Source organism: Buteo buteo, chromosome 1 (genome assembly GCF_964188355.1).
Source record: "Buteo buteo chromosome 1, bButBut1.hap1.1, whole genome shotgun sequence".
NCBI lineage: Eukaryota > Metazoa > Chordata > Aves > Accipitriformes > Accipitridae > Buteo > Buteo buteo.
In genome coordinates, this window is record NC_134171.1 from 83328627 (window position 1) to 83470488 (window position 141862).

At 44.9% G+C, this 141862-nt stretch overlaps 6 protein-coding genes and 1 long non-coding RNA gene across 14 annotated transcripts in view; 1 reads left to right on the top strand and 6 right to left on the bottom strand.

The window, feature by feature from the left end:
• Positions 1–13339, bottom strand: part of FRAS1 (Fraser extracellular matrix complex subunit 1) — a 151997-nt gene extending 138658 nt beyond the window's left edge. The window contains exons 1-2 of the mRNA XM_075038663.1: positions 13292–13339; positions 12884–13010 (exon numbers count right to left, since the gene is read on the bottom strand). Coding sequence (XP_074894764.1) covers positions 12884–12886 — 3 coding nt within the window. The 5' untranslated portion in view covers positions 12887–13010; positions 13292–13339. The remainder of the gene's footprint in view (positions 1–12883; positions 13011–13291) is intronic.
• A 35947-nt stretch (positions 13340–49286) lies between these two features.
• Positions 49287–68175, bottom strand: MRPL1 (mitochondrial ribosomal protein L1). Of its 3 annotated transcripts, XM_075038744.1 has the most exons (11): positions 68034–68175; positions 67565–67673; positions 66924–67064; positions 65281–65408; positions 63909–64152; positions 62718–62801; positions 61064–61135; positions 60721–60832; positions 59172–59272; positions 51658–51739; positions 49287–49714 (listed from the first exon to the last, which is right to left on the bottom strand). In XM_075038744.1, the coding sequence occupies exons 4-11, from the start codon at positions 65298–65300 to the stop codon at positions 49563–49565; spliced, it is 867 nt and encodes a 288-aa protein (XP_074894845.1). In that variant the 5' UTR covers positions 65301–65408; positions 66924–67064; positions 67565–67673; positions 68034–68175; the 3' UTR covers positions 49287–49562. The 3 variants fall into 3 exon arrangements, with proteins under 3 accessions (XP_074894845.1, XP_074894855.1, XP_074894834.1); XM_075038754.1 differs by lacking the exons at positions 66924–67064; positions 67565–67673; positions 68034–68175 and adding an exon at positions 65623–65717; XM_075038733.1 differs by lacking the exons at positions 66924–67064; positions 67565–67673; positions 68034–68175 and adding an exon at positions 65623–65711 and having other exon boundaries at positions 65285–65408.
• Positions 68152–105441, top strand: CNOT6L (CCR4-NOT transcription complex subunit 6 like). 6 transcript variants are annotated; one of them, XM_075038703.1, is made up of 14 exons: positions 70728–71327; positions 73152–73588; positions 80935–81151; positions 89015–89136; positions 89606–89792; positions 90268–90353; positions 90809–90898; positions 91723–91791; positions 93793–93950; positions 94991–95145; positions 96570–96721; positions 97888–98112; positions 98802–99004; positions 99375–105441. In XM_075038703.1, the coding sequence occupies exons 4-14, from the start codon at positions 89025–89027 to the stop codon at positions 99585–99587; spliced, it is 1650 nt and encodes a 549-aa protein (XP_074894804.1). In that variant the 5' UTR covers positions 70728–71327; positions 73152–73588; positions 80935–81151; positions 89015–89024; the 3' UTR covers positions 99588–105441. The 6 variants fall into 6 exon arrangements, with proteins under 6 accessions (XP_074894777.1, XP_074894819.1, XP_074894804.1 ...); XM_075038676.1 differs by lacking the exons at positions 70728–71327; positions 73152–73588; positions 80935–81151 and adding exons at positions 68152–68449; positions 88925–88940; XM_075038713.1 differs by lacking the exon at positions 73152–73588.
• Positions 71458–72580, bottom strand: LOC142035967 (uncharacterized). The gene is made up of 3 exons (XR_012652016.1): positions 72420–72580; positions 71684–71846; positions 71458–71577 (listed from the first exon to the last, which is right to left on the bottom strand). It is a non-coding gene; the product is annotated as an uncharacterized LOC142035967 (long non-coding RNA).
• Positions 105442–107432: 1991 nt separating the features above from the next.
• Positions 107433–108902, bottom strand: LOC142030314 (C-X-C motif chemokine 2-like). Its single transcript, XM_075026322.1, has 4 exons — positions 108839–108902; positions 108137–108272; positions 107693–107776; positions 107433–107571 (listed from the first exon to the last, which is right to left on the bottom strand). The coding sequence occupies exons 1-4, from the start codon at positions 108900–108902 to the stop codon at positions 107433–107435; spliced, it is 423 nt and encodes a 140-aa protein (XP_074882423.1).
• A 569-nt stretch (positions 108903–109471) lies between these two features.
• On the bottom strand, positions 109472–110313 carry LOC142030406 (alveolar macrophage chemotactic factor-like). Its single transcript, XM_075026588.1, has 4 exons — positions 110250–110313; positions 109890–110019; positions 109639–109722; positions 109472–109538 (listed from the first exon to the last, which is right to left on the bottom strand). The coding sequence occupies exons 1-4, from the start codon at positions 110311–110313 to the stop codon at positions 109472–109474; spliced, it is 345 nt and encodes a 114-aa protein (XP_074882689.1).
• A 1278-nt stretch (positions 110314–111591) lies between these two features.
• LOC142030359 (interleukin-8-like) lies at positions 111592–113786 on the bottom strand. The gene is made up of 4 exons (XM_075026464.1): positions 113681–113786; positions 113169–113298; positions 112344–112427; positions 111592–111816 (listed from the first exon to the last, which is right to left on the bottom strand). The coding sequence occupies exons 1-4, from the start codon at positions 113784–113786 to the stop codon at positions 111804–111806; spliced, it is 333 nt and encodes a 110-aa protein (XP_074882565.1). The 3' UTR covers positions 111592–111803.
• Between the last annotated feature and the right edge of the window lie 28076 nt (positions 113787–141862).

Genomic DNA, 141862 nt, shown 5'->3' on the forward strand with positions numbered 1-141862 from the left:
CCATGCTTTTAGCTAGGTTTTCTTTTAATGCTAACAGGGTTATCTTTTACAGGGAAATGCGCTAAGTCACGATTGAAAAACATAAGGCAAGCTATCCTTAGATGCCTCACTGAAATCAGCTATGCATGGCAGACTGCCCTTTTTGGTACATTTGCCTGGATGGGAGAGCTTTACCTCATTCCCATTCATGGCTCTTAATAAGAGCAGGCTGCAGTCCGACCCAGGTGGTGATTTATGTCTCAGCTTTCCACTGAAGAGATGCCAATATTTGTAAGCTGACCCTACACCCTTCATTTTATTCTGTCATCTGTTAATTGCGCTAGACATTTTACGCACAAAGTACCTTCACAAAGCGCAAGCAACAAGCAGAATTTATTAGACATGATGGCTCTGCACAAAGAGGAGTCTCCAAAAATAACTTAGTGCTGTACCTGTTTCCCACTCGGAGAATCAGTTGTCAACATACAACAAATGGTCCGCTTGTCTTTCACAAGACACAGCTATTTCCCACTTCAAGGAAAAAGACCATATTTAGCAACTGGCAAAAAACTAAGTGAGGTTTTCTATTACCATGAATACCCCTGAGACGAGACAGTTGATATGAGAACAAAAAGACAGAATAAGCTCTGCAATTCTTGTGAATAATTAACTTTGGTACAAGAAAATGCTCTTCTTGGAAAACACCTTTCCTAAGCAAGAACAATTCACTATGATACAGATAACTCCAAGTAAGAGGAAGGAAAAAGTGTCAAAGAGATGATCATAAACCTAAGATTTCTCAAGGATTGTTCCTTTCCAGGGCATCTGCAGAAAAGCATTTACTGGGCTTGACACAGACCTTACACGCAAAATAAATACTTTGGCAAGTGGGAATGCACCAGTGTTATGACATGATGCACTTAGTCCGAGATGGCTGGCCCTAAGCAAGATCAGCTCTGCTCAGAACAAGTCCTTGATGTCACAGACTTACACTTTCCTTACCTTAATGAATGAAGTGACATAAGATGAATAGGAATAATGATAGAAGTTAGATCTTTGCAGCATTTAGCACAAGCTAATGTAATTCTACACAATAATGCTGTAGGTACAATTATACCTTTGGATATCATTAAAAAGTCTGCACTATGCCCATTTATGCAAGTATAGTTACTGTAAAAATCTCCTCTTGGCCTATGTTCACAATTCCTAACAACGGGAAGTCTACAGACAGAAAAAAAGGCCAAATGCACAGCTAGTTGCTGGATCAGGTAGGAGACAAGGTGCTATGAAGTCCAGAATACCAAATAAGCCTGTTCCAGTTCATGCCTTTTGATTTCAGTTTGACAGATGTGAAACACTGTACTTTCTTTTGCCAATTGTTACAGCTACTAAATGCTCAAATGCTTTCAGCCACCAAGGTGAACGGTCTTTTTCTCCAGCAGCCACAGATAGAGAGAGAAATATCGCCAAGTCACAAAATAAATTATGTAACAGGGCTGAGATGCAAGCACGGTTTCAGAAAATGCATGCGGGATGCAAAATTCACTGAGCTGACACCAGACGGGAGGCAAACTGAACATTTCCAGGCTTGCTGAACATCATTTATCAGCTATACAACAATTATGAATAGGGCTAGTACTTTTAGTGATGGCGTTTAGCAAGCACGTCAGTCACAAAGCCTCACGAACCATGCATCAACACTTCCTGCAATCAAACAACTTCATCCACCTAGGGTTATCCAGCCATGCAACAGACCGAGTAAGAAGCAGGTTTTCAGTCCAGGTCCCCTGTGGCCTGGTCACTAACATTTGCCAAAAACATTCTGGTATTCGCCATCCACTCCCACCAGACTTCCTACCAGTGTCTAAAGTAGCTTTTAATTCCTATTTCCCCCTAATACTTACAGTCTTTTTCTTACTTTAGGTACAAAGCACACAAAAATGAAATGCAGGAGACTAAATATTTGTACATACTGATCTATCAGTCTTCCGTCTCTGTCCTTGTGGACTTCTGAACTGTCAGAACTGGATCCTTCCTTGCTGTTGTTTTATCCCTCCACCTTTCATCAGCTCAGTTTTTTACATCTCCATTTCCTAAAACTCCTAAAACAAAACTTAAAGCTACACATAATTCCATCAAGTCTGGACAGCAATTCCGTTGCCTGCATACATTAAAATGCTATAGTTTCTCCTCACAATGGCCTTAAATACGTTTTAATAGACTTCAGCTTTGCAATTACATCTCTGGTATCTGCCAGTATGCTCAAGGAAAAAGCAGCCAAGAACAGGGGCATTTTATAATCCCCAAATTTGTAAATAACATGTGGAAAGTCAGATTTCTTGTCTTTTTCCTATTGATTCACGTCCATAGTTTGTACAAGTAATTCTCCCTGTTTAAGAACCATTCTGAGTTTTACAGACCTACAGAGAGCGCCCACGTAGCACTTGTCCATCCCCTTGCACACTTCAGGTCAATGCAGACCTCACTCCAACAGTTTAGCTACACGTTGGACCCAGAGCAGAAGGCAGCAGCAACAACATGCAACGTGAACTGCAGACTGTAACAGAAAAGAATTAGCAAAGCCATTTTTAACATCCCCTGTGCTAACAGAGCCCTGCTTAGGGACCCATCTTTCTTGGGCAATCATGTTTCATGCTACTCCAATACAAAGGGTGATTTCTTTGCTGGAACTTCATCAAACAGTATACCGTCCCTGTAGTGAACAGAAAGCCGTATTTCTTTAAAAAAGAGATGGAATAAGGACCTTTCTATCATTATAGCCTCTGCAGAAACAGCTTAGAATTTGAAAGCACTGCTGTTGGTTAAACCACCCAACACTCAGACCATGCAGAAACGATAGCCACGGTTTAAAAAGTATTTACTGCAGCAGGAGTCTTGCTCTGAAAACTTGCAGTCTCCTGTAATTTGTGACTTTAGGACCATTTGAAATTAATTTTCTCACATAAAACAGCATCTGCCCTTGATGCTTATTGAAGTCAAGTACTAGCTAGTGGTTATAGGGAAGAGACAATAGTTCAAACCATTATTATCTCCTGCAATTGCAAACAAGGATTTTATTGTTTGTTAACCTCAGAAATGTATCATTTGATGTCAGCTTTAGAAGAAGTAATGATTATGAAGGGACAATCTCCATCACCCAAGAGCCTTGTTTAAGAGCAATCTGTCCTACAGTTGCACCTAGAGAGCACATGCTAATACTGCAGAACACCACAGTGCCATGCTCTATAAAAACAAATAGAAGGCTTTGTAAACCTACGAAATGGCAAGAGACCCAGGAGAAAGGTAAAATCCCCCATGTCTTTGGGAAAAGAACCACAAAACAGGTTATCATTTCATGCACGCATGCACAGAACTGACACAGCCATAAAAAGTCCGAGTGGAAAAGTTCAAGGAAACAGGCGTGAAGGCTGCAGAACAGACCAGCACTTAGAAGAGACAGGTTTTCAGCTCCGTCACAGACTGCAGACTGGCTTTGGGCAAATGGTTTAGCATCTCAGCACATCATCTGTAAAACGGGGTGAATGCCACCTTTCTACCATGATGGCAAACCGAATACAGACCACAGGGGTACGGGATTTTATAGGTAGGACAAACGTGCACTACCTTCCAATCTGCAAAAATGCATTACATGTCTGCCTGTCTAATTCGACAGAAAATTCTTCCTGTAAAGTTTGAATACACAAAACCTGTCTCAAAACAGGGCCTGCATACAATAATATGTGTCACAACAGCAGGCTATAGGGAAAAAAGTGATAAAAACCTGAAAAAAAAAAATTAAAAAATCCATCTTCACTTTGACTAAATCTCAGGACTATTCAAAGTAGTTTGCAATTTGGCTGGGTTTGGGATTGCATAATTTTATTATTTTTGGTACTCGAGTTGATTGGCTGCTTGCCTAACTCATGGTCTTAGGAAAGCCATGTCCCTCCCTGCTGAAAAACGAGCTAACAGAGATCCCATTGATACTTCACTCATCAGCTTTGTAAAACTACTCAAGTTTAATCATACACACAGGGCACAAAACACACACGGACTTCCTGGGCAGTACCCAAGGAGAAGAGAGCAAGGGAGGGAAGGGACAGGCAGTGTTTGGTTCTTGTGTTGTATTTCCTACTGAAAGAAGCAAGCATAACCAGCTACAAAGCATTTTTAGAGCAAGATTGAGGATCCCCTTTAGTGCAATAGCTTTGAGAGGAAAAGAAGGAATTTTGCAGCGTTTTATGACAAAATATAAAAATTCCAACACTACCCCTAAAAACATGTGTTTGACCCTCCAAACACAGCGACTGTGTCATGTTATCTAATGAGGCCCAAAGGCCAAAATATTGCTTCAGCTGCATCTCAACCATGGGGAACCAGAAGCAATTCCTACAAGCACTTACCTACAGGCTAGTGCAGGGTCAGCCTTCTAGTCCTGGGCTCTTTAAAGAGGACTTTAAAGACAAAAATGCATTTAAAAAGAAAAAACTGACTTAATGCCAATATGAAAGCTGAAATAATTCTGTTGCCCAAAATTTCCCTTTATTTAAATGGTACAACTTTTTTACTTGCTTCCTACATCAAAAAGAAGCACTAGGCAAGACTGGTTTCTCTTTCAAGCCCTCCCAAATTACAAGAGAAAGATTACATTTTTAAAAGTCAACATTTTCCAAAACAAGTGAGTAAAGTCGAGCTCCCAAGCCAAAATTTATACATCAAGATGTTCAGTGTTATTCTCAAAAAATACTGTATTCAGCTGACCCTTCACAAGTCAAGGGGAGCCACCATACAGCTAAAATATCAGAGAAAAGAAAACACGGTCGGAATCCTTAAATCCTGAGCCTAGCTTTAGCCTCCTGATCTTGAAAGAGCTACACAAGTCACCATTAAAGCAACTGTCCATAGACAAGGATTTGGGAGAGGATGGAGAGACGGTAGGGTTATTTTGAGGGAAAATAAAATACTCCCTTGGGTATTAGAGATACTATAGTTTCTTTAAGGACAAGCTAGTATCCGCTTTATTCTTCAACCAGGCAAAGTGACACAGCTGTGAGTGTATATAGTCAGAAATGTCTAATACAATGTCAACTTTTCAATTCCAAACAAACAACTGAATTAAACAAGCACACAGTCTTTTTGCACTGGACACCAAGACATGGCATATTAAAAGCAGATATGCTTCAGTGTAGAAGCTTGGCTTTTCCTCCTCGGTTACTTCTGTCTGGTAAGTAAAAGCTCAGTTAATTTAATTGGCCTTTCAGTTCGTCACTACTGCAATAACTGAGTTGCTAAGGGTGAAATTACGAGTTACAGATGAACTAATCCCACTGTGGCCTCTATCGTGAACTCTCTCCCCTGACCCGTCCTTCGTGCCCTGCTTCCCAGCACCAGCGCTGCCATTCATGGAACCCTCCACTGAGCAGATTCAACTTGCTAAATCAGCAGAGATTTACTTACTTTTCCCTGATTCGAGCTTCTGCCTCTGAGGGAGGCAGGGAAAAATGTGACCACCCCTTTCTGCAGGAGCACACGGTTACGTATGATTCAGTGCAATATTAAATGGCACCCTCACACCACCGGTGACAGCAGGCACGTGGCGAACTTGCATTTGTTGGACTTTTCTTTAAATTAGAAAATATCGCTTATGATATCAATATACAGAAATGCTTAAATTTTAGATTAAAACATGAACTTGCAGCCAAAGTTAGAATCAAAGCCTCCTATCAACCCTGTACCATAATCAACCATAGCAGCAACAATGAAGTTGGTCTTCTGTGCTTCTTCCTCTCACATTTCCCCAAGCAAGAAAGAATTGATCAAACACATGTGGTTGCAGAATATCAGGACAGATTTAGCATATCAGATAAAACAGGACTTGCTGACTAAGAGGAACTCAGCAGACATTAACAGAAAGTTGTTATTAATTCAGGCTACCAAGGCTTTACCAGATAAGAAGTTTAAAAGCTTGTGGTTTAAAATTCTACCGTTAAAGCACAAGAGGTAGAAGAAATTGCTTCTGCGGATTTAGACACTGAAGATTTTTTTAAACTTCCTACAGAGTATTTTCCTTTTCTACTCTCGTCATCCTACCCCATTTCTCATAGATTACAGCACTGCTACTGAGTTGGTTTAATGAAGTTTACATAACATTATAGGTACTTGATTTAACTGTCACAGCTACCATCTGTAATTAATCCTCCCAGGAGCTAGAATGCTGCACAGCTTGTTACTGCAAGCTGTGTTTCTAATGTGGTAGAAGCTTATAACCTCCATAATTCTGATCTTGCATCAGTTTTATGCCATCATAATTTCTCTGCATTCATTTGGCCAGTCACACCAGCCAGTGGAGAACATGACCCACAGGAGAAGGTTGTAAACGAGCTGGATGTTATCAGTAACGGCAGGCGGGAAGGAGTCCTTTTCCCTCTTTCCTTTCCTTTTTCTTTTCCTTTCCCCAGAGCAAAAAATAAAGCAGCACACAAATGACCATCCGTGTTTGCAGACCATTTCTGTGTATTTTGCACACAGCTTCTTCAGCAAGAGTTATGTGCAATTAAGACACAGCCGTTAATGCTGGAACAGGTGTGGTTTTTACCTTCTACTAACTTACGCACAGGAGTATTAGTGAACAGACAAAACTATGGCACTTCAGCCTCCCCTTCAGTGTGACATTAAAGAGGAGGTGAGATGAATACTACACCTTCATGACACTGTCTGTGTGCTACTGTACTTTCACAGATTTCATACCAAAATGGACCTTGCCTGTTTTTTAATGCAAGGAGGTCTGTGCTAGTTGAATAAATTAACTCCTGATTCTGGTCCAAAAGCTGCAATTTAAGCATAGCATAACTTTAAGGGAAAAAAGCCAACCATGATTTAAAGAATTCTAGTGATACAGAGTAATTCATAGGACACCTCAGGAAACTGTTTCAATGATTCCCTATCTTCACAGTAAAACCCCACCTAATTCCTAAGCTGAATTTATCTAGCTTTCATTTTCTGGCTACTCCATTTTCTTACGGGCAGAGGAGTTTTATTTACAAGAATTTCTGTTCCCTCTGTAGCCTTCTACAAATTACCCCTCAACCTGCCCTTTGAGAAATGATTCAGACTGAGCTCAAGCCTTTTGTTATGAGGAATCATGCCTCTCCTCCGGATCCCCTCCATCCTTGTGCATTCCCACCCCCCACCCTCAACCCAGTGTCATCAAACAGTGAAAAATCAGACTAGTATTCCTACAGCTGGCACAGCAATGCCAAATACCCTCTTAATATAACACCATTCCTCCTGAACTGTAAGCCCCTAATATTCACAGAGGAATTATATCACCCCTTACCACTCTGGTGTTAATGCATCAGGAGCGCTTGAACGTTTTTCAGAGGCATCAGCAGGGTCCCCGCTGGCTGTTCCCAAATCCATTACCTTGTCTGCGGCCATGCTGAAAGCGCACCTTTCCACCCAAGTGTAGCCATCCTGCTGTGCCTCCTAAAATACCTATCAGGCTGGCCTCTTCCAAGTTACCAACAAAGTGTTCGAAGCTCACGAGTTAAACCACTAAGTTCTGTGGGGCTTGCTAGGCAGATGAACTGAATGCTTCAGTCAAGGGAACAGTTCTTTTAGACCACCGCACAAGATTTTAATCCATCCATCAGACACCATGCTAATTTTATGTCAGCCTGGTTTCTTAAACAGGTCATCCAAAGACACCTTAAACAAGAAAGCACAAAAAAACTGGATTTCTCAAATCTGCCCTCTCCTATATCTTACAGCCAAATTTATCAAGGCCATGTTCATAGACACTTTTCTTTAGCAGCACACTTGAACTCCTTAAACAACAGAAGAAATGAAAATGAAAGTGTCCCTGAAGTGTGGTACCTTCTTTCACTGGGGAACAAATAAAGAAAAAAAGCTGGAGGGGTTTGTTCTTTGAGAGAAGGGAAGCGTGACCAGGTAGGAAACAAGTCAAATGCTGAATGCCTGAAGACCCTGAACATCTCTCTTCTAATTCAGCTCTGCCTGCAGCCAGTTCTTTGGCAACAGAAACAAAAATGTGCAACTGGCCCTGGCCTCTGGTGCAAGATAAGAAGAAATGAATGCTTTTGTGGTAGGTTCCCAAGATAAACTATTATGCATGCCCAAAGGAGTCATGTGCAAACGTGTTTATTGACTCCACACAATAAATCACTGCTTTCCAAAGCAAATCCAGCTTTGCATTTCTAGTTCACAAATTTGGTTGAGACAAACAATGAGGAGCAACCCCTAAGCTTTTGAACCTCTCCATAGTTTGTTCGCTTGAACAAATTAGATTTCCTCTCCTTGGGGCTGGCAAATGATCCCACGCTGGATAAATGCTTAATGCGAATGACACGTGAAGGCTGAGACAAGCTGCTTTCATTTACACAGTCATTTCTAAACAGAGGAGCAGGCCTCCCTCTACACCCCTTTGAAAGGGACAATTACTGCACTCTGAAACCACTGCAAGATGCTGAAACACTGACAAACGTCTGAGTAAGGGGCTTTGCCAGATCAGTACCTTGGTCTTTCCTGTCACAGAGGGACAGGAGCAAAAAAAAGACTGAAAGGGGGAAAAAAAACATGTTTTCCAGTCTAAAGAAACTAAGACAGAGGTAAAAAGAAATGTGCGAGAAGACCTCAGCTCTGATAAAACTTTCAAAGGGAGAATAACAAAATTAAGTATATCTGCTCACAACAATGCCCTCAGCAACTTTTTCTAGTAACTCTTATGTGTGTTACAGAGTTTGGGAGACCCAAACAGGCTCAGGGTCCCCTCAACCTAAGTGCTCTGCACAAATGGCAAGTGCCAGTTCACGTGATCGCCACAGAGATAACCTAAAGCTCAGAGAAGAAGGCCAGTTCAGCTGGGAGAGGAGCAGGGACTTTGCTCAACTACTGGCAGGGGGGCCGGTCAGTGACAGAGCCAAGGCGGCTGCAGAAGTGCTTGCTTCTCTCTGGAGTACCTTCATCTACAGCCCCAGCAAAGGTGACGTTTACCAGAGCTGGTCTAAATACTGAACCAAAAGCTTTCAAATAAAAAATATTTTGAAAACAAAACAAAAACCTCTATGCACAACCTCTTTTATTTGGACTGATAAATTCTGTAGGGTTTGCTTTGGGGTTTTTTTAATGTTATTCCCAGGAACTACCCAAAATACGGTGTTTACCAACAATCCCATTTGAGATTTTGTGCACACAAAATAAGCTCAGCAAAACATCTGGCAGAAAACAAATCTCCAGTAAACCTAAGGGCACAAAAATATAATCAACCACCTTTTTCATCAGCTTCCAAGTTGTTTTTTTAAAGGGTAGACGCACCTTTCTCAAAAACCTGGCATGTGATCCACATACCTGCTTTTAACTCTCCAAAGGTTCAGGGTATGTGCTTACTCCTATGCAAGTCAGCTATTGTGGATTTCCCTGAGCCCTGGCTTTTGCTCACAGCAGACCCACCCAGTTGGGAGCCACACCGGGAACCTGGAGGATGAGAAACCTTTCAGTCCCCTTCACATCTGCAGAATAGGGTTCAAGACCTAAGTGACACACAGGCCTCAGGTTCACCTTCTGCACAGAGGACAATTTCATCAATGAGGTGCTGCAGCACAGCTTTATGCAGTCAAAATACTCCCCAGGACCACCAAATAAAAGCTGGCTTAGATACAGCACCTACACATTTGGTCTTCAGGATGTGCGGGGTTCCCTGCTAACTGTTTGATGGATTCTGGACACGGCAGTAGTTTTTGCAAAGACATCCTGTCAAAAAGCTTACCTGAAGGGGAGTATCGTGTCTCCTTCCCTCTGACAGGGCTTATCTCAGAATTAATTCTGCACTCCAACGAAGGGCTCTGGGAATAAAAATCAGCTTTGGTGCTTTTGAATTCGTAGGTGCGCTAGCACCTTCCGACAACCACATTGCACAGTTTTGGTTGGCGGGCAATTCAGCTTAATGGTGGTTTTTTCAATCATGTAATGGATGTTTGAAAGACAACTGCAAATCAGCTCACTGAGCTGGCGTTGCAGCATCAATGCACAGAAAATACCTGTGACTCTGCAAATGAACTCATCCTAATACAGGTACCCTTCTTAGAGGAATTCAGAACAAGTACTACTACAATGCCCTTCTATAGGAGAAACTCTGGACTCCACTGAGCATGTAGAGTCCACAGGTAACAGTGGAGAGGCTCTTTGCTTCCCTAAGTCTATAACAAAACCTGATAAAATTGCAAACAGGCTCCCATAAGTGTAGCTCTTGAAAAGTACTGTGCAAAAGAAGTATGATGCCTGCAGGAACTTTTATTTATTCATATACATGCTCATATTAAAATGCCAGGGAAAACACTAGGAGAAAGAGAATGGGAAAGGGGAAAGACCCCAGGAACTTCCCCATAAAAAAAACCTTGTCACTGATAAATTTTTACTTTCTCTTCTGTGTTAACAATAGCAAAAGACTCCAGTACACCAGTTACACTGCACCGCTTTCATTTTAAGGTCACCGTATGGACACCGTAGCAATTGGAACACAAGGAGGCCAAAAGCCCATCCGAAAATCCTCTGGAAGTCTATATAAAATGATGATTAAGAGAAAGGGGAAATGAAGGAGAGGGGAGACAGAAATGCAGTTTTCTTTGGATTCCGGAAACACTGTCTTCCAATTCCTTCAGACACACGGGGATCATCACCTTCCTAGTGACCAAACTGGCTGTGCCAAGAAAAAAATAAATCACAGTAGAAGACCTCATTGACTTGCCAGCAGTCCCAGCAACTGCCTTGCCAGGAAACAGAGACACGAACACAAAGCAGAGCCAGGAGCTGTTCCCAGTGAATCCAGAGGCAAAGCACGGATGGATTTCCAACACTCGAAGTGCCTGGGAAGGCAAGGATAATCATGTTTGATTAGAGTAAGGATAACTCACTGAAACTACTGCAGAAACATGTGCAGAGCATAAAATACAGCCCATTCTGTCAAATTCAGACAGTCATAAGAACTCCAGCAGGACACAGACTGTACCTATGCTGAGGACACCAGAGTGGGTGAAGGGGGGGGCCTATCAAACCACCCAACACCTTTGCTTCAAGGGCTCCCCTACTCCAGCCTGGACTACAGCCTCTGGATGCCAGAGCACGCTGCCCAGCACACACCATCAGCTCCAGCGTTAATGCAGAATCTGGAGTAACTCAGATCTCAACACGCACCAGCAGCTCACAGATGATACTAAAAAAAGCAGAGGGGTAACACCAAAAGCATCTCTCGAGGGAGTCCAGCCCACAACTCTCCATCTACACGCTATCCCCAACACCCATAATCTAACACAAGTATTGATGTTGCTGCATCTGGCTTAACCTCAAGCTTTCAGACACCCTGAATACTGCGCAATGCCTACAAAAGCCCAGAGGATGTGAGCTTTATGCTTTGCTTATTAGTCTATTAAAACCCACATAACAATCGTTTTGTATTTGGAAGCTGGCACAACGAAACATTACCCCAACAGGACTTCTTCATGACACACAGAAGAAACACAGCACTGACTGGTTTAAGAAAACAACAAGTTGGTCCAAACCTACCAGTCAAGCTTTAGAGCTGGTACCTTCATATGCACAGGGACAGCAAACAGCACAGAGAGAGAAGGGACAAATTAATGAATAACTAACTTCTCTCATCCCTCCCACCAGCTACACACTGGGGCAGATCTCTGGACTGGTCAGTCTGGTAGCCTTCAGGTAAGATTTTATCCTTGCAAGCATACTTGTAATTGATTTGGGGAAAAACCCCATACAAAAACCCCAAGTATCCTAAACAATTATCACCATCCCTCACTTCAAACTGGCCCACAAAAATGGTTAATAAGCACGAGAGTAACACAGGGAACTGCCATTCCCAGCAGGGGTAGCAGAGGGTTAGGGTGTCTGAAGATGGACTAATGAAGGATATCTCAATTCCACCATCAGCACATCTGCTTTAACACATTCCCCAAAGCCAGCTTCCTCTACAACCATGTACTCATATCCAATGCTAAATCATTTCTTCATATGTGTACGTGTGAGTTTGACTCAAAGGACCCTAAACTTCACGTGTAGGGCCAAGATGAGGTAAGAACAAAAGACAGAGTAGCGGTTGGGCTTACTGTAAATCTCTTGCAAGTAAAGTTAAAAGGTAAACCCATGGTCTCTTTGGAAAACAGCAACTGGTAAACCAGTTGCCATTTTGCAGCCTTGCTTCATGTATTAAATAAGCTCAGTGACTTGAAGGCTGACTGCCAGTGTCAGGGTCAAATGCTCAGCTGGTAAAATGCCCAGCTCCACTGACATCAAAGCAGCTAAAGCCATTTACAGTAGCTGAGGACCCAGCCCTCTAAAGCTGAAGAGTAGGGGAATGTGGGCTCCCCAAATAGAAATATGCTGATCACATTTCCATAAGGGATTCTGGCCTCACCTACAGTTTCTCTGTAACACTGCAAACTGGCAAGTCTACAATCACCATCTAGATCACTCCGGCATCACTTTACAGAGACTGAAAGATTAAGAAACAGATCAACTCTCCATGCCAGCACAGGGCGGGTATTTGTCGTTTTTCTGACCTCCTCAACAGTCCTCACACAACCCCGCTCTGTCACTCCAGACAGATGCCACTGTCAACACTGTCTCAGGGTGGTTTCCAAATACAAATGTCAACAAATCATAGCTTTCTCGTTTCCACATCATCTTGCAGTCAAGGGTCAGGGCAAGCCTGTAACAAAAATAGTCCACTTCCATATGGCTGGGAGAGTGAATACCAGAAAGCATCCCCTGTACTCAACACTACAAAGTTGTTTGGCACACAAACCTGCACCAGGTGAGTTACATCCTTACAGGGATTACACAAATTACACCCTTACAAGGTAGCATTACTCACCATAGGCTTCTTGATGCAGGTGTAGCAACATTAGGAAAGGACTGTTCTCCCTCTGATGTCCTCCTGTCTCCGGTCCGTGATGCAGTCCCAGCATCGGTCACTCCAACGGCCATAAAAAACAGCTGACCTACAACATGAGTACTTCGGAATTCCTGATCAGGGATAACGGGAAAGGCCACATTCCTGATGAACCAGCCACCACTTAACTTGGGGATTTCCCTGGGAGGAAGCAAGTTCTGCAACGTGAAGCCAGCATCTGCATCAACCCGTTCTCAGCTGCAGCAGGAGAGGGAGGGGACATAACGTAGCCAGGAGGGAAGGAAATCCCTACCCAACTCTCAGCTTAGTACAGGGCCCTTAGATGACTTTAACCTAAACCCACCTAAGTGCCTGTCTTCCTATACAAACCTGGTATCCTTTCCTATAATCCTGTCACACGTTTGGACTGAGTCGCTGAATTCAGTCCACTTGTGGATTTGCTTGCACAGACTGGTTTGGAACGCCACAGAAACTAGACAACTCCAGAACAGAAAGAAAATTTTCTTTAGAAAAATTAAAGTTCCCAGATGCATTCTTTATTATGTTACAGTAAAGCAAGAGGTTATAAGCAGAGCTCCCTCGGACTAAGTGTAAGCTGAAACGTGTCTCTGTTTTTGCAGCTCTTGTGGCTAACTTATGCGGTTTCCATTGCAGAAAAGCACAGCGGTGACACTTATGGCACTCTAATTATATTAAATATCTAAAGCCTTTAAAATATTGGTATAACCATCTGAAGGGGGAAAGGCTCAATTACCAAGGTTATTTTTTCCTATTTCATCTAACTGAGAATAACCGTTAAGAGGTTGTTCTACAAGATGTGATGGATTTAACCAGATGCTCTCATCATTTCTACTGCAGTGCTTGAAAAAATAGCTTCTATAAATACACTAAAAAGCCAATGAATTACAGAGGCATGAAATGACTTCAGTAAGGTTAAAAACATGCTGGCATCATACAGAATGCACTGAAAATATTAAGTAGAGAGACCTCATTGCAGCTTTTACATAGATGGCACTACTGCTGATTTTTACAAGGACGTTACTTATTGAAGCTGCCATATGAGAAATTATCATCTTCTCAGTCTGAACATGTGGATTTATCAGTTATTTGTAGAGGCTAAAGAAGGCATCTGTGTAAACAGGATGCTGAGTAAAGATACGACCTTGAAGATCAGATCAGCCCCCTTGATGGTACTTGCAAAACAAAATACATATTCACATGCAAAACCAAAAGGATGGAAATGATCATATATGAACAAACTGCCGTGGTCCACTGTGCTAGACTTGAATATTAGAGAAGGGTCTATTAAACCACACTTCGTGTTTCAAAGAATTGTTAAGCTTCTAGATTGAAACAAGCCTAACAGGCCGAGTCCACTTTCTAAATCAGAGCTGCCTGAGTCTTGCATATTTTTAATAAAGCCACGCGCTCAAAAGCACCAAGCACTGCTTGCTGATACCTAGCTGATAAGCAGTGGAAGCCCAGCAAAAATATTCTGCTTAGAAAGCATTGCTCCCAATTTATTTTTGATACTAATACATCCTATTTTTATCAGGGAAATCAACATCACAGTAACAATAAAAAAATGCCGATGAGAGGGCTTCATATTACAAATCAATGCTTCTGACAGCCTGGACAGGTACATACAGCATTACACACCAGGTACCCACATCCAACTATTACTAGACAGAAATGTCATGCCAAGTAGATAACTGGACAACACATAGGATGCTAATCATAGCAGGAAAAGCAGTTTAACTGCACAGCCTGCTCCTGGATGCAAAATACCATGGATGACGCCTCTTCCTAGGGATTTCAAGAGGCTTGCCTCTGATCTCACAGACATTTCTCTGCCTGAAGCAAGAATGAGAACTGACACTCTTATATCTTGTGAGCTTAGATCTTCCCCCACAAAAAGATATTTATGCATTGCAGTAAGGGCTGGTCAGAGGAGATGGAAGTATCTGTAGTAACTCCAGCACACTCCTCTCCAAAGCGTGAGGAGATCCAAAGGTCTCACCACTCTTCTACAGCCAGCAAATCCTTCTGAAACTCACCGGAAAGGATCCCATGACCTTACGGGGCCAGGCTGTTGCTAAAATGACTAAGAGAAACTCTACGTTGCACAATACCAAAGCAGGACAGACCCAGGGTTTTTAAGCCGTATCATCTTCCAAAAGAAACAGTAGGATCAGGGTTGTCTTAATTAAGCCTGCATGGAAGAATCAAAGTATTAATGGACCAGACAGAAAAAAAAAACCCCAACATTACAGAGGTAAACTCAGTTCTACTTTTTACCACGTCAGTGGGTCTCAGCTATCCTGTGTCATCACAGATATGCCCTCATTTTACCTTGTCAGTCACACATCACATACATAGGATCACCCACTGAGTTACACTCGAGCAGCCAAAAACCTCATAGGAACTAAAATTACAGCATTTTACAAAGCAGGTGTACACCATTTTTCTGCACTGCAGTCATGCCCAGACTTCTGCAGTTGCCACATGTACTACTGTTAGACAACAGGACTTACAGCCACGTTCATGTATGGCTACGAACATAGGATCTTGACAGAAAAACTCCACATTATGTTACATACCACAGCGTTACCTTCAGCTTGCCCAATACGAACAGGACTACGATGATAGCAGTCTGCTTAAACCAGGAAAGGTACAGACCTGTGCCAGGACATGACTTTCAAGCATGGAACATGCTGTTGATGAAACCTGGTATAAACATAGAAGAGACAAAGGTCTGCAGCTCTCCAGCTTACTGCACTTGCATTTTCCCTCTTACAGGAAGTGGGGTTGCCTTCCCATTTAAAAAGTTGTCAAGGCAAAACACAGCTCCTTGTGCTACAGCATGATTTAACCGTGCTTTCAGCACAATGCCTTACTATTCCTTTCGGTGCTTTCCCTTTAATTTCTAGCAGAAAAGCCAAGATGTTCCTGATAATGTTTACATTCTCAAAAGAAAGTCTGTAATGTAAGATTCCTCACTAAATCAGTCTGACAGCACCGAGTTTCCCTAATGCAAACATAGTCCATTTGTGACGACAGACGAGTCACACGCGCTGAACACACATTCAAAGTGCTCATGGGCAGAGGGAGCACATTATGGACTATTTAAGTCTCTCTTGCCCCGCATCTTAGTTTTTCTCTGGTCTGTTACCAAGCTTTGTCTATAATAAGCACATAAAGAGATTTCACTTTATTTGCCAAGATAATGCAAAGTTAAATTCTGTGACAAATTCTGCTCAATTTATATTTGACTGTACCTCAATTAGTTCCATTTTATCTAATATGAAGTCTCCAGATGCCTTTGAAAATAACATATTAGCCTTTGTTTTGTCCTAAGGATTTCATTAAATTATAAACAGATTTTCATTAAGTTTATTGTTTCATTCCAGGAATCTTTGTTTTAAATAAAACATGGAAGAGAGACTTAAGAATTACTCCTTAGGTCACTCAATGGAAGCACATAATTCACTTTTGTTTTGGAAGGTTTCCCTACAACAGTAGATTGAGGCACTTTTATGTTCCCTTTCCATAAGCATGATGATCCCACAATTTCACTGAGAAACTGAGATAGAAAGGAGTAAATTCAATTTTTAAGTGCCTCCAATTTAAAATCAAACCTAGGTTTTAAAAATCGAACACTTCTAAAATTCTGATTCTTTAAAACAACAAAAAATCCACTGGAATAAAAATGCAGCAAGTAACCTTTACACTGTACTATTGAGAATTTAACTGTAAATAACTCCTTAAATATTGAAGAAAATCAGGCTTTTTACATACATAGAAGAATCTATAAAACTGCAAAAAAATGTGGGAAAGAAATTGCTAACAAGTTTGCTCATGTTTTCACCCGAAACCACTCTACCAGGCTCAATGCATAAAAGGATTTACTGCATCCACTAACTCAGAACCGGCTATTAGTGTGTCAGTAATGACAACTCTGTCTAAATCAGCGTATGTTTTCAAGTTCATAACTAAACAACTAACCCTGTATTACCTCTGAAAATATGAATATCCATGAACCACAAAAGAACACTTGACTTTCAGCTTATCGGTCTCATGCTGGCTAAGCACCCAAAAGTAATTATTCCCACATGATTATGACCAAATCCATCAATGCAGGACAATAGATGAATTCCGAAGAAATGAAAAGGTTAAAACTCTCAGGGAGAGTACATTCCCATTAGAAATAAGATTTCTAGTTTGATAACTGAGATAAACAAAAGGGTATGTATATAGCTGCAAGGTCCAAAATTTCTCATTGTTGTCATCTCACTGCAAGACCCTAACTTTCAGCTCCCATTGATGTCACTGAAAATTTATGCTCAGTATCAAACTTAAATTAAAATTTCCCAATTTTGAGCCTGCCAAAATTTTAATTTGATCTCCATAAAACACACAGGAAGCCATTTATGAAACTTCTTAATTTTTTTGAGTAATGAAACATCTGGCTTAAAATTCTTCAAATTAATACGGGAAGAAATCATGTTCAGGATTTCTCATTTGAGGGAAGAGGGAGAACTTTTTTCTAGAAACACAGTTAAGGGTGTCTGAAAATGCCTAGGACTCTCCCTTAGCTGTAGTATTCCAGCTGGTAATATAAAGATACTTCTGATGCTGAGCTCACGGGGTTAGAGGATTCATTACTGAATGATTCTGAAGTAGCTATAATGATTACAAAATCAAGTAAGCACCGAGTATTTTATCCTAACGGGACTCCTTAATCTACGGCTCAACAATAAATTGCGGCACTAGGAAGATTACAGTGGTCTTCCAATGGAAGTCTGTTGTATGTATTCCCACTAGAAGCTATTTAATATGCATGGCAGAAATATAGACATCCTAGCATCTTAAACTTCAGAGCATCACAGCATCACATGGCTCTCTTTACAGCCGCTTTCAAGGCTGACAGATCTGAGCACTGATATAAAATCAATGCACTCATCTGGAAGAGCTTCATATTTGGGATTTTTTCCATCTATTATATGTCTTCCTGAAAGCACCAAGGAATATCTTAGGCTCCTTGTGAAATTCAGCAGTTACAATAGCAACAATTGGAGAGTTAATGTTTACTGAAAAGGCTCTGAGAATGATTTATCCTGGACAACTTTGACTCAATTGATTAAACAGGCCTGCGCAACAACTGTAACAGTGAGGGCGGTTCATACTGGCATTTCTGATAAGGACATGAGTCATTCAAGGGGAAAAAAAAGGGAAAAAGAAACACATGAAACCAACCTGGAAGATAAGAAATTCCACATGGAACCACTGTCCAGTCACAGTAGCCCAGTTTTGCCTAAGGTTTATTATCGATTTAAACACTAGCAATCTATTTCAAAAGACTAGGCAGATATTCACCAGTTCCTCGTAACTTCTTCGCCCAAGATGTTTTCAGGATGAAGAACAAGGTCTCGAACACATCCTGGTCTGGCAAATGCACAAGTATAGCCTGGTACTAGTATAAAGCAAAGCTGCATCTCCGGTGAGCTCTCTGGCACACAGGAGCAGACAGAACTCCCACAAATTCCCTTATCGGCCGCCTTTCTCCATAGCTTTTGCTGTTTCCAGCTGTCTCCCTGAAAGCATGCCTAAAGGAACAGGACATGGGAGAAACACATCTAGGCTTTTCCAGTGCAAGTAGTTCTGCTTTGACCCCTGAACCAGACAGCACCAAGTCCTGTTTTTCAATACTTAAAGACCCTTTTTTGCTGCCTAAATGACTATTCAGCTACCCAGACACAAAGCTCAACCTTAACAGACTTGTCCGGTATTTTGAGACTCAGTTGAAAAGATCACATCCAAACTATCTTTTATATATTCAGTGCCATTTTGTGTTATACAGATCTATCTAAACCAGGCTGTTTCATTTGTCCTGACTGATGTTTGTGTCAACTGATACCATACTGCAAGGAGACAGAAAGCTGTTTATATGGGAAGGACAGAAGAAATTCAATCTGTACTAACAAACTGTTTCTTTTCCATTTCTAAACAAAACCAGCTTGGTTTAGGTTTATTTTTCTCTATAGAGGGAGAAGGTTTCTTGCTGATACATAGTAGTAGCTTCAATGTTTCTATCTAACAATTAAGACTAGGATTTTCCTATAGTCTTACTAGAAGAAAGTGCCCAACTTCCAGCCAATGCCAGCAAGGGCTGGGGATCCACTTTCCTCAGTTACCTTACAAATTCAATCCAAAAGTTCTCTGGGGGTCATGAAAAATGTACAGCAAAGTTCTATTAATTCTTGGCAGTCATATGCAGGCCCAATTATTTTTCAAACTACCAAAAAAATCCTAGCACAAAATTCCTTGGTAAGATGCCCAGTATCATCCCAAAGGAAACTTTCACAGCTGTGATATAAACCTCTGATAACTACTATTACAACAGAAGTTGAAAGCACTGACAGAATCCAGAGCTGCCGGAAGAAGATGCACCTACGATGCAAAGAAATCCTATGCTTATCTTCTAAGGTGCCCTGCAGCAAGCAACGTTAGGGTGGAATTTCAATTGCCCACAGAAGTTAAGTAACACACTCGCTCAGCTCCACCAGGCACTTGGGTGACAGCAGAAGAAGGAGATGTGACACTACTGTCATCGCGTTAGAAGTCAGCCTTATCTCCCACAGAAAGGGTGCTAGGATTATTTTCCTCTTTGCATCATTTCTGGTTTTAGCTATCAGATCAAATGAAACAGTCAAAACCAAGTTTGCTTCTCCACTAGGAGATATCAGTTGGCAAAAAAACCCCAACCAAACCACATTGATGTTTACAGTATCTTTTTCAGATTCAGTATCTGGCAGCCCCCCTCCAGGAGAAAACCAACATTATAAGAAAACAGCCCGAGTTCCCAGATCACAATAGCCTTCAATGGGACTTGTCCACACCTGTACAGAGTGATACATAGAGAGAATCTGTGTGTATTTACGAAGTTGAAAGAACATCTCGGACACTCACATTAGGGCAATTGCTTGCTCCAGTGAGCCACAGCAAATAAAGAAAGCAAACATCTCAAGTTCTTTAGCAAAAGCAATCTGTTCTCAAAGCACAGAAACTGCCAGACAAAACTCCTTTCTCCCTTCAGGGAGCGGTAAACCTCTCCCTACCATCTGCAGGGTGCAGGATGTACCTAAGTGTCATTGCAGCGTATGCTGCAGTCACAGTAACGCAACAATCCTGTACCCCATATGCCAACGAGAAAGACATATGTAAAGAAACTGCTGCCCCACGGGGACTGACAAGTGTGCGTGCGTGGGTTGGAGGTAGCAGAAAAGCGAGACTGAAAACAGACTTGCTGTTACACCTCTAGCTGGAGGTTACATCCCTCTCCCTCTTTCAGCTACAAGTGAGCTTAAATCACCTTCAGTGAGCTCCTTTCATGACAGCGCACTGTCAACTTTCTCTCCAATACATGATCTTCTTGTTTCTTTTCTAACACAAAATAGAAACCACAAATTCTCCTGACTTTTTTGAGTAGCCCATAAAAACGGTAAGATGACCGTCTCCAGAACTGTGCCCCACGGCGTAATTTCTGCAGCTCTGAATTATTGTGCTGAAGAGAGGAAAATCAGTTTTCAAGTGAGCTGTCATTTACAACTCACGCAAGAAAGAAGAAAAGAAAAACAAGCCCTGATCGTTCAGAACTGATGTCACGTTTGACACAGAAAGATATAATGAAATCCCTTCTGGAAAAGCAAGCTATGACTTTCAACACAAACACCCTCTCGCCTGCCTGTTCTGCTTGTGGCACGCAAATCAGCTGCTGCCCAGCATAACTGAAAGCCCCTCAGAGATAAAAGGGCCAAGTCTCATACACATGTATGTGCACATAAACCTACCCCTACTAGCCCTGCTGCACAAACCTGCTTCTCAGCTAAACTGCAGACATACTTCACTGCTCCACAAAGAACAGTGTCGGCTTATGCTTTCATAAGCACCAGCAGAATACAGTAACTCTACAGATTTGGTAAGTACCGTTTTCCATTTCTGCTTTTATCATATAACCCACTACAGAGACAGCTATTTTATTTTCTCCCAACATCTTCATCAGCTGTGGGACACTGCTTCCAACTCCACAGCTGGCACTTGCACTCCCAAACCAAGAACAGGAAAGTTTTCAATGCGAGGCCCAGATTAGGCACACACACCAGTATAACAATGGTTTGTTGCCAATTTCGCCCCAGTGAGAAACTGCATTTGAGGCAGGTCTGCAGGTGATGTAAGCTGTCACCCTCCTATAGCTACATTAATTTGCACTCTCCACATGTCTTGACTTTAAATGCATTATAGCCTTTTTCCACTGGCAAAACCTATTTTCTATCATTTCTCTTCCCAATTAACTAAACATCGCAACCCCTACTCTAAAGATAAAATGCAAATCGGAAACCTGATCAAGGTTTTGATACAGTTGAGGAGAGAGAAGGAATGAGGAAGTGACCAAGCAAAGGAAAAAGGAATTTTTCATCCTGGGAATTTAAAAAGCAAAAGTAAAGGACAAGTTATGAGGCAGTATTTCCTAAACAAGGCTCTTCAAATGCATCTGGAAAGATGGAAGGGATAATGACTTGTGAAATTTATAAACGCTGGATAATTGTTAAACTGTTGTCCCGGTGAATGAATCCATGAGAAATCCAACATCTCCTGCCAATGATCTGGCATATAGCTCCTGTAACTGTGTTATTAAAAGTTAATCATCTACTTAAGTCAGCGTTCGTGGATGAACAGCTACCATCCAGGAAAATCACTGAAACGGAAAATGTGGAACAGGGCAGCTCTTGTAAAGACCCTGATCTCCAAATAAGACTGACGCCAGATCACCTCCCATGACACAGTGAAGATTAAAGTGTGAGGTTTTCACCAGCCAAGACAGAGGGTGGAGAGGAAAGACCCCTGAAGCAGAACACTACAGCCACCAGACACATCTTCAAGAAAAAAACCCCACAGGCTGCCCAAAGTCATTGCAGACAGCCCAGAGTCTCTGATTAAAGCTCAAAAGCCCCACAACCCATAGAATTGTCTCTTTCAGTTTGTTAATTTGTCCATGTTTCTTCTGTGCTATCTGAAGTAAAGATGAGTTGTTTCAAAAGCTCTTTTTGCCACAACCACCACCTGTGCCTGAATGTTTAAAAAAAGCACCCCACAGGTTCAAACCCAGGGCCAAAGGCGGTTCTTAAACATGCACAGATGACTGAGGACCATGGCTTCACTGCTGTGCCTGGGACTGCTAGAATATGAGAGCCCATTTACACAGAGGGGGAAAGAACAATTTCTGACCAGCAAGTGTACCATGAAAAAAGACAGACACGTACATACGCACAGAAGAGTTGAAGAAGAGGGAGCTGGATGATAAATTTAGTGTATGTGCAGCCCACTGCAGAGCAAGCTGTGAAATATGCGTCATAGGTAACTATGGCAGGTAAATCATCTCAAGGTAAGCAAAGACACCAGCTTCATGCTTCACCTGCATCAGGTTAAACGTGCTTGATGTAGAAAAGTCTGCCCCACCGCTGCTTCGCTATTTCATGAAAAGGGACATGGCTACTCTCAGAGAGCAGCACCTGGAGAAACCAACAGGATGCCCTGCAGCTGCAACTTGCTGCTGCCAGAAACAGGGGCTTGCAGGGACCTAAACTCCTGCACAGCTCCAAGCACAGGGGAATTGAAAGACACTGCTTCTGCGAGACCAACAACAGGTCCAAGCTGTGGGAGACACGCGCCTGGTCCCAGACCCAAGGCTAGCCCAGCCACCCTCCACCCCTTCCCCTGTCCCTATGTTTATCTCCTTCTGCATCCATTACAGGGCAATGTAGAGGCAGCTGTTGAACAAAAGTTATGTTGTATGAATGTCTTTCCTATTACGAACAGCCCTGCAGTTGCAACTTTTGCCAGTTGCTGCTTCCTTCAGTGAAACACAGATGTAGCAAAAAAGAAAAACAGCATTTACCCTGCCGTGGGCAAAGCCACGGTTCCATTTCCGATGGGTGAATACTCTCACAGCACTCCTGAAATGTGAAAACCCATGAAAGGCAACAGCTTACAGAGTTGTCAGATAGCTCTGGCTCAGAGCCATAGTTTTCCAACTAAAGTGTAATTCACCTCTGCTTACAGTAGGGTAGAGGTATAGTTTAAGCAGATTCTTCTGGGTTTTTAAGACATTTTGACACCCCAACTCTCAGCACTTTCTCATTACAGAAGTTTTTAATAGAGCTGATAGTTGTGTAACAGTGTTAGAGCTCCACAGGACTTCATTTCTGAGGTAAAAGTGAAAAAAGAACTAAAAAAAAGGCACTGATGCACAAACTGTACTGATTGTATGTACTATGTCAAACTGCTGATATTAAGAGACACAATATCAGGAGTAAGGGCTCACGTTTTCACTGTGTGTCATTTGGTATTCAGAACAAGTCTCAAGTTGCTACAAAACAAAATAAATGTGGTAATTCTAGAACATACTAGCTCTCAGCTCTGCGAACAGCATTGTGTTTCCTTAAAAAATGAGTTCATTTTCTCAGACCAAAAAACAACATTTAGCAGTCTTCTGTATGAGAACCACCAACGTAAGAGAAGAATTATTACATATTAAAATATGTGCCTCAGTCCACAAAAAAAACTTCTTTACTGATTAAGAGACAAGAATTCACTACACCCTTGGGAGAATAATGTTCATCTCACGTCTAAGCTTCTTTCACCTGGTGCCATGAAATAAAGATCCTACCCCCAATCCTCCATATTATAATGTTATTTTCAAGGAACACAAAGAAGGAACACACACGTAGCACATGCTTTATTCAAAAAACACTTTTGTCTTTATTTTTGATCTTCAGCTGATCTTAGCTTTCCAAAACTCACAAGCAGAAGGGATTTCCTACATAAAAAGCATCTATTATATTAATAAACCTTAACTGCATACCATTCATGTAAATTGAGAGGTCTACTTTCCATCACCTTCCACTTCCATTCATAGCCACACAAAGCAAGGATAAGGTGGAGATTAAGCCCTACACACCGCACAAAACAATTACTCGGTGTTATGCACTCGCTCTAAACAGGCTTAAAAAGCTGCTCAACAGCACTGCAGAATCAGGCCCCCGCTGCACCAAATGCCCCCAGTCTTTTCGTCACTACTCTTTGAAGTCCTGGGAGAGTCACGGCATCTAGTTATATCTGTTCAATAAATAAAAATCATCACATATAGGATATTAGTCAACTCATGTCTACAAGAATACATCCACCCTGCAACCGCAGGAAAAAGCAACCTCGATCTTGCAAGTCTCCAACACAAATAACTCATTACCTCCCTAGTACTCAGGTCAATGTGGGAGACCGCAGAAGAGCAAATCAAGAGTGCAGACTGCAGGCTGCTCAAAGAGGAACCCCCACAGCAAACTGGATAACATCATAGCATTCTGCAAAATGTTCATTTGAACGTTACACAGAAGGGAGATTCATGCTGCTGTAAAGTAGACTTTACAGCTACCAAGTGTTATATGCATGTTATAAACAGAAATTTATAGCTTTGTTGCCTGGTGGAACAGAGGATGTACCCCCAAGCTAAGTAGGAGCATTTATATGACAATTTAAAAAAAACAAAAACATTTTGACCATTGTAAAAGTTAGCAAGCAAAACCTTCAACTGAAAACTTAGATTCTGATCTCATATTTCAGTAGTAACTTGTTATCCTTCTAAAGAAATTAAAGTGAAGCTCATTTTCCATTGCTGATGTGAAACATTCCCTAACCAAAAGTGCTCTGCACCTGCTAACATTTATTTTAAATAGTCACTAAATTTATTCAGAATAGAAGCTATCTAGAGTGGGAGATGTAAAATTTTGGGAGAAAAAAAAAAGCATTTTCATTTATTATATTGCTCCCTTCATTTCTAACTCAGCACAAACTACAGATGAAAACAGAGATCTGATTTAAAAAGCATAAAATCAGGTTTTCTTTTAACTTCCGCCAACAAAATGTACACATGTAACAGCAAAATGTTATGAAGTTTATCAGAAGATTTAAAGGGATACTTTTTTATTGAACAAGAATGTGTTATATGCAGTCAGTCATGTCGGATACTTCAAATTGTTTTATTGTCACAAACTTTAAAATTTTAGTATCAACATTTTCATGCACTTTTTTCTTCAGACGCAGAACTTGAAACTGGCACTTTGTTTCTCCACTCTGATTACACTTGCCACTGAAATGAGCTAAATAAGCCAAAGGTAATTATGTAAAAAGCATCTCTGAAACTGAGCAAGCAGCTACCTCCAGCATAACAGAGCTCCGTGCCTCCACCATTTTACCTCCTTATCTTTTGCTGGTGTTCTCCCCTATCAGTCCAGCTCCTTGCAACCGTTTATAAAAAGTTACAATTAATGCATACATTAATTTGATGATCTGATTTATAATAGAGCTGATTGAAGTTGTATTTATACAATAGGTATCTGTCAACATATGATTATTTTTATTATTTTGTGACCTCTACCATGACTGATTGCAGACCAGAATTAAAAAGATGAAGAGCTGAACTATCTGAAGGGCTACAATAATTCTTTTTTTTTTTTCCTTTCCTGGAAAAGTCATATTGCTCTTTTGACTGACCACTAAACCCAAAGTCTCTTCTTTTAAGACGTGTAAGTCAACTAAGCATTTCAATTATCTTGAATTCTTTTTCAGACAGTTTCAAAAAGAAAAAGGGAAGCAGAATTTTTGGTAGAAGCGCAAGTACAGTACCATTTACTATGGATTAAGTTAGAGCTTTTTATTCTGTTCATAATTTTCATTCAAACTCTAAGATTAAAAACATATTTCTGTTCAAGAAAAGCTGCTTGGCTTGTCTGGTGCTTTATTGTGTTAGGAAAGCCCCATATGTGTCTCATGAAGGGCTTCACAAAGGAATCTGCCAGTCCAGAAATTCATCCTTATGTGCATTACCAGCAGCTGTTGCAACAGACAACATCCATGTTCTAACACAAAGTAAAAATTTACTTGAGATGGCTCAGCTGGACTTGTCCTTCCTTATTGCAGTGTCTACCAAACATGAAGGGTCATTTATCAAGTCACACTTGCCATTTAAACCAACTCCCACCTTAATTCACAGCCCCGTGCTTCCCCCTCTCCTCCTCCCAGGGCTGAAAACTCTTCTTGGCACAAGCCAGCTGGCAGAAGGATGCAGACATGGACTTGAACAATACCTCCCACACACATTTACTTTCATTGTGGCATGAACGTCTCTTCATCCCCACCTACACTACCCTCCAACTAAGAAAAAAAATAGTTACGTGTATTTTCTTCTTTGCTAAGTAAAGGAAGCAGCTGTGCTGGTGATGCGAATCTGAAAACTTCCTCAAAGGTTAAGACAGAGGGAGGAATACAAACCTCCTCAGCACAGTTGGAAATCACACACAGAGATGTGTTTTTTCCTCTGAGAAAACACATGAACGCAAGCTGACCCTCGATAGACAAGCAGCTAAGCCAGTCAAGCAAGATGCAGAACTTCAGCGGCGTTAACAATTCAAGCAATTCTGCAGTGCTTGCATTCACTACACTTAAATGTTCAATTTATGCACCAAGGATTTTTTAAGTGACTTCAGAATTTGGGTTTGCAGCAGAAGCGAGCAAGACAGCCAAATGCCATAAAGCAAGACTTGCAGCAAATAGCATTCCTACAATAACCCAGTAACAGCTCACCTGCAACTACTTGCACATGAAACATTGAGGAAAACGCTGTATAACACCACACACTGAAAGGAAACAGTGTTTCTAACCATAGTTTAAAACAGGAAAAAGTTTCTATAGATTTCTCTTGTCAACTGCTCTATTAGTGCCACAGGCATACTGTGATGCTGCTCCTCCAGGTGACAGCCATCAGGTGAGGTTGCAGCATTTGGCCCAATGCCTTCTTGTCATTCAGAAAAGCTTTCTTTTCAGTGAGTAAACGCTTTGTAAGCAAACACACCCAGAGGGCACAATTCTCTTCCTGAACAGATTCTATAGAGATGACATCCTTAGCTTGCACGTTGGTCCTGTCACTGGGATTTCTTCACTGAACACGTTATTTTACCTGCAACTTTCCAAAGTCATATAGAAATGCTAAAACCACAAAATTATCCATCCCCCCCCCCCCCCGTCTGCTTCTTTGCTCCCCTCTGGGCACATCACAGCACTACTAGTAAAGAATCCCACAGCCAAATTCTGTGTCACATCCATCCATGCTCTCTTACGTCAGGGCCCCGGACTTGTAAAACTCAGTTTAACCCATGATGCAGCCGACAGCAGAGAAGACCAGCAAGCGTTGCTCCAAGCCAGAGCTCCAACGCTGCTGCACACAGCAGTGCACTGCCCAGCTCAGCTTCCCTTCAGCTGTGCTGCGAAAGTTGTGAGCTGGTGCACACCCGGGCTGGGACATGGTCTCCCCTTACACGCTGGCTTTTCAGAGCACAGCCCAACTCCCAAGGCCAGCGTAGAGAGCACCTCCGGTATCGACAAAGTCACTCAGGTCTGCTCCCATCACCCACACCCAACTGAGCCACACAAGGCAAATCAATCACACACTGCTCTGGCACAATGCTAAGGGAAAGGCACCTAGAAAAATATCAAATGAAATCCCTTCCCCATGCCATCTCAATAGTCCAATTTTGTCAAGCCACAGCTTGAAGCAGCACTCACGCTCCCTTTTCATTTAGCTGATAACACTACTACTTATCACACTCGCTTACAAAACCTGGGGCAGTTCCATGTTACCACTGGCTTCCTCCTCTTGGTACTATAATCAATGTATTAAGGCTCCTTTTGCAGCTGCTGCATGCACAAGAGGCTTCACTATCTTCTGAAAAAATAATTGTCCATCTGTTCCTCTTTCTTTCCCCTGCCCAGCTTCTTACCTGTCTCCTTGTCTACAGACTTAAAAGGAACAAGTCAATAAAATAACAGCAACATGAAAAGCTGAAGACCAGCTACGGTTGGAGGCTGGGTAATGGTTTGGGGAACAAACAGACCAAAGCTGTTCTCCGCTCTAGTAAAAAAGGCTTCATTCATGCCACCAAACAGGTACACAAACCCAACTGAAAGGGACTGAACTTGTCACAGGAGTGCCATTTTTATCCCATTCCATAGATTATTCTGTCCATGTTAGCAAAAGCCTATCTGTTTCACAAAAAACAGACAGTGAGAGATACATGCAGCAGACTACACACCCACCAGCTCAAAACATACCCCTAAGACATTTCCACTAAATGACCCACATGGAGCTCCCAGCAAGGCCAGCTGCAAATGGCAGCAGAACTGCCTTGTACCACTATCATGAGCTTACCACTGACTCCACACAGTACTCACCAGCCCTGACAACAAGGCCAGTGAACACAGCTCCCACCAGTCTTACCAGAGAGATTAAACAGCAACACACAGACACAGATTACAGACAGAATAGGCTTTTACTTTTCTCGTGATCTGGGATAAAGTAGAAAAAAAAAAGTGTTCATTAAGACAATAGTATAACAGATATGACACTCCCAGCTTGCCCCTCCAGAATCCCAAACAGGGAATTCAGAAAGACCCTCCTCCTCAGCTCCAACAAACATAATTGTACCAGTAAAGCCATGAAGAAATAGCTCCCAATCGTCATTTGTCAGACAGCTGCATCAATGCTTTACGGGCACTAAGTTTAACAAACAGAGCAAGTGTCTCACATAGGGGTCTTCAGTTTTCATATTTTTTTAATACAATGTTCATCCTGAAGCCAGGGACAACGCAGGAACTGAAACAATGCCAGTGGCAGGATTGCTCTTCTTGTCACCTTCCATTTCAAAGCTGACCTTTCTGAGACAGCGGTCTTCTGCAAAGATAACACAAGCTCTGCAGCTCTATCACAGCTACGTGCCACCAACCCACAAGTACTAACTGCCTCAAAATCACTCATGCACTACCTCTAGTGTCTGATTTCTACCACGCTTAATCAAGCCAACTCCAATACTGCTGTCAGGAGTGGCACAAACCAGAGAGTGAAATGAGTCCTATTAAAGGTTCTTTTCCATCTGTAATTTCCACGGTTGTCTGTGCAGTTCCTGTTTTCTCAGGGAAAACAGTCACCTAAAGAAACCCGTGAAGCAGCATTACAGAGGAAGATGCACCTAGCCCACAGGTTTGGTGCACTGCATGTAATATTTTCCCCATCAGAGTCAGAAACCATGTGGATTTAGTACCTGTTCTGAGATTGCTAGCTGAAGCCAGAGTCTGTCCTTTGATCTACATTCAGTTCCAAAGAGTAACCAAAAGTCGTTACATTAGTGTATAGGAAATGGAAGAAATACCAAAATACTGGCAGAAAAGCAAGCAAAGGCCTCTTCCCACAGCAAACATCACTCAGATAGGAAAGCAGGCACATCTTCAGACATGACAACGAACAAGAGGCAGGATAGGTCCTTGTTCCAAGAACAACGAGCTTGAGTTGTTCAAGCTTTACTTGATTATAAATGCCAGCTGTATACCTGCACCAGTTTTGTGTCTGCTATGAGTTTTACTGCTGAACGATCCTCTTGTACAGCTAATAAAAACTACTACAGCTACAGAAACCATTTATTAATAAAACCAGAATAATCTTACTAAATACAGAGATAAAGACAAAATCAAGGATACTGGGAGCAAGTTCTTTAAACAGGAAGCATCTAACCTAGAATATCCCAAAGTCTTTATGTACAAATGTTACGGCAAGATATTATCGAGACCTGCACTAGCATTTCAAACACACAGCAGCAGTAAAAGAAAGAGCAGAGAGAAAAAAAATCAGAACACTAAGGATACACAAAAGGCAACAAAAAAAATAAATCTGACTGACCTGCCAATAGCAATCAGTGACAGATGAAACCCCTCACTTGCTAACCCTTCAGCTCTGATACTGCCCTTACTGAGCTGCAATCCTCAGCAGAAAGGGACCTGCCATACAGTTCACTGAAGTTGGAATCTAGACAAACTTTCCAACTGCTGTTAAGACACTGATGCTCACAGTGCATTATTAAGAGGAGCAAGCTCATTTAGCCTGCTTCAGCTTCCTCCCAAGCCACCCACTGTAAACATTCGCCTTCAGCAATTCCCCCTACATTCCCTTCTTGGAGCAGAAAAACTTCCGAGCCCCTGAGTCCATGTTGGAAGGCCAAAGGAACCACTGCTACCAGTTATTTCCAAGATAGCCAGTGGTCACGTGTCACACACGCAAAGAACATATCCACCTTTGCTGGAGAGCTCTATGGGAAATAAAAACCCCAGGCCTTCCCCAACAGCTGCTGCACACTACCTCCTAGCCTACGGTAACAAATCCCTGAGCAAGTCTGCTGTGGCATCGGAGGCAGGTACAGAAGCACTCCAGAAATGTAAAGTGGCTCAGCCATTTCCTTTTAGCCCAGAGTACTGAAACAACGCAGACATGGTTTACAGAGCAAAAGACTGTTTATGAATTGTTAAAAACTGTGATTCTTGTACAAAATTATCCATGGATTATGTACATGCAAAGAGGAAGACTATAAAATACTTGGGCTTTATAAAGAAAAGTCAGGGTACACAGTACTCACCATAATCAGCTGAGAGGAAAAGGTGTTAAATTGTTGTCATTAATACCTTATTAATTCAGGGGAAAAAACCCACAGAACATACCCTGGTATTACAGTGACATTTTACAAAATATAACCTCTACCCTGCCTAGGACTGCACATTTGTGATTCATACAGCTTCCAAGAACCTTGAAATCTTTCACATCTTTTCACACACTGGACAAAGGAGCCCCAGTTAGAAGCAGGCAGAGCTGTGCTGAGGAGAGCAGTTGGGTTCAAAGGCCCAGGGAGAATTTGTGACCTCTCCGAGGGCAATATTTATTTTGCTGCTGCTTTCCCGCAGGCTAAAGGCTCACAGCTCTGTGACCTGCTGCAAGATCAGCCATCCCCATTGCAGGGGTGACAAAAATCAGGAATTAGAGTCAAGTTCAACAGCACCTTCCCAAACATTTCCCCACCATAACGCATTGAAGCTTACCTACCTCAAACAACAAGCCTTGGTAGACACAGGCACCTGCGGAACAACAACAAAAATAAATAAATAAATAAAACAACCAGATTAGAAGGGAGTAACACCAGCATACTCTCCACTGAACCTGCTGCATAATAGCATTAGCAGCACTGAGCAGCCACCTCTGGCCATGCACTTGCCCAGAACAGAACAAATGCAACTTTGGTGCAGCAGGGTAACCTCTGGGTAAGCTTCAGACTGCCTTGTCAGGGACTCTGGCCAAGATGGACTCAAGAACTTGGAGAGTGGCATGCACAAGGCAGAAACGAAAGGGGAGACCTGCCAAAATAATGCCGCTGATCTTCAAAAAGGGGTCAGCACATGCCTCTGCAACACCTCACCAGACCACTAATGAAGCATCACAGCATTATAATTGCAAGAAGTTGCCCAATCTTCCTCAGACAGAAGTCAGGGACACACACAACGATCGAAGAAAGTAGGAGAATGCAAGGCAGTAAAACAGGGACGGACACTAACCTCACAAGGACCTGACTGCACCGTCGCCAACAATCACCCACTTCTGAACAGGGCTAGTATCGTCACCCATTCCCACAATCACTTCACACTCTCAGATGGGTGACAAATTCAGACATTTGGTGCCACATGTGCATATGTTCTCTCCCTCCACTGTCAGAAAAGCTGCCCCCGATAAGAGAGGAATTCTCACAATATACACATAAGGTGAAGCTCAGAGTTGTAACTTTGAGTAATTGCCCAAGCTCTCACTGAAATAAAGGGAAGCCACAGTTATTCGAGAGCAAAATACGGCCCTTAAAAATGCAAGGTTACACAGCATTTAAATTGCATGCTAAAGAGCAGTCTCTTCTCTCTGCTCCTATAAATCCTTTTACTATTTGCAGGAGAAACAAATAATCGCATGATTATACACATAAAAACACAATCACGGCAAGGAGAACCGGTGTGAATTCCCACTCCTAAATCACTCCTCCATGGGCAACGGGTCACATTTCACCTAATGACAGGCTCATGGGACTCCTCCTGCTTCAGTCTTGCTAGTCCTCGCCACTGACACTGCCAGCTGAGAGAAAGGTTCTCCAAGGAAGTGATAGAGACATATACACATTCAAACATACTTTATATATTCTACTTCAATAAATCAAGTAAGAGGTTAGAAAATAAAACCATGAATAAGTTGAATGACAGTTCTTTCATTGATTTTCTGGGAAACAGCCGTTCTTGAACAACTACACATATCTGTCTACTGAAAACGTGACAAGAATGCGAAATCAAAAGCAATCCAAGAAACTCAAAAGATGAAAAGAAAAGACAATGTGGGAAAAGCTGTCTCAAAGGACCACCCAAAGAACTAAGAATTTCCTCATCGTAGAGTGGTGTTTTCCATAAAACGCATATTAGACAAATTTGTACAGAAAACCTTGGAGTTACACTGCTTTGAATCAAAAGCTCCTCCTTCAAGCCGGTCTTCAGCTCAGCTACAAGAGGCTGCAGAGGCACCATCAAGAATTATTTTCCCTTGCCAAGTAGATGAGCCACAAGAGCCCAATCGTGTTTCTCTCAAATTTAGCAGATACCATTCTACTCATATTGACAGTAAACAAATTGAGCCCTACCCATCACATGCACAGACTCAGCACCAAAGAGGACTAACATGCTGAAACACAGGGTTTCACTCTCACATCTGGAGAGCCCCCACATGCCACCCCACAAACCGTGTGGTTAACCACTTTACATCTGACAAGCTCATGGTGGTGCCAAGTCACTTGAATGCAACTAAGACTCAGACTCTCGGCAATTACCTGTTCATTTATTTGCTTGACTTTCACAGCAATTTCTGTTTACGGAAAAACACCCAAACACTTGACCATACCTGGACTTCATGTTACTGCACTGATTTTCAAATACCAATTATCTTCCTGCCCCCCACATTTCTCTCCTCCACCATGCTCTTATTTTGGCAAGAGAGGATAATTGCAAGGTTCGTCATCCAGTTGCAACTCAAAACCCAGTGCAAAACACAAGGTCACATACTGTTGGAAAGCATGTGGAAAAAAAAGAAATACTTAATACCAGTTAGTTAAAACCAGCACAACTCGACTATTATACTCCTAAAAAAGCGCTAGCTACCCTTTCTTTATTGCTCACTGACAGCTATAGTTCCTTAAAAGTACCAATGTAACAAAGTAACTAACAATGGTTTGACACCCTAAAATGTGAAACATGGCATCAGAGCCCCCACTTACGATTTGAAAACCTTAAAGACACAGGGGAAAACTATCAACAACAACAAAATCAGCATTTCCTACTTTTTCTTCAAGAAGCTGTAATTACATCTAGGGTCCTTTGTGCCAGGCACTATAAACACATCGTGAAAGAGCAGTCATGTGCCAAAGAGCTCATCGCCTATGGGGCCAGAGCACAGAGTAAGGACCAATGCAGCAGGGTGAGAGCAGCTGCCTCAAATATCCCAGGCAGGCAACAGCAGGAATGAGACAGACCTTCAAAAATTTCTCTCCCAGCTCTACAGCCTACTCCCTCCAACGCACTCTGTAGAGACAGGCTCGCCCCGGCCCATGTGGGACTAAAAAGCAGACACAGAAAGTCTGATTCTTCCTCTCCATTAAAGCAAAGGTGTATTTCACTCCCTCACAAGTTACCATGGGGAATACCAAAATATAACCCATCTTTACAGAACTTGGAAAATCCTTAGTTAAAAAAACCTATTAGCTATTTTTTATTCACAGTTGAGAGCGAGCCCAAGACATCACACACGTTAAGCAACATCGCTCTTTGTTATAGTGCCCTGGCTTCTCATGCAACTCCAAGTCACCAGTGTTATTAACGACTGTTTGCAAAGCTCACCTGAAAGGGTTTCCTCAAACGACCACATTGCCTTTCACATACTGAAGAAGCTTTGGAAGAAATACCCCAACTTTTTGCTTTGGTATTTTTGTGTTGGGCATCTGATTTGGGGGCTTTCGGGTTTGGGGTTTTTTTCTTGGTGTGGTGGGGTTTTTTTGGTTTTTGTTTGTTTTTGTTTTTTTAAATAAAAGTTAAGTCTCAGAGTACTGCCCAACAAGTTAATCTCCCAAATTCCTACCTAACAGCTCCTCAGCTCACATGCACATAGCTATTTTTAACTACTGTTATTCACTAAGACAACTATATCAAATGGGAATCCCAGTGTTATGGTGGGAGCAGCACTTGGGGAGCCTGCCACTTTGGAAACCAACGACATACAGTCGCACTACCAAAGGAAAAGCTGGAAAACAGCCTAACGGGACAAACACAGCCACACTGCACTCCCAAATTTAAAACATCAGTGACTTTACTGCCTGACAGCATCGTAAGATCATAGCCTTGCACTTTTTACCAATCTGTCCAGAACACTTTTTGAAGGATAGAAGAAACCAACGCTTGACGCCTGCTCAGGCACTCATAGAGCAACATCCACACGCGCCACGTCGAGCTCAGCCCTCTTCTCCTAGGAGGAGGAAAGGTGGATGGACTCCTACCTACTCTCCACAGCTCCTGTCACGGCTGCCCAGGCTGCCTCGGCCGGCAGACCACAAGCCCACGCCACGGCGTTCCCGAGTCCCGTGGGCAGGCGGCTTAGCCCTCCGCGCCACCACGAACACCCGTGGGGAGCGTGTCCGGGACAGCTTGAGGGCTGGCTCTGCCCCGAGCCCTCTCGCTGACTGACCCAGCTCAGCCCACCTCACACACGGGCTCTGGGTGGTTTCTGTGGGTTTCGACAGTTAATACCCACCAAAAACAAAACAAAAAAAACCCAACACCTTTTCGGGCAACCCCACCCTCAGCTTGGCAGGGGGTTCACTGCTATCCTGGGCTGCCTCCTCGCCCTCCCGCCGTCAGGAAAAGCTGCCGAGGAGAAGGGGAAGCCCGGCAGCCCCGGGGCCACCCTCCCGCCTCTCATGCTCGAAGCGGGACACGCTCCCCCATCGCCGGCGCTTAACGCCCGCCAGCCCTCAGCCGCCTGTGGGCACTCCACCACCACCATCCCCGAGCGGGAAGAACCGGGGAAAAGGGGGGGGGGGACCCGGCATGGGCACGGCTTCACCCCGCTCCCCTTCGCCCCGCCTGTGGAGAGGCCGCCAAAATGGCGGGGGGCTGGAGGCGGACCCCCGCCCGGGCTAAGGGAGAAGAAGAAAGAAAAAAAAAAAAAGCCCCAACCACCACCACCAGCCCCCCGAAAGAGGGGGACTTCTCCTCAGCCGGAGAGCTCAGCTTCTCTCCTCAGGTCACCAACCCCCCCGCGGGACGGAGGGGGCCGGGGCTCGGCGCGACGACTCACCTGAGGAGGAGGCGGCGGCGGCGGCCAGCGCCGCGCTGAGGAGGCACAGCGTCGCCCAAGCGGCGGCCGGGTCGCCCATGGCCCCGCCGCCGGAGGCTGCAGGGCGGGGGGGAAAGAAGGAGAGACGCCGCGGCGGGGGAAGAACGAAGGGAGAGAAGAGAAGAAGGCGGGGAGCCGGGAGGGACCGTGACCCTCGGCAGGTGCCGGGGGCAGCGCCTCGACCCCCCCTTCGCCCCGCCGCCAAACTTTCCCCGCAGACAAAGCGGCAGCGGCCCCGCAAGAAATGCGCCGTAACCCGCCCGCCCTCCGCCCCGCCCCGGGCAGCGCTTTCCCCCTCCTCTCCCCCGGCACCTTTTCACGGGCGAGGCGGGGGGGGGGATCGAAGCCGAACGGCGGGGCCGGCGGCCACGGCCCTGCCCCTCGGGTGGGGGCGAGGGGAGCCCGGCTTCTCCCTCCTCCTCCTCCTCAAACCCCCCCCGGCTTGCTACCTGGTGAAGTAGCAGCCCACCGTAAACCCGCAACCTGTCCCGGTTGCGGCGGCGGTGGGTTTTTCTCCCGACGATCAGGCAAAGCGAACGTGGCGGGGGTGGGAAAGCGTGGCGGGGAATGGAGGAGAAAGAGCCTTTTGGACAGCGCGGGGAGCTGCCGGGGGGCTTTATCCTGGGCGCAAGGCGAGGGGCTGGGGCGGAGAAGTCGCCTTGCAGAGGGGTTTTGAAGCTTTTCATCGGTTGTTTATGTGTGGGTCTCAGTTTTGTTTGTAGGATTTAAAAAAAAAAAAATCAAAGGGGCACGATCTGTTTACTAAAAGAACTGTTTTCTTCTCACACAGGTCCACATTGAAACAATCTTTCAATTTCCTCCTTCAATTTCAAGTCCTTCGCTCTTCACCCATTACATAGACTTCCTCTGTAGAGCATGACTCAAACATTACCCATCAGAAATCAAGGACTCAAACCAAGAAAAACTACCAAAGCACTCCACAAACCCCAACTTCGACTCTTCCCACCGTAACATTTCCTTTCTTTAGGCACTTCCCCAGACACAGAGTACCCACGGCACTTCCCAGCTCCTGGCCGGTCATTAAAAATTTACTAATTCACACCTCCAGCACCGCACACTCGGCAGAAGGTATTGGAGCCAACTTTTCCACGTGCTTCTGCAACATGAAAGTTGGGTTCCTTTAAGTTTGGGGACAAGGAAATCCAGCCACAAGTTTTGAAGTCACAGCCATTAAATCGCTAGGTGCAAAAGCCTAAAACTGAAACGAACTAGAAAAGTGATCCTAGCATTGCCAGTCTATGAATGAAATCTTTTTTTCCCCTCAGGTAATTTCAATGTACCTGCTTCATAGCAGTACCCCAATTACCACGTAGCAGTCAGTCAGTCGTACAAGGATGGAATGCTGCAGCCGCCTTCTCCTGCTTGCTTTAAAGAAAGTTTGTCTGATTAAATGCAACTATGCCAGCTAAATTTAATAGTAATTCCTCATGGTAATTCTATCTGTTCAATTTTGATTCACTTTCTGATGAACACTACCATCGCGAACGCCAAGTTGAAGGTCAATTTTTTTCAGGATTGTATGCCATTAATTACTGTACCGTAATTCCAGCAACAAATGTGAGAAGTGAGATGTACAGCATGGCACTGATCCAAGATTCAAACAGCAATTTGCATGATGAGTTTCTCAGTGCTTTACCGAGTTAATACTCATTAGCTATGAGCAGGAGCTACTTTTTATAAAAATAAGAGCAGGGAGACATAGGAACCACCACTGCACACACAAACACCAACCAAATATTTCATGTTAATTTCAAATACAGTAGAAATGAGAAAAGAAATAAATACACAGGCCCTAATTCCCTTCTAATTACTCAAGTGAAATTCAGAACAACTCGACCAAACTCAAAAGGAGCACTAGCAAGGCAAAACAGGTGAAAACAGTAAGAAAAGCCAGGCACATACAGGCTTCATTAACTCAAGAGATGTGTAAAGTCCAAGAGATGCCTGCCATGTGGAGACACTCTTATACCAGGTGCGTATTCAACAAAGCAGCAGCTCAGTTTCTGGTTGCTCCCTGTCCGCACTTTCTGTTAACTACCGGTAAAACCAAGGCAACCGAAGACAACGCTGCCAATATTTTCTTGCTATATTACCACCTTGCCAAAATGCACAGCTCCTTTCAAATTACCACTGCAGAGCGGTCTGGCTCTTAGCTTTGGATCATCTGAAGATACGCAGAAACACAGCCTCTGACATCCGAGGGTTTCAGGCGGCGCAGGAGAAAAGCTCCAAGAGACAGCATAATTTAGTAAGATAAGGTATTTTTCATTGACACCACTCCACATAACAGCTGAAACAAGAAATTATCACCTGCTCATGCTCTCGGTGAGATTGTGATTCTCACCAACACTTTAACAGAAACAAGATAGGTCCTTCCCTACTACCTCAGATTGAACAAGACAGAAATAAGCAATTAGTAAGGAATGGCAACTGTACTTGGGAGGTCAGTTTCATCAGTCTTTCCCTTTCACATGTATTTTTCATTGCTGTGCTCAGCTGCATGCTAGTCTCTTTCCTTCTCCCTCCACCCTTTTCTTCAGGGGGAGGACGCACACACAGAAGGAAGCCACAAAGCAAACTGCTTACCTGCACATTTTTTGACTAATTTATGTTGCTGTCCATCTTTCTGCTACTATTCTCTGTGCTTTTACAATTTGTTTCCCTCGTTCAGATGCAGCTTCCCCCACCCTATTTCTCCTACCTTCCTTTCTGCGGTTCCAAGCTTGATTCTTCTTCCTTCTTCCTTTTCTGCCCACCTCCAGAGTACCGACCTGCTCATCATTCCCATGCCACCATCTTGCTTTTGTCATTTCTCCGGCTTTCTTCCAACAGGTCCTGCTGCACAGTTCACAATTCCTGACACCCTATGCAGCCATAAAGCAATAAGGTTTTGCTTTCTGGGAGTGGAGAGCAAAACATACTGCCAGGATCCAACTCCTCTGTTTTCCATGCTCAAACTGTCTTAACAACTGAAATGAGGTTTGAGAAAGTCAGACCTGCTATGCTTCCTCACACTCTGTGTGTTTTTTACTAGTCCTGTCTACATTCATACCCCTTCAGCAGGGTCTCTCTCTGCTACCAGAGTCACCCCCTCAGTAATACTCCGTATTCCAGCTCTCACCTATGCCCACCAGCTCCAACCCTCTCGCTGTGATGCATTTCCCTCCATGCCGTGTCCTGCTGAGCCCTACTACTACATACTAGTAGCCCTAAAGCCCTTTAAGAAATGAAGGGATTTAAGAAGGAAGTTCAGGAGACCTCAAAGTCAGGCAAGGCAGCTCCTTAAGGCATGTGTTAATAGCCAGCAGGCAAAAAAAGAAAGATCCAAGTTGAGCAACAGAAGATACGTGATCCCCGAGGGAATCCATTCCCACACAAAGACATTTTGGACCGTAACACAAGTCCTGGTGCAACACAGGAGAAGAGCAAAGGCTGAAGTCAATTCCTTCCCACCTCACCAAAGTACCCACACAGAGAGGCAAAACTCTTGTCAGAACTCACACCATTCTGATCTCACCAGACCTGAAAAAGTAGATTTGCTATCACATGGAGAGAACAGGTATTTTGCCACTATCTGTCAAAGGCAAAGAGTGTTACAGGTTTGAAATCACTTCAGATTACTGTAAAAGCAACTTACATTAATATTAACACTGTTCCAATCAAGCTGTTAAAGTCTGAAGAACTGGAGATCCATAATATACATAGTTTTAGAAATTTACCCATTCCATGGCGTGCATTAAGAGTATTTTCCCCTCTGGAGAAGAAAACATTTTTAAAGTTTTGCACCAAGGCCTCCCACACTGTTTCAGAAATTCAAAGTTTAGTAAAGTCTTGTCCTTCACTTTTTTTTTTAACTCCTAAATCAATACAAAAGCAGAAATTCTGTTTTGAGTTCTGTTTTTAACTTACAAGTTAACAGCAAATGAAGTTACAGAATAAGCTTCAGACTGTCTAGAGAAATGAGACTATTCCAAGACTGAAAGCTTGAAGGGTGCATTTTGCAAAGCAATGACCCAACTGTCAACTGCAGCCACATACCTTGGAACTAAGGGCACAAGTCACTGAGGTTGTATGAATAAACCATTTTTTAACCATCCTTTTATCAAATCTCTAGGCACAGCTCAATTTTCTGCACATTGGTGTTAAAGATCTGTTTCTTAGTTTGGCATGCAAATCACCGGTTTGAGCCATTCGGGCCAGGCATAACTTATGTTTATTGAAAGCTGGGCATGTGCTGGCACAGATTTACACAGAATAGCTGAAGAAACATGTTTCTGAAAAGGATCTGTCTCATTCTAGCTCTGCTGGCTGAGGTGTCTTCTCGGGATCTTTTGAATTTCTTGGAATTTAGCCCACGTGGTCCCTACTCGGAAAGCTGGCAGTTAAACCTTCCAAAGAAGATTGTGACCTTCATACAGGAACTTGTCAGACAGAAGTAGGCTCAGATGTACTCCTAGACTTGTTTCAAGACCACTGCTTTCTGGGACAATTTAAAAAAGCTGACAAGTAGACAATTATGAAATGGATTCTTCTGTGAATCCCCCACTTCCAGAACCCCTGGCACTTCAGTTCTTAAAGTTAGAAATTCTTCCAAATTTTACCCAATATAAATATGGACTCCTTTCTTTAAGGCTGCTAAATTACAGAAATGAGTCATGTAAATTATTTTTATATGTATTAATTTCATTTAATCACTTTCAACTTGTAGTTTCTGGTTAAGTTGGTCATTGCTCTTCTGTGGAAAAAAGTAAACAGGAGGCCAGAATTTACCCTCTGCACAGCTCTTCTTTCTTCTGCTGTTAACATTTCCAGCCTGTCCTGTGAGCAGAATTTTGCCATAGCTGATTTATTTTTTGGGGGGGCATGTGGGTCTATTTCTGTTCTGTCTTTTTTTGCTCTCTCTTTTTTTTAAGAATAAGCTGATCTGTTGAAGTCCAGAGAATGGTAGAACAAACTGACCTTCTTCAGTGAGTAACAGTACCAGTGCTGCGCTTGCATTGACCAGAGCTTTTCGCATCTCTGGGAGGAAAAAAAATGTAGATGGCTTTCTCCATAGAGAAAACTGAGGGTAACGAAGCAATAGCTACAGGTACAAACATTCCACGAACAACAGAATTACACTGTACCTTCTTCCCTTGCCTGGAGTTAAAAGTGCACGCCAGATGCAAGTCTCCTAATCAATATTAAATAGCAGAAACGACTCATGTCTGATAACAGTGCTTTGCTGAATTCCAAGCAGCAAACCCTGTCAAAGTTGAATGAAAATCTCTACTGGTAGATGTTTTGCTTGGCACAAAACAACAATGTGCCAGAGGCTGCAACTGTGCCATTAAGTAATTCACAGTTCTCATATGAAAAGTAAACAAATGCCGCATGAAATAGCCCAGGCTTTTTGGGAGAGGTCTTAATACTCATTCCCTAACGTGTCAAGACACTGTCACTGACTAGGAGCTTGGCTTGACTTTAATGTGTTCATGGTTGTTTACAGATGGTATTGTATCACCCGGAAGGATGAAGGATTTATTTGTTTAATTTAAAAAAGAAAGGATTTTTTCTAATCTAAGTGTGAGATCAAGCAGTGAATGGGTTTTATCTGGCCAAAGAGAAAACAACTTCCTTTCATAATATTCTGATGCTGTGATAAGGCTAGGAGATTAAATTCTCTCTCATGCCTCATGAAGCCTGATATACCCTAGCCATCTTTCACTAATACATATTTTATTTTGGTCAGTCTTTGCCAGAGGTAAGCAAAAATGCTTTTTTTTACCAATATATGTATTTGCAGAGGAGAGATGTGTTTTTAACAGGATGCCTTGAAGTTACTCTTCCAATATTATTAATTTGACCTTCTCCCCACTTGGTCAATCTCCCTCAGAAACATCAAAATATACTCTTAAAACACCTAAGTGTGTGTGGCTCAATACAGACACACACTAGGATACAATGCCTGTCCTTGATTTCGGTTTCAAGTTCTCCAAATTGTAGGTAGCCTTTACAACACCTTTTTTACAAAAGCTTTGGTAAGAAAATGACAAAAGAGTCTGCGTTTCAGAGTCTGGAATCTCTACATCTAGTAGACATTTCACCCCTTCACATAACACCCAAGATCACAAATCACTACCAAAATAAAGGAAATGCAATCTTTTCCCAATGTCTCTGCACACAGGCAAGGAATAAGACACCACCTCCATGCACTACATGTAGTGCTACAGATTTTGTTAATAAGCATTTTTAAAACACAACGAGATTAGGCCATTAAAAAGTTGCATCTCTTTGAAGCCACTATCCATTGATAATGGATGCTCATAAGGATTTTGGAAAAAAAAAACAACGAACCAAAACATATTAAAAACAGTTTTCTTGAAATGTGAACAACTTGAGCTTTCAATGCCATCTCATCTACTCACAATCCTGTTGAAAAGCCCCTGAGAGGCGGAGAAGCAACCCTTCCACAAACCGAGTGCCCAGCACAAAATTACTTCCCTTCTTTTTATGCAGGGGTGCCTGCATTTTCGCTTGGTATAGCCAATGCAGACGTGCACTTACATGTGCTACATAGCACACACAGACCGGGCCTTTAGTTTTCGGGAAGCGTATGACTGACCACACTCACGCGGCACAGCTTTCCAGCAGAACCGCAAAGTACAAAGGCCACCAGGCAGCACGCTGGTAGTAAATGCAGCAGGCATTTCCAGAAACCTCAGAAATAGTAAATGTCTTTCTACTAGATGATACACATGTGTACATAGCTTCAACTAGGATGACGCCCTTATATTTCTCTGTCCCGGTACCCAAAATCCACTCCCCATCCCTGACAAACTCTGGGAGCTGAAGGCAGGCGTGTTTGGGAAAGCCCTGTTACAGGAACCATGCTTGCAATGGTGCAAAGTCCCTGAAATAAAGCTTTATTTTTCACAAGGCACTGCTAGCATAAGGTCACTGTCTACCTTTGTTAGCACACCATCTTTTCTAAAAGCTTGGAATAGTAACTAGCCTGTGTACAGGTCGCTTCCAAATTTCTGTTCTCATAATCAATTTCACTAATGCTGGGAAATGAAATTTACCTGACTTACTTTGTCAAGGGGCATCTTAAAGAAAAAAGTTTTGCCTAACTTTTCTCTTATTTCCGCACCAGTCACTTTTCCTCCTAGATACTCAAGAGTCCATGCTGCCAGCAATGTAAGCGCAGGACTCCTCCTGCTGGCAAGATGAAGCTTTCAGGAAAGAGCGAAGTATTTTTAATCACTACCCCTTTCACTGAAAACACTTAACGCCTTAGGGTTGGGGTTTTTTAAGCCGTCTTTAGGCTGAGAGAACAGTCCCGCAAACGTTTCTCCATTTTAACAATACAAAGGCCTTTACAACTCCAGTTGCAAATAAATACCATCGGCACAAGTTTCTAATATAAAGATGCCCCCTAGAACAACCCACAGGCTCACAGAAGATCTGCTACCCCATTGAGAATCCCACCAAAGCTTCCAAGTGCCACAGCCCCTGACATACACACGTCTAGCGCTGCCAGTGACCAACACAACATGGCATTGCATAGTCACCGTCTGCAGTAATAGTTCATCTTAACCCAGCATTTCCCAGTACCTGGCAATTTGGGAAGACTGGGTTTACCCCCTTGTTTTCCAAGTACTCTTGCAGCTAAAGAACTTCATGTTTAACTTAACAGGATTTGACTCTGCGAAATTCAACGCTCTTCCGATTACTTTTGTATTTTTCACAGGCAGTTTCGGCAGAAAGCCTGACCTTTGTTCTCAAAACCTTCACAAATGAGCACTCGCCTTTGCTAAATGGTAGAACACTACCCACTAGGGGTAAAAGTAACCCTAAAAATAAGCAGCTTATATTGAAGGCCACTGATGAAAGACAGTGCTAAACCTTAAAAGTCAATGAGCGTCCCCAAATCAAGTCTCCCTTGAAGCTGTCTCCTTTCAGAAGGATGCTAATACAAATCCCTGATGGACTGATTCCCATGCTGCTTATCCTCATGACATAAAACTCCTATTTTTCCAAGAACAGGGATAGAAAGCAAGGACATGGCTTTCCTCCCAAACCAGCTTTCCACTTGAATGGCATAGCACTCCTCCCCAATGTTAAGATACTTGCACATGCACTGAACACTAGCCCTGCAAGGTACAACCCCCAGGAATTCACTCTGACAACTCCCCCTTCACGTAGCTGTGGGATGAAGCTTCTAGCCACCTGCAAGCTGAGGTACTGACAGAAATGACTACTTGTAAAATAATGATGTTTATCCCTAACAATATTTTGAGTCAGCCTTAACAGCTTTTTTTTTTCCCCCCTCTGTCCTATTTAAGTCAGTGCAAGTTTTACCATACTGACAGAATTTAGGCTATGGTACTAACTTCACCCAAAGTTTGGAGGCTGACCATACCAATGGTACTGCAGAATATGAATGTAATCATTCATGGTGCCTGTCTCGGCATTTAGAAACATCTTACTCCTTATAGGCACAATTAGATTTTTAAACAGACCTCATCAGTGACATGGTCTGGATGGGCTTTGTGCTTAGCCCAGATCTTCCCAAGCAGTTTTGTGTCCTTCAGATGAAGCGCTCAGCCCAACAGCTTAGACTAGCCTAACTTTCAGAACAGAGGCAGACACACAGCAGAAGTTGGCAGCTCTGTCCCCGGGAAAATTAAAATCGGTGTCTATAGCTGACAAGTTAAAATCAAAAAGTGTACAAGGCTGATTTTACTTGACATTTCCAAGACTATGCTCAGCCACAGTACAGCAGAACAGCAACTGTGGGACTAGTGCCAATGCTAAGCGCTAGCCCCCTGGAAAACCCCCAGTGGGTGCAAAGAGACTAGCCTTTCTCGCATCAGTTTTGAACGTGGCATTTGTAACATCCCTGTCCTGCTTTTCCAAGTTTACCTCCGCGCCATAATTTACAGCAAAATCCCCGTGAACTCAGTTTGACCTACACAGACTCAAAGGTTTTTGGAGTGCAGCTAATTCCCGTACAAGTCCAGGTTTAGGCTGAGTGTCAGCCTAAATCCTTCATTCCCCACAACTGCACGCGTGCCTCTATGGCAATTTCTTCCTTGTTTGGGCAAATGTTTCTGTATGCACTAACTGTCAATCCGAGTTCATTGCCTGCTTCTCCTTAGTTAAACAGCGGTTTCATATAAGACAATTATAAAAGCAATCATACATCATCCGCATTACTAAATGTATTGCGGCACTCTGCTTTTTTCCACATGAAACATCAGTGAGCTCTTTCAATACTCATAAATAGTGGGCATTCCAAACCCCATACATCAGCTCCTGCTTTCTTACCATCAGCAAGAGCGCACTTTTAGAGGCAAAGAGGCTATGACCTCAAATGCTGTAACCCAATACTTCCCCGAGAAAAATTTTTGGTTGAAATGAAGCTGCCACCCAAATTCAACATAGCTTGGATTGTGCTGCTAAAAATTAAGACAGGAGAGAATGGAGGGTAAACGCAGCAAAAAACCACAAAGCCCTTTGGGAGAAAACAAGGGCACACCGATCAGCCTTCATCACGTCTGTGGTACATGGGAAGATGGTCTCGTCCTGCCAGCCACCCTCCCCGACATGTCCCCCTTCTTGCTGAGGGCCAAGCATGCACAGCAAGGTATGGTTTGTTAAGAGGAAAGAACATTTAGTAATTAGTCAACTGCTCAGCAGGAAGCAAAGAGTATGTGCTCTCAAACCCAAGTACGTGCAAAGAGTTTGCCTAGAGTACCTTTCACTAGGGAGTAATGCACTTACAGTTAAGTTCCCACTGACTGCAGATAACATCACACAAAAGCAGCTAGCATGGACTGGTTAATGCCTTGTAACACATCCTTCCTCACTTGAACACATATTTGGGTATCCAGCTCCTGGGTTACTGCCATTTTGCTTTTGATAGAAGATCTGTGTTCTATTTACCTACCAAAGGAGTACTGAGCACTCATTAAGAGCAACTCTGGTAAAAACGGTGCCTCTTATTCTACAGGACTTAAAAGAACTTAATATTCAGGACAGACAACCTGTTTATATACTGCTCTAACTAATCAGAAACCACTAAGCACTACAATCCCACGCTTCGCAATGAGTACACTAGTAATAATTTCTAGAAGCCAGCAATGCCATTTTAGTTAGGCTTACTGTAACAATTAAACTGGTTTCTAAGGCATATTGGCACAAGAACCACATGTACAACAATTCCCACTCTGCATGTTTCAGGACTAAGCTTATTAAAGGGGAATAATCTCATGTTGTCTTCCTCCCTTTCATCTCTCCTCTGTGTCAATCAAGCATTTCGGTATAAAAACCACAATATACTCAACAGTTTGTATAACGCTATTTCAGTATTACACAGACCAGGGGCATTATTACTTCATCTATTAACAGCATAGTAACACGTATGCAGAACTGCAGGATTACACCTGAACAAATGCAGCTGAAAATTTGCTAAGTTCATTAGTTAGGTTTTTTTTCTCACCTGACTCCTAGAGGTTCAGATTTACAGTATTTCCATAGCGTTCAAATTTTCAAAGTACAGATTTCTTCCAGAATGTTTATTATTCCACACTTCTATTCTTTGAAAGTACACCCAACTGCCTGAGAGCTTATGATTTAAATTCACCTGTATATTTATGCTTAAGCATCACTTATTTTAAAAGCCACCCATCCTCAAAAGGGCAGGTATACCTTTTTCCATAATGGATAGTAAAGTCTTTGAAATTTGCCACGCAAAAATAGAGAAGAGACCAAGAAACCTACACAAACGGTAACACAAGCCTTGCTTTTCTACACCAACAGGTAACTTACCTTCACATTGTTCCTTTTGGGTTGCAAACAGCACATAACTACTATAGTATCTCATACTATTCCTCATATAAGTAATCAATTAGTAATACAAACACTCTTTGCTTACACACAGGCACAAAAGATTATTTGCAGGGTGAAACAACGTTCCTGTAAAACAATATCCTACCTTTTGCTAAAATTCAGTGTAAATCAATTGCTCCTGATCCATTTGAGATGCATCTAAGTTAAGAGCCAGGTCCTCAAAACAAAGCACACCCCCATGGCTTTCTCTTTTCTGTTCATGCAAGTATGCATCCTTAGCACAAACTCCAAGCTTCCAAGCAGAAAGAGGATACAGCATAAGTGATGTACTTGCAGAGGATGGTGTGCTTGAACTAATGAAACTAGACATACTGCAGATGAGCTTATGCAACATCATTAATTTTTTTTCATTAGGAAAAAAACATCTAGGTAAAACTTGTCACAAGTAATCAAGCCTTTTGCTACAGCCTGATTAAGCTGCTACCCCATTCTATGTTGGCATAGGCTAGATTGCCAGCACACAACCATCAGTAATCAGTACAATCGATTACTTAAGGCACAAGGTGGAGGGGAAAAAACCCATAAATTTGAAACACTTAAAAAACCCTCTGTTTCCTCTTGATTGCCTACTCTCACCTATCTTCTGAAACTTGCCTGGTGCTCCAGACCAGAAATTAATAGACATCAGTATTAGGGAACTAAAAAAGCTTTGCTCTACAACTTTAACTTCTGCAGAACAGAGAAAAGAGGAGGGGGGGAAACCAAACAAAACCCCCCCAAAAAACCCAACAGAAGATCCGTTCTAAATATACTTACAAATGACTACCATTATCAGCCTCCTTATCACCAATTCCTGATGTAAGATGACTTGGATCAAATGGGATGTTTAGAGCAGTTAACATCACTGAACGCATTTGACTATTTTTGCCAGTCACATCAACTCTTCACTTTGAAAAGCAAGAGTTTTAATTTTCTTCTTTCTACCAGGCATATGAGCAGACCCCACAGTAAAAAAAACATGTTTAGGTGGCTATTCAAGTGCACTGGCATTGCTTTTTCCACACACTATGTACTAAGTCTACTGAAGTCAGCGTGAAGCCTTCCTTTACTCCTAAGAGAATTTTCTGATCAAACCCTGAGCAAAGCACCCCATATAATCAAAAATACAGCAGCATGGCCTAACAGTAATCTCTCAAGCACCCTGACTGACAGCAGCCAAATGCTTCAGATGGGAAGTACAAGAATTTCTATGCAGACAGATATAGGTAACCTCTCAGGGGGTGGGGGTGGGGGGTGGTGGAGAAAAAAAGAGCCCCACCTCCAAAAATAGGAACAATTTAAAGCTGCAAACACAAACCACCCGTCCAGATCTGGATAAGCTCATCCCTTTCATAAGCAGCCAATCTTTTTTGGAACCATCTGACATTTTAGGGTGCAGTTTTACTAACACGTTTAGCGACAAAGTCCAAAAAAAACCCCACTGAGAAACTCTTTTCCACACACTTCTACAGAAGGGAACAAGAATGCCACCTGCTGGAAACAACGTGGAAAAAAACGGCAAAGAAATTCCGCAGCAAAGCAAAAACCATGTATTCTTAAAGAGTCAGTTAAAAGATGCATGGATATTTATGCTGGTCTCCAGTTTATATTTAAGAACTATGCTGGAGGAAATCAAGGTAGGCAAAATGAGAGTGAATTAAATCAGGCAGAACGGTAAGATTACATTACAAGCACACTCAAGACTGGCTATTGCAAAAAAGGGTTAGCGTTTTTGTTTTAATCTGTTTGACACACACCAACCAGCCCCAAAGAACAAAAAGCTAACTGTGCAAAAACTGGAACCATTTCCAAGTCGAGCCTTCTGATGTGTTTAAGAGCTCAAACCCCAGCAAGAGTTCAACTCATTTACTGGAAATCTACCACTTCGGTCAAACTGTGCTATTGCTAAGACAGACCTACATTTCAATTAAAGAATCTTTATTTTCAAAATTTTTCTGCCAAATCTCAGTGGTATGCATAGCTACTAAGAGTCAGAGGAACAAAGTTAAGCAGGTAAACAACCAAAGGTGACCCCCGCTGCCTTTTGGCTTTGCCCCTATACACTGGCAGAAGGAATTAGGGGCCTCTATCCAGCCACTAGAAAATCAGTGTCTTCTAGCCAGGTCTCCAGAGCCTAGGCCCCTCCAAGATGACTAACCTAGCACAGGACCACAGCCCCACAGCTCCTAGCTACTCACTGCTCCCATTACATACATGGTCTTCATCTACATACGATAACAGATGAAATCCACATAAAGCATCAGTCAGTATTTTTAGTAAAAAAAAAAAAATCTTACTAGGAAGTGTAGCATGGGAGTCTTCCTCAGAGTCACCTGTATGGAAAAAGAGATCTTCTGCTGCTTGTTGTGAAGCCACCCCCACTCCCCCAAACCCATCCACTTATCCTGAGTGGTTACTCAAAAGCTCATCAAGAAGAACCTCTCTGATAGAAAAAAAAGACAAGAAACTGACACTTACAACTTTGTAGCTTCACTCAGGTTTCACCCCAAAACATTTTAAGGATAATTCCTTCCAGGACAGTGCAAACAAACCACTGACTGGATTCTCTCAGGGGCATCGTATCAGTTATGCATAGCTTAAATAGCAGTATTTGAAAGATAAGGTCCATGATCACTCCTCCCACAGAATACATGCAATTTTTCCACAGAAAAACCTCACCTATTATAATTTGTCACAAAAGACTAACCTGCATTCACAGGCTCAAAGTAGCAGAGCAGTAATCCTCTGTATACCCCTCCATTATCTACGTATGCAGATTAAATGAAAACCAAGTGAGATATCACAAGCATCAAGCAGGTGTTACTCCCAACTCAAAAGGGACACCACGTCTAACTTCACAGAAAAATAGAATGGTAAATAAAAAACAGTTTCCTTCATTGGCGAGTTATACAGCAGCTTTCCACAAGTAACTGCATTAGTTGCTCTGTGGGGAGGACTTGAGTCAAAACAACAAAAGCATTGAATATTCTGCAATTTCAACAGAGTAAAGAGCCCAGTATTATGGATATAACATGTGCTTGCCTTTTGGCTGCAGTTACGGAAATTGGATGGCAATACTTCAGAAGTTACAGAAATACTTTTATTAGAGTAATAACTATTATGTGCAGAGAAAAAAAACAACCACACAAACTAAGGAGCTTTCAGCTACCAACAAAAGGAATCTAAAATGTCTTCAGTTTTGACAACAGACAACTGTCTGTGACAATGTTTCTTGTCACAAAGAATTTACCAGTGAAATTCACAAGTTCAATTTATTTTTTCTTTTCATAAAGTATGATTTGAATTACACTATTTGCTTTCCAAGGCTGATCATCAGATCTACAAGGAAAGACATCAGGTACTAACAGGTTCTTGGACATGTTTTTCTTCATCATCTTCTGCATTTTTTTCTTCTACTTTTTCCACCTGAGGTAGGAGTCCATCAAGGTTCAATAGCAATCCTTCACTGGTTGAAGATCTAATAACCAACTTCTGTACAAAAGGACCTAGAAAACAAAGAACACCACCAATTCAGTCACTCTACCACCATGTCTCCAGGCTGATTTGTCATAGTACTAATCCATACTGCATCAAGCACATGACCAGGATCAGATCTATACATGTAGACACATCCCTTCAGTACAGAGTGTTTAACATCACCCTGGCAGATTGGGTTCAAAACACAATTCACACTCTGGTGCCATAAAAGATATTAACTTGATGGCTACCTTATTCCTTCAGTACCTCACCAGCAGTTGACATCACTGGTGCCCCTGGGCCTTTGAACATACAAGTAAAACTTCAGACACACACTCCTCCAAAAAAAAATTAAATACAGGTTAACTCACTTTGGGAAGCGGTCCTGATTGGCAAGATATTGGGGGGCAGTGGTGGAGTTTTGATCACACAAATATTCATATATAACTAAGAGCACAAAAGACACCATTTCTAATTGAGGATCCTACCACGAAATGCTGAAGGAACCTTCTGACAAGAAGAACTACAAAACCAGTCAGATTGCTTTATGGAAGATTAAATAGATCTACATTATAGTCTGAGAACATTTGCTTGGTGGTATTTTTAGTCTCGCATTAGATCAAGTGACTCGCAGAGGAATGACATTTTAGTGATAACTAAATAGCTGCATGAGGACATGCTATTACATATGGGAAGTCTGAAAGGAACTAATGAGATATATATAACTAGTTAGTCTAAGTGGTTGATAGTTAGCAAGCATATCTAGACTCCACTGTTGCAAAGATTTGTTAATTACCAAGTCTACTTCCTATAAACAGCAAATACTTTTAATGAAGCCAGTAAGAGACCCACTACAAGAACCAAACTTGATAATGCAAAATCAGCAGAAATGCTACTAAGACCAGAAAAGCTTACCCTTAACTAGATTGGTGTAGTTCACATATGAACTCATTCAGGACAAAAATAACACCACTTCCTGCTTTTCTTTACTTATATCTCAAGTCAGCCAACCCCTTATACGTTTTATCTGGGCTGAAATGCTTCTAAAGGCATGTGTACTTGACTTTTCATGGTCTCTCCTCTGTACAGTAGTTACTATTAACAGCATCACTGGAAGAGATGCAAGATGATTCTTTTTGCAGACATTAAGCCAATATTAAAACACCGTTTTCTTAGCTCAAACAAGGCTAATTCTTCCATAAAATTATGTTCATAAATCACCATTTCCACTCCAGCTAAGCAGATTACATTTGTTTAAAGTTCACTTCATTATGACTAAGAACAGATAGCATACGAGTTGTTCACATTCTTTGCTCAGAACAGTGAGCAGAACCCACAGGAACAACACGCAGAATTCACACCTTTACTCCTTTGTAACCTGATCCTTTTGCTAAGGAATTAAAAAAAAAAAAAAAGAACGGCTTTTCCCTTGGAGCAGCCGAAATTTTAAAAATATCTTGGTAATAGAGGAAAAAAAAAAAAAAAGGTGGTATACCTTCAAACAGGGTAGCTAACCAGACTAGATGTTAACTGAAGCACAAGCTTTAACTTAAGCAATTGCTGGTGGATTCCAGGTTCAGATTCTTTACATTGAGCCACAACAGGGTCACGTCAGTGGAGTAAAACCAATGCACACAGACACTCCATGTCCCATAAGGATTTCCTTGTATGGCTTTAATCCACTTAAGCACCAAGCCTGCAAACTTAAGTTTTGTACAATATCTCACTCCTTTCCTCACACAGACACTTATAAGGTGCAACTGGAGTTCACATCAATAAGAGCAGATGCTATTCATGCCCTTAGAGGCTGTAATTTCTTAGGTCTTGATTTACTGAGTTGCCTAACAGCTTCCTCCTGTCCCAAGGCGGACAAAGCAGCAAGGTCATTTAATGACAACCCAGTAAACAAGACTCATTTCTTAATTTTGTTGGCTGTAATGTCAATTACCACATGAGAGGAACACCTACTTACCATAAGTCAATGGCTTGAACGTGCAGATATCACGGATAACTGTTTTTAGATTGGCAACTATCTGCTCAGTAGGCATATCCAGCTGAAAAAGGATAACGCAAAGTTAGCCATGGGGATACTTAAAGTCTAGATTAATAAATCTGAAAGCACTGGGTACATATTTATTTTACATTTGGATAGATTTTGTTTCTCTGCATTCCCTGTTAAGGAGTTACAAATCCCATTAACAGCCATATCCAAATGACTGGGAGAAAAAACTATTGTATACATGGTTATATGCTCATCATTATTCTCTGTATTTCTACTCATGACATTAAATTTCCATGGCTCCGTAACAACACGTAGCCTTAGAGAGGTAAAGTCTTAAAAAAAATGTATGTACAAGTGTTTTTGCAAAAAAATCACATTAAAATAAAGTATTTGCAGAAAAAAGCCTCAAGAAGTAGCTGTCAAAGACTGCAAAACAGATCAACTCAAAAACAAAGCATCTAAAATTGAAGGCATTGAGAAATTTAACAGAACCAAACAAATAATTAAAAAAAAAAATTATAAGGCTTCGTCCCCTTTTCTTTCCCATTTTAACATATGAAATGGAATTTCTACTTTTTACATAAGTTACGTGGAACCATTGAGCTGTAAACATATACCAGTTCTTTATCTACCATTTTTACGGACCCCGGTTCCCGTCCATGGCGGTTTTGACCTTCCAACAAAAACTGTGGACTGATGGCTCCTCGTCCTGCCCGATGTCCTCATCTAATGGAGCACTTAAGCACACCTTACTTCCAACACAGATGTGATCCTCACTGGACCAATCACAGATACTTGGAAGGGAACCAACACTTGCCAAAAAATTAATACCTCCATCTTCTCTCTTAGACCAATCACCTTAAACCATGACTGCTATTCATCTTATCCGGACTCTCTTCAAGAACGTGCAACTCATGATCAAGAGACAGGCCAACCTGAACAGCCTCAGGTCAAAGCCAGGACCGACCTGACTCTCAGCTCCTGGAGAGCTTAACATGCATTTCTCAGACTTAAATGTTTGGCTGCTATAATGCCCTGCTATGCTTTAATTCATTTGCTGTCTGGTCTCACCCATATCATCCACATTTCTTTATCTGAATGAAAAATCAAGTTCTTTTTCTAGAGCTTTCACGTATGGAATTAAAAAAGCATTTATTCTCACACAATTAACTATGTTTCAGGGGAGCCTACAGGCACCAGTGGGGTCTCCTCTTCCTCTCCACCACCTCCCAATGTAGCATGAGCAGATTTTATTAATATCTCACTTATCTGTAAATGTATGCATTAATTTGCAATAGAGATACAGTTATACTTGACTAGTCTTCTCCCAGGTCTGGGCCATTAATCTCTCTTTATGTTCTTCTGGCAGACTTACAATCTAAATGCAGTTCCTCTGTTACACAGGCCAAAACACATTTGTCTTTATCATTGTTATGCTGATGGCAATGTGCTTAATCATTCATAAATTAACGGACATAAAAAAATCTGTTTGTTAATACTGAGCATTTCACCTCACTGACAGACACACCATGCTCTACCGAATACAAAATAAGAGGAATACTCAGAACCATTTAAATAAAAAATTCATTGGTAGCAACTAATTAGAAACTATACTTCAAATGAAGGTTCAAATAGTGTTTGCTTCCAAACCTTACACTAAGTTCAGGTCTTAAGCTAAGACCTGTACAGTTGTACAATTTCAGGGAGCTATTTGGCATTCATCATACATAACAAAGTCTAGAAACATTCACAAGAGACAGAATTTGCAAGTTGCTCTAAACAAGTTACAACTCCTTATAAAGATTTAGAAGTACAAGAAGTTTTGAGACAAGATCCATCTCAAAATCTGAATGTGTTAGTTAATATTCTGTAGTTGTTAAGACAGGAAAATAGGACAGAGTGACTTTCATTCAAATCAGACAACACGACACATCCCAAGAGATCACGTACCATAATTTACTTGAGATGCCGACAGCTCCATAATGAAAAAAGGTAATGGTCAGAGGGTTCCAAGTATTTCAAAATAGCTTACACATCCAAATAAATATTCCAGCTTCCAAGTAAGTATTCCACAGTAAACCCTTGTGTATGCACAGTCACTGTGTATCAGCACTTAGATATTTAGTTTAATTCAAACCCTCGCCAAACTGACCAAAGTACTCTGGACCAGATCTTCAAGACTGTGCAACCTACTCTGTTCAGACCAACTGCAATGACAGGTAAATATCTTTAAATCCTGAGCCTTCCTGAAAAATAACCATGCCTGCAGAGGGAGCAACTACAAATCAATTTCTAGTCCACTTTGTATAAATACAACCTAACCACAAGGTACCTTAGAAAATGACAGTATATACTACAATCAGAACACAGAAATTAATCGCTACCTATCTTACTGTTTAAAGTTTAGGACACTTCTCTCCAGAGCAGCACAAGGTGCTGTAAAAAGCTTCAGGGAAGTTACTGGTTCTTTTTTTTTTTTTTTAAATAAGAAACATGTTATATTTGTCTTTAAAAGGGCCTCCCCCACTAACTCTGCTGCCTAGTGGGAAATTGCCTATTAATATTCAGCATAGCACAAGTTTCACCAAAACAGATCCCGTTTAAAACTTGATTGATGAAGTCTCAATACTTCTAATCTTCTGGGGGATCTTTGGAAGACTGCAACTGAATGCACAGAAGAGCCACTCAACTATTTGCTGGCTAAATATGCAATTGAAAAACAACAAGATGCCTTGCAATTAAAACACTAGCTTTAACCGCAGAACTGCTTTTCTAAACTCTATTTAGAGAATTCTACCAAGAGATCATTCAGAGCACTGAAACTGTACTGCAGACTTAACTAACAGGCAGTTCAAATATAACACACATGTAGGGAATGGCAGTCATTGCAGGGCAGGAACACCTGGTAGAAGATGAGAAATGATTAACACAAAATGATTAACACTCTGCAAAACAAGATTATTGCCAGCTATTTAACTCAATACCTTAAGAATCAGTGGGCAGGAAAATAAAGCTAGCAACTAGCCAGTAAAAAAAACTGTCTTTATCTCAACCCACAGGTTTTCTCACTTTTACTCTTCTGATTTTCGCCCCCATCCCACCAGCGAGCAGCTGCATGGTGCTTAGGAGCCAGCTGGGGTTAAACCACACCACCATTCAACCAGAAAGCTACGTAAGTTCTCAGAGCACCTTAACTGGGCTTATAGTTGTGGTATCGGCTGGGGGTGGGGGAGTAGGCAGAAATCTCCTCCAAGTCCCCTCCTACAGCTGTTGAGTGACAAACTAAGAACAACAGAAAACCCACAGAGACCCAGAATTTTAGGTTTGGCTCTCTCAACAGTAAGATCTAGAATTCCTACTACCCACAAAAAAACAACAACAAAAAAGTTTTTATAATTTCAGTTAAATGCAAAACAAGAAGTGAGTTCAGAAAAACAGACATGAGTTCATACCTCTGTTTTCCAAGCAGGGACCTTTTGTCTCCTCACACTATCTATTAAGACATTTACCTTTTACACCTATCTTACTTTTTTGTAACAGCGAGACATTTCTGGAGCACAGTAAACTGCGAAGAAATTACCAACGGTAATTTGACCAGCATCCCATAACAATATGCAACCTCTGCATCCCTAGAATATAACCAGATTTTCTCTTAATTTCAACACAGAACACTTGACTCTACTAAACTCCAAGAACTTGCCTTCAAATGCCTCTACACAAAAAGTTAACTACACCTATTTTAAAAATCAGGTTTAGAGCTACTCCTAAACAAGTTTTATTTTGCTTCGCAGCAGCGTAATGCAACAACTCCACTTGGCCATTATGCTGCTACATCAAGCATCTTTTGTTACACAGTGAGGCCAGAAACTCGCATCTCTGCTTTCAGGAACAAAAAGAAAGCCCCTGAACCAAGATGTAAGTGTGACAAACATGGCAGAACAACATTTCTGTACCACTTGCAAAGACATCTGGAGGACTGACAGTATCAATAAGAGAAGAGCATTGATGTATTTTGCATTGCCTCGCTTTCACAGGTTTCTGCTCAGTTATGAACCTTCCTGAGAAGGTCAGAATAAGGGAAGAAACAGAGTTCTGTGCAGGAGCCTATAACATCGACCGTGCAGACAGCATTTCCTCATCCTGGCACTCAAAGGAGATGCATTTCTGAGGTAGTAGCCCCATGCAGTCCGCAGGGAAAAAAAAAAAGAAAAAAAGAAAAAAGAAAGAAGAATGCAGGCATAGAAATACCCTTACTGAGGCTGTTGTAAAGGGTTATTTCCTATTCCTAGTTTAACTTGCTACAACTTCTTCCACATCCTTGGTGCTGTTTGGAACAAAACTCAAGCCTTTTGCCAGTACCAGACTACTAGGAAAATGTTATGCAGGTACAGTCTAGTGCATACCATCAGGACTTACGCAACATATGCAACTCCAAGGTACGTAATTTAAGGCTGAAAATCTCTCTCATCCTGGACTTGTCAATACTTGGAATCATTTGGACTTAGCACTGCCGACAGGCAAGCCTTTCCATGTGGTATCTCAAATATGAGAACAGCTCAAACTGGTAACAACAGACAACTGTTACTACCTATGCTTTTTGCATTATTCCCTTCATCCCCCAAACATATTTCAACTATCAAGTATTCAAAGTGGCAAGAGTTAACACATCTTCCTCAACCGTGGGATTTTCTCCCCCCCTCCTTTAGGGAGTTCAAAGCTAGGAATCCATTAGTCTTGTCTTTTTTTTCTTTTTTCAAAGGACACTTACACTTCAGGCCTTCAACCACATTTACAGACAAGGAACCTAGATGCTACTCTTAGTACCAATGGACATTTCTGTTTCCTGCCTTAACTCTCATTTCCACACTTCTGTACATTCTACGTACCCAGTTTGAGATATCTCTGGTTCAGTACACATCTCTCCATACTTCTAACCCTCTGAATAAAACAGTGCTCCTGTAAACATGTCCCTTCCCAGAAAATACATCCTTCCGAACAAACCTTAAAGTCTCACCTCCTGAAACCATCTTACTCTTTTCCATAGAAAAACCATTTTGCAGGCTCTCTACACAGATAGGAAGATACACTAGAAATTCCTTCCTGGTGTCACATGCGGACTCTGATTTTTCTGAAGACAACTCCAACTTGGGAAAAAGAGAATTTTTTAATGATCAACAGCACCCTGTTTGGACTCAAGACTTGTGTCAAAACCCTCAAGAAAATGACTTTAAGCTGCCCTCTGCAGACAGCTCAATTCTGAAGGAGATATCCCGAGTGTCCTCATTTGTTTCCCTTCTGCTTTAAGGTCCATGTCTTGAAAGAAGATTTTACATTCTCAGTTTTACAACTTCAGATCTGCTAATTAAACTTAACTGCTGCTAACTTCTGGGCTTTTCAAAGACATCTCAATTACTACTAAGAATACAACGCTGAGGCTGCTGACTTACGTGGGAGTGCAGCATTACATCAAGCCACTGGCCATAACTGAACTAACAGGCAACATGAGACAGCAGCACTAAAGGGAAAACATCTCTTTGAGAAACGCCAGCTTGGCAGACTCCCAGAAACATCTACACTACTGTTTGGAATACAGCAATTGATCTTCATGCTTCTGTGTAATTCATAAATTATTATTTTCTCACAGACAAGATTTAAATTTAAAAAGCTCTTGATTTAGTGGTGAGCAGATATGCATAACCACTCAAGGCTCTCGCAGCCTCCCAGAGCCTTGCCTACACTCGATTTCCTTGCAGCGCCACTGCGCAAACAGTAGGAAAACTAGGTCAGGTAAAGGATAGTAGCTAGAGAGGGTGGAGACATTTTACACAAGCCGTAACCATTGAGTCACCCGTCCGCACACAACTCAATGCACAGCAGTGTGACAGAGCATGACACACTGTGTGTGCAGTGTTAGAGTCACCTCTGCCACGTAGCTGACATAAATTTAGCACGTATGAACTCTGTAAGGAAACCCTCATCGAACCACTTCTGATCCAAGATTAAGAGTTTATTCGTGAGAACCTACTGTTTACTTGTACAGAGTGACATCTCTGGCTGCACCAAATCTTCGGAAGTGCCGTGAAACTGCAGGGCTGAGCTGCCTAGACACAGAACCGAAAGTAATCTGTAACACCAACACCTTACCTCAGTAACAGGACGTGGTTTTAACTTCAGAAACTGTAGCTACAGCTGCAGGACTAATACACTAAGCAGAACCAACTACAACTGCACTGAACACTGTCAGGACATCAGGAATTCTTCATTCACCTTTATTTTTCTTCTTGACTACACAAGAAGAAACTTTACAGTAAGTTTAATTTGCAGGTTATTTTTTAGGCTGATCTACAGTACAGAATGATTAACGTTTGAGCAGTCCAAAGCAAAAGTTAAAGAATACAGTCACAATACTTGAAACCAAGACTAATCTATGGATTCGAGGCATTTCACACAGTCCATTAAACTTACGAAGAGCCAAAGATACTTCCTGCCTGTATCAAAGTGCAAGATAACACACACTTTAGCAGAAGAGTCCCAAGAACCTCAGTTTTGAGTATCATATAGATGAGCAAGCCATTGAAATTCACATGCACAACTCAGAGCAGCTAGCCAGAATTAAACAAACTTGCTTATTTCTAACCACCAGACAAAGCTGCAGGGGTTAGCTACCTCATACACTTCCTTTCTGTACCAGTATCAGTTAAAGGAAAACTAAAAATCAGGCACGTTTAGAAACAAACAAAACAAAATGAGCAGGGAAAATAAATAATAAAATAAATTAAGCAAAACTTATTAAGGCCTAAAAAATAAGAAATAAAGAGAGAAAAGATACTCTTATGTAACGCAATTTCTTATGTGACAGCAAAGCACAAATTACTTTTACGTATCAGGTGTAATGCACAGTTCTTGCTTTCTGCTCCAGTCCAGGACTAAAGTTATCAAAGTTAAATGAGTCTTTAGTTATTAGGTTAAAGGCCACATTTTTTGATCCACCTGTGCATATTGACCATGTACTCACAACCCATGGTTTATTTACTTAAAAAAACAAATCAGCTTTATTTTACTCACAGAAGAGTGCTGGGGAAGGCAGGAGGAAAGGGAAGCCTATGTTAACATGTCAACTCACAAGGAGATCACTAGGAAGAGTAACTTTTCTCATCCTATTTTCTTCATTATTACAATTCCTTGCCAATGTAGCGGCAAATACAGATCCCACTCTTGGCATCCTTAACGTCTTAGCATCAGGTATGCCTTGCTCTCAGTTTTAGCGGAGCCATCTTCTATGACCACACATTATCAACATACAGTGCTCACGCCAGCTGAAGATGTCACACAACAAAGAGTAAGAGTTCCATTTACTTCACAGGTCAAAGAACATGGTTAAAAATCTTGGGAACAAACAGATTAAAAATATCCCCCTCCCTCTTTTAACACTAACTGCAGTTCTGCGCAGCAAAAAAAACTTAAGAACTCTATATACAACTTACTCTTGCTATTCTTGTCTTGATTAGACGCTCGCCTTCTACCATGTACTCAAGACCTTCTCTGAAGAGTTTCAGCATTTTAGGAATATCATGGCCCATGGAATCTAGGGTTTTTTTAAAAAAAAAAAAAAAGGCAGAAAAGTTGTCTGAGTAACGCTTATTAGCGTAGCTAAGTGTGATATTAGTAAAGAGAGAATTCAATCATTCAATTAAGGCAGTTAGACTCCAATCAAAAATGCAATTTCATGGACAAGACAGTGGTGCCCTCTCACATACTATATAAATAATTTCTATCTTCCCTCCTTCCTTATTAATCAACAGACATGAATAGCCAATACAGTAGGAAACGTAATAAAGGCTTCACTTCAAATAAAGAACCTGCTTATGCATATATAAAACACAGCTTTATTACCTAACACAATTAAAGCAGCCTGAAAGACCAAAAGCTACCGAGTTCGGTTTAAAACAAGCCCCAAGTCTTCCTTGCAAATGAAGTCTCCAACTACGTAATAGCAAAGTAAACACACTACCTGGAACACCCTGGCCCAATCCAGCCACTCCCACAAGTCAAGCTATTTCTTATCTCAGCTGCAAGAGCACATTTGACAGATTTACACCATCACTCAATTGCTTCCAGTACAAGCATTACTTCTCCCAGAGATCTTTTGATGGCTCCAAGAGAAATTGGCCCTGGATAAGCTACAAACCAAGTAAGCTCATAATGGCACAGTATCCTCTTTGGAACAAAGGAAAGCTATCTGCAGTATTTTCCATTGCAATGTTTTGGACAGGTTAATAGGTTTGTCTTAAATGTTTAGGAGCCTAAAAACACTGCCTGCAGCTTATAAAACATTAAGACAGCTGGGGCAGGAAAGTAAGAGATATGGTTCAAGACTCAGTGCTTCACACAGCTGGCACAAGCTCTATGTTGGAAAAACAGATATTTTTTTTTTTTTTGTCGTATTTGAAATAGACTCCTAACACAGAGCTAAAATAAAGTAAGTCTGCAAGAGAGGACAAAAGTCCAATGTCAGTTGCTGTGAAAACCTGACCTGAAGAGGAAATGTCTTCAGCATTACAAAAAACGAGAGACCACACAGATAAGGGAGCAGGCTGTACTAAGGAAAAGCGTAAGTAGATCTGTTGTTGAGTAGTAACGAACAGGCAGAGGGAGCAGTAGCAGTCACGAAGCTGGGATCCAAACAACTGCCAACAGTTCGACAAGCGTCTCAGTGAATATGGTTTTTTTCAAGTTGTTTCTGTTTTCCTGGGTAACTTCACAATACTATTACCGTTCATCAGGACAAACAAGCATAGGGGCAACTAGTAGGCAAACTTAACTTGATTCTAATCCCACATTTGCCTGTTGTAGGAGAAAAGCACAGTCCTAGATTCCTAAAACTACTCTTATCTAAAACAAAAAGAGTGGTTCAGTCACATACAGTCTAATACTCAATGTAATCATTCATCTTCATCAAAAAAGTTTCAGTGTCGCCTCTAGAGTTAAATCTTGTTCAGTACCTGGGATTTGTAAGAAAGAATTGCTTCTTACTTTTTTTTGTGCTTGGGTACTTTCGTTTTAGTTTGCTCCTTAACGGTATTAGCTTAGGCATTATTGCAGGAACAGCTACATAGAAGTCCACTTGGATTTCATCTTCCAAAATCTGCAATAAAAACAATTAAATATATTTAGGAATACAATAAATTACCTCAGTACACAAGTTGACCTACAAGCATGTCCGAGCACAAAAACCCATCTCTTACGCTTCACAATGGCTGCTAACTTCAAGCTGGAGTTTACTGGACATGAGGTTTCTCACTCCCCACTCCCCTCAGTCACTGTTTAAAGTTAGGATACTTATATAATTCGTAAAAAAAAAAAAATAAAAAAATACCCATTTGATTAATTCAACTCCTCCCACAACAGCAGCTCCATTCTCTCGAGCTATTTCAGCTTCTTGCTCATCCTGTTGAGAGAAAAAACCAAAAGTTCAGTAACATCTGTACTACCAATTAGTCTGTATCAACAGCACTGGATAGGTGATTTATCTTGGACAACTGGGTATAAAACCAGGCTATTTACAGGTTAAAAAGGAAAGAATGGTTTAAGGCAATCAAAGACCCAAAATATCTAATGCTGGTGATATAGGAGCAGCAACTCCACTCCACTCCAGGTCCCAATAAGAAGGAACACTCAAGTCTTTAGTTGACTTCTACTGGAAAGGAGAAAAGCCCATCCCATTGCCAAGAAGCTCTATCAAAAGCCCTTTCTCTCCCACCTCCATGCCCTGCGAACTATAACGAATCATCCACTGGATGGAGCCAACATTGTACTCTAAGCTTTAAGAAAAGCACAGAACATGCTATTAAAAACCACAGTAAAACAGGGCTATTCAACTTCTGAAAGCGCTATTAAACTTTGGCTTCAAAGAGCATTTAGAAGTAAACCTCATCTGTCCTCTGCAAGGTTTTGCTTTTAATAGTCTGAAATATGGAAACATAAAAGGCATCAGTTTTGTAAAAACTTTGGCTCAAGCTTTCGATACAAGCAGATATTCACAACTCAAAACCAGAACCAACTTTTCCTCACAAGAATAAACTGCATAGCTCCACACTTCCATCCAAAAGCACTAGCAAGTGTTTCAGTTGCTCAGCCTTTTTCCACGTATACACCTTCACAGGGCATGGTACCTCTTATCCCACATGAATTTCAGTGAAGAAAGAAGGTTGTGAGATAAAGCACCAAAGAACCTGGCATGCTCAGGTCTTTGGTCAGCCCTCCCTTTTGTAGGAGGATTCTTACCTTGTAGCTCAGGTAGAGAATTCTACAAAAATTAAGCCCAAAGGGTAGTCAACTAAGTCTGTGACAGTTCTCCAAGATAATCGCATACAGATATATGTAGGTCTATTCTGTTAGAATGATTAACGGGCAAAGAACAGCAGCAGAGGCTGAAACTAGTCTCATACAGATGCTACAACTGCTCTACACACATTAGTTCACATTAGTGAACTCCTAGGAGAGCAGATAAAGGGTTTGGGACAGAGGGCTGTTAAGTTGCTTAAGGTTTTTGAGGATAAGTTACTTTCCCCTCCTCTCCCAAGGGTATCCTGTTACAGCACAAATCACTGTGAATAACACCCAGTTCTAATCTGCACTGCCTGCTGAGGCTGAAGACAGTGGGGTTGGACATGGCTGCTACACTAAACCATCTGCCTGTATTACAGAAAGGTGACAAAAGGTTTCACGCTATATATGATCTTTAATGATCTCTTCCTTAGTCACATTTATGCAAATGTTTACTGCCTCAGTGCATTGCTAGAATAATCTACATATATGTAAACCTATCAAGGTGAAGGAAATCCTCTAAGATGCTTGTTAATACATTAAGATGCTGCTGAAGACGAATCCCAGACAGACTTAACGGTTCTGTAAAGCACTCGCAGAGTCTTCTCAATAAAAGGTATAGTACTTGCATAGGAACTAGTTGTGTTGTAAGAGCATGCTAGATACGCAAAACGTATAAAAGCAAATAATTCAGGCTTACCCACCTCTGTGAAAACCAAGACCTTATTCACTTCATCTGTAAAGCGATACGGAAGAAGAACAATGCTGGCAAATGGATCCACTTTTTTCTAGTAAGTAAAGAAAGAAAAATATTAGAACAAAACCAAAAAAAATTCCTGAGGTATGGCAAGTTACACAATCGTGTGGAGTTGGTCCCCTAAATAGCAATCTTATCCACAATTTCCTTGCACAGAGGTCATAACAAACAAGCACGATGCAGAAATTGTGACTGCTTTTTTTTATGTCCGGTATATACTCAAATATAAACTTGAGACATGAATTACTTATGCTGCACTTAGCCCAAGAGAAAGGGGCCGGGATCAACAACTCCAGTGCAGGATTGCTACCAGGCTCGGGTACAATCAATAACAAACACCGAGGTGCCGCAGTTGCAGCTTATCTAAATGATGTTTCTGATGCAATGGCCAATGCAAACCATCAGCAAGGAATGTGTCTCTTACCAAGCCTTGAGAATACCACACAGCCTCCGACAGCAGGAGCAAGAGCTCTGCCGCATTTCTTTAAGCGTGAACTCATTTTCTGGCTCTAAGGGACCCCTGGTGTACCAAAGGGATATCTAGTTACGCACGTGAAGAAAGCAATTCTCAAGTGGCGTAACTGTTCTCAACTTATGGGGGAAGCAGGAAGAGTTTTAGGGAAAGACTAAACCGGGCTAGACACCTTTATATCAAAAAGGTCATAGGCAAACAAGCAATAGAATACTTTCAAGGAACGTTATTAAAAAAAGATAAAATCAAAACAAGATGAAGGACAGAGGCAGAGAAAAGCTTGTCTTTATACTTCTCCCTGTAACAATCATCCCAGAACAAAGCACACACATGATTTTGGTAACACATCTTTAAGTGGAAAGCCCTAACAGATGTAAAACTTAGTTTGATCAGTTCTGTCCAGACATGAATTTTAGTCACATAATAGCCTGTTTTCAAAATCCTCAATGGTGCTACCTTCACCTCAGGAGTATGCGGGATGTTTATTAATTATACATATATAAAGGCACAAAGCCACCTACAAAAGCACACATTATTCTAACAATCAGAGAAGCTGCAAGAGGCAGCCTAGAAGGCCGACAGCAGCATCTGCTCTACACTTTCAACACAGCCTTCCCATGTTAAAAAGAAAAAAAGTATCAAAACTTGTATAAACTTCCAACCTACCTTCTTCTGTAGTGCCATATCTAGGAATACGTTAATATAGACATACTGTTTGGGGTTAGTGAAGTCCAGTTCCTGAAATTTCTTTAGCATACCCAAAGCCTCTTCCACATCATAGGATGGCCGTTCATAATACCACGTCAAGTATACATCATCCACGGGCTTGCTCATAAGCGGCCACCTCCTAGTTACTTTTTTCTTTTTTGTTTCTTCCTGCTTGGTCTTACGTGAACCTTTTTTTGCAGTTCTAAGACAAACAAAAAAATATTGTTAGATCATCAACTGAAGAGTTTGGCACATGTTCTAAGAGAAAAAAGTAGATACTGTTATGTGTCACTTACTAAGTAACAATTAGTTAACAAGGAAGGTTCCACACAAAGATGAACAGCATCCCTGAATTCATCCCAGTTACTTGTCTCAGGCGGCCAAAACAGAAATCAAAACATTCAGAAACCAAAAGCTCTGTGGGCAATTAAGCTTCTCAGACAACATAGCCACATTTGTGTAGCGTGGAACCATGTTAACGACCTCCTACTGTATCAACACAAAACCAGTTTAAAATAACACACCAACTTTTACAGGTCTTGCCTTCACACTGGCTGGTAGCAGGCACTGTGCCCGAGCTGCTTCTAAATCCAGCAAATCCCACGCACCTTCCTGTCATCAGAAGGAGCCACATCTGCAGAGTTTTTCTTCTTCTTATAGTGGATGGTAGCAGTCCCCCCTTTCAAAAAAGGTTTCTCCTCCCTTTCCTGTATCATTTTGGATGCAGTTAACCACTAGTCCCAAACCCTGTTCTCCTACCTATTTTCAAAGGCTCACAAATCAAAGAAAAAATATTAAAGTAAGAGCTAGCTACTCCACTCCTCTATTAACTATGGTCAAAGAGTCTGCAACACTTCAGAACACCTGGTGTACAGCACGCTTCCCTCAGTACACAGAGTTCATTTTTAGTTCTCCCACTTACACTGTAACATTAGATTTAAAAAGAGAACAAATTCAACAATAAAAAGCAGCATGAAGCAAGATGAGAAACTGTTTGAAACTGATTCCATAAGCTTATCAGCTTTGATGCTGACAGTACTCCTTAACCTATAATCCAGCCACACCCTTCAAAAGCACACATCAAAATAATGAAGTAAATCCCAATAACTGTTACATTCGTTATTACAAGAGTAACATAAAACACTCCCTGCAAGTCTAGCTTAAATCTTCTCTCCCCAGGCTGTTTCTCTAAGAGCTAGCAGCTTGTGGGATGCCACCAACGCCTGGTCGGCTGTTAGAGCAACACTGCAGACGCCGAAACCACCACACACACACCCCCACCACGCCAACCGACGGCCAAGAGAGCTGCTTCGGATGGAAAGAGACGCACTCACTTCGCTGCCGCAGCATAGGGCCGGACGGGCGGCGTGACGCTCACCAAGGCGGGGGCGGCGGCGGCGGCGGCGGCGAGGCGCTGGTCGAGGCCGGGGAAAATCCACCCGCGATACGGGGCCAGTGCTAAAAGAGAAAAAGCAAACATCGCCTCAGACAGCCGCCCCCATCTCCCTCACTTCCCCGGGGGCCGCCCGCCAGGGCAGGCCCCACCGCCCCTCAGGGTCACCCCCTGCCCCGCGATCAAAGGAGAAAAAAAACACCAGCTGGAGATAGACAAAAGCCGGTGGCCGACGCCCGCCCTTTCCCGGCGGTGAGAGAGACGGCGAAGCCCCTTCACCTCTCCACAAGCAGCGACCAGCGGGCGCCGCCATCTTGCAGCGCCAGCACGGTGCAGCGCGAAAAGCATCCCCCGCGGCGGCAAGCACTTCCGGCGGCGGCCGGAAGCGCCGGACCGTGTCCCGCCCCCGCCGTCCCCCCCCAAACCGCCGCTGCCGGCGCTCGCCGTTCCTATGGTGCGGCGGTCCCCCCGCCCGGCTTGTGTCCGGTGAACGGAGCATTACCGGGGCCTGATTAAAAGCCTCCAGCTCGGCTCTTAACCGGCCTGAAAGGCGGCCTCGGTACAAAACCCGGGTTGTCCCGAGAGCCCCGCGAACAAAACTGACGCCCCCCGCCGAGGCGGTGTTCAGTGGGCAGGGCCTGCGCCAGAGACACCCAACATGGCGGCGCCGCCTGCGGGCCGCTTCCCTCAGAAACCGGCCTGTGTCCGCCCGAAAGAAACATCTGCCCGCGTTAACGTGATTGCCTGTGATTTTTCTGGGTGCCCTCACTCTCGTTCCCTTGTAGACGAGTTGGGAAAAAGATCCGCCTGGTCTACAGACCTACTTGTGGAGCGGCATCCATCTGTGAGGATTTTGTTTAAAGGGGTCCTAAACCGTTCAGATATCTGCCGTAAACTGTAATCCTGTCTCTTGCTATATGTGCGCTTGTTAAAAGGGGCCTCTTTATTCCCCACCAACGTGCTTTTCGACTAAAAACATCCCGACTCCTGCAGTTCCACTCCTCTCCCTGATAAATTTGTGTCCAAGAATATTCTCTAAATTCAATCAACTCCTTCCGGCTCCAAACTCTTGAACTCAGGCTCATCTTGCCTGCTGGTTTCTTCGGAAATATTTGTAAAATACCCGAGTAGCAATGACACTAGGTGTTTTCTTGTGGTGCAAGATGGTGCAAACTTCCCGCAGAAACGGCAGCGTTTGTCTCCATAGGGGCCATGGGCGCTGCGAAGGCCCGGCATCTGTTCGGATGTTTACATCTCACCTGGCATTCCCCAGACTAAAATTGTTATTTTTCAATCAGACGTATGTGCATATGTAAAACCAGTTGTTACAAAAAAAATGATAACGTATTTGTCCAATGTAACTATATGCTCAGTGTCCTGGGAAAAGATCCAGACGGGGAGGTGTGAGAGTGGACAGGAGGAAAAAAAGAAACTTTGTTGCTTAAAAAGTCTCAGGGAGGAGTGAAAAAGCATGAATTTAAAACACAGAGGCAGAGTGGGTTTGGGGAAAGGGTTCTTTTTGGATGGGCATTAGTCGTGTACATCTCCTGTAGTGGTGGCAGACGTAACACAAGACTCACCACATGACTCTGTTTAATATGCACCTCTGATCAGCTAACGACCGGCATCCTTCACGGTCTTCCTCCATGACTCCTCAATCCCCTTGTGAACCTCCAACTTGTTAGACACAAGGTCGCTGCTGTGGATCACGGATTTTGGCCCTGGGAGGGAAATATGGGCTCACGGTTAACGTGCACCCATTCCCGATTACTCACTCGCTCTGAAGCCCAATTCTCATCAAAACCCCTTGCTCTGTTGCAGAGGCTCCTTCTGCATTTCCCGCTCTCTGACCATATATGAGCTTTTTTGGTCCAGCACAAGTCCAGGCAGCCGCAAGTTCCAATAAAAAGCTCTTGGGCCCGATCTCTTGTCGCACCTCGTGCCCTCCCCAGCCACCTGCTGCTCCCTCAGACACCTCCCTGCACCTCTCTGATCCTTTTTTTTTTTTCCAGCACCATTTTTCCACCTGGGCTGTCCCACAGGTCAGCGCGCAAAGCCCTACATCCCTCCTCGCCCCTGCCTGCTGCTTTTATTTTATTTTTCAATCCATCCTTCCCTCACGGTAGGCCCACGTTCCTCCTCACTGAACGTGGAAACAGCCACCAGAAGAATTTCGGTGTGTCTGAGAGAAGATGAGCTTTAACGCTGGAGTGACATTTACCTGCACTTCCTTGCTTCAGGTGCCCAGAAGAGAATCCCCCCGTCTCACGAGGCTCCGTACAACTGAAATTTGGGCGCCGAAAAAGATTTCCCAGAAAAGGAGCTGCTGCCTGCGGAGAAACAATCGTGACTGATGACAAAGAGATGTCTGCACCCTCAAGTAAATCCCACGCTGAAGACGGAGGTCTGACCCCCCGGCCCCCCAAGCTTCGCCTGCAGCCATTTCCCTCTCCCGCTCTCCCAACCCCGGGGGTGAGCAGCCCCCTACTCACCCCCTCGCCTCCATAATTTGGCGGGCAATCAACCCCTCACGAGTCTCCCCCAAAACCCGAGCCACCGTCCCCCCGCTGGCCCTCCGGATGACAACCCCCCCCTCCTCGGCTCCCCCTCCGGAGAGGGCTCCCGGTTGCCGCCAACAAAATCATGAGGTAAAAATGGGGTGTCTTCCCCCCCTCAAGCGTTTCGGGGACCTGCCGCTGTTCCCCCGGGCCGGTGGTGTCCTCCCGGGGCCGGCGATGCGTCGTTCCCCTCCCCGGGCAGGTGTTGACACGGGCTGCGGGGGGGGGGGTGGGTGACAGGGCCCGGTGTATGCCCGAGGTTCCCGTCCCCCCTCCTCCGCCGCGACGGCCCCGGCACCGCCCGCCTCCCGCCCCCGCCTCCGTCTCCTCCGCCCTCCGCTCCTCCCGAGTCCCCGGCCCGCTCCTCCCCGCCGCCTCCCGCCGCCGCCGCCGCCGCCGCCCCGGCCACCCCCGGCTCCCGCGGCTCCGTCCCGGCCCCGGCCCCGCTTCCCGGCGGGCCGCCGCCTGCATGTCGTTGCTGCCCGCCGCCGCCGCTCCCCCGCCGCCCTGCCGCCGCCGGCCCCGCCGCCCCGCCGCGCCGGATGCAGGTGAGCGCCGCGGCCCGACGGGGCCTGCCGGGGCGGGGAAGGGGGGGGCGGGCGGAGGGGGGAAGCGGGCCCGCGCCGCCATGTCGGGCCCCGCCGCCGCCGCCGCCGCCCCGCCAGCACCGGGGCCAGCACCCCGGGGCGGCCGCCGCGGCCTGGGCCGCCTCGCAGCCGTCGCTCCGCGCCCTTACGGGCACACGGATCCGCGGATACGGGGCTTGGGGGGGGTGGGGGTGGCGGGCAGATCCCCGGTGAGGGGCGGCCCGGAGGGGAATAGGGCCCCCCCCCCCCGAGGGACCGGGGGTGAGGAGGGAGCGGGGGTCCCCCGGAGGCTGGGCCGCGGCAGCGTTGGCGGTAGCCCTCCCAAAAAGATGCTTTTGAGGATGCCAGGCTCACCCCGCGGCCCCGTCTGAAGGCGGCAGCAGTGGGGCGAACCCCGGCTGTGAGGCGAACCCCAACCGTGAGGTGAACCCCGGCCATGAGGCGAACCACAACCGTGAGGCGAACCCCGGTTGTGGGGCAAACCCCAATAATGAGGCGAACCCCGGCCGTGAGGTGAACCCCAACCGTGAGGTGAATCCCCGCCATGAGGCAAACCCCGGTTGTGGGGCGAACACAAGCGCTCGGCCTCAATCCCCTCCGGGCCGGCCGGCATCCCGCGATGGGACCTTCGCCTGGCACCGTGGGTGAGCCGGCAGCGGGGTCCGCGAGGGTGTTTTTGGGGAGATGCGGGTCTCGCCGCTTTTTCCCGGTGGTCCGCAGCAGTCCCGTACGAGGAAGATGGCAGGGACGTCACCTGCAATAAAAGCTGGGCTTGGAGTTCAGGCGGTGGTGCTTGCAAATGAAGTAATGCACCTAAACACCGAGTTTTTGTAACAGTTTGGGGCTTGCTTTTTAAACTTAAGTACTCTTAGTAAATATGGCGGAGGGCTCGGTTACTTTCTGCCGTTTTGTGGCCACACCAAGTTTTATCTAACCTTCTGAAAGCTTTAGAGAAGTAGACTTTATCAGGCCATTTTTGAAACTTTGAATAGGCTGACTATTTGCTTTGGGGAGTTACAACTTACCATGAGCTGGCCTGCTGATAAGAATTTTAGCTGGCCTTGTTTAAGCCGGGGGGGGGGGGGGGTGGTGGTGCTACAATTAAATTCATACCTGTGCCAACCCCCCTCTGTGTCGCTGTGCTGCTCAGCCAAGCACAAACGTGCTCCCCTGCAGCCTAAAACCATGCTGGAGGGGAAAACACCTCATCCTGAAGTTGCTCACGGTTATACTTCTTGTGTGTGTAGACATGGCTGATAATGAAAGTGATGATAATGTGTCTATTTTTAGCCTCTGCCATTCCTTTGAGATGTTTTTGCCCTGGTGCCTTTTTTTTTTCCCCTAAAAAAAAAAAAAAAAGTACGTTGTTTGAACAACAAAGTCTTCCGTGTGATACAACCCAAGGAATTCTTAGAAGCCATATCCCAATTTGGAGGGCCAGAAAGCTCTGACGAAGGTGGAGCACGGCCTTTAGAAACACAGCACTGCTAGTGATTTTATTTCTGCGTTCTCCCTATCAAAATAGGAAGCGACAGTGAAATTTGTACTGCCAAACGTCGCTCTTCCAAAATGCAGCCTGCTTTCGGTACGGCCACGTGCTGGCGATACCTCACAAAAGATAAAGGCAGGCTTTACATTTGAGGTTTACTTTGCACTGCGTGCAAGCACCGCAGCCTGACCTGACTTCCTGTACGTAGCCCTTCTTTCCACAGCCCTGCGCTTCAGACGGCTTTATTCATTATTGAACGCAAGCAGGTTCGGAGACACCGAAGCGCTTGCCTGTAGTGTTCTTTTCCCTCATGGAGTGTGGTGGGAGTTTATTTACAGCTTGATTTTGTGATTTTGCTCCAGAACAGATCGGCAGCGCACGCTTCTGACGTCTTGCTGCTCCGTGCTCTGGAATAACGATACACATCACCGTACACACGACCCGCAGTATTGTGTCGCTTCATCCAAATAGAACTTATGTTTGAGCGTCAACTCGGGTGTTAAATCTCCTTGCCCGCTGTCTTCAAAGATGATTGAAGATGACAAAAGCCCCGTTACAGTTTGACTGTTCAGTTTAACTGAACGGTGGGAATTTTGCAGTGCTTTGCTATCTGCTAAACAAATCCCGTTAAACACTTTCAGTTTTGTTCTTTTCTTACTATTAGAAGTGAGGGCGGTCTACTCTGAGTGCTAAAGTACAGCAGAATTTCATTTATTCCGTTCTATCTTTTCTTCCTACAACTGCTCTTTCTAATTTAGTTTGTGTATTTAATTGAAGGATAAAGTACAATGTAAATGTCTGATAGGTATTGCCACATTCCTGAGCTAAGTTTAGGTTTCTTCTGTCCTTGGAAGCCGAGATCCTAACGTGTCAGCAGCACAGGAGTAAGACTACCCATCATCAGACTGTTAGAAAAACTTAGTTTGGCAGCAGCACGAAAACCACGAAACTTTGCAGATTCATTTTAGTCGCTGTTGAGTTTCCCACCAGGTTTATATGGTAAACTTCTGCTGGCACAGCTCTGTCTGTGAGCACTGTGACGAAGTGTGACCCGTGACTGACATAGCTGTGCCAGCAGAAGCCCCAGCTGTAGAAGCAGTTATCTGCAAAAGTGCACTTTTACTGATATAGCTTGTTTTCGTTTTTAAAGGGTGTTTTTCCCTGTCCTGGTAGCAGTGCTGCTGCCAGTAAAGCACTGTGCTCCCAGGGATGTAGTGTAATCAGACATCTATTTGCCTGGCTTGGAAGGGACGACTGGTCAAGGGTGTATTTTCTGTGTGTGGCTCTCCTCTTCCCATCCACGGTCCGTAGAAGCTCGGTCACGTTCGCAGTGAGAATTCTCTCGTGGAAGTAAGTGATGTTATGGCTGCTACTGGTTTTCTTTCCATCCAAAGGTGTTTATAAACTTCCATTTCATGTGATAAGCTGGGATTATTATTTTTTTTTCCACGTGGACTGTGGTTGTTTTTCATTAACAATCTTGTTTTAGCGAAAAACGAGGCAGGCTTTTGACCAAGTTTGCCAAGCACAGTAGTATTTAGCTTTCACACCAGTCTTACAAGAAGTAAGCCAGAAAGCGATCCCAAGGTGTGTGTGGACTCTGGTAGTAAAATGAAAAGGCACCATTGGAGAAAAATTAATTAATTTCCACACTGGGGTAAGTCTTTACTTAATTGAAATCTAAAACACTGAGAATAAAAACTTACGTTTAGATAGATCGCAGCAGCTGCTTTTTTCTTCAGAGTCAATGTGCACAAGTGGGGAGGTGTATTTCTTTTTTCTTATTAAAACCTTTCTGAGGGCATTCTGTTTTTAAGTGGTAAAATTATGCGCAGTAACGTGCATAATTTTAGAGCAAGCTTTCTTTAACTGCAAAAAAAAAATTACTGCTTAGATCAGCTTTAATCTTTTGGACAGTTTTGGGTTACTTGAGTTTAAAGGGGGAGATAAATACAAATAAATGGCTTGCTTACTATTTATTGGAAAGAGCTTTTGGGATGCCAAAAGGGCACTCGAGGCACTGGATGTAACCTGATTTGCAGAGTACCGCGAAAGCAAACGTAACAGCGGAGCTTAGTAGTTTGGGACCATAACATGGCATTTGAGAAAACTTTAAAAAATAAGTTAAACTATGTCTTAGGCATATTTAGATTCAGGAGGATTTGCTGTGGATTTACTACTTTAAAGCATTAAATGCTAAGCCTCTTGTAATATTTTTTTTTTTTTTTTGAAATTCTGTGGTTCTCTTGATGATAGCCTGTAATCAAGGCTTGAGTGCTTGTTACTTGCTTTCTTCAGTTTAACAGAGCGTTTCTCCTGTCTCAAGCAGATTTGGTAGCACTGTAAAGATAGAGATAGCTCTCCTCTGCATTTGTCTACGTCCCCTGTGCACCACTGGTGGCTCAGGCTAGGGGAGCAAGCTGCCTTTAATGCTGCACTTACCTTGCTCAGGACACCCGGCGGTCGGGTCTTCCATCGCTCTGGAAGGCTGCGTAGAAATTGTGACTAAATCCAAGAGCTGCGCCTTCTCCTCCATTTGTCAGGTTATCAGTTAATGTACACGTCAAAACACGCAGCAAGCTGTTTTGATGGTGCAATTATCCCAGCTGAGCGGACTGAACTTTGCTGGTGCCGGAAGGGGAAGTGCTGCTTTGCTTCCAGCCCTGCCACACATTGGACCCTGTGCTGAGCCTCTTTCGCTCACTAACCTGGCGGTAAATAAATAAAAAAAACAGGAAATGGAGGCTGCAGGGTGTTCATGTGTTTTAGAAGTGTTGATTCTTAGATCAGCAGCGACAGTACCGTGCAATGTCACCTTTTGATTAATTCTTTGGGTTTCAGTGATTTGCTGTACAGCTTCTCCATCTCACCTGTAATGATAAAAAAAGAGACTGTCTTAGGACAGTCTTTCTTCACTGGTATCTTTAGCTGGTGACAATGTTTCTGGAACTCTCTTGCTCTCCTTCCCCATCTTAAAAGGCTCGTGCATCTCAGGTCCACATCGGCAAACTTCACACATGTACCCTGCGCCACAAGACACACACCCCCCCCCCCCCCCCCCCAAAAGATCGAACAACTCAGAATAGACAAAGTAAACTCTGAAGTATCCCACGGAAAATAGCAAAAAGACTTTATATGCACAGGATTTACTGGATCTATTTGTGCCTCTTTCAGGAGTGCCTTGGAATAGATCTCAGAGCGGGGTGCAGAGAGGACCGTGTAAGGCCTTTAGCTGAACACACTCACTGGCTTTGTTTGAAGCTTGTTAAATTCACAGAAGGGCTACGTGATACCTACCTGTAATGGCAAGGTACTGGACGTGACTAGGTTTCTATTATTTGGGAGAAAACGCCTCTCAAAGTTGAAAGCAAGAGAAAAAAAGTCCACCGAAAAAAACCAACCCCAAACTGGAATTACTCTGAATAAAAGAGAGCACAGGAAGAAAATCTCTCCAGAAAAGGTGCTCTGGAATCCTGTTTAGAAGAACAAGTTTTGCAGTCATTTGCGCATTTCCTTTCAGAGGATCAAGAAGAAACTTAACAGTGTTCAGACACTATCAGAAAGCTTTCCCTCCAGGGTTCGAGAGGTGGTCATTGAAAATATGATTAAAGGTAGGCAGAAATGGCTTATATAAGGCAGAAACGCGTTATATGATGTTCTACAAGAAACAACTTTTATCCCTTGCAAGGGGAGACAGTAAACCAGCACTGATAAAAATGCTCCAAGATGAATAAAAAGCAGCTCCAAACAGTTTTAGCTACAACTCACGTGCAGTCAGTAAACAGAGATTTTTTGAAGCTGTATGAAGTCAGCACCCAGGGCCAAGGAACAGAACCCCATTTAGCTGTTGTGTGTCAAGCATAGAAGTAATTTAACCAAAGCTTGTAACCTCATGTGTACACAAGGAACAGATAAGGTTGCGTGTGTTCACCCTTACTTTGGCATTTCCTGATGTAAATGATTAATGGCGTTTTATGATTGCACAGCATTGTAGCTGTTTATGCGTAGCATTTCGCTAAACAGGTTATCATCTTTCACGTTCTGCTTGCCTGTAAAGGAGCTTTATGTTTTCTCTGAGAAAGGTATATTAAATGAGGTTACAGGGGCTGTAGGACTCTGATCTGCAGATTTCCTAGGACATGAAGTCTGTGGTATAGGTGGATATTTTAAATAAACACCGCATGTACGTTGTCTGCAGGCAGATTTCACAGCAGCAGAAAAATTAAATACTTCTTTTTGTCAAAACTAAACAGGTTGGAGAAAGTGAAACTTCCACTTTGAGCACAACAATGACAGTAGGGCCAGAGAAGAGAGGAAGAGGAGGTGGTTTTGCTCATTACCTCGCTGCCAAAAGCAAGCTGAGGCTTGCTTGTGACACTGATGGTTAAAAGTGGCGGTGTCAAAAATAGCGATCCAGGGATCAAAACAGCAGCACTGCTGCCAGGCTCCAATTCAAGCAGGTCCACTTGAGGGAATAAAGATGACAACCCTCAGGAGGGGGCCTATACTTTCTGAGTCCATGGGGTGATGGATCTTCAGAAGGGTTTTCAGTTTTGGGTCCGTCCCCCCCCGCCGTTTGCGGCTTGAGGATTGGTAAATCTTTGACTGTTTACACACACAAACTGACTAATCCTTCAGAGCACCCTGCCATCATCCCCGCCGATGCCAATCATGATTATTCGTTACCCTAAACGAAGCGTAAAGGAAAACCTATTGGGCCCTCAGCTAGGAGCAGCAGGAATTTTTCTGGCTGGGAAACTACCAGAGGCAGCTCTCCTCTGAAGAGCCCATGGGCCTTTGCCTTTCCCGAGTTACGCACCCACCTGTGATCTCCGGAGGCCTGTGTTGGAAAGGGGAACGCAAACCAAAGCTCCCGAGTAAGGGTCCTTTATCCCGGCCACCAATCCTTCCACAGCTACTACTGCAAGTCAACAGCTCCCAGTCTCCTCCTTACAACCACCTGAAACTAAAAACCCCAGTTAAGCTATCTTAAATGCTTTTTAAAGGCAAAAAATATTTGTGTGCCAAGGCAGCTCTGCGAGTTGCAAAAGAGGAATGTTTAACCTTGTGTTGCTGCGGAGGGAGTTTTTGTTGTCCGCTTTTGGGGTGGGCAGGGAGAAGGAAAGTCTTCTCAGGAGTAGTGAGGGGGAAAGGGAATTGCCTTCTGCTTAGGAATACGCATGCCACAACTCACAGCTACAGACAGAAGCGATACATAACCTTCACCTTGCGGCGTCCCAGTATTGAAAAGGGAGCTTTCCCCATGTAAAAAATGGCTTTGGTTTCCTTAAGACATTCTGACAGCTCCAGAAAACTGCTTTACTGACAGATAATTTTGAAAATGAGGTTTTTATGGGCTGGTAAGCAAAGTTTTGTGAAAGCTAGAGATGTGTGCATTTTGGGTAAATTTGAGACCCAGAAAGCCTCTTTTGTTTTCATTTCTTTCAGTGCCCATTACCAGCTGAAACAGCCTTTTTTAGCAAGTTTTTTCTCTGAGCGAGGGACCTGAACCTCACATTGGGAACAGTAGAGCAAAGCGACCTCCTCTTCTTTTTGTCCTCTTTGCTTCGGTGTCAGGGTCCGTCCAACATATTATTTTAGTTCATTGGATTTCACAAGTACAAACATCACTACAAGAACCAGCCATGTTTGGTCAAGCTGTTAATAACAGTTGAGATTTGTAGATTGTGCTCAAGTTTGCTGTTTACCCTTTAGGGCAGCTGAATGAATTGATGGTGTAGTTTTCCCCTCGCTTTTCAGGAATGCTTCCATCTGACTGAACATCTTTGCGCCTTCTAATCACAAATTAGTTTTGCTTTTTTTTCTTCCTAAGAAATCAATCTAAAGGCGCTCTCAGAAGGTTCTGGCTTGGCTTTAAGTATGTAGAGAGAGAAGCGTGTTGAGGAAGACTTACTTCTGCAGATTTTTAGCTGTTTTTTTCCAGGCAGAACTTGCAAGAAAATTGAGAAAGGGGGAAAGCAGCAAACATACCTCGTATGCTTTGCTGGATATTACCATCCTATGTTTTGTAAACAATGGAGTGGAGGGGTCCCGCAGGTTTTTATGTTTTCAGCTACGTGGCCTGCAGCCATTCCTACTCCTGGTGCTTAACGCTAAGATTTCATGGCCTAAAAACAGTATTTGAGAGCTTCCAGTGGAAGGGTCTTATTCAAACACCCTGGATGCAGTTGTCTCTTCCATGAAAGCTAGGCAGTTTGCTCTTGGGGGGTGGCAGTGAATGTGCACCCAAGACTTGCTTGCCGTATGTACTTGTGTGAAGTCAAGCTTCCCAATGGCACTAGAGGCAGGGGGTGTATCTCCCTCAAGTGAATATCTTTTATCTGGAGTCAGCCTTGACATGTGGAAAATATCCTTTGCTCTTCTAGTTGCTCTTCTAGAGCTGGAGCAGAATTAAAACGCTTGGGGGAAAACATAGGGTTGTCAGTCGTCTGTTGGGAGAAATGCAGATAGGAACTGGTACCAGTGCTGCGTAACTGCCAGCGTTTCCTGGCTTTTCAGAAAGGGTTGGTTCACTCGCTTCTTGTCGGAGCACGTATCGGTATGCACTGCTCTGCTCTTGCACACATGACAGGCTGCTGCAAAACAGAGCTTCCTGCTGATGCAGATAGGGAACTTAAAACTGATTTTCAAGGGACATAAAAGCAGAACAGTTGTCAGAAACTGTGCTCTCCAGGTAAAAGAAAACACTCTTCTTGCATTTTCTTAGACTCATGGAACTTGCAGCTCTGGGCAGGAAGAGGCCAATTGGGGCAGTGCTGAACGTAGTTTCACAAAACTGGTTACTGCTTCCTCTATACCTTAAAATTCAACTTATATTTATTCTGTTACATGAATTTACAACTGGCCCTGGAAGTGAGAGAGAGCTAGCACAGGATGAATTATCCACCCAGCAGAAATTTCCACTTGTGAACGCCTTTCCTCTAATCCCTTTTTGTTTTGGAAAGTTAGGACGGCAAAAGGAAAATGGAGCCAGGCAAACTTCTCACATACCAGAATATAGTCAGAAGTGCCAGGAAGAGTTGGGTTCAGATTGTCAGATGGCCCTTGGCTTGCATTTTTTCCTCCAGCCAAATTATGTCTTACCATTGGGAGTAGTTCAATCTCTAGGCACATTTTTGTACCTGTGTGATGATCCTCTGTCTTCTCCTCCTTAGTCTGGAGTGACAGATTGTGAAGGAGTAGAGTTCATCAGATAAATTAGGAATATTTTGAGTGGATGAGAAAAACACATATATTAATTATTTGAGACCTGTGGATAGAATAGGACATTTGTTTTTTTTACAGTACTAAGATCTCTTTGAAATGTCTTGGATTACAAGGTTATATAGCCTTTTTAAAGACTTATGTGGCAAAGTCTGAGTGAGGCTGTGACCTTAGGATATCCGTTTCATTCTTTGATGTATTTTTTGGTGTATGGCTTGACTTGTAGACTGCACAGTGACTAGTCCTGTGATGAACTGCAAGATGTTTTTCTGCCTGCTACAGTAACCCCTAGGTGCTGCAAAATAAAGCTCCGTCTGCATGTAAAGGTGGAACCGTTTGGTTTTAAATTGATGGCCACTTATTTCATGGCAGCTGCAGGTATGGACAAAACAACCCTGGACGCGTATGTGGGGAGATGAGTACAACTCAGAAGTATTTTCTACTTGGAAAATTACGTGCTTTAAAACCTCAGGCTGTCAACAGTGCTACAGCATTCCTGAATCTGTACCTGCCTCTTCCACATAGCCCCTGTGTCTGCGCTCTTGCTTTAGGCTCCATTTCTGTAAAGCAGTGGTGAGTGTGCTACCCAGCGGTGAGTGATGCTTGGTAGGGCCAGGGCTTCAGACTGTATTTCTCTTCTTTAACTTCCTTTCAAATATCATTATCTTCTTTTCAGCTTTTTACAGCATTTAGTGTCACGAGTGCTTGGACCTCCGCAGCTCTTGAACAGTGCCCGGTGGCTTGCATAATTCTGAATCCACAGCAAAAGACCGTGACCAAAACTCAGCGTGACGGGGAAGGAGGAGGGACTGCGAGGAAGCCTTTGCAAACACAAACATTAGGGAACTCTTGAATTAACTTCTCACATGCTAGCATATTAAGAAATAACAGAAAGCTGACTTGTTTGAAAAACTTCAGCAAAAATTGCCAAAGGAATTGCCTGGTTAGGTAATGCACACACTTCAGATGAAATCCATTCAAGTGGCTGAAAAGAGCAATCCACCCAAGTTCAACCTGTCTTCTAACAGAGGAACGAGCGCAATTCATGTCAGCTCTTGGCCATGTCCCCTGCCAGCTGACATATACCTCAGGGTTTGTTTCTGTATGGCCTGCTTCCCTCTAATAAACTAAATATTACAGTGATCGTTCTGGGCAAGAGAATTAGCCTTCTGCTAATTTTGGTTTAGAGAGCAGGATACCTGCTGCACTGGGTAGCATGTTGACCCACTGGACAACACAGCTCTCGTGTGTCTTATTGCGGTCAGATTTCATAGATGCTCATAGCGTATTAACCTCCAGATATCTGCATCTCACTTTTGTTAGAGGTGAATTTCCTGGTCCCCACAGAGATTATCTTGGGCTATTGTTGCTATAGTTTCTTGTTTTCCACCTTGCTGGAACACAACTAGAAGACTATATGTTACTCATCAACATGTATTTTAAAACTAAATCTAGTGTTTGGAAGTTTAAGTATGGTGTAAATGCACACAGGAAAGATTTGGATAATCAGATATAGAAGCAGCTGAACTAACTATCTTTTGATATCCAAATAATATGCTCTTCTCAGGCTACCAGGCAAGCTCTTTTACTTCTTTGATTAAAAAAATAAAATACATTCAAATATACCCTACTGAGAAAGGAGTTTACGCCTATAAACTGCTTTATTTTAAAGAGATTGCTTTTCTTTCTCCTCCTCTTCTGAGCATACAAGCCTAGCTACTTTGAGCGCTAGTGCAGCATCCTATGGCCTGCTGAAACTGGGCTGCAATATGAAAATGGCTAATTTATTATGCCAGCGATTGCAAAACAGTTTCCACTATTGGTGTGTACTTTTTTCCCTCTGGCTTTTCTCTCTCTCTTTTTTTTTTTTTTTTTTTTTTTGGAGGGGGGGTGGTATTTGTTTGTTTTTTTTAAAAAATCTTGAGCTTTGACTCATCCAAATCTACCTGTAGGCCTTGTAACTTTAAAGCTGTTTGAAGTAAGTTTTATGGTGGCAAATTTCCCTGTTAATTATTGCTGCAAAGAACAGATCATGAGTGATAAGCTGGCCATTATCTTTCTATCATAAAGGGAGAGAGGGAGAGTAGCTGAAGTGCTGCTGGGCTTTGCTTATTTTCTTGAAGTGTTGGCAGCCTACCACTTAAAAGGCAAGATAACGTCGTAGCCACGGAAATAATCTCATTTGTTCTTTTCTCCTAGCATGAACTTTTCTTTGAAGGATGAAAGGTTATTGATGATTCAAATTGTATTTTAAAGAAAAGAGGAAATGTTCATTGAGAAGACCACTTCCAAGTTGCTGCAGTGGTGTGCGTGAATTAATAATTCTGGTGTAGTTTTGCTCAAAAAACAGGTCGATAACTGACTTCTCTCCAATTATTGATCCTGAGGAGTTGAATGAGACAAGGTGTTGGCTCAGGGCAACCTGAACAGGGTCTTTATCGTTTCTAAGCAAGTGACTGAATGAGCTGAGGTGTTGGATTAGGCTTGTCAATAAAACAACTCTTTCCCTAGAGGCTCAACAGGATGCTCGCATACCACGGCACTTTAAGCTTATTCAGTTCTTGGTGTTGTGAGCTTTCTGTCTCCCCAGTCCTATCGCCATTCAACTGGTACTAGGAAAACCTCCTGCTTTAAGTTGCAGCCATGCACAGCTGCTTTTCTTCTGTGCGCAAAGCCCAGGACAGTGTTTTGTCTTGATGCTTGCTACTGATCCGGCACAGTCTTCCCCAGACTCCTAATGACTTCAGTTTCTAATCCTTTAAGCCACTCTGTCCTGTATCTCATTAAAAGACCGGCGCTCTCCAGGGGATGGGGTGGCATTGCAAATGGGTCATTTCTTTGAACTAGCTTGGAATACTTGTGTAAATAAATGTGCTATTTAAACCATCCCTCTGGGGGCTTCTTATTAGGTTTATTTACAGGTTGTCTGTTTAAAGTCTTCTTGCCCTATAATAGATCCCTTGTATGCATTTCTGTTAAGCAGAGCTTTGCTTTTGAGGAGCTACCTGCCCTGTATTGGCTTGTAAACTAGCCCCTAAGAGCTCCTCTGAAAGCAGTAAGTATAAAAGGCATCTGCAGACAAAGGCAGGTATTCCTCTCTGACTTGATGCAGATATTCAAGAGTTGTCATGTATGCAATAAGAGGTAACAGACTACTTCAGATAGAGCAGAAACTGTTCTTTTGGAGTAAGGACTGAAATGTTAATTAAGTACAGAAATTAAAAATAACTGTGTAATGCTACATAGTATTTCCATGCAGTAAGTAGTTCAGCTGTTCTTGTAAGTGGGGGTGTGACACAGAGGAAAAGGAAGGGTGGAAACCTGGATATTCTTGCATTACCTGTGATTTAAGAAAAAACTCTATACTTCATTTAGAAGAGATGAGGGAACAGGGGAAATAATTAGTGGGTGTATGTCAGTAGGACAAATTAGCATTTCCATCAAACAGGTGCCAGTTGGCTCTAGAATTAATCTAATACAGCTCGTTCCCTCCCTTCCCACTCCTCCCCTTGGCTTTTGCTGGGTTTTTTTTGTTTGTTTGTTTTTTTTTTTTCCACCAGGGTTTGGTTCTATGACTTTTCTATGCTTCTCTGGGCTTTTACAGTCTTTGTTGAAGTGGTAACGTGAAGGCCCCTGGATCCCACTGCCACTGAATTTACTATCAGCTGCAGGTTCTTGGGTACCTCTTGAGTTTCACTATTCCCACCCCTAACTTGAATTTCCCTGCGCTCAGGCTTGTGCCATATGTCAAGACGGCCAGAAGAGGCGAGAAGCCTCGCAGGATGCGGTCGCTGAACGTCGCTGCAGCTGGTCCTGCATTGTGTTTTGCTTGCCTTACGGACACTCGACAGCACATGAGCAGCTCTCCGTATGAGCTGAGCTGGTACCCTAACCTGTGTACCAGGTGTAGGCAATTCCTTACTGGAAAGGAAGAAAGCTGCATAGTTCAGGTAACAGTGAGTGTGTTTTCAATCCCTGAAAATAGTCCCTTTGTACGACAGCCTGTAGCAGATCACTATGAAATGCTGCACCTCTTGCACGATGAAGAGCTCGCTAATGAGCAAAGAGAGGATTTTCTGTGAAACTGAACATGTGAAACTTAAATAGCCTCCTCTTGCTGAGCCTAATCTAAGTACCACATGGAATAAAAACTAGAGCAAGGTTTGGAAAAATTCCATCGTATTGTCGCTGCGCTTGTTGTCCACATGTCCTTTTCACCACACTTTGGGGTTTGCTAGCTGGAGTGGGTGAGTGCAAGTCCAAAATCCTGCATGCAGGTTCTCACAGGAGTGCCACCATTCTGGTAAGGACTGCAACGCTTTCCAAATTGTCAGCCAAGTTTATGAAACAGTAGGGCTGTCTTCCCAACCCTGAAGTTACTCCATGAAGAAACCTCCTGCCCGTGCAACCTTGTTCCAAACCTGGTGGATGGCTGCAAGTTTCCCTTGACTATAGCAAAGACAAAATTGCTAGGCAGGGGCAACACCATAGGTAGAATCTGTTCCCTTCCGTTTCTCAGGACAAACATGCTTCCTGGCCACTTACAGCTTAGAGGAACAGCTTTTCATCCTCTCACCATCAGTATAGAGATCCCACTACTGAGGTCCTTCTACGTCTGCTTAAACATAAAGTTATAGTCCTTGAAGGAGATCTGCCTTGTGATAGGTACAAGGAAGGACTATGAAAATTACTTCTGAAGTTTATTTTGTTGAAATATTTTCTACATCTAATATTTATCTTGATCACGTAGAAGAGGTGGTAGTTTTATTAAAACATTCAGCTTGCGATATGTGTGAAGACTCCCTAAAAGTTTCAAGTTAAGGAATTTAAGTACTGAACGTAAGAGTAACAAAGGTCTTACTAAAGCAAGTTTGGTTTTAGATGCATGGCTGATGCGGTTCAAGAAAACCCCTGTACTACATTGCTGTATTTTTAAAGGCATTAGCAGATGAGAGGAGTACAAGCTGATGTAATTTTCTAACAGCATTACAGAAGTAAGGTCCTGTCTCTTTCCCACTTGGAGCCCAGGTTATTTAAAAAAAGCAAACTGGGCTGAGGCCCTGTCTACATGTTACTATAGAGGCAGAGTTACTGTTGCTACAGACTTGAAAGGAGATAGAAGTAAATGACCCTTAATGCTCTAGATTTCCACAGTTCTGATACAGACTCTTCCTGCTAAATAAGAGATTGCTAGTGAGTAGAGATAGGTAGTCCTACTGAGTTCATGTAGTGGAGCCCTCTGCACAGCAAAGTCAGTGCACCTTCTCATGAGAAACAATTTCCCTGGATGGATGATACAAAAATAAATACATCTTTTTAAAGATTTACAAAATAAAACTTTTTTTTTAGTTGTACTTGTGAACTTCATCATTTGTTGCTAGCTCCGTGGTGCTAAGCTTGAAATTTTAGTAGTTATTCCTTCAATTTAATATTCACTTCAAGTTTCATCTTTTGCCTTGTGATTTATTTCCACTTAGTGTTCAACTATCCTCCTGTTGGTAGGATACTTACTTGTGTCCAAGGAGTCTCTATTTATGTACTTTGGTTATACTTTTGTCAAAGATTGTTTGAAATCTCAGTATAGGGAAATGACAGTAACAAAATGCTTATTTTCTCTTTTCAATAAAAAAACACATTATGAGGCATTTTTATTTGTTTCACTGATAAACTCTATTCCCAATCAGGTTACTTGGAATAAGAAACTGAAAAGAGACAGTACTTTTGTTGTCAGACTCACAGTGCTCGTTGAACTCTTCGTAGAGACAGCGTATGCAGCGGTGGTTGAACACGTTCCTGCAGGAAAGCACAATGAAGACAATTCAGATCCAAGCAAAAGACTACCAAAATTCCCTTGCCTACTTTCTTGCTAGTATATTTACACTAGATACTATATATACTGATATTCTAAGTAGTTCACCTCAAGCTAAAACATATATACCTATCCTAGTATTAGCAGTTTTGATTTAAATCCCCTTAACATAGCCTTAAACAATCGCCTTATTTTCTTGATCTTCATCCCCCCGCAAAAGTACTCTAAGTCAGTTTTTGTATTTGTGGGTATTGGCTATACTTCCCCTTCTCCTCTGGCAGGCTGAAGTCGAGAGACTTTTGTCATCCAGTTATATAAAAACTGAGCGTGCTTGTTACAGACAAGTGGCCTTCCTCTCCTCCCTTTGCAACCATTTAGTCCTGTTTACAAAATACATAGATAGAAATGGCTCTGGTTTCCAGCTTCCAGTCCAGCTTTCCAACATTAAATAACACGTGCCTGTGTGTATACATGCGCACGCACACACTCTGGCCTCGTCAACCAGCAGGATTTTTAATTCCTGGGAGGGATCACCATATGGAAGTGGATGGACAGTAAGCTGTTACTGCGCAGAGGAAGGAGGAATGATTCAGGGCCGTCTGCTGGTTAGTTTTCAAAATACTTTGGGAGTTTGACTCATCTATATACAGAGACTGAAAAAAAAAATCACAAAGAATGTCACTCTGCTGGAGGCGAGGATTTTGAGTTGTGCCAACACATCCACGAACATTGGGCTGAAGCAAGATGAAGTTGCAGCTCTTTTCTATTTACTTCCTTGTTAGAAACAGACAATTCATTTATGCATCGAGGTATGAAAGAACTTAAATGGAACAACACATTCTAGTCGCTGTAATTTAAGAAATGCATCTTCTAACTTCTCTGGCAAAGGGACTGGTCATTATTTGTGCAGCAGGACATAGCTCTGAGGGACTTTGACCTATCTGGCTTCAAAGCCCTCCTGCAACATAAATGCCAAATCATCTGGACAGCTTTGAGCAGGCTTTCTCTTTCCACTGAACATACATTAATCCTTCTGCTTGATGGGGGATATTTGCCTTCAGAAGAAAAGATGTGACTTCATTAAAAGTGATAGTGATGCAGTTCATGCCTCATAGCAACCCTGAGATAGTTACTTTGGTGTGTTTAGATGTGCTGTGTAATGGAAGAGCTTTTTCTATGTTCACAGCTGCTGTTGATTTCCCCCACCCATACAAAAAAAAAATACACTATGAGTTAAGAAATTTCTTAATATTTAACACAGTATCCTGTTTTCTCTTGTGTTGATGCAGTTTGTAGGGCTGCCTATAGCTTTTCCCTTAGAAAAAAAATGACACTTTCTATTTCATACTGCTAACTATATGCTCTCTATCTCATATTCTCTGCACCTGTATTACTCAAAAAGGTCTTGGATAGTTAAGTCTCAAAAAGCAGTGCTCTTTTCTGTTATTACCTGGTCGTCTGAAACTCCAAGTGTGCAGAAGCTCCTGTTGTTTGTTGCCCAAAAAATGTGTCTTCAGAGTAAAAGCCTGTGGCACAGCCTGATATCTCAAAACTTTCTTCTTTGACACTCTTCACACTTCCAGTACCATCACTTTTTTTTTTTTTTTTTGGCTTTAATCAATAGTTAGCATGCCCCGTACACAAAAGCCAGCAAACACAACAGCATATAAAAACAGGAATGCAAAAAAGGCAGCCAGAAACCTACTACTTACAACACTTCCAAAACAAAAAGCTGCCCCTTAACCCTTTTTATATACAGCTGAGCTAGAGCTGCTTAAGTTCACCTGGGACCGTACTTAGGGTTTCAGCTGAGTAACCCTGCTATGCCAGTCATCTCTAGGCTTTTGAGGATGGGCTTGTAGCCAAAGAGTTAGCACATAAGCATGACATTGTTAGGAACCTCCAGATTTTGAAGTTTGTTCAGAGCTTAAATATTGTCCTTACTAATGCACTGGTGTTCTCATATTCAGGTTTTCTTTAATTTACATAATGTCAGGGTCATACTCTTTAAGTTTACATGGTTAGAATTGTAGTGGAGAGCAAGCTTTAGTAGCTTCAAAAGTTTTCCACGGGAACTCTTTAGACGAAAAGCCGGCAAGAACTTCTTTTTTTGGTCCCACTTGAAAAACAAAGAAACTGAGTCCACATATTCTGCTTACATCACACCTGTGTTGTTAGCTGAATTTTAGCAAAGGCCTTGCTTGAACCTGCAGGGTGGAACTCTGCAACAGCTCAAGCTGACCTAAATCAGTGCTATTTCAGTTCCCACACCACTGGCTGGGTCTTCCTGCTTTGTTCCTTGCCACAGCGCTAATGGGTGTCTGATTTTGGGGTTAACTGATTCGGGGAACTTGGTGTAGCTCCCTGAAGACCGAGCAAAAATAGGCTGGGATTTTTGGATACTGGTTTAGTTCCAGGACAAGCAGAGGGGGAGATGGGAACGATAGGAGTTGGGAACCCAGGCAGAATTCATTTTTGCTTCAAAAAAATACATGTGGTGGCTTTCAAGTCTTGCTCAATGTTGCTGTTACGCACAAGAAAAAAAAAATAATATTTGATTTAGGTTTGTTTTCCCTTTTCTGTAACTGTGGAAATTACACTGGTGCTCGTTTGACTCACTACTATTTCAAAATAATATTAAAGTGACTAATACCTGAAAAATGTGCGTGTCGTTTGACTCGCAGTTCAGGGCTCATTTCATTGGAAGGCCTCTGACTGCCGCAAATTGCTTTAAATTGGCAGAGCACTTCTCATAACGAGCGATATTTCAACATAATTCAATTGGGTTCCCTGCCAAGGAGGAAACTGTAATCCTGAAGCTTTTTGATGGTGTCACCCGGTCAGTGGTCATCTCTTGGCCTGTGGGCAGGTATGGATGAGTATGGGGTGACTCAGACGGTCTAACCACCGCAGTATTAATGACTTCATTGCCAAGCCCTGGGATATTTGTCCAACTTCTGTCCCGCTGCGAGGAGCGAAGCTGCTGGGGTCTGGCAGTGGGAATGGCAAGCCCTGCTCTGGTTTCCAGCGAGGCTGCTCAGCAGCTGGAGGAGGCTGCTGCCGCTTCAAGACTTTGAACCAACGTGCGTGTGTGACAGCAAGGACCCCTGGCTGGACTGAGCCTTCCTGAGCTGTTAGCCATCTGTGTCTGGCTTGCGATGAAATGGCGAGCAGAAATACAAATAATTTCCCGCTTCCTTTTTTAGCTGGAAATGCACCTCGAGAAGCCCATAGGAAGCAACCGCAGCCAAAGCTTTTGCCAGCAGTATGCAGGGCAGGGAGGAGTTTCAGTATGTAGAAACTGAAATTTAAGCCTGCCTGGGTCTGATATCACTATAATATTATGCTGTAGAAGACAAGAATGTGAAGACCCGGTAAGCACAGCATGTTTCACAGGGCACTCGCCCAAATGCTGATGCTGGGTATTGGACAGCAAAGTTTGCGATGTCTTAGGTCCAGATGTGGTAGAAGTATGGATCGTTTTAAGATACGACAGATGAAAAAGCAAAATGAAGACCCATCCTGGGTCAGTTCAAATGTCTGATGATTAAGACTTAAAGATCCAAAACACTCCCTTCTGCCCTAAACCCTTAATCCTTTGTTGGTATTCTGCTCGATTTTCACCACCCAGCTTTTAGGTTTTCCCCTTCTAAGCTGCAGTACGCCTTGTGGATGAAATAAATATTGCCAGGTAATGAAATCTCATTTTCTATTAAAGGATCATTGCTGGTAATCCTGTGACAGTGATGTGACAGCTTTACTTACTGCAAAACTAGCTTTTTGGCACAAAGAGACTTGCTCCGTTTATGCCGTGTCTGAAACGCTAGGACTGTGGTCTTGATTTGAGTGTGTATCATGTAAAGTTTGTATTGAGTAGGATGCTAGATAATACACTCGGTGCTAGTCGAGGCAATTAGGCTTTAATACAAAGTACGGTAGCATTGCAGCGTGCTTCCTCGCAGGCGTTGGGACTGGGACGGTGCTCTCCACAGCTGCCAGGGACTGCGAGCTCTCCCGATGCTCGGGTCTTGGCCCCCTGTCTCAGCAGTGATTCACGGCTCTGCTGGATGTCTCTGGTCGGCTCCAGGGGTCTAGCAAAATCCAGGAAGAGCCGTGTCGAGACTCGCTGGAATGTGGATTAGTTTCATACGTGTCTAAGGGCAAGGATGCCTGGGAGAAAAGGTGAAATAGGGCTCTCGTGGCTCTCGGCAGGGGCTGTAAGGAATCCGTTCTTGGGGCCGGGGCTGCTCCCTGCTTCTGCACATGCACGTATTTAACAGTGAAGCTAAATCCAGCAAAACCCAAGCACTGGAGAGTTAGCACTCCTGAAGCATAGCCTGTAACTCTGATTGTGTCGGGAAGTACCGTTCCCGATTTTGGGGGTCTGAAATGAGGATCGAAGGATTTCAGGTCTAATCCCATGTCCTTAAATAGTCTGTTTCATTCATCGCCCCAAACTGAAGCTGCAGCTGAGCAGCGTGAGCGCAGAATCCTCTTACCCTGTAGCTTTCCTGGCCGTATGACTTCACCTGTAAATAGAAGTTGGCTATAATTAGACGTGGTGGGGCTCACATCTCCCCTGTGCTTGCAACAGGGAGCCTTAATTCAGTTTAAATGGAATTTCCTTGGGCATTCGTCAGGGAGGGAAGCACCAGACCTGTAACTGAGACCCTTTGCAGGGGACAGCCCTGACAACTGCTCCTGTGCGGTGCCGGAACGCTGGTTTGGCTATCTGCATCAATTGGAAAAAAACTGCAGTACTTTGAGCTCATAAAATGGACGTGTGATCTTTGTTTAGTTGGACTAACTAAAAAAACCCACTTGAAGTAGTTCCCTCAAATTCTTGATAGTTTTCTCTCCTGTCAGTTCAGCAAACCAAGCAAGTTATAGTTAAGAGCTTCACAGCTATTGCAGCCAGTTGTAGTAGAGATGTATGTATGAGGGAAAAAAATGCATCCTGTAGACCAGCTGCTTTGGATTTTTATAAAATCAGGGTTTGTGTATTTTGTGTGTCTGGGGAGGAAAAGACGAGTGAACAGCAAATCCAGCTAACCTTATGTTTTCAAACCAAAGAACCCCTCTGCCCCCCTAGTGTTTCTCGGCACAGCGGTCTGGGGAGGTATGGAGGGAAACCTCCCCGTGTCATCTGGAAGGTGTATGTTTTTTGAATGGGACATCAGAGCTCTCTTCTGACAAGATTCTTGAAAATCAGATCAGTTGAATTTGTGTGTGTGCAAGCTCACCCTTAATTCATGAGTGCATCTGATATTAAAGTTTTGGACTGGGCTGAAGCCCTGTATGCATAAGAACAGCTAATGAGAATTTTACCTGAGCTCATTTGATGTCTCCTAGGCCATTAGGAGTAAAAAGGTCTTGACTGATAGTGAGCATGAAAAAGCACAAAACAGTAAAGCTAGATAGTTAATGGAAAAATTGAGCTAATTCCCCTTCAGACTGCAATTTCAAGTCTTGTATAAGTGGAGTGCAAAAGCGGGACTTTGTACGTTGAAAATAATTGCTGTAAAAGCAAAGAGAAGAGCCTTCCCTTCAATCGTTGGTTCCCTGTGAAAACTACAGGAGGGAGCAGTCCGTGTGCTTTCGCCATGAACAGCGAAACGCTGTCATCTTGTCTGCAGGTTCTGCACACAGCAAATAACTCAGCGATGATATAGGTTATGCTTCGGTCTGGGGGATAAACTAGGAAATCCAGAAAGTCTGCATTCGGACAGTACAAGGTTGTACTGTGGATGACTGCAGAAAACCAAACTTTGTAGGAAGAAATGCCCTTTTCCATTATGGGCCCGTATTCTGCAAAGGCCTGAGCACCTGCTTAACTCCATTCTGCTGGGAGCAGTTGGGCTGACATCAGCATAATATTTACTGTACATAAACTCTAGGGCATTTGTTTTTGCAGAGTGTCACTGGAGAAGGTAAGCTCCTGGCGGGCTAGAAATGAAGAAATGTTGCCGAGTGACAGACGGTAATGGTTCTGGTGGTCTTTCAGACTAACAGGGATGCCAAAGGAAAAATATGATCCTCCAGATCCTCGCAGAATTTACACCATCATGTCAGCAGAAGAGGTAGCCAACGGGAAGAAGTCACACTGGGCTGAATTAGAGATCTCGGGTGAGTTCATTTGGTGTTGAATTTTGGTTCGGCAGAGTTGTTGGTGCCCCAGAATCATAGCAGATGCTTTCAGATAGGGGATCCTGTTGTGAAGACAGTTTTTCAGAGTTGGGGGAGGAGGAGTAATTGACTTACCAGATTGCCTTTGAGCTTGGCTGTCTCACATTCAGCCCAGTTGATTTAAAACACCAACTCAGATTGGACGTGAGTTTTTGGATACAACATCTGCTTCCCTAGGACTGTACCTTTGTCTCTATCCTTTTAACTGGGAGGGTTAGATAATTATTTCAAGTCTGCTCATAGAAAAGATGCACAAAGGTATCTTCTGCAAGTGTCGCTGAGTGTTCCAGTGAAGTGGTAGGGTTTCCACACTGGAAATCACATATTCTGACATCCCCCATACTTTGTATGTGATGGTTTGAGAGTGCAGACCAGACTGAAGAGGTGGTTCTTTGCTTTTCTTTTTTAGGTAGAGTGCGGAGCTTAAGTACGTCACTTTGGTCGCTGACGCACTTGACTGCTCTGCACCTCAATGACAATAATCTTACTCGCATTCCACCTGATATTGCCAAGCTTCATAATCTGGTTTACCTGGATCTGTCATCCAACAAACTCAGAAGTTTACCAGCAGAACTAGGAAACATGGTGTCTCTCAGGTGAGAGAAATTATTCTAGTTAACTTTTCAAAAACCTGTGTTCTGGGATTGGGACCAAGAATTATATTTTGCTTGCCGTTCTTGTATTTAAAATAATTCTGAAAAAATCAAGATTGGTGCAGAGCTTCAGTTCTAATAATTATTTTGGGGTTCATTACCCTCCTTTTCTGATCTCTACAGATACATGTCTGTAAGCTATGTAGTCTCCTGCTCTGAAACATTCTTTGAGAGTAGGTGATTGCCTGCTGTTTGAATTCTCCCTGATTTAATTTTGTGTTTTGGGGTTTTTGTGGCTTTTTTTTTCATAATGAAAGTATTTTGGTCATGCTTTGAAATGGGAAGATGGGCATATCTTTCCATAATACAAAAAAATTCAGGGTGAAAAGTGTAATCTTTGAAGATGAGCGGCATATAGCGCTTTAAGAGTTTTCTTCTGATGTGATACTCATCAAAAGTGTTTTTGCATTTGCTGCAGGGAATTGCTTTTAAATAACAATCTGTTACGGGTTTTGCCTTATGAACTTGGACGGCTCTTCCAGCTACAAACCCTAGGTTTGAAAGGTGAGTGAGTTCTTTACAGCTAAATACTCCTAGGAGTACTCTTGAATTACTGAGGAGGTGGGCTCAAAAGCTTTGTGTATTACCTCAATATTTTCTTACAGTTTATTTGAGATATTAAGCTTGCAGCAAAAATGACCAGCCAGTTTGGAAAACAACGCGTTTCTTTTTAAATGCTATTAAACTTTCTTATGAGCCTATTTTAAATCTGTAGATAGGTAAATAAACCCTTTAACCTACTGTATTATTGATTGAGGTGAGTCGAAGGAAGAAAGTCTATGTGTGCTAGCTAATTCTGTAGCATCTGTTACTGTGGTATTCTACAGTTCCAAGTTAAGCAACCTAAATATCTTCTGGGTCAATTTGTCTGTTCTCATTACGGGGGATTTTCTTTGGTTGGAAAGCCTCAAGAAAGTCAGGCAGCTAATCACCCAGTTGTTGTTTTATGCTGTTGGCAGGCAATCCTTTATCACAAGATATTCTCAGCCTCTACCAGGATCCGGACGGAACTCGAAAGCTACTGAACTACATGCTTGACAATCTAGCAGGTGACAGCCCTACAAATCTGATTGACAGAAGTGGTGTAAAAGCATGCATTTCTGACAGTATTTGCTGCTAAAACAAGAATCTGAACCACTGAAGGGAGAGTGTTTACTAACTGCTTTTGCGTTTTTGTCAAGTGGTTCCAGTCGTACACATAAGCACACACACTGGAAGAGGTTGATGTATTTTCTAAGCTTTTCCCATATTCCCATATTACAGCCAGTTGTTCCCACTGTTCTGTTTGAAACCCTTCAGTTGGCAACAAAGTGCTAAGTCTTCCTTGCTGAAGCCGTTTTGATACTTTCCACTAGAAATTATAATCCAAATGCCAGCAGAATGTCAAACTTAGATCTAGAAATACCAAAGCGATTAAGAATATCCAGTACCTGACTCAGATCCTGCTTCATGGTTCTATAACTGAGCTTTCCGTTTGCCACTTGATGTCTGCTAAGTTAAAGCATTGCAGGAGTGATAGTGATGGGTATAGGGTGAGGATCCTGGAGAAGGGGAGTGCAGGATGTCTGAACCGCTGCAGGACTTACCCTTCCTTCTTCAGCAGTGTATTCGAGGTGCAGGAGTATTTCGGTGGTGCTTCTAGATTTGAAAGCAAGAGACAAAAATAGTTGTGAATCTTACAACTGACAAATTTGCTCTTGCTATAGCTAGCTATTTAAATGATTCTTGCCTCCCGTGGAGCATAAAAAGACTTGGGGAGTTGGGGTTGCAAAGCACAGTATGGAACATTACTGTTCAGTCATAATTTGGACTTGGAAATTGTAACTTACAAATACAAACCCTGAATTAATCACTGGTTTAAATTTTTTTTTAGTTCATCCAGAGCAGCTGCCTCCAAGGCCATGGATTACTTTAAAAGAACGAGACCAAATTCTGCCCTCAGGTAAATCTGTGGTTCTTTACCCTGTGTTCTCACAATAATGCGCTGAAAAGCTTTTCTTTGGCTTTATTTTCAGAGAAGTCTTCTGCCTTACATGGATCGGACTGAAAATAGCAATTTGTGTTCATTTGTACTAAAACAATTAACATAAGGCTGTGCTGTAAATATAATTTTTGTAATTTGAATGGGATGCTGGTCGTTTCTTTTCCATGTTAGGCTTTTTCATAACTGTTCCAGCCACTGATGCTCAAGCAGAAGAGCTTTTTTTGAAAAAATCAGTTCTCAGAAATAGTAAGAACTGTAAAATAACTGTATACAAGTGCTGTGTCTGCGCACAGGCTGACTAAAGGGAGACTTTGAGAAGCTGCTATCTGCAAGTAAACACGTGGAGTGCCTGGTACTGAAGTTAGTTTAATGCCCTCTATTGTTGCTTTTGGTAAAGTGCAAGAGGCAGCATGTCTTCAGGCTGTCTAAATCCAGTGGCCCTTCTTCCCCTGTGCATCCTGAATATAGCCCTCAAAAAGCCTCAGTAAGCTTGTATAAAGAAGAAAAATGCTAATATTGTTATTGCAGAAGATCAGATTAATAACCAGCAAGAATAATGTGGCGGTCCTCTGTACTTTTTCTTTTTAGAAGCGTGATGATGGCAGGTCTTCAAAACTTAACTCGGTCGTGTGTTAAGCAGGCTAATGTTGCAGTTAAGCTCATCTGTCACCTTTTTTATATTAAAGAACAACAAACCAGAAAAAAAAATAGGAAGAAATGGAAAATGCCAAAAGTCCTGTAAGCCACCACAACATCAAGTTCTGCATTTCCGTTTCAAATTCCCGTACAAATCAGTATCTCAGTGGAGTTTTACGGACTTTGGTTTTATTTTTTAAATCAAACTTTCTGAGCAGAAACAGAATTCAGAAGTCATTAGAAAGCATAGCGTTAGGCAAGTGACCTTTGCAATATTTCATGGTTAAAACTGTAACAAGCCAATTGGTTGTTATTCTAAAATTGAAACAACTGAACAGTGGAAATCTCTGAGGACAAGTATAAACAAATACAGCTGTGGGGTAGCCTCGTAGTAAAACCTCAGTTCTTTCCCTGCAAATATGAGCAGGCTTTTCCAGTGGCACAGTGCTAGGATGTTGCATTTACCTATCTTTTTTTCTTGGTGTAAAATCTAAGGGAGTTGAGAAGTTTGTGTGTGAAGGACGTGCGTTTCAAGTTGAATGATCAGATAAGCTGCATGCTGACTTCTTTCTCATTTTTCTGAAATGCGACCAAATAATGTATTAGGTGCTTGCTAATTTATGACTTAATTTCTTCTTCTTTTCCTTGCCCTCACCCAGACCTCTCTCCCACTTAGACTTGATAGACACAGCTACAACTGTATACAACTTCGAAGTGTTGTACGGGTGCTAGGAAAATTGTACAAATGTTTTGGAATCAGACTGCCTTAAAATGAAGCGTTCTAAATCAGCATTTCTCTCTGATGCTGTGGTATCGTGACATAGTAACAGCTTCTTTAGCAGTTTGGCTTTTCTTTTGCTTTAGAACTGTACAGGTCACTAAGTTGCTGTATCAAGGCACCTCATGCAATAAATGCTGGGTTTTGACTCTGTCACTGAAATAGCTGCTCCTTTCCCTCTCCTTACCAAAGAGAGAGACTGTTCCTAATTGTTGCCAACCCTTAAATCTCCCCCAACCCCAAAGGTAATAAAGAATTGACTGCAAAATAGGATTGCATTGCTTTGTGACGCACATGATGCCCTCTCGTTTTGGTAGTAATGCTGATTTTTTTTCAGGAAGAGTTTAGCCTTACGTGGTAACTGCTGGCTCAGCAGGGCCTTTTTAACTCCTGCTCATGAAACGCTAGTGGAATAAGCCCACTGACTTGTGTTCAGTAGGCCCGCCAGAATAGACCATGTAAGGTTCAGTATTTTGGCTTGAGTAAGTTCAGCATTTGTAATATTCAGAGGTTGATAACCTTGCCCTTTCTTTCTTTCCTTCCAGCTTCATTCACAGTTATGTGTTACAATGTGCTGTGTGATAAATATGCCACCCGGCAGCTCTATGGCTACTGCCCATCTTGGGCACTCAATTGGGAGTATAGAAAAAAGGGAATCATGGAAGAAATTGTCAACTGTGATGCAGATATCATTAGTCTTCAGGTAACTGGAAAATAACTGTATTTTTCATCAGAAACAGAAAACCTTAACTTCTGCCTTTAGAATGAAATGCTCCCTTGAGAACACCATATTCGCCTGCTTGCTAACAAATTCTGGGGCTTACCGGTACAAGCTGTGTGCACAGCAACTTGTTTACACATTGGCTTGTGTTTTATGAAATGAGACAAAGTAAGTGAGATAAAATTAGCTAAATTAGTAGGTGATTTGTGTTGGAAGATCTGGGTCTTTTCCCCCCTCAGAAAAACATCCTAAATATTCTCCCTCTGGGTGTATGGGGTTTACGGCAGGAGGGGAGAATATAGAATGCTATATCCCCAAATGCCACTGTTCCTAGTCCATTCCTGCTTGGTACAGAAGTTAAAGTCTCAAAAATATTCTCATTGGCTAACAAGGTGACTCACATGGTCAAAGTTAAATATCAATTGTCATTGGTACATGTATCCTGCTGTGTTATTAGAAATTTATTGCCGATGTTTAGAACAGTTGAACGCTTCTGCCTTTAAACTGATCTTTCGTTTTTTAAGCAAGTTTTGGTAAGCAAAAATCTTGCACAAGAAGAGAGTCATTACTTTGGTCTGAAAACCTCGAGATCAACATCTGAAATCCTCTTGGAGTTCAAATGTTACTACAGAGAAAATGTATTGTTACAGAACAGCGAGAGACCCTTGTGCAAAAGAGCTCTCCAGATTAAATACTAATTGCTGCTGGATATCTGTCGACCTCTCAGAAGTTTTAACCTAGGACTGTATCCGCATTCAGATGTCAAAAATATCAGGTGTAATCTATTGCTATACAAAATACACCTGTCACTTTCCCTTTTGGGGGGATTCCAGGATATCCAGGAATGCAAATCTGTTTCCAGCAGGCCATTAATCTAGGAAGTGACATGATTTGTGCAAACAGAAGCTTTTCACTTTGGTGAGAGCTGTTGACTGCAAGCCAAGGCAGGCCCAAGTTGCTGTAGAGCGATAGGGAGGGTTTACTTGACTTTGTTAGCCTAAGGCATTTGTGTTCAATTCCAGGAAGTGGAAACAGAGCAATACTTCACCCTTTTTCTGCCAGCCTTGAAAGAACGAGGATACGATGGATTCTTTTCTCCCAAGTCACGTGCCAAAATCATGTCTGAGCAGGAGAAAAAGCATGTGGATGGCTGTGCAATATTCTTCAAAACTGAAAAGTAAGGGGCAGAAGCAGCTTTTCAAAAATACATTAAAACCAGCTTGATTTAGGTCTGAAAGCTTTCGTCTCTCAGGGTACATGGTAACCAAAGTACTGTGCTGTAAAACAAAAGATAAAGTTCACTACAAAGAATGATCCTCCCTTCCTGTTTGCTGCTCTATTTGCAACACAGTCCCTCCATGCCTTTCAGACTATGAACAAAGGTATTTCCTCAGAAACATAGAAGTTGCAGGAGAGAGAGTATGAGTAAAAACTTCGGTGCTTCGTGTGCGCGTTTTTTGGCAGATCTAATAAATAGCTCATCTTCTCTACACACTTTTGCCTTGCTTGACGGAAGTTTCACCCCTCTAAGATTAAAGATCTATAAGCTGTGCTGGCTTAATCTTCAGGTATTAAAAGATGCATTGCTGCCAAAGGATCACAGAATTTTCTCTGCTTTTATTTATCGAATTTATGTATAAATTACATAATTGAATACCTGATCCAAAAAAGTTCTGACTGATACACTAAAAGCATCAGACTATTGGGAAGGGAGGAGAGGTGCTGGCATTCACACTTCTCATCTGTGTAAACTGCTCACGGGTTGTACCACACCGAGTATGCCTCCGAATATTCCCTCTCAACAGTTTTCAGTCATTAAAATGGAAGTTTCGCAAAGCCTTAGCTCTCTTTCAGAGTTTTCACTGCTTACAGAAACAAAATTCAGCCTTTCAGATCATGTATAAAACCAACTCGATTGGTTTTGAATAGAGGAGGTCTGTAAAAGCAAACAACTGATTTTTTTCAAACCTTGAAACTAACTGGTTATTATGCTGTGGTTCTCACAGGTGAAAACAGAAGACTAATAATACTCTTTTTTAATTTTTTTGGAGCACAAAACAAAACAAAACAAACCTTTCAATAGCCTTCAGTTTTTCCTGAAGCAAGGCATCTTTGGGCATCCTAAGGCTGGAAAGGAATGAAAAACCAATTTTGTTAAACTGGTCGTGGTAGCTAGTAGTTTGTAAGAAGCTGGTTTTTAATAATGCATTTGCCCAAAGTAAAAGGCAAGCCTTTTATTACCATCTCATCTTACTTTTTTGCCTAGAACACTCCTGAGGAGGTGTGATAACCTCTGAGTGTTGCTCTGAATAGTCCTCTCAGAATGCTACGCTGAAACAAGTAAACACATCCTAAACCCCAGGTATCTCGTATCCCCTGAGAGTATCTCACTTGCCAGACCGAGAGCTCTATCCTGACTGGGGCAATATTTCTTAGAACTTTTTTTACTTTTATAAAGCAAGAGGACAAAAGAAACGTGCCTCACCCTGTCCTGCAGGCTCTCCCCTCAGATGTGGTAGACTGGAGTGCAGATAGAAACCATGTCTTTTCACATAGCTGTACATCACACGTGTTCACACACGATTCTCTTTGTTTAATCAGATTTACACTGGTGCAGAAGCATACAGTGGAGTTCAACCAGGTGGCGATGGCTAACTCTGAAGGTTCAGAAGCTATGTTAAACAGAGTGATGACAAAGGACAACATCGGAGTTGCCGTGGTGTTAGAGGTGCACAAAGAATTATTTGGAGCAAGTGAGTACACCCGTGGTTCTCTCACTGATTATTCAGTTCCACGTAAAGGCATGAGTTATTCCTAGATAACACAGCTTTCTAGAATATTATTGCCATTGGTGGTGGTAACCAAATACTCGCAGATGAGTGAACGCTGTTCGCTGTGCTAATTTGAGAAAGGATACCCCATCGGTGGCTAAGACAGGACACAGATGACGTGATTTCCTGGTCTGGTTGCGCTTGCAGCCAGATGCCCAGCATTTAGCTTTCTCCTTTCAAGCTTTTGTCCCTGCTTGCTTATTCTGTTAAATTCTCCTTGAAGAATTAAGCTTTTCCAAGGTCAGTGTGTTTACATGCATATGCTCTTACAAGTAGTTGTTGGTAGTGTTCAACTTCTATTTTCAACTGTCTTTTTTTCCCCTTGATTGAATCCTTCCATCCTCTCCCGGTGATTATGACAGTGCTAATGTACTGATGTGCAAGAATGAAATTATCAGGTATCTTTTCATGCCCCTTGATTGACTGACTGTCACATTTTCATTACGTTTGATCAGATGCAGTAGACAATTTCAACATACTTAAAATTGCCACCCTGCTCTGTCTGTGTGTCTGGTTTTTTGATTGCTTGTTGCCGGTGTACCCTTCAAAGGAGTGCAATGTCTAAATTGCAGGACTGGAAGGAGCTGCCTGTGACTTTATGCCTCACCTTTCAGAGTACTGTTTCTCAGATAAATAGTAAAACCAGCTATAGTGTTTTGCAGCAGCCAGGTTCATACTGCATTCATGTAAGCAGGTTTGATTTTTTTCCCAAGGGAACAATTGGCCGTACCGTGGCAGCTAAGAGTCGGGAAACTCCCTTGTGCCTTAAATATTGAATAGTGGTGCACAGTCAAGCGATGACCACTTGAACAGTAGAGAAGGAATGCAATTGTAACGGTATCAGATTATGCTGGCTATTTCTTTCCTGTATTGGAGAGATTTAGTCACGTAATATTGTGTAAAAGCTGTTGATTTAGGAAGGAGTAGTGGTTCAGGTAATGCCTTTTTTCCAGCAGTGAAAGTACATCCATCTGCTGGTGCGTCTGACTTGGAGTCCTTAGTAGCTAGACCCTGAATGTTAACAGAGGGAAATCTGCCGTATTCACACAATCAGCCTTTCGCTGATAAAAATGCATTTGTTTATCCAGGTATGAAATCGCTTCATGTGGACAAACAGCTGCTTATTGTGGCCAATGCCCACATGCACTGGGACCCTGAATACTCGGATGTGAAACTCATTCAGACTATGATGTTTGTCTCAGAACTGAAAAATATCCTCGAGAAAGCCTCAAGCAGGCCAGGTAGCCCAACAGCAGATCCTAACTCTATCCCTCTGGTGCTGTGTGCGGATCTCAACTCACTGCCTGATTCAGGTAAGACAGGTTTTGGCTTAATTTTTAATTTACCTGTTTAGAACATTTGAATCCTCTTTTCCTCTGAGGGCAATGGGGCGGTTTGCACTTCCCCGAGTAGGTTTGGATGAAAGCTTTCTTAGTAGCAGCTGTCTTTCAAAATCCGGCTGAAGAGAATGCAAGTCCTCCAGTTGAGTAGTCTGCTTTTTGTGGTCTGCTGTACACTCCAGAAAAGTTGGTTACGCCTACAAAGATGTAGAAAAGAACAAATAGATCTTAAATGAATTGTTAAATAAATACCCACGCCTTGAGCAGCAGTAATTAGGAAAGACGTGAGTTTGTGATGGAACATGAAAACTTTCTAAGGAGATGGGTTTGCTTTGGTAATTATGACATCCGATACTGTAGTATCAGGTATACGTACGAAAGCTGTCCCTCTAGCACTCCGTCACATGCGTACTACAGTACATGTACTATGGGTTTACTGTAATCCTCAAAGGAGAGCCTCAGTTCCCCGGCTCTGTGTCAGAAAGGTGTGTATGGCTCAGACGTGGACAAGACAGCTGCTGTGTAGATTTCCCCTTCGGTGGAAAGCTCTTTTTTAATCTCATGGTGTGTCTTACTGGTGTTTTGGGTTTTGACTCCGAGGCCAACATTCCCTGAATGTCGTAATTGAAAGCAACTCCCTGAATCCTTTCCTTTGCAAACAGGTGTAGTGGAATACTTAAGCAATGGCATAGTAGCTGACAACCACAAGGACTTCAAGGAGTTGCGTTATAACGAGTGTCTCATGAACTTCAGTGGCAATGGGAAAAACGGGGCTTCTGAAGGAAGAATTACGCATGGCTTCCAACTCAAGAGCGCCTACGAAAACAACTTGATGCCTTACACCAATTACACTTTTGATTTCAAAGTAAGCAGCGATTTTTCTGAAATGGCAGACATTGACCTGGTCTCCCCAGGATGCTGTCTTAATTCTCTGACCATTGGCTGTCTTTCCCTCTGTTCCTGTAAGTGCTTCATCACTGGTTCCTACACTCGCTGGACACTTTTCCTACCGCACACAAATCCTTGATTTGCTGGCATTTTTAAGCTGTCGACCTGGCTCTGGCCAGTGACTTAATGAGAACGGATGCAGCGCTTTGAACGCAAAACGCCGCGCGCGTTTCTTACCCTAATTCCAGCGCTGTGCCTCTTCCCGTGAATTGCAGCCAGAAGCCAGTCGAGTTCAGGTTGCCAGAAGCGAGGTCTGTTCTCACTGTCGTGTTTCTCTTTCTCCCTAGGGTGTGATTGACTACATTTTCTATTCCAACACTCACATGAACGTGCTTGGTGTCCTGGGGCCTTTGGACCCTCAGTGGCTGGTTGACAACAACATCACTGGGTGTCCACACCCTCACATCCCTTCAGACCACTTCTCACTGTTAACACAACTAGAACTCCATCCTCCGCTCCTGCCTCTTGTCAACGGTGTGCACTTGCCTAACAGGAGGTAGTGGAGCCCTGCCCCTTTGAGGGCAAGGACCTGTTGTTATGGACCTGTACAGTTGTAAATCAAAGTATATAGGAGTGAAGTATGGCCAACCTTAAGCTGCTTCTTCAAGCTCCTTTCCTTATGTGTTTGATATGAGATTTTGCACATTTTGGTGCATATTGGTATCATTTGGCACTAGGGCTGGAACCAAAGTATTATTCCCTTTCCAGGTTTTTAATTTAATTTTTTTTTTTAAACTGGCAAGCTTTTTCTTTTCAGTAGGAAGCTGCACTTATAAATGGACAAATGAGATTTAAAACTTGCATATTAACATATTTCAAGGTAATGCTTTTTTCCAGAACGTGGCGAAATGAGCCAACCTTTTAGGAGAAAGAAAAACAAAAATAGAAATGCTTGTTTTGTAGGAAGAATATTAGAAATCCCGTTTGTTTGAACCCAAAACAGAGACTGAACTCTGCATCCAAAATAAATTTTGCACATTAGCAAAGCACTTAATACCTGACTATAAATGATTAGCAGTGCGGCCCTGCCCCTCATCTACCTAATATTAAAAACCAAAGATGGCTTAATATCTGTGATAAAATTTGAGGTCTAAATTCTCCTGATGTAATTTCATTTAGAATGAAATTTCCAGCGAAGCTACGTCTCACAGGACTTTGCAGGTGAGCATTTAATGCTGTGTATAGACCGCTTGCTCGAGCGACGCCACGGTGACTTTTTTTTGGAGCTCTGAAGAACTCGGTCCTTTCTGGGCGAGGTACGCAGGGATCCAAGGGACCTCTGTGAAACAGAGCTGCCTCCCTGCTTTGGCAAACCAGGGCAACACACTGTTCAGCAGCACACTTTGGGAGCAGGACTTAGAAATGGTAAGAAATTGCATTTGAAGCGAGCCGTTGCGAACCGTTTGGGTTCTGGGTGAATAAAGGTGTTGCAAATCCATCCTAGGTTCCCTTATCCGAAGTTTGGTTGCAAAGATGGGAAACTTGGGATTGACTGCTTAGGCGTAGGGTACAGGAAAAACCGCTGGAAATGACCTTACTTCTGTCTCCGAAAGGGCACGTGGAGTAGCTGTCGGCATGCTTTTTTCACTGGGGGAGCGAGTGGTAGCCGTAGTCATTCCTTGGATCATTTTTCCTGACCCTAGTTGCCAAATAGCCATCACACTTTTTTAATAATCTTTCTTTTCTGTTGTCGGTCAGGGTTGAATTAAAAAGCTGCTGGTTCATTCCCAACCGTTAATGCTCTTTGGATGTGTTGGAAATCCTTTTTTTCCCTTTTTATGCTCTAGGTGGCCAGTTCAAAACCTTGTGCCTGAAGAGGCATTAAACATAATGCAATTTTCTGAAAAATTGGTTGGCTGCTTAATGTTAGAAAAAAAAAAATGGCACAGTGATAGGAAAAGGTTGTGTCTGTGTTTTTAAGTTTTTCTTTATTCTGCTTTTTTGCTGCTATAAGATTTTCTTGAATTTATATTTTAAACTTTTCATGCACTTTACTGTTTCTAGTCTCAAAATGTGATATTTTTAATAAATGAAAAAATTTTCCATTATGTGAATGAAATTTTTAAACAGATTGATAGCCTATATTTATGTCTCATTCGTATACTTCAAAAAGTCAAATTTAAATTGTGAAATTAGTTTTAAATACTAAGGAGCCATCTATCTGTCTTGCAAAACTGCTAAGTCAGGCTGTTCCTCCACTCTTTAATTAAACATTTCCTTTGTCGTTTTATACATAGGAAATTATCCATAGGGAAAAAAATCAATTGGACCTAGAGTAGAAACTATTCCCTGACGCTTGTTGGGGGCCGGGGAGGGGGTGGTGTGGGACAGAACGCAAAAATCGGTTCAACGAAACAACAACTCCCTTTTAAAAGAAGTGCCTAAAAAATGGAGGCGTCATCTATTGTCTACTATAAATTGGAAGTGATCGTAACTGGGTGAAATTCCTGTCCGGCAATTGCTTTGTGCAGCACCAAAAAAAAAGCCCTTTCTAAAGACGGATTTTCCTCTAGGTGCAGGTATCTCTTTTTTAATATACCTCAGCGTTCGCCACCTAGCCATTGCAGATAAATTGCGAAAGCGACTTGAGAGTATAGTACTGGAAAGTAGAATAGCATGAAAAACTTAATTTTGTGGACATTACCTTTCTGTAATCAGCTACTGTATCTTTTTTGGAGGGATGGGCGCTCTGCTCTGGAGGTGTGCACTAACAAACCCTTGTCCTCCTTTTCCTACACGCATGTTAACTAGCAACGTGAGCAGTATTTCCTACCATACTTCACTCCCAATATTTTTTGAGATGTTTGTATAAAATGGAATTTAAAATTCACCTATGATTGTATATGAACTGCAGAGGAGCCCATTTATTAATAAAAATAAAACCCAACAACAATGTTTTGTAATATCGGGGTGGGAGAGGATGGGGATGAGGAAAAAAACCCTGGCAAACATTGTAAACTGCTTAAGTTTGACTTTCCTTTGGTTTCTAACCGATTGAAGTGTTCTGTTGCGGGAAGGTGTTAAATTGGATTTTCTCTGCTGTGAAATGCACTTCCGAACGTCCATTACGCTGTGCAATTTTTTTTAAAAAAAGTCATTTTAACAGACGTTGCACAAAACCTCTGGATTTTAAAAAAAAGAGTCTTGGTGATGTTTCAGTCAATGCACATAACTGGGGACATGTTTACCCACCTTTCACATGTCTGGCTCCCTCCCTGTTTTCCTTCTGTTTTTTTTCTCCTTTCCCAGCAGGAGCAGTAAGGGGACTGCGCTTTTTTCCAGCTGAGCAGAAACGCCGCTCTCCGTAGCGATTTTCTACTCTAGGAAAAGAGGGAGCGGGGAGCAGGCAGCCTTTCAACAAACATATGCATCATCCTGATGGCAACGCTAGTTTTCTTTTGACCCAGATGGAAGCTGACGGTAGGGTATTTGCTAGGGAAGCGGGAGTAATACGAAGCAAATTATCCCTAATCCTAAGCAGAGATGGATGGGACACCATCAGTTCTCTCCATCACTGACCCTTGGTTCCCAGCACGTCGCAGTGTCCTCACAGCCGACACCTGGAAAAAAAGCTCTAAGCCCTTTACTGCTCCTTGCTGTCTTGGTTTGCTTTCAAAAATATGGTGCCTGGTGTCAACTTCTAAGCAACAGCACTGCCTAAAGCAAGCAGAGAAAAAAAAATCCAACACCCTTCTTCATGCAACTTTTTAAAATTCAGTATGGTAAACCTGTTAGATATGGGGTTTTGTGTGTGTATATATATATAAAAAAAAGAGAATTTTGTACAATGTAGCTGAATATTTTTGTTTCCTTATTTCGATGTAAGGAGCGTGAATATTTGCGTACCACACGCTGAAGTCAGGTATGGCACAATGGGGTCTGAGACCAGCTTTCCTTCCCATTTGCCTGGTTAAAAGCTTTTGTCGTCCCTTTCTAGTACTTGTTGAGAAAATATTTCATTTTATGGGTAAGCTTTCTCTGTTGGAAGTCACTCCTGTTTAGTCTGCAGAAACATTCAGAAAGGGTCTCGTTAGTCCCAAGTCCTCGCTGTTCTGTGTTGTATAGCCTAGAAAACCAAAATCTTTGACTCTCAACCCTTTCAGAAGCACTTGCCACTGACCTAACACAGCTTTCAAAACCTTACCGTGATCTTCAGCGTTTGGGTAATGCTGCGGATGGCTGATGGTCTCCCACCTTGCTGGCTTTGCCACAGACACTCCTAAATGCACATTCACGCTCTCGAGCTCCCAAAGGCCCACTTCACAAAGGTGCTGAGCATCTACAGCTCCCACTTAATCCCAAATACTGCTCTTTTGGAGACCGGCTTTCCACACCCAGCTTGTGAGACATCGGGTCTGAATCACGAGTGAGAATTTGAGACCTCAAAGGTTCATATCACTTTTTTTCTCTGGGGTTGGTTTTGGTCAGGTGGCGAGGGGGAAGCCAAAAAGGCTTGTTAAAATTGAGAGTTTCTCTGTTAGTTTAGAAGATGGGTTAGGGAAATACTTTTAAGGATTCCTAGACCAGGAGGTGCAGTATTTATGCCTTCTTGGTAGGGAGCAGGAGCCAGAAGGGGCTGTCAGTCCTTAATATCTGAAGACCAGATTTAAACCCAGCAACACAGCAGCAGTTACTTCATTTGCACAATGCATTTTCAGCTTCTAGCATCAAAACTTTCCTTTGGCATGAAACTTGGCATAGTGGCGTGAAGTGAAAAGTCTTTTAGTCCTATCCAAACCAAATCAATAGCCTGCATTAGAAATATCACACAAATGTGATACGTACCCTCGTACTGGTTTTAAAAGGAAGTTAAATGGCCAATAGCAGTGGTCCTCCCCCCAGCAACCTCAGCTTTGTACATAATTAAGATTCTTCCGTTCTTGGTTTCTGCATAGATACTTTTCTTGTAATGGTAATGAAGACCTAAGGCGTGATTTAAACCTAAGGAAGGACCCTCTCCATTGTATGAGGAGGTGACTGATCTAAACACACCCTTATCTAGCACGCTGGTACACTAGGCAGCAGCAGGAGGTGGTTCAGCTAAAATCAGGCTGTCAACGTAAAAGAGCAGTGGGTCGTTGTCCTACTTGGGCACCACAGAGGTGTGACGTTCTTCTGGGCCGTCTTCGCAACCAAAACTGCCTGGTAGGAAGCAAAGCGGCATACGAGGCTTGCTGAAGTTCACGTTGACTTCAAAAGTGATACGGTTTTGGCAGCAAGCACACGCATTGAAAAACCTTGCCTGCCCAATTTCACGTGTCCCAAAAGGAGCTGAAGTACTTGGTCTTGGAGGGGTTTTACCCAAGGGGGCAGAGGACCTGATTTGTTAGAGACCAGAAAAGAAATGAGCCCTAGATGCAGAGAAGTTTGAGTTTTTCTGATAGATGCTGTTATTAGCTGAGTCTCTCCATCTCATGGTGAGGACAAGCATCTTGTGGTATGCAGCTCATTAGTTTTTTTATAAGATTACAGAAGCATAGTCACATACCCTCCCTTTCTCACCCTTGAGTGTTGAAAGGCGACACAAACCACGAGAGAACCTGGTGAATACCGTTCATGTCTTAAGCCTCTATGCCAAGAATCAGCCAAGAACTCACTTTAAGATTAAAAACAACTTTAGCAGAAGATTATAAAGCTCTAGATCCAGGCACAGCTCTAAGCGATAACAGTATCTTCTCCTGTGACCACTCTTTGCACTGACACCAACCGCGGGTTTGCTTTTCCTCCAGGAAATGAGAGCAGGGACAAAAAACAGAGCGGATGAGACAGGCGCAGGCATTGCACCATCAGAAAAGGGGCAAAATTAACACCTTTAAAGAACTCCTTCATCCTAAGAAAAATGATTTGGCTCTATAAATAAGAGACGATAAAGTTTGCTGGTTTGGCTATGTTTGGGGATGATGGACTTTAGGAGTACAGTTTCTTGGGGTATATCTGAAAACAAGCATGAAGATACAGAAATGCTGGGGTACTTTGGTACTTTAGGGTGTTTTAAACAGCTCTGATGGTAAAGCACGCCAAGTGATACGACTCTCTTTTTTCCTTCCCCTCCTGCAACTGTACGGTGTGTTTAGCTTGCGAAATCTCTCACCGTTTGAGTGGTGAAGGTTAGAATGATCCTGGTACTTGGTCTTGTCCTCTTTGTTAAACAGTTCCGACAATTTAGGCATTTACTGAGTTTGCATTTGTCTGTATTTGTCTTTGTTCCAAAGCAAAAAAAAAACCCCACCAAAAAAAAACCAACCTCATGGTGGCTTTCTTTACAAGTGATGTTACATGACTTTGGCTTGTTTTCCATTTTTAATTATTGCATCGTGTGTTTGCTTTCTGAGCAATTAAAGTGTTTTGTGTGCACCATGTTAGCTAAATATGCCCTTAATTCATAAACTCACAGGCTGGACCGGAGCAGCGGTGATGGGAGCCCGGGCTCCCCCTCCCGCCCCATTTCACCGTGGTTATTTTGGGAGGTCGGGGTATTTTTTTAGTTGGATTTCTTTCTTGTGCGTTGCTTTTGCAACCGCAAGGTCCTGTCCCTCAGAACGTGGAAGCGCACGTGGAGAGGGGAGAAGCTGCAGTGTCACTCCTGGGCATGCTTACACTGAAATTTTAGGGGGGGGAGGGTTGTCTCGTTTTATGGAAATGGTAGCTTCGTTTTAAATGAGAGCGGGCTGGCCTCTCGCATGGGGAAATTGCTGCTTGCAGAGGCCGGAGCCGCTGCTGGCCCCCCGGCCCCGGTTTTCCCTCTCCTGCCTTGGGCCAGCTCGGCAGTGCTGTCACCACCCAGGGGGGCTGCCTTCCCCACCGGCCCTGACATGGGGACGGGGTACGTCTCCCAGGCAAAAAGCTTTGCCAAGTTTGACACCAGTCCTAGGCACGGTGCTTGCAAAGAGCAGCAGTCTTCAACTGAGACCTGAGCAAAAAAAACCTGAGTAACTTGCTTGTTCCATGTTTCCCGTGGGAATAAATAGTAAGAAACCTTTTCTCCAGCCCTCTGATTTGCTTTTACAAAAGGATCCTTTTTTTCTCTCCCCCTGAAAGAACTCGTGTTTTGCAGAAAGTGCCATGCCATGCTGCAATTCCCCCCATAATTATGCTTTGCAATGAAAAACTCACCAAGAAAGCAAATTCCTCTCAAGTGGGGATGGTGGGGACCCAGGCAGGGGGAAGACCTGCTCCCCTGCACAGACCCGGCCTGGACAAAATAACGATGATAACCCTGAACTGTTACTTTTTTCTTGCCTTTTTAAATTTTTTTTTTATTTTCATTGAAACACACCCCCCCCTTGCACCGTGGAGATGGGGTACTGCTCACACATGATGGATAGGGCTAAATATCTGCTTGTTTCTTCCCACCTGTGTACTTTTGTTTCCTTCTGTAGGCAATAAACAGCCCTTTTGCAAACACTCTCGTCCCCTGCTCTGGTTCCTGAGAAGCACAGGGTGGGAAGGAGGGAGGACATGGGGACCGGCCGGGTGTTTCACAGCTTGCCACTGCCCTGGGACGCGCTTGTGGCATCCAGGGTGGTGGGGTGGGTGATGCAAATTTGAGTCCTTCCCTTTTGGGGGCATCCCCAGACCTCAGACACCTACTACCGGTACGGCCAAACCAGATTTTTAAACAGTGATAATTTTGTGCAGACTTGCAAGTCACACCTGCGTCGCCTCGGTCCGTGTGGCCGAGGGACGTCTCTGTGCCGTGCCGGCATCCCCGCGGGACGTGCGCATCCATCCTAGGAAATTGGGGGTCCGCGGAGAGAGCCTCAGCCAGTCAACTGGGAAATTTCCCAGTATCTCCCATTTCTCCTGTGCTTGCCCAACTGGGAGCCAGCAGCGTGGGGCTGCGGAGGTCAGACCCCATCCAACTTCTACCAGCATCCCATAGCACAACACGCTCCTCCCAGGAGCTGTCAGAAAAAGGCACGAAAACGCGGGGCAGAGGAAAGGCGACGCGTTAGGAAGCGCCCCACGGCAAAGCGGCCGAGGGCTTCACGGTGCCACGGTCCGGTCTAACTCCCCCACCCCAAAAATCCCAATTTTTCCACAAACCCGTGCAGAAAGAGCTGCCGCAGCCGTGCGAGGGAAGCACGTTCATCCTTTTATTGATGGCGCCCGGGATGGGCTGCCATCGCGTGCAGGAACAGCGCAGGTACCCAAAACTGAGGGTGATGCCGGGCGCCCGAGGAAAAAGCCTTTTTTTGGGGGGGGAGCGGGGAAAGGCTCCTGCCCCTCGCCAAAACCCCGGGAGCAGAGCAAGCGCCGGTGTCGTGCCGTGAAACCCGGCGTATCTCGGCACGGAGGGGTTCTATCGCTGCTGTCCCCGCAGAGGAATAAATAACCACGGCTGGTTATTTATTATGGTACGGGGACAGAGGGAAAGATGGGGTGGGGGGTCTGCGAGGGGGCCGGCACCATCGCTCCGCTCCCCCAGCCCATCGCTCGGCTGCCCGCCGCGGCCGCGCCGCCCCTTCTTTTTGGGTGAAGTTCCTGCGGATTTTGGGGAAAGGGAGGAAAGAAATGAAAATAAAGCGGTCAGGAGGAGGAGGGGAGCGTCCTGCCAGCTCGTTTTGATACGCCGCTTGTTTTTCGCTCGCTGGGCGTCGCGTACCTCTGGGTCAGCTTGTGGATGAGCAGCTGGATCCAGGATGCCTCGGGAGCCACGCACACCTTCTTGTTTTTCTTCAGGGTGAGGCTACAAGGTGACGAGACCCCACTCAGCCCCACGCACGCCTCTTCCCCAAAATTTTTCTAACCACACCGCTGTCTGCAGAGAAAACCCCTCCGGTTCCCCGGCAGAGTTACGAGCGCACCCCTGCGACCCTTGCCGGGAGATAGACGGGATTTTTGGGGGGTCTCGACCTCGGCTCCGTGAGCCACGCCGGGGGTAACCCCCATTAAAATGGGCAGCGGCATCCCGCGCAACAACCTGTGCCTTTGCAAGAGTCACCGCGAGATTTAGGGGCTTCGGAGAGGGCGCGAACGCCTGCGTGTTTTCTGCGCTGGTGCCCGAGCGAGCAATTTGCGGGAATCGGTTTGCAGGCTTTCCACTTACATGATCTCCTTCCTCCTGCAGTGAATGCCCGGCGGCGTAACGTCGATGGCAAGGATCAGCCCCAAGTTGATGACCCGGGCGGTCGACTTGATGCACTTGCACCTCATGTTGGTCAGCAGGCTCTCCAGCGACAGACCTGCGCCCGAAAGCAGCCCACGGCCAGGTCTCGGCCCCTCCGGGGGGGGAGGCAGACGGAGGTACCCCCCTCCCTGCCGTCCTCCTGCCACCGTCCCAGCGCCACCGTCCCAGCGCCACCGTCCCGTCCCCTCCCTGGCCCCCACGGGGGTCTTTTGGAGGGACGGGTTTGTGTTAACGGGGTTTGCAGCGGCAAGCGGCGAGGCTAGTCCCTCCCGGCACGGTCTCAAAGCTTTCTTTTCACGCATACAGAGGGGGGGGTTTAACTTCAGGATTTGAAGACGTAACCAACGTTTTACGAATTAAACCCGTCGCCCACCCACCAAGCGCTCGAGTTTCACAGGGGTCTGGAAGAGAAGCCGCTTCAACCCATCAGCCAAACCCCACCTCCCCATCCCAAGCGTCCCCCCTGGGGTTTAAAAGATAAACTCAAAAATGGGCAAGAGACGAATTTGAAAGCTTCGAGGAGCCCATGCTCAGCCCCATCCAGGGCACCCCACGCCTCTGCCTAGGGATTTGCAGGGGGAGACGGACGGACGGACGGACAGGCACCCCAAGGTCACTCACCGTCCCCCGGCACCAAGTTGCTGAGAAGCAGGGCCAGGGCCAGCGCCGCCGTCAGCAGCCGCATCCTTGCCACCTGCCCCGACCTGCCACGGGGGGGTTCCTTTATAACCAGCCCCCGCCGGGGATTTCACAGGCTGGGAAACGCGGCGGGGCGGGGAAAAAAGCTGCCCCGCTCTTCGACTTCCCTGCCGACGCTTCCCCCCGTTGCACGTGGCCCCCACCGAAAAAGGCAAAAACCACCGCGGCCACCTCCCAAAACCTCCCGTTTGCCCTTTGTTTCTTGACGGAGAAACGCCGGCGACCCCCCCCCAGCTCTGCTCCCCATCCCATGAAGGGGGGACTTGCTCCCCTGAGCACCCCCCCAAATCCTGACACGCCGCAAGAAGGGATGCAAGTGACGGTGACGGAGAATTACCGCTTTTATTGGACCCGTTAGCTTGTGCCCAAAGGGGACACCCAGCCCGTGGCTACGGGCTGGGAGGATGGGCAAGCTGGGGACTGGCATTTCCAAGGGCTTAAATGCCTAAAACGCAAAGGAAAAAGGGGCTCGGGGCGTCACGCAGCTCCCCTCTTTGCACTGGGGCGAGGCGACAGTGGGATGGAGGGGAGGGAAAGGGGGGGGGATGTCCAATTTCAGGCCCCGCACATCTGGCCGTCCCGTCGGTGGCAGCTTCCTCTGTGGGGAGGCTCTTTCTTCCTCCTGCCAAAAGCAGAAGGGGAGGAGAAACGTGTGAAGACTGGTCCCCAGGGGATGCGACTGGTCCCGCCGGGAGTGGGATGCAAAGTGGAGGGGGGCTTACAGGTTGGGGAGGTCCTGCAGGAGTTTCTTCACCCAAGGGGCGTCAGGATCCACGCAGACCCTCTCCAGGCTTTTTAGCCTTATCCTAGAAAACACGCGGGGTTTCGGCAACGTTGCTTCCCCCTCCTCTGGTGGGGCGGAGGGGGGGAGGCTCGAGCAGCCAAGCCCCCCTGCGCTTCCCATAAGGAAAAACAGCCCAAAACTGAAATAATTCAGGGAGGAGGGGGCTCGTACCCCCCAGGAGCCACTTACACCACCTCGAGGCGCCGGCAGCTGCTCCCCACCGGCCAGACCTCGACGCTGCTGTATTTCCGCGGGGAGATGAAGGCCCTGGTCATCTTGGCACAGCGGCAGCTCAGGTTGCCGTTGGCTTCCAGAAGAGCTAAAGGAGCACACGGCCACGGCTCACGCATCGCCCCAAAACCCACCGCCAGCCCCAAAATCCGTTCCGGGCAATGCATCTCCCCCCCCTCTCCAACCACACGCACCCCACCGGGATGACCCCGCTTGCAAAAGAACCTTCAAGCCCCGGAGACAGCAGCGGGATGCCGCTTCCGAAAACCTCAACGCCCTTCCCCAGCATCCTCCATCCCCACGCGTGGGGACCCTCACCTGCATCCCCGGGGCGGTGGGTCACCAGCAGCACCCCCAGGAGCAGGGTCGCCCACGCAGCCATACCGGCCCCGTCCCTCGCCCCGGCAGCATCCCCTCTATTTGAGCCGGAAAATAGGAGAAGTGAAGCGGCGCAGGCGGGAGGCCCCCGGGGGTAGGGGTCAGGGTGGTTTTTGCCCATCTCCGTTCCCTGCTGACAGCGCTCGCTGAGCTTGCAACGGCGTTAGTAAAAAAGCGGCTCGGGGTTTGGTGGGAGGCCCCGGGCTTCCTGAAACCGGCTCCGTTTTCCCCTCCCTACAAAGCCAGGTCTTGTAAATATATCGGTCGTTTCCCCCAACGCTCTCCCCCACGCGGCCGCGCAAGCCTGGGGGTATTTTTCTCTTCTGCATCGTCAGATATTACTCATTTCTCCTGCAGCCAGATTTTCCCCCCTGCAAGGCGCATCCCAGCCCGAGCTTTGGTGGTATTTGCTTTTGCTCTTCCCCCCCCCCCGCCGTGGCCGATTATCCCTAAACGCTGCCAAGTGACCTCGCACCCATCCCCTATATTTCCTTATTGGCTTTTACTGGTTTCAAAAGCCTTACAGCTGCCTGCAAAACCCCAGCCCCATCACGAACCCGGCGCTTGGATTTGGCTATATCCCCCGGCTCCCTGCCAGCAATATCGTGCCCTCAAATCACCACCGAGACGACAACAGGTCATGTCGGGAAGGAGCTTTGATTCCCGCCGGCTGTGCCGGGGCTGCCGGACCCTTGCCGGGGGTTTGGGGCTGGGACACCCATCCCGGCTACTGTCGCTGCCTTGGACAAAACTTTCCAGCCCTTGTCTCATTCCTTCACATAAAAGGGTTTTTTGTCGTGCCTGAGATGCGCCTGGGTGCTGCCCTCGTTCCCCTACCTATAGCAGAAATACCTCACCTGACCTATATTCAAATGCACATTTTAATGCCTGCGGCATATCTGTGAAACAGCATCGATACCAGAGTGCCAGATGCAAATGACGGTAAATTCAGCTCCAGGAAGGTTACGACAGCGGGGTTTATCAAAGCTCTGCTGAGTTTCTTCGAAGCTAGGAGATCCAGGGAAAAAAATACAACAGAATAAGAAAAAAACCAACCTGAATTTTATTTGACTTGAACTCTCAGGATGGGACACGCCACGCTGCGTAATAAAAAACCCAGACACACACTCCGCCGATGAGCGCTTTGCACGGAAAGAGTCAGAAAGTCATTCCTACAGAGATGGGAGCAGCCCCTGCCAAAAAAACAGGCTTCACAGCCTATGGGCGAGTAAATAAATGAAGGGTTCGTATTCATATTGATCCAAGGACCGAACGCAGCGGGGGGGGGGGAACACCCCCACGAACCTGCCGCGGGGCTGGGGTCAGCAGCAAGCCGCCCTCCCCGCAGCGGCTGACACCGGGGCCGGGACGTGGGGATTTTGGAAAAGTGGGGGGGAAGCGAGGGCAAAGTGAGGATCGGCCAGGTTTGCACGCCTGCGCGTCATCTGCCAGCCCGTTTCGGGGCCCTGAGCGTCCACTTCCTTAGCAGGAAACTTATTTTTTCTTCCTGCGAAAAGCAGAAGGAGGAGAAACATGTGAACACAGAGAAAAGCGGGTCCGGGGAGGGGGGGGAGGAAGCTCCTGCCCCAACTGAAGGAACTCGCCGCCATTTCCCCGGGGTGGGCATCACTCGCGGGGACGTCTCCCGGCCGTCCCTACGCTATGCTACAAACCGAGCACGATGAAGAGGAGGGCGGCTTTCCCACCTGAGCATCGATACGTTATCGCCCTCGCAATGAGCAAACCCTCCTCCTGCCATTTCCAGCCTCCCACCCCCCAATAATTTTTTTTTTTTTTTTTTTTTTCCCCCAAAATGTTTTCAGAGGCACAAGCCGGGGAGAGCACAACCCGCGGACGGCAGCATCGACGACCGAACGCTGCTTTGCACAGCGAGGTCTCACCCCTCATCACCTCAGGACCCCAGCAGCCCCCCAAGAGCCCTGGGTCCCGTGAGCGCTCCCCAGGACCGCAGAGGCGACGGGATGCCGTCCAAGGGCCACCCCAGCCAAAGGGTTTTTCGTCAAAGCAACTTACGTGCTAGCGATACGCTTCAGCAGTTTCTTTACCCAAGGGGCGTCGGGATTCACGCACACTTTCCCTGAGGTTTTTAGTTTAATTCTGAAACGCAAGGAGAGCTGGTGAGCATCACCCTCCCCTCCGAAGGCAGGGATTCGAGCGGCCCGAGCTGATCTGCAAGGCTCGGCTTTCATTTACAGCGCCAGCGGATCGCAGAAAGCTGCTAGCGACCGAGGGAAGCCACAGGACTGTCAGGAAAAAGCAAGATGCAACACGTTCCCGTGCAGAGCGGAGACCGTGCTCGAAGCGTGTTCAAAGACAATTTTCTCTGTAGACTTACAAACGTATCAGCGCCCAGCGGTTAAAGAAATCTTACACTTCTGCTTAACGCACTGCTTGAGTCAGAACAGGAGTAACGAGACAAGGGCTTGACCCGAGATGCTGTTTACCCTCAGGAGTGTTGCGTATCGGTAGTGGAAAAATTGTTTATGGCTCCTCCTGCCTCGGAGTCCGAGAATATGCTTCCTTCAAACTGCAAACACCCCCCACCAGCACGCTCCCCACTAAGCACCAGCACGGGGAAATCACGCTTTCCCTTGCTGGAAAGGGTCATTTAGGTCCTGGGGACCTCTGGCAGGTCGGCTCGGCTGCCTTTCCTCCACTGGAGTTGAACCGATGTTCCTCAGCCCCGAAGCGTAAGCTTGCCGGCATTTTTGAAAAGCTTTTGTTTTCAGAAAGAGAGAGGAAAAAAGCTGGAGGGTTGGAGAAGCAGCGGCCCCGCTGCTCTGCGGGAGCCGGAGGAGAAAGCAGCTTTCTGCCCCACGAGCCACCCGCAGCACTTACATGATTTCTGTACGTCTGCAGGTGCTTCCCACGGGTCTTATCTCAATGCTTTCGTATCGCTTCGGACTGATGTAGTCCGAAGTTGTCTTTACGCACCTACAGTTGAGGTTTCCGTTCACCTCCAGGATGGCTGAGAAAGAGAGAAGGTAGCGACTTAGAGACAAATGGCGTTATTTAGAGATGCGGCAACGCCGAATCTATTCGAGAGCCAAAGAAAGCGTCCCTTCCCGTGCTTTCACTGACAACGCTTTGGGGACCATGGTAAGAAACTGTTATCTGAGCCTCTACCTCAGTACCCTGCTCTCACGCAGCTCCTGAAAGCTGAGCCGGGTCCTAACGGAGGAAGACGGTCGCTCTCTTTCCTTGGCTATGAGAAAAACCCTGGGCTAAACGGCCAGGAGGAATCCCCGTCTCCTCCGGTCCCTTTTGGCACAGGATACAGGCGATGCCCGACCACGGCAGGCTGGGAGCTGACAGCCGCGGGTATCTCTGCAAAGTTGTCAGAAGCTCACCTGCGTGGGCTGAGTGGGACATCATCATCATCATCATCATCATCACCATCATAAGCAGCAGCAGCAGCCCCCGTGCTCCCGTCCCCATCCCAGCCGGCGCTCGCATCCTCGCAACAGGCTCAGCCCCCAGAGATGGTCTGAGGAACCAGGTGAAGAAACACCCCTATTTATTTGGGAGGGTCACGCTCTGACACAAGCGGCAAGATTCAAACTTTGGCAGTCACATCTGACCGGCGGACCGCGAAGAGGTGACGTAATTTCTCCGATGCTCCCCGCAGCCGAGTCAGAAACTGAATTTATGATATTATTGATTAAAACCAGCCCTTGGAATCGAGTGCGTGTTTAGATTCCCCGCGTCATCTTCCCCACACCCTGTTTCTCATTAGCTGCGTCTGTACAAACATCGCCTTTTGTTCCCTTCAGCATTTACCCCTCGACCACAAAAAGAGTCCAGCATAAAATCGGAGCACAAACCCCGGGTAAGCAGGGTTTTTTTAATGCACTCAGATATTTACATATTTCTTTTTTAGGGCTATAATTCCCCCGCGCTATTTTTGCTATCACTTACATCAGCAAAAATGCCTAGCACCGTACTGGGGAAAAATAATCAAGATCTCTGCTATATGTTTCCACTCAGAGCCTTCAAATCTAGCACTTCGCTGTACGAGTAAAACACCCAGGAAATGCAAGAGATGACTGGTACCGTAGCATCAGCAAAAAGCAAACTATTCCCCACATCTCTGCACATTTGTGACTAAGTGCTGATGCGCCCGTTTATCAGCAGCGACTTTCTGGGTACCAGCGGCCTGGGAGTGAAACGCAGATGGATGCCGGAGAACGGCAGCAGGAAAAGCGACGGAGCTGGGATGGACTCGGGGATTTGTGAGGGTGAGACCCGAGCTGTCCCCGTGCGGCGCTGGGACTGGAGGAGAGGGGCTACAGCCCCGCCGGTTCCCTTCTGAACATCTCTCTACGTTATGTCCAGAGCGCCCTTCGATAACGCAGGGATCAAATCCCCGTCTGGATGCGCAAGGAGCCGCGGGGTGGCACCAGGGGTAGCTTCAGGGGTCTTCCTATTTGCCCCCATTTAGTAGCCCATTACAGCACTTCAGACCTGAAATAGGCTGGGCTTAGACGTGTCCTGCCTGCCTACCGTTTCAGGAAAAGCAGATTTTATTACATTATCAGCTCAGAGGCGCAGTGTGCCCTGCGGTCTGTAAGCCAGTTCTCCATCATTCACGGCAGGGACAAACCAACGGAGCGGGCAAACTACTGACACCAAAGTAGACGCATTACATGGCAGTGAAAAACCATAGGAGCGTATAAAAAGGGACGTCAGACCATGCACATCCTTATAATGCCGTAGAGCCACGTGCCCACAAGGCTTTAAGGCTTTATTCTGGCAACGCGGCATCCTCCGAGCCTTCCACACACGGAGATACGCCTGCCCGTTTTGGGGGACCATTGCCTGGTGCTTGTTCCTCCACACATTTCCCAGCGCCTTTGGGGTTTCTCTCAGAATGAGCCACTGAAGGACTGAAGCGATGTGTTTCGGCACGCAAGGAGTCAGTCCTGTAATGCCAACACCTTGGGCTCTCACACGGGATATTCAAGGGCCACCGCCACAAGGTGACGGCCGCGGCAGCACCCCACGCTCTCGGGTTTTGGTGGGACTGGGGGGGGGTGGCCTGAATAAGGCAAGTTCACCAGCTGGGAAGCAAAAGGGGAAGGGGACACGTGGCCACGATTGCGAGGCAAGGAGGAAGGAAGAGGGCAGAAGAAAAATGTTGTGGTTGCATGATAACGTTGTAATTCGGAGCTTTCAAATCACATCAGCATTTTATATAGTAACAAAATGGTAAACTAATAAAAAAAAAAAGTCTTCCACTCAAACTGTAAGCTACTTATCTTTCTCTTAAAGACTCTTTTTTTCTCCGAGAGAGGTCCAAAAGTCTTGTGAAGATCTTGTTCAAGAGATCAAGGTCAAAAGCGGACAAGCGAGGAGTTTAACTCCCTGTACACCAGGGTCACAGAGAGGCCAGGGACAATTTTCATGAGCTATTCCCAAAGTCCTATGGAGGGAATGAGAGCCTTGCTGCTATGGCAGTGGAAAAGGAGATGGCTTTAAAACCGGGTTTTGTTCAATACTTTCAGAATTTTCAATTTCCTTGCAGAGAGTTATTAGAAGGAGCCCAACCTAAGACTGGTTTAAGTGGTTTTGCTGGGTCGTGGCAGGGGCCTCATCAAACAAAAATCTGCAAAACGGTGGGGAAGGCAGCAATTTACCAGGAGACGTGACCGGTCACCTACTCAAAGTGCTACGGAGGCACTAAAAAAAGTTTCAAGCTGTTTCTGAAGTTCATTACTTTTAAAATGATCCTGCTTTTACAGCTGGGGAAAACAGAGAGAAGTGAAAGCAACTTTCCCCCGAGCTGCATGGGGACAGACTCGGGGCACACCGCCGGTGCCCCAAGCGTAGCTCTTCCACAACTGAAGAAAACGAACACCAGTGCTGGCAGTGCTTAGGAAAACTGTTACGGGAAGAATTTACCCCTGGGAGACATGCAGTGGGCAGACCAAGATAACTCATGAGTGAGATCACGCCCCAGATCTGTGGCTACGGGGCAGGCATCCATCTCCCGTCTACCCTGGAGAGAAGTAGGAGCTACAGAAGCGTGTTTTGGCTGGATGGATTTAGAGAGGCGACTTTAGAGGGGTCCTGGGTCATCAGTTCGGCCACAGCGACTTCACTTTTAGCCTAGGGTAAACATTTGCCCCCAGACCTATGCAAGATTCCAGGTGCTTTCACCGAGGTTGCCTCCTCTAAGGATGCGCTGCTTTGTGCCGGTACGTTGCTTTATGCCTGTCCTTGCAACACTTCTTCCCTGACCATCATGGTGATCGTTAACTCACTCGGTACCCAGGATGAAACCCCCACGTCCCTCGGGGGGAGGACGGCACGGCCTCCTCTTCATTGCGAGCACCGAGAAAGTTGTCTCCTCTGCAGAGGTGGCCTCGGCAGCAGCTCCCTTCCAAGTAGGAGAAGCCAACGCTGCCGGGACAAAAGTAACGCGCTCACCCTGGGGCTGCCGAGAAGCGGCAGAGCCATCAGGGCATCCTTTGGGCAGGCAGCGCTGCCCAACAGCGTCCTTGGCCTGGCCCACGGGTGCTTCTGGAAAGACGGTTCAAAGTGCGGGCTCAGCTCCGCGGTTTCAGGCGCTGGGGTGTCACGGCAGTCATGGCCTGCCCGGCTGCCAAGACGAACGGAGCATAACCGGCGGTTCCCTTTCAGATGCACGCCCTCTTGATTCATACCTAGAGGCGGATTTTCATAGTGAAGCCCAGCGCTGAAGCAAGGCGCTTGGGTTTCCCCCAGGACACTGGGGTAGTTTGGTGAATCCCCACCACATGGCCCCAGAAGACGGGCATTTGCCTAGCTGGTCCTCAAGCTGCTACAAGTTTCTGCTTCGGGTAGGAAAGGTGAAATAAATGTGGACGCGGCGAGAAAGGAGAACTTGACTGAGATGCTATAATCCCAGGGTTTCTGAATTGTCTTGGTAGTAGTCACGGTGGTTTTGATGTGTGACTAACATGTATATTGGTAAACATTGTGGTGTTTTCTCAGGAAGGAAAAGCTCGCAGTCATTGCGGGTAGCTAATATCTGTGCATGCTGAGTGGTAATTCTGAAAAGGGAGAAGGAGGGTGAGGACCTAGCCTGCGACTATATGTAAGTTAACCGCTTCCTGGATGCCAGTAATTCAGAAGAGTGGCCCTCACATGTTGATCTGTGGACTTATCCAGGCCAGCATCAACTGAAACGTGTTAGAAATATCCTAATAGCTTCTGTATTTTCTGCAGCAGCTATACTTTTGCAGGGAAGAGTTTGATTTGAGTCATTTTTTATTTCTGTTATGTTTAACAGATGTTTTAATTTTTTTTTTTTTACGCCCACTGGATCCTCCAGACATCCTTCCCATGGTACCTAAATCAGAGGCCCACAAAAACGTGGTGCAGATACCTCCCAAAGACCAGGACCGTGGCAGGAAAGAAGTGCTCTGCTGCGTGGATTTGCTGTGCTTCTACAGACATTAAACTGCTTAAAACCACGTCATGTGGTGGCACCAACCCATAGAAAGCCTCAAGTTAGTTCAGTGAGGTCAAAGATTTCCTTGAAGGCACTGAAAAATAGGTGATGGGAAATGAGAGGGGAGGTAGGTGAGCCATGTGTGGAAAGAAGAAGAGAGCTCATGCTCTTTGGCAGATGGAAAATAGAGGTTTTACATGCCTGAGCCCCCTCTGGAAGATGAGGATGGAAAACCTGTCACAGCATCTCCAAACACAGGAGCCAGGGACGGAGCAAAAACTTGGTCTGTAACAACAAGGCGGCTTCCAAGAAGAGTAGAAAATGGCCTGAGCTAAGCGGAGCAGGAGGAAAAAAACCAAAAAACCCACAAAAACCCCACAAAAAACCTTTCCCATGTTTGATCAGGATGGGCAGAAACCCAGCCCTGATGTAAAAGCCATGGAGATGCCGGCTCTCCTGCCCTTCAGCGAGGACCTGCGTGCTCCACCAGCAAGCGTGTAAGGATATGCGAGAGGTTGCGTTGGAGATGTCTGCAGCAGGCAAACCTCTCGGCCACGCTGAAACCACTAGGTTTGTTTTGAGAGAAAGTGAACTTTCAGCACACCTCTCCTTTCTCTACAACTCACCCAGCGCTCCTTGCGGGAGAGATAAAAAACTGTTTCTTGGGTTTTGTGGGGTTTTTTTTATAATTACCCCCCCCCAAAACCCAACTGCAGTGAATTGACACCACTGTGGTTTGTGGTCCATCATCTGCTTCTAAGATAACGATGCCTCCTGCGAAAACCTGCGGGAGAGCTGCACCCACACCTATTTCAGCGACAACCAGTTCGGTGCTGCATGAAAACCCAGGACCAGAGCAGAGCTTTGGTTTCTCTCTTATCGTACAAAAGTGTGTCTCGGCCGCTTCGTGCGGTGCCCAGTTTCCAGCCCAGGGCTCCTTCCAGCCCCACTGGGATGTTCTCCATCCCCTCGTGCCTCCTACACCTCAAAACTATGTTCCCAACCAGCCTGTGTTCATTTATCCACATATGAAAAGAACTTCTTAAGACCTTTTTTTCCCCTGATGTCCCTTGTCTTGGCTGCATTTTAAGAAGAATTGCTCCCTTTATACAACGGGCCTTCCTTTCCTCCAAAATATTAATAGCCCAAATCTGCAAAAAATAACACCGATGTGAGGGTACAGCCCCGGGGAAGGGAACAACTGACCAGGACGTGTGGACCTCCCAGGCCCTGTGCTGGTGGTTACCGACTTAGCAGATACAAACCAGACGGTGCTTACTGCAGCAGACGCCAGGTATAGAAGTGAAATTTCTACAGAAGAGCACCAGAATTAGCCAAAGCCTAACGAAACCAGTCCAAAATTAGGTTGTTCAAACCAGCTATCGAGCTCGCTGTCACTTGCTGTCTTTGAGCGAAGGTGCACAGACTTGCTGGTGGCACGGCATGGGGACAAGAACTCATTTTTGGCTCATTTTTGGAGATACCAGAGCGGTTTGATGACACCTCTGCTCTGCATATCTGCAAGAGGTTGAAAAAAACTACTGTGGGCATTTTTAAAAGTAGGGCTCAAGTATTCAGTCTGCTTGAGGGCTAAAGAAAGGGAATAACACGGTAAGAGGGAGCTTTGAAAGGGAATGGATAAGGAGGAAGGGGAAAGGCTCAGAGCAAGAACAAAAGCTCGATCGGGGTGAGAGAAATTTAAAAAAAAAACTTTGAAGAAATGTGAATTCGATATGCCTGCCTCCCCGGTCAATCCAGCGCCATAGGACTTCTGCAGAGCAGCAACGGGGTGCTTTCTGCCAAAGGGAAAGCAGCAGCACACGTCCAGCAGCACGTCAGAGCGTGACCCCAGAGCAGGGACAGTTTCTGGGACACCCCGTCCACCCCAGAGATGCAAATGGTACCAAGCAAGCGCAGGAGAAAATCCCCGGACTGCTGTGCTAATTTGCACTTGCTGCTAGAAAAACACGCTGGAGAAATACCCCGGCACCCCCACACTTCTCCGCCTGAAGCTCTCGGTTTGTTTCAAACATGAGTTAATCCGAAATGAACCCAACGCGAAGCGGAGAAGCAGCGTTATTCCTCAAAAGGCCCGGCGGAAAAGCAGAAAGCTCTGTGCCGCCTGGCACGAAAAAAAGGCGAAGCGGGAAGGAAACCCAAGGGCTTTACCAAAAAGCAGTGTCGGTGGCTCGGCCGCGGGTCTCGGCTCCCTCTCCGCACATTTGCATGGGGGTGCAGGAACCGGTCTAGACGCTGCAGGTGCTGCCGAGCGAACGCCGTTAGCCATTTGCATAGGGGCTTCGTGCGACGGTGACGACTCGACGCCCCCCCGGCGTGGGAGGAAGACGATGATGAGTTGAAACGAAGTCAGGCTGCGACAGTGAAGGGAGCCAATAAATTGCAAGCCGGCGCATTATAAAGCGAGACGTGCCCGTTGACATGGCCCTGCTGCTCTCGTTGCCTAGTTGGTGCGACTTCAAGCCGACATTCTCCGCATCTCTGCCACCTGGGAGGAAGGCCTCTTGCTTTTAGCACTTCATTCTTGGGTGAGCAAAGCAGTGGTCCAGGTCCAAATTCCAATGGCTAGACCAAAATGTGCTCCTGGAAACTCCCCCAAGCTAGACCTAGCCTGTGCTTTGCAAGATGGGAAGTTGCCAAACTCAAAGGCGGCCCCCCACAACCGCCCAGCGCCTTTCCCTAGAATAGAAAGAGGATGCTGCAATGCCGGTGAGGATGCTCCAGCGCTTCAGGAGACTTACGCAACGGGTGCTAAAGAGAAAAAACTGAATCAGGGTGGCAGGGTTACATCGCCTGCTTGACCCGCAGCGCCGACGATCCAGCCGAGCCCACGGTGCCGGTGGGAGGCTGCGTATCGAGCACATCATTGCGGCAGCTCAAGGTTTTAGCTGTCTTGTGTGTCTGTGTCAACAATTGCACCGCTAGCTGGGCGCCTGGAAAAAGGAATTAGACGCAGGGTACTGCCACGATATGGAAGGATTCAGGCGAGCTTTTACCATCGGACCTTTCTGCTCATGACAAGGAGGAAAGAGGAGCCAAAAATGCCACAAAGACCAGAAATACAACCAAGATGCTGGTATGCAAGCACATTTCCCCTCAGTACCTGAGGGAGCGACCTCCTGAAGGCAGATTTTAATTGGCTGAGCTGAATTACATCCTATTTGGGTAATTTATTTCGGCAAACACTAAGCAACAGTCCTACCACCAACCTCCCAAGGAGCATTATGGCAAGGTCTCCTCCCCTTCTCCTCAGAGTTTGACATCTTGATAAATGCAGCTAGAAGCTGGCAGGCTTGCTTAAAGTGGTATTTTTCTTATTTTGGGGTTTTTTTTCCAAATAATAGTGATTTCCATTTTAGTTGAATCAGTAATTAAGCTGTGTCCACGTTATTTGGCTTGCAGAATAACCCATAACTATTATTTCTGGTAGAGCTAGACGGTCTTGACCCTTTTTCTACTGGTTAAGTCAGAAGAGAGTAACTCATCTTCAGAAACGTAGCGCCTCTTGCTTTGTAGCTTAACACAAGCTTCCTCAACCACAACAACCAACCTCCTTGATGTCTAGTGGCACGTCTCCACTTCACACGTATGTTAATGACTCATTTCCCAACAGAAGTCATCTCTTTCCAGACTATCTGAGTTCGATTGCCACGGCATATATGACCTTTGTCTCTGCTGTTTTCCACCCATTCAAAGCGGTATTTACAGATCTTGTGCTTGCAGTAGCTCGACATTTCTCATCTGACCGAGTAACGTCCTCCCTACTTGCAAAGTTCACCAACCACGCGAGAGGTCCAGCACCCCACCTCAAAGCAAGGTCTCGCCTGATGAGGTCCAGGCTGATTAAGTAACCCAAAGGTGACAGAAGCTAGTTGAAGGGTTTGCAAACCCCCGTTGCCCACAGGACCCACCTGTCCAAGTGGGAATTGCACACGGAGATGCCAGCCTTGTGCATTCACAGCCTGGGATGAGCTACCTAGAGGACGGGAAGCCAGCAAGGCAGGATGACCAGCTAAATGGACCAGAAGATGAGCCACAGTCCCCCTCTGAAGCGAAGAGATGCAGAGAAGCCACCCGAGCACTAGTCCTCGCAATGCACAGCTGCCTACACCACGATCTGCTCTATAGACCTGGTACAGTTTAAGCGACACGGCCAAAGGAGAAGGACGTGCCCAGCTACCTTTGAGAGCCTCACTAGCCCCATGGGACAAGCATTTCTGCCTGTCACATCTACGGATGCATCTCCAAGTCCTAGGCCCGCTGGCCTAGGGTTGCCATCCTGCCAGGCTTAATCACTGCCGAGGGTCACGGGAGTCTGCGAGGGGTGGGAGGCTACTCGGCTATTAAAAGTTCATGGGGAGGGAGAAGGATGAGATACATGGGAAATGGCTGAGGGGATGGGATTACGCGTGGGGAGCGGGGGAGTCCCACCTCCCGGGACACCTCGGTCACATCCAGCCACGGCTGCGGGAAGGACCGCTGCGTGCCAGCCCCATCCAGCCTCCCCTCCCAAGCTACTGGGAGATGATGTTTCTGGCTGGGGTCCCAACCCTGGTGCCGCACAACGCACTCGAGTATATGGCTTCTGCCACGAGGCACTTCGTACCCTAGCATACCAGGAACGGACCCAAACTCGACCACCAGACTTGGGTTTACACCTAGAGTCTTTACTTTCATTAGTGTCCACTTAATGTTTCGAGGCCTCCCCTCATCCTCTTTTTGCCAGATGTCTCCCCAGCTCTTCTCCTTGGGGAAGATGCTTTCCCCACATTTCACCCGCAAGCCACCGTAGGAGTAGTTATATTAAAAAAAAATAAAAATGAAGCCACGAGCAACTGTTCTCTAGCAGCAAGTAGAAGTGCACATGGTAAAGAGGGGAAATCCAGGTCTCCACCGAGAAGGAACCATGTTGCTGCAATATGAATGTCTTTTGGGGAGATGAACGGCCCCCCCTGCCCCTGGAAAGCCCCTTCTCAACCGTTTCTCTTGGACCCAGCACCCCTGAATCAGCACTTCGGGCATCAGAGCCTTGCGCGCGCTGCCAACGCAGCTACCCGGAGATGCTCTCGACAGGGAAGGAGAAACTCAAGCCCAACTTCTGCAAAGGACGTAAATCTCACCAGCTAAAAGAATCGATACTGAAAGGAGTTGTCTCACAGCTAAAATAATCCAACATCGCTTCAGGTTTGGGGAGATGAAAGAAAGGCTGGTCAACCTCACAAGCCATGCTCAAGGCTGGAAGGTCAGCAAGCTCTCGCCTGCCGGGTGGAAACGGGGAGGCAGATGAAAGGGCAGCGTGCAGGGAGAGAAAAAAGACTTAGGGAGATACTGGAAACTGAAACCAAGAAGCATAAAGCCATAGAAACCATGAAATCTGCTTTGATCTTTCCTCAGCTTTTATCTCGGTTGTCGCTTACAAAACACACCCTGAAAACTAATAAGGCCTAAAAAGTCACATCTGTCGCAGGGCGCAGCCTTGGGTTGGATCCAGAACGTCCGTGAAGCTATTTGTGTACCCCCCTCCCCTTTCATACCCCACCTTCCCGCGGCTCGGGTGACTGCCTCTCGCAAGCACAGACTAGAGCATCTCCTGGCTTGAAGTTTTGTTGTGCGAGAAAGGTTTCCCCACCCCAAACCTGAAGTTTCCTACCCCTGCTGACCATGTGCAAATGGAAAATGGGGGAAAACAGGACTGATTTTTCAGGGGTACGCACCAAGGAAGCTGATCTAGGGAGGAAAGCTCCCAGCTTGATCTCAACCTGAAGAAGAAAGGTATTCCAGTTAAATTTTTCTCCCACTGTTCATTTCCCAGTGCTCCAGAAAGGATTCATTACTACCCTCCTCCTCCTTCCACGCTCCTCTCAGCACGGTGATTTATTCCCTTAAGGTCAGAAAGGACCGTTCCAGTCCCATCTACATCGGCAAGTAGCCTGGACCAACACGACACCTGCAAAGCATTGACCAGTCTGAAGACCGGGCGCCCAGACTCTATGCGCACATCAGGGGAGGCTTTTTCATTATAATTCTTGACCCAGCCTAGTCCAGTCTCGTAGACCGAACACCCACTGGGGGCTGGCCCACGTCTGCTGTGCTTTGTCGGCCCGCTTAGTTTTACCAGAAGGGAACCGAGTTCATGCCTGCGAAGACCACCCCGGTGGAGGAAGCACAGCAGTGTAAGCAGGGATGCTGGGGATGTTTGGTCCAACAAAAAAAAAACAAAAACAAAAAAACCCACTCCCCCCCAAAACAACAAAAAAACCCAACCCAGCCACCCAACCCTAGTGATCCAAACCGAGACACTAATGTAAATGCACCCTAAGAGCGGTTCAGCCCAAATTGCCTCATCGTAGCGAGCCCCAGACTGTTTCTTCTTTCAGAAAGATGCTGCATCAGCAAAAAGAGAGCGCGGGGCACCCACGGAGAGAGGGAGCACAGGTTTTCTCTGTCCCGTGGATATGGTGGAAGAGATGGGGGGGTGGACATTAGTAAGCTAAATAACGGCGTGGGTACTACAAGAACCAATCCACCTATTTGCCACCACCCTGTAGGAGAATTCAGCTATCCCTCTTTACAATTGCCGCGTTAATCCCACTTTTGAACACCACTATATTTTTTACAACAGGAAGGAAGAGGCATTGCTATTCGGAGTGTGAAAAGCCCACGACGTACAAAGGACCGGATTAGCTTCTGGGGAAAGGCAAAGCAACCAGTTGCGAAATGCCTGGCAGCGAGACCACACGCACCCTGGCTGCGTGGAGGAAAGGCGCACAGGTTGGGGTAATAGACCTCCACCACTAATTCTGCCACTACAGGCTGCTCAAGCAGGAGCATTCCACGAGGCACATTCCGGGTTTTTTGAGGTTCGTTCCCACTGTAGAAATCCACACAAATAAAGAAAAACCCGATGGCTTGTCCTACGGCTTTGCCTTAAACTTCTGCAAGACACAATCCATCGTGAACGGAGATGTTTGAGTCAGCACAGGCGTCTGTGCATACGAGAAGATCGTGCCTTGCACGGTACTGGAGAACTCGAGCTTAATGAAGGGTCAGTGATCATCATAACAGCATATAAATGATCTGAGAGTGATTTTTAAAACCTACAGGGAAACACAAATTCTTTGCGTTTGGGGGTATATAATCACTATAGTTGACTTAAAGCCAACACCTAACAGGAATAGCTCCTAATTCCAGCCCCCATCTAAGAAAAAGAAGGAAGGCAGCTGCGTTGAGAACTCAAAATATTGGAAGGAGCCAGAGAAACTGGTCAGACCTTCAAAACCAAAGGGGCGCCAGGCTGCACCGGACTGCAGTCAGAGTGTAGGACATACCCTTCGGAGGCGCGTGCTTCCCAGCAGCCGTGCCGGCCCTTTCCAGACTGAAACACACGCATGGCTGGCGCTGACACGATAATACATGTTTTTTCCGAGAAGGCGTGCATTTACGGCTGAACACGCGTGGCGTTGCGAAGCAAAGATGCTAATAGGGTCAATGCAACGTTAAAATGTTATTTAGAGGTTCGGTGATAGGAAGCAGAAAGAAGTGCAGTGTCTGCTGAGCACTGCAGATGAAACCCTGTAGTTTTGCTATATCCTTTACACCATTATAGCCCTGCTGCCTACTTGAAGGCTTAACAAGGCATTTAGACACGTTGTGTGTCTCCAATGTCATAAAAACATCCATACAAAACAGACAAAAGGCGCACTTACAAAGGTCTGGAGGCAAAGGCAAGCACTGAACATAACACAGTTTGAAATACCTTTTCCAACTACATGGGTACTTGCGCAGGTTATTTTCCAGGGCTCAGAAGGAAAAAAGAAAAAAAAAACAACTTGAAACACCTTTATTGAACAAGTGACCCTGCTATTCAGTCACTTGAACCTGTTCATTTTTTGTCCAAAGCAAGCAGCAAGCCAGTACATCAGCAAACCACCTGCTGCAGGCTGGATTGGACAAAAAAAAAAAAAAAAAAAAAGAAAAAAAACTATCGAAGGTGTGATGGGCTGAGCTGGGTGCAGAGTGGGAGCACCCAGGGCCAGAGGGTGCTAAGCCACAGCCAGCGAGCGAGTGTGCACACTCCAACGTCTGCAGGTGCCTCGGGGTGTAACGGAGACACCGGCACCGCCTTTGCGGAGAGGGTCCCAACCAGGGGAAAACCCTTTCTTGAAGGAAAAAAAAGAAAAAAAAAAAAATCTCACCAGCTTCCTAATTGAGGGAACGTCAGTTTGACATAACTGATATCTGAGGGAAATTTGCTTTCATTTGTTTCTATAAATATTTATCTTTTTCTTTCCTGCCAAATACCCTCTGTGAATCATACACAAGATAAACTCCTGCCCTCCCCTGCACCTGGATTTGTCAGTAAACAACCTTTTCCTTTCCTTAGTTTGCTGGTCCCCAAGGAAGATGCACAGATTGCTTGGAAGAAAACTACAACGAATATCCTGTAGAAAACCTGGATTCTTTAACACATCAACTACTTTGACAAACACAGAATTTTATTTATTTATTTATTTTAATGTTTAGGGTCTCTTTTTCCTTGTTCAAGCAACAATAAAGAAGCAAAATTGCCAAAGAGCTATAACATTTGTGCTTCATGTTAGAAAAGTATCACAGATGAGGAGGACTGTGACGTGATCAAAGCTGACCCTCCCCAAATCTATCTGATTATGGTCCTGTATTAAAGGGCATTTTCCAATGAAGCGAGATCATCTGTTGCATGTTGTTCTGGCATCAGACAAATGGGATTGGGACTCAAATCAAGTTTGGCATTGTATTTCAGATGGGTATTTCAGATTTGTACTTGGGATTACTGTTTGCTAGCAGGTTGATTTAAATGAAATTTTATTTACTTATTTATTTTATTATTCCAATGAAGTGCTGCTTATACTCCGTTTTCACCTCTGAAGTGGCAACTTTACTTTTAAATAGCAAAACAAATCAAGGAATGGTAAGTCAGATCCCGGCGTTACGCCCTTTCTCCTTGATTTATATATACATCCACTGGGAGACAGCGAGGAGCCACTGAGGCGGCTTGGGGATTTAAGGGTCTGAATTTCAGGTGACAAAATCCAACCTCCTGTTTGATGAACGGGCTACTGGACGGAGTGAAACCCCTTCTTGTGCTCACCCTAGACAACGAGGTGCCCCAAAACTTTCCCCTTCGCTGATGCAGAACAAGCCTCCAAGCTGCACTAACTGGAAATAGTGAGCCGGAGCAGAAGAATGTTAAGGCTAGAAAGGGTTTTTCCTCTCTTGGACAGGGGATTTTCTTTCCTACAGTATTTACTGAGGACATCTGACTGGATATCAATGGTCTCCGTGGCAGTAGTAGCGGGTATTTCACCCGACAGTTTTGGCTGTGTGGAAGGCAAAGGTGGTATACAAGGGAGGTGCTTGGAAAGATGTTTCCCCAACATAACATGTCCACATAAAATATCACCTTAGCATAACAAAATGAGGGACTTTCCTTCTGCCTCTGAGCATGGGACTGGGGAATGTGGGCAGCTTAAATGCCCGCATCATGTAGATACAGGATTCAGACTTGCCACGGCAGAAGCTAGCTCCGAAAAAAAAAAAGCACCAGCTAGGTTTTCACCTTGCAGTGACACCACAGGATTCATGTACGGCAAGTCAGAAAAAAAAAAAAAAAAAAAAAAAAAGCTTTCTCCTTTAGTTTCAGAGCTGTATTTGCTGTTTTATTCCATTGCACCCGTCTTAAGGCACAGCTGTGGTAGCTAAACTTTTTCTGCAACACACATAGTGATATCCAGAATATTTTTTTGCCCTTCTCATAGGAAAGCATTTAATCTGGTTTGAGAACAGACCCTCAGAATGGCTGTACTGGGTGAGATAGGGAGCCCAGCAACTCATTGTGCGCAGGGTCTGGTGGTGGATGCCTGGACAGGAGTGGACGTACAGACAAACGGACACCAAAAATTGCCCCGAGCCCTTTCCAGCGCCTGCACATGTGTCCGTATTCAGCAGTTATGTGAAAAGCTGGTGGAAAACGGGGCTCCCGGGGAGGCTCAGAGCTCAGCACCACTAGAGAGCGGCAGACACCAGCTGAGCAGGGAAAAATGGAGTGGGAAGGGAGATTTTCCTACTGGGAATCCACCCAAACGTCCAGGCCACAGGCAGAAGATGACAGTCAAAGCTGACTGACGGTACAGGAAAAATTTCAACAGCTTTGGAGGTGTTACATGTGACCGCTCTCATCACAGAGGGTTGTTTTTTGGGTTTTTTTTTTCCCACTGCCCCCTTTAAGAAAAGCAATTTTCCAAAGTACTTCTGAACTACCCGCTTGCCATTTTTTCCCAGTTTGCCATTTCTGTCAGTGGTGGCGGAGTGATAAAACTGGAGCTGGCCAGTGCCATCGCATTGCCCGGTGCCATCAGACCCGAGCACAGGCGGGTGCTGCACAAAGACCGGGGTGCCCCAAAAAAAGAGCATGGAGATGGGACGCAGCCAAAAAGGACCGAGCGACCGGGTGTCGGGGTGGGAACGAACAGAGGAAACTCGGACCTGGAGAAGGAAAAACAGAAGGAAAGAAATGAGGGAAAAGGAGGGCTTCCTCCTCTCCCGAAACACGCAGCTGAGAGCTCTTTGCTCAACTCCCAGGCAAAAGCGGTAGCAACCTGTGGAACTGGCTTGTCTTCATGTTCTGCAGCAAAGCAGAGTTTAGGGTAGGTTTTTGGGTGGGGAGAGGTACGGAGGCATCTTGGAAATCTAGAAATGCAGGTTAGACCCTACAGACCCTGCAGCAAGGCAAAGGGACCTTCGTTTGAGGGAGGATGGAGGAAGACCGTGGCACTGAGCGGCAATTGCCCCGAAAGATGAGGAAGAGGAGATGTAGACAGAAAACTTGCTTTTTCTTGCATTGCTGGGGGCCCGGCTGAAGCCTACAGCGCGGGAAAGGAAAATAGCCTGCGGCCAAGGCATTGCCATGGAAGGACAGAGCACTCCGAAAAGGAAAAAGTGCCCAGGACCACCTGTGGGTGGAAAGAGAAGGCTGGAGAGCAAACCACCCGAAATGGAGTGATGCCACAGCATCGTGCCTGCTGCAGAGCCACTACGGAAAACGCTTCCCATGCCCGGTCAGGGACAGCAGAAGGAAAGGGACACTCCTCTACAGCTCCACCATCCCCAACGCATTTAGAAGTGTCCCCCAGTTACAGGGAACGGAAGCGAGCCCGGATGAGCAAACTCAAGGTGCGTGTTGCCGTGTAGGCAAAGCACTTCTGCAGCTGAAAACACGGAGGCAGGAGGGCACCGGGGCAACGCGCAGGCCAGAAGCTTTTGCACTGCTCTGCAAAAGCTGGCATCATCCTCCAGGCAAACTCTTGCTCTGCACATCAAGCACAGCAGGCTTACGGATGGCACGGCTGCCTGATCCTGTCTTACAAGGGGCATCCCTCTGAGCAGCACCGAGTAGAGGCTGCCCTTCGTTAGTCTGACGAGCCGCCTTTGTCGTACGCTGCCCTGCTTTGGGCTCTAAAGCCCAGCCTTTCCTTCAGATACATTATAGGACCCTTCTTGGCCAATACACCAGGAAACCCTAGCAGGTATAACCGCTAGAGCACATCTGCCTGACTTGGCAAGCAGCCTAAAATACCAGAGTTATTTCCGAGTTAACCAAAACACACATTTCTTGTGCTTATGGCCTGAAAGAGAATTAATGTAGCTACACGTCCTAACTAAAGCCAGCATGGCTGCGCAATATGTGCTGTGAAGGACTCCCACTGCTGAACTATGCTGTGATACTTGGCTACAAGCATGCCAACATTCAAAGGACGGTCAGCTAGAAAAGTATCGCTCCCGTTTTTCCAAGTCCAGAGAGACTTATTAATATATCTAGAGTTTTGCTAGAAGCATGAAGATGCAAGTTGTCCTGGTTAAACCACGACACAAGTTTACATCCAATCCCTTTTAAGTATGTGTATACTGGCTATATTCCTAGCCAGAAAGCTCGAAGGTTCAGTAGTCTGAAGCCGAGACATGAGCATTAGTGTTCGGCTGCACACCTGGAAACAGCTGGAACCTGTTAGTGTCGCAGGAAGCCAGCGTGCCACACATAAAAACAGAGAAATACTACAACGGCTGAGGCTTCCCGCCGGGAGCAGCTGGAGAACCAGAGCACAGGCTGCCCGCTTTGACCGCCTGAGTACGTGATCTCACATAAAATTCATGTTTAATTGCCAGGAGAGCACACGTTTGGGATCTCTGTTTTCCTGAATCCCAAAGAGAAGCAGTGGTGGGATCAAAGGGAGCTCGAGGTGAACTTCTTTCCTAATTTCTCCCAGGTTTTTGCTTGCAAGGAAGTTCTGCGTCCCATAGACACGCTTCTCCCAAAACAATGTCGGATGCTTATTTGCTAAAAAGTAACACGGGTGCAAGCCTGCCGTGTAGGACTTCCAGAGGTGAAAGATAAAGGAGGGAGAGAGTGAGGAACGGTACTGTTATCCTAAAACCTATCCAAGCCTGTGAACCTCACAAGAAACTACGAAGTTACTCCAAAGTCCAACAGTCGCCAAGATTTTCCCCTGTCAAGCGCAAGACACAGCTAGTGAACATGACACAGCACGACCTATTTGCTTTTGCACAGTATTTCTTGGTTTTGTGACAGTCAGTACTTCCGAGTAGAGCGATACAGGTGTCAATTGACTGAGTAAACTACACAGTTCAGTAGAAACACAAAATCCCCCTATAATGTTGAAGTGTACACAGACACAATACCTGGTTCTTTCCAGACAGCCGCAGGAGGGCAATACAGGAGCTGGGCTAGGATTTTCCCCAGGGTTTGCACAAACTGCCGCCCAGGAAGCATTCGGTCCTGGGTGCTGGTTGATATAACCAGCCCATCTTACAGTTATGTCTCAGCCTTACTTGAGCCTGGTTTTTCCTGTCTGATGGTACAACTGGTTATCATTTGGGCTGGAGGGGAGTGATACTGGGAAAGCCACCGGGCTGGAGGGCATTCAGCTGCTTCCTGGAAAGCAACACAACTTTGGAGGAAGGGTGGGTAAAATGCATTTCCACACCAAACCTCCTCAAAAGCTGGGATTTTTAATACTTCAGAAATTACAACCAACAGAATCTAACAGTGAAACAACGCATTAGGTCTCTTGCACGGTAGGCCTTTTCTTCTTCAACACTTATCCAAGCATTTGTAGGCAACTGCAACGGACCCTCCCAACTGTTTAATTTGTCATGCTAAATGACAAATGATGTTTATCTGCCCAGAACTCAAGTGCATGGGCCTGGGAGACCACGTAACGCAGCGGACAGCATCACAACAGCGTGATTCACAACAGATCTGCATTGAGCCCTGCCTCACCCAAAGTGTTTTCTCTACTCGAGTTGAATCAGCCCGTGGAAGTGTTCAAAGGTCACGGTGCTAAATGCCGTTGGAGTATTTTTTGCTACTCAAAGGACTCCTTTCTGTATCGGCCCTAGGATCGTGCCCCGCTGCTTCAGGTAAGGAGAGAACGGCTGCTGCACCCTGCCTCCGCCGCCAGTAGATATTTTAGGATGTGCGCAAGGTCCGAGTCCCTACCCCAGCTCCTGCACAGCTCCAAGGCGAGATAGCCCCGTTTCGTCCCCGTCACGGGCTCTGCATCGCTTTCTTGTCAGCCTCCCCCGAGACACCATCTCAGGTGGGCAACTACAAACCCAGAGGCAGCGAGCCCTGCCTGCCTCCCGTCCCTCCTCCTCCCCATCGGACGGGCCAAGTCGAGGTGAAGGCGCAAGTTCCAGTGACACGTCTGTGTCACGCTCCCAAGCTGTCACCAGTTCCACCTCCTCACCGGTAATGCCACAGCTATTTGCCCTACCCAGCTGACGATATTTCCTCAGTTTCTGAGGTCCTGAGGTGTCTTCTGAATTGCTTGAGCTATCAGGGTGTTTGCATAAATAGCAGCACACTCACACCTTTCTTCCCCAGCCCCTCCTAAGGTTAGTCACCGCTCTGCCTAACCTCAGACTAACCCGCAAGCAGGGAGCCCACGTTTCCACCACACCTACAGAAAAACCCTTCTTTTGGGGCGCAGTTACTCCGTGCCGCTTGCAACCAAAGCGCTTGCGTTTCAGGGTCACGACAGACGCCCACCACGAGCCTGCTTCTGTATAATCGAGGCTGGGAGACATCAGGAGGCCCTTTGCCCACACGCAAGATCTGAAAGATGGAGGAAACGATTCGAGCACGTTATTCTTTCCTGCGTAATACATCCCAAGCAGCGGTAGTCGATCACAGGACACGCAGCGAGTGCCCCACACCTCCGTAACTGGATACATGACAACGCAACCCCTTCAAAGACGCGGTTGAAGAGATAGGAGTCTTTAAGTCTTTATTTAAGCCTGAGCGAATTTATTTGCTGTCAGCAAAATCCCTGCTCCTCATCAGACCCTCAGACTATTTTTGCTCCCGAGGTACGGTTGCTTTTCCAGAGAGGCTGGCTACCTCGCTGCACTCGAAAGGAAACGGGATCCTCGCAGGCCGTATGCGCTTTGAAGCGCACGGAGCCAGTTGCTGTTTCTTCTAGAATTAGTAGCAAAGAAGAGCCAACTGTCCTTCCGCCTTTTCCCTCTGGAAGGAGCCTGGGACCTGCCAGCAGCTCTGTACACATCACTCTGTTTCCAGAGCTTATGCCTTCACCAGCAATACTAGTATGTTTGTGAAGTTACTTCAAAGTAGCAGTACTGAAAATGGAAGTAAAACCAATCACTGCCCTAATCCAAAACCTCTGCTCTGTAGACAACTTTTTTACCGAGAAAAACAAATCGGTTCAAAAACACAATGGGAAAATTTTGCATGGAAAAAGTAGGATCCCAGGGCAATACCAACCAAATGGGGATTTTCCAAATACAGAATTTCTTTCCTCCTCCAGAGTCCAATGAGCCCCAGCCTGTCCCCAAAAGCCAGAAGACCCTGTCACAGGGCAGTAAGTCTTTTTCTCGCTCGCTGCTCTATATAAACAGTCCCAGCCCTCCGCAGCCAACATCACAAGCCCTTCCTGCGCTTTGAAACGACTCGGAGGGAGGAACACAGCTTTTCCCCCCTCCCTCCCTGTCCCTGAGCTCCTCAGCTCCCAGTATTGGGTTGGAAAAAGCTATGGAGAGTTTCAGAGTAATTTCTCTTCCCCACGGCTAACATGAGGGTGAAAAAAGTTTCTCGGGCAGTGCTCTGAGCTGATTTTCGGCTCCCCAGGGCAGAAAGAGGTTGTTTGTGACCTGGTGGCAGTGCTCCCATTACCGGTTTGCTTGAGTTTTTAAGTTCTGGGTGGAAAAAAACTAGCACGAGTCCCTCTTTTCATCTGTTCCTCAGCCTTAAAAACCTGACTCTACCCCTGCTGCCTATTTCCCAGGTCCTCATTTCAGATGCTCCACACCTCCGCTGATAGCATGTTGCTCGCTGGCTCTCGGTGAATGGAGAGCAACTACCCAATTCTAGAAAGTTTAGGACTTCTCCAAGGAGCAGGTCGAGTTCATGGGTTATTATTTTATTGAGATGAAGTTTCAAGCCCTTGAAGTTGTCATGTTTCCTCTAGGAAGCTTTTAAAATGCGGAGGTGAAGAGGCCCCTACGATTCACTGGGACCTTGGAGCTAGAACGTCAGCAAGTCTTTGGGGATCAAATGTAGCCAGACCCAAGGACTACACTACCTACACGAGCTTCATCTGTCTGTCCATTCACTTCCTCGGGTCTATACTGGTTCTGCTCCTTCCCCCATTCATTCTCTTCTTACCCCTCTACTTCCATCTATAAGACAAGCCTGGTTCAGCAGTCAGAATCATGCATCTCTCCCAAGAAAAAGCAAACAAGCCAGAAGCAACCCAAAAGACTACTGCTGTGGGTTCAAGACAGGATAACAGCTGCTCTCCCCAACACACGCTTTGCTCGTTTCAACTCATTAGAGAAAACAGACTCTTTCCTTCTTTCCCCAAGACCATCTTTTCAACCATTCAGAAAACTGCCAGGCTTTCTGGCAGTTAGAAACAAAACTTTTGTTCTGGCGGTTAGAAACAAAACTTTCTAACAGAGAGTAAATTTCAACTCAACTTTTTCCGAGACAAGCTGCATTGACACCAACAAGCCTGTGTTCTTCAAGGGAGAGGAGGTACTGCCTTGCCCTCATGCCTGGTAACACCTAGATGAGAGAAAGGCTCCCCACTGTGCAAATAGAGAGTTCTACTCGCATCTGAAAGAAGATGAGGTCAAGATGTATTTCTACGAATAAACAAGTTCCTATCCGAGTTCAAGAGCAGCCACCAGCATAAACTACTAGTAAAACAATTGGAAAAACCATGTGTACTTACATGTGGAAGTCTAACCGCCGTCAGGAGCTGTAAGAGGAGCAACAAAGCAAGAGTCCTGTCCTCTCTGCAACCAGAATGCGCTTCACAGCTCTGTTCCCGAAGGCCTCTCTGCTAAGAAACGTGGCCGTCGGGTTTCCTACAATCAGCAGGCAGCTCGCTGCGAGGGCAGGCTCTACACCTGGGTCCAGCTAGGACCTGGTGTGCTGCCCAGTTCCTTGTAAAGCACTCCCACCTGGGAGCTGGGGAAGGCAAAAGGAGAGGGATGCTTGCTTCTGTGCATTCCTCCGCTATCCGGTGATTGGCAGCAAGAGGAGAAGATGAGTCGAGCTAATTAGAGGCAGGCAGAAGCAGATTAATGACATTTTACCCCCTGACTGCTTCCCTACAGGCTTCTGTCATCCCCTCTCCGCAGTGATTTCCAAGCTTAAATTTTACAAGCTCCGAGCGGTGTGTTAGTTCACAGAAGCGCACAACCCTTGAGGGCAGTACGTGGTTTTTCTCTACCAGAGAGTCCACCACATCATCCCAAATGCTAGGACGGGGGACTTATACCGTACCGTCTCTGCCAAGGGCAGGGTAATTCTGGGCATTGCCTTTGGAGAACAAAGATGCTAAGGGAATTCTGTAAGTGCACAATGAGTTTTCTTCATCGTGTGGAAAGTCATTTCCATAAGGTGGTACTGAAAGGGGAACACATTTCCAGAAAACCTCAAATGCCTTAATAAATCACTGTTGCTTTCAGAGGCACAGGACTTCCCTTTCCTTGATGTTCTGCTGCTCTCTCCCCTCTTAGTCGCAAAGAATTTTAGCACTTGTCAATCCCTCAAGTCAGAAAGTAGTTTAGCATTAAATTTGTGCTCAAGGAACCAAAAACCCCAGGATTAACAGGTTCTCCTCTCTCCTCTCATTCTGCTTACATGTTTCCAGTGACCCATTTTACACAGCCTGGAGGGCTGAAGGGACTCTGCTGCCGGATTTCTCTTAGTTGTTAGTATTTCAACACATATGCAGCCCTGAGCTTGTTTTTCCCTGGCTGCGATAAAGAGGATGCAGATTGCAAAAGAGGTAGTTTCTGACTATTCCAGCCACTTTGTGGCAGGCTACCCAGACCAGCACTGCAATAATGCAGTAACAAACAGAGATAGAATCCAGATAACTGATTAAGACTGACATTAAATACCGAAAAAATTCAAACTGCTTTTATTATTTCCTTTTTTTTTTTTTTTTTGAAGCCTAATTCCCTGAGAAAGCTAATGAAACCACAGGATAAAACATATGACTTTCAGAAGATTATTTTCCTTCCTAGCCTCTCAGAAGCCTTTTTTTTTTTCTCGGTAGAAATAACACTCACACCTAAAGAAAACTTTACGAAGTTCTTGATAGGATAGCTATACTGTGGGATTAGTCATGTTCGTAGTCACCCTTTCCATCAGTGGGCTGCCAGGCTTGGATCACGTAGCATTCGTCCACAGTGCAATACCCCAGATAAATGCAATGCCTCGGTTTAAAAAAATCCCCTTACAGGCTGCATGTAGAGGCTTGTCAAGCCTCAAGCGCCCTGCAGGCTGCACTTTAAAAACCTCTGTCCTAGATGATTTCTCTGTCAGGTAGGTTCTTTTTCCCGCCAGCTCTTCTTATTTGCAGGTTGTTTTCATCTGTGGAAGTTTCATTTCTGCTGATGCTAATGAAGCTGAACCCTAGGAGAAGAGTCTGATTTCTATCAAGCCCTCCAACTCCCTGGAGAGCCGGTGTGAAGTCAGCTAAGAAATCATTTCTCTCAACATCTGTTTTCTTCCTACAGTTTCTCCTCTTAACAGGCTCCTCTACATGAAAGCATTTCCCTGCCATTTCCCATCAACTGCACACGGAAGAATGGACTACCACGTCCCTAATCCTTGTCTTGCCGCTCTGCGTTTCCACCCAGCCTTCCCTCAATTTATCCCCCCACCATTTAAAAATTACAGACAGGCACAGCCCCCTTTTTATAGGGTAAGCGGCAGCTCGCTCTTCTAAATTTCAACACATGGGGTGGCTGAATGACTTCTCTTTGCTCCTTCCTCCCCAGACAGGCTATTTTATAGACTAGTGACAGCCGTCACTCAGTACTTCTTCCCTATATAATCCCTGGCCCTGCAGCTTTGCCTCCCTCTCCCCCTGCAGAAGTGGCTCTATTACTCTTAACAGTCTAGCACGAAGCATAAGCAAACAGGGAACGTCTGTGTCTCGACTTGAGCACGTTGCCCTTCACCAAGAGGACATTTTGGGCGTCCTTTGGCCAGCTCTTAGCTTGCAGAAGACTGGCCTATCTGTGCGGTTTCAAAAATCAGGAGAACTGAGTGTATCAGTGTGAGAGCACGCCAGAACTCCTGGCCTCTGCAAGGGACTGACCCTGCGCTCTTTGCTCAGGTTTTCGGCTGAGGTGATGTTGCTGGTGTCGATCTTGCTGAGCAACACAGGCGCGAAGTGAAAATGGCATCCCCTAAAGAGCATTTTGTGGTCGCATCGTCATCTGCTCCTCTGAAGACAGGCCAGCCCACAACACCACTGGCAAGGGGGTAGGTACAGGTGAAGGAATCAAGCCGTCTGTAAAAGCCCAAGAGAGGAAAAAAAAGGCCTCTGCTCTTCGTAATACACTCCAAATTAGGGATTTGCAAAACGGCCGCATCTGAGTTACCAAGTGTGCTTGAAAGAAAGGGCTTGAAAGGCACCCGGCTACACCGGATTGGATCTTTCCCAGCTGTCAGCAGCAATTTCAACTGGAAAATGAACAGTCCTGGATAAAGGCAACAAGTCCTCAACAAGGCTGGGCACAGGCACCACTGGCGGTGCAAAACACGGCACATCGTGCTTGCTTGCATCCTTTATGGCTAAGGGAATGACTGTACCCCATGGGGTTATATCTGTTGCTGTACATTTATCTGCCCGTTAATCAGCAACTACCTATTGTGCTGATCAACTTAAACCTACCAATTTTACCTCTGAACTTGGATTTCTGTCCAAACCTTTCTCTTGGAAACAGTCTGATAGCTTATCCATGACAAGTGCTGGTATTTTGCCGTTATCAAGCGACTGCATAAATAGCAAAGGCATCCTCTGTTGCTTTCTTTTGCCATATAGGAACCTGTCCTCCATGAGTTTCCCAGCTCCAGGAAGGTAAAAACCCCACCACGTTCTTGTTCCCCTCTCACTTTGGTTTCTCTTCATTCGGCAAGATGAAAGGATTGCTGCCCTTAACAACTTGAAGCATTTTGACAGTTTCAAACTGCTGCCAGGGACATAAATTGTCCTGATTTTTTTACCCAGAAGGGCATGGCAATGCTATCGGGAGGTTCAAGTAAGTAATCATGGTTAGATACCTATCTAAAAGTGTACCAAGAAGATTTGCATGCCTTACATATGCCAGAAATGGGGGAAGAAGCGCTCCTCCAGCCTGGCTTTTCATACCCCATAGTAGCTGCTCTAAGCCACAAGAAGCCTGTTGCTTAAGTAAGACCTTACCTGATGAAGGACAGGGAAAGCAGCAGTGAGCCGAGGATGACACACTGTGCTGGCACCAAATGGAAAAAAATGACAGCTGAGGTAAAACGAAAGTGGAAACAAACTATTTGCTAACGCTCTGCTCTTAGGACACAGCAGAGAACGTTGCGACACCTCCTTCCCAAAGCTAACCCCATCAGCCCGAAGTACAGAGCTGGCGACTAGGCTCAAGGCTGTTCCACAGGGGTATTCGCTGGGCTTGCGTGGCTCGAGCGAGTCAGCGTTTTGCTAGGTTGGGATTTTGGAAACCAAATGTTAATGTAACAGATGGCTACGTGGAACAAACTGTCACAGCTTCATGGTATGAGGGACCCGTGTCTCAAGGATGCTCTTGGCTGTATGTCAGATCGGAGATGACTCACCAGTCCCCCTCCATCCTTTAAATTTTTCTTTACATGCTTCTCAAAATAGTTTATTTTCAGTCCTTTAGTGACAGACTCTTATGTCCTGAATCTGACATTCCTTCTGTGGCCTTGACAGGGCATGGGAAATGGTTTCTTCTAAGCCCCCGCTCTCTGGAAATTGCGCTCCAGCCTAAGTCTGCCTCCCTGCACATACACACAAAACCGTCGGCATCAGTAGGCAGCTCTAAAAATGCTTGTGACTAAAGATAAAATGGTAAAATAGACATTCTCCATCTTATACTTTGTGATCTTTGCTTATGTCTGTCTGCTCAAACCTTTCTGTTAAGACACTAGGTCTGGCCAATTACTCCTGGCTCAATCTACTGCAGGGTATTCCTGCTTCTGAAATGGAAATTAAAAGATTGGCCCAGTCTCAAAGCGCAGATTTGAATTTCAGACTTCCTGAAGTTCAGGAGCATTCTGACTTTGTTTTAATTCAGCCCACAGTAATGCAGGACAATTTTGCTTGCTTGTTTGTTTTCAAAAACCTGTTCCTAAAGATAAGAACTTACTTAAGCAAGCATTTGCAAAAAGTCAGGGTGTTGGATAGGTATTTTATAGCCATAGTTTTCCCTCTGGCATATCCCTAGGATGTACAAGACCTGAGTTTCGGAGCTCATGAATCACTTCAACTCCTTCAGAAAGTAGTGGCAGATGGAGGTGTTCATCTACTGGAAAAATCACCCTCTCTGCACGCAGGTGGAAAAATGCTGCCCCTGTTTCACATCCAAATCTCGGCTAGGAACTTGAACAGTCCTACTTGAGCAGTATTCTTCAAGGAGTTGCATATAACAGGTACGCATCATCTTGAAGGACCAATCTTGGCTTCAACGGCAAGGTCTACGAGTACAGCCTGGCCCACGTTACTGTTGGAGGAGAGAAGCGATCTGCCAGCCCCCGTTCCGTGCTGATGGGATCCGGCGAAGGTGGACCAGCAGCTGGAGCACTGACGGGCCACGCTCCAGACTTAAGATTTATTGTGAATGTGTTACAAGAACTGTTGCAAAAGCAAGTCCCTGTAGCTACCTACCTCCCCTTCTTCAGCTCCTCCAGAAATAGTGAATCCTGAGTATCCTTGAGTGATGCAACACCACAGGGACTAATCCAGTCCTGTCACTATTTCGTAGCCCAGATGACACTAGAAGACCGAGCCCGGCACACACGACACCGACAGAGGCAGTAGCCCAGGGATGCGCAGATTCTTTCACACAGAATTAGTTGCCTTGCAAACGACCAGGCCAAATTTTGTGTGCAGATGTGCGGGGTTTTCCAACCGGGTGGGAAAGTGGCTTTACTCAGCTGGGTAAATTTCCATAGCATAAACATGCTTCTCAAAAACCAGCCTCCTGAGGTCAGGTTTGAAGCACGGACAAGAGGAAGTACAGAAAAGCGTGTGCTGCTGTTAGCTGCTTGAAAAAGGACTTTGATCTCCAGAGCTGACAACCTAGCACCTCCAAGAAGCAATACATTTCACGAAGCATTTTATTTGCCTTTTATATAACGTAAGGCGTGCAGGACCTCAGCTGAGGTCCAGATACAGAGCACTGTCATCCACTACTGCTTATTAAAACAAGGGCTGGCTTACTGCTCGCAGCTCAAGAAATAACGCCAAAAGATATAAACTGATCACAGAGCAACAACATCAAGCGATGGCCAGCACGGACCTAAGTGCTCTACACGCCACAGACTCTAAAAGATTGGCCTGGAAAGATGAAAAGAAAACAGTAACATAAAAGCTTGAACCCCAGTGAAGCAGAAAATGATTTATGACCCGAGCTGGCGTGGCTTTAACCCTCTGAGGACTGAAAGCTATATAGAGAAAGAGTTCAGCCCTGTGACTTCAGGTGGACCTTTTGTAACAGATAAACCACAGGGGCATTCAGAAAGCAGGCTTCTACGGCAACTGTGGTCAAAGCCCATTAAATAGAGTCGGAGAGTTAGCAAATTCCCCATTACACAGGGTCACTTTCCAACAACAGTGACAGTACAAAAAAAATTCCAAATAAACCCCAATTAAAATGTACATCAGCATACCCAGCACAGTGTAAATAGGACTTATTTCAGCAGTCAAGCCTTTGAATCTTTTTTACTGAGAATTACATGCCAGTTATAGGTTAGCCTCTAGAGCATCCCATATTAAATGCAAACCCCTCATCAACCTTCTTGCAACTCTGCATTTGTGTGCAACAGATGTGCATTCGAGGGGTGCATTTCTTAGGGAGGCAGAGTAGAAAGCCCTCGGTGGCATCAGCAAAGACAGCAGGGCATGGGTTAGCGCCGAGCACCTGGGGAAAGTGCAGCCCTATGAAATTTAACAGTGTCACTGGGGCTCATTTAGACACAAACACAGCTCACTATTTGCATTTGAAGAGCAGTGCTCTAACCAGAAGGCTGGCTGAAGATCCTGCCCAGGGCAGAGAGATGAATTCTAGGAAAGGGGGGGGCTGAGGGAATTTGTTTGTCTCATCTTCCAACATTAAAAGGGTAAAGAATGAAAGGATTGAGAGATTTTACACCTTAATTCAGTGCTATGTCATTGGGAGAGAGGGAATGCTGTCCCCACCTGTACAGGAACCTGCTGCTCTGAAAGTGACGGTAGGAAATGGCAAAAAGCAGCAGCAAGTGACCCTGGCTCCCCCTCAGGGCATACCTGGCAAAGTCACCTCAGATGCCTCTTTGTGGGCTGCAGCATCGGTTTACCCTTGTTCCTGCCACAGTCCAACTTTTCTAACTCCAGCATCAGCCTCTGTAAACTCCTGAGAAGGCCACCAGGCTTCCTTCTCATTCCAAGGGCACTTTGAAGCACTGACTACCGAGAACTTTCTCCGATTTGCAGAGAAAGGCTTTCCGCACTGCTCACGCCCTCGATAGATTCACACTGGTGGCTCACGCTTCTCCCCACCTCTCCTGATACTCCAGCACGGTGCTCTTGGAGCTGCAGCCGCCGCTTTCTCTTTCCTTCAGGCCCCGAGATGCGTTGATTGCTTTTCATAGCAGGGCACGTCTGTAGAATTGCACAGATCCGGCAGCCTCTGCAACTAAACATCCCCCCTAAAGGAACTAATAGGACACAGCTGAGCCATTTGCAGTCACTGTCTCAGACAGACATGGTCTTTTTGGAGAGACTAAAGAGAGGGATCCGAAGTGGTTCGTTGAGGAAAAGAGAGGTGGTATCCTAAAGAAGTGTTTTCTAAACCCAGACATTGAATAGCAGCACTCTGCACAGGAACAGCTGGTCCCGCTTCCTGCTTAATTGCATCTAAGTCCCCAAATTTACCTTTGTGAATAGGTGCTTGCTGCACGTGCAGCTGCCAGCAGCCTATGTGATCGGTGAAGTAGGAATAAAAAGGTCCCCACTTTCTACAGTCCCGTTCTCTGATCAGGAGACAGGTTAACTGCCTGCTTTTTCTTCAACTACGCATCCAAGATCCAATGGTTTTTCTGCTTTGTAACTATGGCCTGGCAAGATCAAAGCTTATCAGCAAACATCCCGGGCCAAATCCCCTGCTGAGTGAAAGCTGCCCGCTGCACCCTGAGAACCATGTTACCATAAAACCTAGTTGAGCTGAGCAGCAGCCTTGGCCCTGTTAAGCCCGCAGGCAGCTGTTACTGATTTTTTTTTTTTTCTCTCGGGTCCTGAAGTCCTAGGAGTGCTGAAATAGTCCCTGGAGAAGAAAGAAAGCAGGCGACAAAACCCAGCACTAACCCCGGCTCCTGAGGTCTTTGGTAGCTGAATCTGGCTGAAGACTCTGGGCCAGTGAGCATAAATGTCCACCCGGATTGAGATTTTTGCCTCCAGGAGCACCTTGCTGGAGGAACTGAAAGGTG

Excerpts from the sequence above, each read along its gene's own strand:
- MRPL1 (XM_075038733.1), bottom strand. The coding sequence starts at position 65,656 with ATGGCGGCGCCCGCTGGTCGCTGCTTGTGGAGAG. Across the intron at positions 61,136-62,717 it reads AGGTCTTGGTTTTCACAGAG|GATGAGCAAGAAGCTGAAAT; the intron begins GTGGGTAAGCCT and ends TTCTCTCAACAG. Across the intron at positions 49,715-51,657 it reads GTTCAAGCCATTGACTTATG|GTCCTTTTGTACAGAAGTTG; the intron begins GTAAGTAGGTGT and ends TTTGTTTTCTAG.
- CNOT6L (XM_075038676.1), top strand. The coding sequence starts at position 68,152 with ATGCCCGAGGTTCCCGTCCCCCCTCCTCCGCCGCGACGGCCCCGGCAC. Across the intron at positions 89,793-90,267 it reads GGAAACATGGTGTCTCTCAG|GGAATTGCTTTTAAATAACA; the intron begins GTGAGAGAAATT and ends CATTTGCTGCAG. Across the intron at positions 90,354-90,808 it reads ACAAACCCTAGGTTTGAAAG|GCAATCCTTTATCACAAGAT; the intron begins GTGAGTGAGTTC and ends TGCTGTTGGCAG.
- LOC142030314 (XM_075026322.1), bottom strand. The coding sequence starts at position 108,902 with ATGCGGCTGCTGACGGCGGCGCTGGCCCTGGCCCTGCTTCTCAGCAAC. Across the intron at positions 108,273-108,838 it reads CAACTTGGTGCCGGGGGACG|GTCTGTCGCTGGAGAGCCTG; the intron begins GTGAGTGACCTT and ends TTTCGGGCGCAG. Across the intron at positions 107,572-107,692 it reads ATCCACAAGCTGACCCAGAG|GAACTTCACCCAAAAAGAAG; the intron begins GTACGCGACGCC and ends CAAAATCCGCAG.
- LOC142030406 (XM_075026588.1), bottom strand. The coding sequence starts at position 110,313 with ATGGCTGCGTGGGCGACCCTGCTCCTGGGGGTGCTGCTGGTGACCCAC. Across the intron at positions 110,020-110,249 it reads CCACCGCCCCGGGGATGCAG|CTCTTCTGGAAGCCAACGGC; the intron begins GTGAGGGTCCCC and ends GTGCTCCTTTAG. Across the intron at positions 109,539-109,638 it reads CTGCAGGACCTCCCCAACCT|GAGGAAGAAAGAGCCTCCCC; the intron begins GTAAGCCCCCCT and ends TGCTTTTGGCAG.
- LOC142030359 (XM_075026464.1), bottom strand. The coding sequence starts at position 113,786 with ATGCGAGCGCCGGCTGGGATGGGGACGGGAGCACGGGGGCTGCTGCTG. Across the intron at positions 113,299-113,680 it reads GTCCCACTCAGCCCACGCAG|CCATCCTGGAGGTGAACGGA; the intron begins GTGAGCTTCTGA and ends TCTCTTTCTCAG. Across the intron at positions 112,428-113,168 it reads TGCAGACGTACAGAAATCAT|AATTAAACTAAAAACCTCAG; the intron begins GTAAGTGCTGCG and ends CTTGCGTTTCAG.